The 144,179-nt window shown below is 35.9% G+C and overlaps 1 protein-coding gene across 4 annotated transcripts; it reads right to left on the bottom strand.

Annotated features, from left to right (window-relative positions):
• Positions 1-28,269: 28,269 nt before the first annotated feature.
• Positions 28,270-112,136, bottom strand: SCN9A (sodium voltage-gated channel alpha subunit 9; the record flags this gene model as incomplete). Of its 4 annotated transcripts, none has more annotated exons than XM_081243004.1 (26): positions 28,270-29,462; positions 32,413-32,683; positions 34,056-34,153; positions 39,804-39,945; positions 40,856-40,909; positions 41,697-41,978; positions 45,661-45,783; positions 48,720-48,893; positions 50,412-50,566; positions 59,991-60,111; positions 77,589-78,065; positions 81,141-81,497; positions 82,466-82,639; positions 84,662-84,900; positions 86,092-86,221; positions 88,991-89,362; positions 90,907-91,194; positions 92,871-93,077; positions 95,151-95,292; positions 96,554-96,617; positions 102,517-102,726; positions 103,734-103,825; positions 105,276-105,404; positions 105,970-106,063; positions 106,402-106,522; positions 111,871-112,128. In XM_081243004.1, 26 exons carry the CDS (start codon positions 112,126-112,128, stop codon positions 28,270-28,272), a joined length of 5,967 nt encoding a protein of 1,988 aa, XP_081099130.1. The 4 variants fall into 4 exon arrangements, with proteins under 4 accessions (XP_081099130.1, XP_081099131.1, XP_081099132.1 ...); XM_081243005.1 differs by having other exon boundaries at positions 89,024-89,362; XM_081243006.1 differs by lacking the exon at positions 103,734-103,825 and adding an exon at positions 103,527-103,618 and having other exon boundaries at positions 89,024-89,362.
• Positions 112,137-144,179: the final 32,043 nt, after the last annotated feature.

Raw genomic sequence — 144,179 nt, 5'->3', positions numbered from 1 at the left:
CTATAAAGAGCATATTTCTATGTTGGATTAAGAGGGGGATATAAAATAAGAAAAGATCCATATCTCCATACTGAAGGAAGATTTAATTTAACAGTCTAATGAGGTTGTATTAGACATAATTACAGAAAGTTAAACAAAAATGTAAAATATCTTAAATAAAAATTAAACCACAATACAAAAAATGTCATAAGGCAATCACAGGATTCATTGCCAAATGAGAGATAGAGACAACAAGTGCTGTGATGTCAGAGGAAGGTGAGACACCTATGCTTTGAGGGATCTAAGAAAGTTTCATAGCGGCCTGGAGGAGATTGGGTTGAACTGGGCCAAGAAGGATGGGGTAACCAGTAGAGGAGTATTGTTAATTCAAGGGTATCCCTCAACTCTGCAAAGCATGCCAGACAAACCACAAGAGAGGACAGCAGTAGAGCATACATAATAATTCCCAAACTGGCCTCTGGCACACTGATACCTCACTCCTTTTACATCCTCCAACTCAACTCTCACGTTAGCTTTCTGACTTTCTGTTTGCTTAGATCATCTGACTTGGCAACTCCTTTGATCAAATCTCAGGCCCCTTGATTCCCCCTTCACCCCCACTTTACTCGAAGGTTGAAAATTGCCTCCTTCCTCCAATATTGATTTTGGAGTGTCCTCTTGGTGATGCCCTTCTTCCAACTGGCTCCTCTCCTGATAGAAAACTCTCCTTTTGAGTAGCACCTCCCGGGTTCATGCCAAGCTTCTCTCCTTTACAGTCCCCATAGGCTGTACTCAAAAACTGTGAGGATTTGGAGAGGCTGAGGGAAAGAGACTCCAGAGTGATAAAGTACAGGCAAAATAGCATGAGGCCAAGGGCAGAGGTAGAAAAGTTTATGATGTATTCAGGGGAACAGCTCTGACTAATTGAGGTGATGGGATTGAATGGGAGAATCATGAAAAATTAAAATGATATAACGGGTTGGAGTTGATAACAGTGATGGAACCAGAATAATCAATATGGATTTTATCTGTAGGTAATGGGAACACACCAATTGTTTTTAAGCAGCACCATCTACATAAACATTGACTGGATTTTAGAAAGATTAATTTGGGAAGGTTATGACCACTAGATTGAAAACAAAATACTCTTGCAATAATCTAGATATGAAGAGATGAGTCCCTGGCTAGGTGGTGATAGCAGATATGGAAATAAGTGACTGACATGAGAGGCATAATAATGTTCCTAAGATGCCAAATGGTTTTTATCATGCTGGGCCTATGCAGAATAAATTACCAGTGATTATTCTACAGACTTCAGAGCAAGCCATGATAATAACAAAAAAATGATTCTTACTATTTTATCCAGATTGGTTGTCAACAATAGACTGATCTTCAAAATTCTTCTACCTGAGAGGCACAGACATAGAATAATAAGTATTGTTACCAAAATGGTGGCCTAGGAGACCCCAGCCTCCATCCTCCCACAAAGATCAACCATGAGACAACTATCCATGAACAAAAACAGCTTTGGGAGAGCTCAGGAGCCCACTTAAGAAACTTCAGCAACACAGTAGAACAAAAAACCTGAGAACACAAAATTGGAAGGAAGAACAGCTTTATTTTCTCTGCATTATTCCAACCCCCAGGCTGGCATCGTTCAGCACCGAGAGGGAACTCCCCAGGTAGATTTTCCTTCCCTGGGAAAGGGAGAATGGGGTGAGCGACCCGCTTCCCCAGCCTTTTGGGGCACTGCATGAAGGACCCGCTTTAGTTTCATGGAAGAGACCAGTAAAGCTGAGATGTATGGAGATGGCTAAAAACAAGGAAGGAGAGCCGGGGCTATCAATGTCAGCCCTGTAACGGGAAAAACCATGGCTCCCAGTGACCTGCTCTGGAGAGGACCCTTGTAGCTTTTGCCACTGAAGAAACCAATCACTAGCATAGGCACTGCAGACTTCCTGTAGATTTCACTAGTTTTTGTCCCACAGGTATTAGCACCTGCATACACCCACTGCCTGAGTTCCTTCCTGTTTCCTCTTCCCTGACGCTGCTAGAGCCCAGAATCCTCCCCAGCAGCCATCCTAAGCTTCTGCATCTGTGCAAGTGCAGGATGCCACCCTAGACCCCCCACAGCTGACTTCCACCATCATGCCCTCACTCGAGGCTAGCCTCTAGGTGGGCTCCTGCACCTCGCTGGCCTGATGCTTGTCACAGTCTGTGTTTGTCTCTGTGGTGAGACCCTGTAGCCATGGAAGTGCATACCAACAGCCAAGGCCACCAGAGCTGTGTGTGGGCTCGGTTTTGGTCTTAACTCCTATTATTGGCCTGCACCACTGTGCTCAGCCGCAGCTAGCCTATCCAGCCAGGCACCTGCATGACCCCTGCCCAAATCCTACCATTGGCCTTCACTGCTGTGCAAGTGCCTGGGGTGAAATCCTGCAGTCAGAGGAGTGCACACAGATATCCAGGGCCCCCACAGCTGCCAGTAAGCCCCTAGTGACCCTGGCTCTTGCAGCTGACACTGGTCCCACGATTATGTGCAAGTCTGCCACCAGTCCTACTACTAGCCAGGTTCTTGCAGCTAGGCTCCACAGCTGAGTGTGTACATATCACCTGCTCCAGCCACCACCACTGATTGCCATAGTCCCTCGCTGCTAGACTTATAGGTGCTGCAGAGGATGCTGACAGTCCTAGCAAACACTGCAGACTCCCCGCAGTGCTCAGCAAGGACCAGAAATTTGTCAAAGCTGTGGAACCTAGCAGCCTGAGCTGATAAGACATCACATCCCCCCGAAACTTGAAGCTGCCACATGCTCCAGCACTTGGTGCCCTGCACCTCTAGACCTGGGGTCACAGCATGCTCCAGTATGCCTCCACTTACAGGTAAAGGTCTTTTCTTACTGAAGTTAAATCCATAAAGTCTAAAAGAAATGATTTCTTCAAGTGTACAGACACCCACACAAAGCTATAGGGATCACAATGAATCAAGGAAACATGACACTACCAAAGGAGTACAGTAAACTCAGGAATTGACACCAAAAAAATGGAGATAGATGAATTGCCTGACAAAAATTTCAAAATAAAAACTAAGCCCAAATTTACCAGAAGCAGGGATATAACAAAGATCAGAAGAGAAGTAAACAAAATAGAGAACAGAAAAACAATAGAAAAGATCAACAAAACAATAAGAGTTGTTTTTTGGAAAGAAACAAAATTGACAAACCTTTAGCTAAAAAAAGGAGAGAAAGAACTCAAGTAAAATTATGAGGGAAAGCATAGACATTACAACTGATACCACAAAAACCCACAAAGAATAATTATACGCCAAAAATTTGGACAGCTTGTAAGACATGGATAAATACCCAGACACATACAACCTACCAAGTCTGAATTATGAAGAAATAGAAAATCTGAATAGACCAGTAACAAGTAAGAAATTGAATCAGTAGTTAAAACCCTTCCAACAAAGCAAAGTCCAGGACCAGATGGCTTCACTGGTGAATTCTACTAAACACTTAAAGAAGAATTAATACCAATTCTTCTCAAACTCTTCCAAAAAATGAAAGAGGCAGAAACAGTCATAACCTCATTTTTATAAGGCCAACATTACCCTAATACCAAAGCCAGATAAAGGTACTACAAGAATAGAAAGGTAAGGCCACCATCCCTGATAAATATAAGTGAAAAATTCTCAACAATATATCACCAAACTGAATTCAAGAGCACTTTAAAAGAGTAATACAACATAAGTAAGTGAGATTTATCCCTGGGATGCAAGGATGGTACAACATTCACAAATCAATAAATGGGATATATCACATTAATAGAATGAAAGGCAAAAATCATATGATTATCTCAATAGATGCAGAAAAAACATCTGACAAAATTCAACATCCTTTCATGATAAAATCTCAACAAATTGGGTATAGAAGGAACATAACTAAACATAATAAAGGCCACATATTATAAATCCATAGGTAACATCATACTTAACATTGAAAGATTAAAGGTTTTCCTCTAATATCAGGAACAAAACAGGGATGCCCATTCTCATCACTCCTATTTTAGTATTAGAAGTCCTAGCCAGAGCAGTTAGACAAGGAAAAGAAAGAAAAGGCATCCAAATCCAAAAGGAAGAAATAAAATTGTTCTGTTTGCTGATAACATGATCTTGCATACAGAAAATCCTGGACTTCACCAAAAATCTGTTGGAACTAAAAAAGAATTTAGTAATGCAGGATACAAAATCAACATACAAAAATTAGTTGTATTTCTATACATTAAAAATTAACTAACTGAAGAAAAAATAAAACTCTAATAGCATCAAAAATGATACTTAAGAATAAATTTAACCAAGGAAGTGAAAAATCTATACACTGAAAATGACAAGACATTGCTGAAAGAAACTGAAGACTCAAATCAATGGAAAGATATCCATGTTCATAGATCAAAAGAGTTAAAACTATTAAAATGGCTTTACTTCCCAAAGCCATCTATAGATTCAATGCTTTTCCATCAAAATTTCAATGGCATTTTTCACAGAAATAGAAAGAATAATCCTAAAATTCATATGAAACCACAGAAGACCCCAAACAGACAAAACAATCTTGAGAAAGAGCAAAGCTGGAGGCATCACTATCTACAAAATTACAGTAATCAAAAGAGAATTATATTGCCTTAAAAAAGACACACAGACAAATGGAACAGAATCGAGAGCCCAGAACTAAGTCCATGCACATATGGTCGACTGATATTTGACAATGGAGCCAAGGATACTGAAAGGAGAAAGGATAGTCTCTTCAATAACTGGTGCTGAGAAAACTGGGTATTCACTTGCAAAAGAATGAAATTGAATCCCTATCTTACAGGACTTACATAATTGTCTTGAAATGGATTAAGGACTTAAATATAAAACCTGTAATTATAAAACTCCTAAAAGAAAATATAGGAGGTAAGCCCCTTGACATAGGTTTTGGCAATAATTTTTTGGACATGACATCAAAAGCAGAAGCAACAAAAGCATAAATCAGAAAGTAGGAGTACATCAAACTAAAAGCCTTCTTCACAGCAAAAGAAACAATCAACAAAATGCAAAGGTAACCTACAGAATGAGAGAAAATACTTGCAAACTATGTATCTGATAAAGAGTTAATATCCAAAATATGTAAGGAACTAATAATTCAATGGCAAAAAATCCCCAAAACATCTGATTTAAAAATGGATTGAGGATTTGGACAGACATTTTTCTAAAAAACACATGAATGACAAACAAGTATGTGAAAAGTTGCTTAAAAACACTAATCGTTAGGAAAATGCAATGTAAACCACAATAAGATATCACCTCATAACTGTTAGAATCAAAAAGAAAAAATGAATTCTGATGAGGATGTGGAGAAAAGGGAATACTGTTGCCTTGCTGGGTGGGAATGTAAATTGGTGCAGCCCCTCTGGAAAACGTTACTGAGGTTCCTCAAAAAATTAAAAGTAAAACTCACATATGATCCAGCAAATTCACTTCTGGGTATACCTCCAAAGGAAATGAAATCACTATCTCAAAGAGATATCTGTACTTCCATGTTTAATGCAGCACTATTCACAACAGCCAAGACATGGAAACAACCTAAGTGTCAACTGATGGATGAATGGATAAAGAAAACGTGGCAAATATATCTATAACAGAATATTATACAGCCATAAAAAGAAGGAACCCTGCCATTTACAACAGGATGGATGGACCTTGAAAGCATTATGCTAAGTGAAATGAATCAGAGAGAGAAAGACAAATACTGTATAATCTCGTATGTGAAATCTGAAAACACTGTACTCATAGAAATTAGAATGGTGGTTGCCAAGGGCTGAGGGGTAGGGGAAATGAGAAGATGTTGGTCAAATGCTACAAACTTTCACTTAAAAGATGAAAAGTTCTGGTGATCTAATGTACAGTATGGCAATTATAGTTAATGACACTATATTCTATACTTAAAGGTTGCTATGAGAGTAGAGTTTTAATATTCTCACCATAAAAACAACTACAAAATGGTAATCATGTGAGGTGAAGGATGTGTTTACTAACCTTATCTGGTAAACATTTCTCAGTACACACACACACACACACACACACACACAACTATCAAATCACCTCATTGTCCACCTAAATTTACTCATTGTTATATGTCAATTATATTTTAGTATAGTTGAGAAAAAAGAATAATCAGTACTGTAATATTATAGTAACTCACATTCTAAAGTCTACTTAATGAAGTTTTCTTCCAGACAGGAATATTTTCTCCAATTTTAATATAGTTTGAAGCATTTTCTTATAAGCCTTGGCCTCTGTAGAGGGCAGTTTGGTATCACTTTATACTGATTAAGAATACCTAGTCTGGGCTTCCCTGGTGGCGCAGTGGTTGAGAGCCTGCCTGCCGATGCAGGAGACACGGGTTCGTGCCCCGGTCTGGGAAGATCCCACATGCCGCGGAGCGGCTGGGCCCGTGAGCCATGGCCGCTGGGCCTGCGCATCCGGAGCCTGTGCTCCGCAACGGGAGAGGCCACAACGGTGAGAGGCCCGCGTACCACAAAAAAAAAAAAAAAAAAAAAAAAAAAAAAAAGAATACCTAGTCTTCAAGTATCTTCAGGAATGTGATATGAATCGGGTAGGATGCTACTTACCTAGTCATGTTGTAGTTTTGATTAAAGCTTTTCCAGATCCATTGATGGAGGCAAGGAAAGCACATAAGTCTCTGAAGTGAGCCTTGGAAAACAAGGTATTATTCACGTTGCTGCCATATTCAGAAAGACAAATGCTATATCATTTTCTATGAATTGTTTCCGAGCAGGTGACACATGGCAAATAAGCCTTACTCCATAGGAGAGGCCTGTGTTTGCTCCTCTGTGTGCTGGTGTCACCGTCCTCCACTTCCCACTTACTGTGGCATAGACACAAATGTGGCCAGGGCAAGTGCTTTGCTGAATTAATCACTTTAAACTTTTTGTTTTGTTTTATTTTTAAAATAAACTAGAAAATATTCATCTGTTGATGGACACTTAGGTTGCTGCCATGTCCTGGCTATTGTAAATAGAGCTGCAATGAACATTTTGGTACATGACTCTTTTTGAATTATGGTTTTCTCAGGGTATATGCCCAGTAGTGGGATTACTGGGTGGTATGCTAGTTCTATTTTTAGTTTTTTAAGAAGCCTCCATAGTATTCTCCATAGTGGCTGTATCAATTTACATTCCTACCAACAGTGCAAGAGGGTTCCCTTTTCTCCACACACTCTCCAGCATTTATTGTTTGTAGATTTTTTGATGGTGGCCATTCTGACCAGTGTGAGATGATATCTCATTGTAGTTTTGATTTGCATTTCTCTAATGATTAATGATGTTGAGCATTCTTTCATGTGTTTGTTGGCAATCTGTGTATCTTCTATGGAGAAATGTCTATTTAGGTCTTCTGCCCATTTTTGGATTGGGTTGTTTGGTTTTTTTGATATTCAGCTGCATGAGCTGCTTGTAAATTTTGGAGATTAATCCTTTGTCAGCTGCTTTATTTGCAAATATTTTCTCCCATTCTGAGGGTTGCCTTTCAGTATTGTTTATGGTTTCTTTTGCTGTGCAAAAGCTTTTAAGTTTCATTATGTCCCCTTTATTTTTGTTCTTATTTCCATTTCTCTAGGAGGTAGGTCAAAAAGGATCTTGCTGTGATGTATGTCATAGAGTGTTCTGCCTATGTTTTCCTCTAAGAGTTTGATAGTGTCTGGCCTTACATTTAGGTCTTTAATCCATTTTGAGTTTTTTTGTGTATGGTGTTAGGGAGTGTTCTAATTTCATACTTTTACATGTGGCTGTTTTACATGTAGTTTTCCCAGAAACACTTACTGAAGAGGCTGTCTTTTCTCCACTGTATATTCTTGCCTCCTTTATCAAAGATAAGGTGACCATATGTGCGTGGGTTTATCTCTGGGCTTTCTATCCTGTTCCATTGGTCTATATTTCTGTTTTTGTGCCAGTACCATACTCTCTTGATTACTGTAACTTTGTAGTATGGTCTGAAGTCAGGGAGCCTGATTCCTCCAGCTTCGTTTTTCTTTCTCAAGATTGCTTTGGCTATTCGGAGTCTTTTGTGTTTCCATACAAATTGTGAAACTTTTTGTTCCAGTTCTGTGAAAAATGCCAGTGGTAGTTTGATAGGGATTGCATTGTATATGTAGATTGCTTTGGGTAGTAGAGTCATTTTCACAATGTTGATTCTTCTAATCCAAGAACATGGTATATCTCTCCATCTATTTGTATCATCTTTAATTTTTTTCATCAGTGTCATATAATTTTCTACATACAGGTCTTTTGTCTCCTTAGGTAGGTTTATCCCTAGATATTTTATTCTTTTTGTTGCAATGGTAAATGGGAGTGTTTTCTTAATTTCACTTTCAGATTTTTCATCATTAGTGTATAGGAATGCTAGAGATGTCTGTGCATTAATTTTGTATCCTGCTACTTTACCAAATTCACTGATTAGCTCTAGTAGTTATCTGGTAGCATCTTTAGGATTCTCCATGTATAGTATCATGTCATCTGCAAACAGTGACAGCTTTACTTCTTTTCCAATTTGGATTTATTTTATTTCTTTTTCTTCTCTGATTGCTGTGGCTAAAACTTCCCAAACTATGTTGAATAATAGTGGTGAGAGTGGGCAACCTTGTCTTATTCCTGATCTTAGTGGAAATGGTTTCAGTTTTTCACCATTGAGGATGATGTTGGCTGTAGGTTTGTCATAGATGGCCTTTATTATATTGAGGAAAGTTCCCTCTATGCCTACTTTCTGCAGAGTTTTTATCATAAATGGGTGTTGAATTTTGTCGAAAGCTTTCTCTGCATGATTGAGATGATCATATGGTTTTTCTCCTTCAATTTGTTTATATGGTGTATTACACTGATTGATTTGCATACACTGAAGAATCCTTGCATCTCTGGGATAAACCCCAACTGGTCATGGTGTATGATCCATTTAATGTACTGTTGGATTCTGTTTGATAGTATTTTGTTGAGGATTTTTGCACGTATGTTCATCAGTGATATTGGCCTGTAGTTTTCTTTCTTGGTGACATCTTTGTCTGGTTTGGGTATCAGGCTGATGTTGGCCTCGTAGAATGAGTTTGGAAGTGTTCCTCCCTCTGCTATATTTTGGAAGAGTTTCAGAAGGATAGGTGTTACCTCTTCTCTAAATGTTTGATAGAATTCTCCTGTGAAGCCATCTGGTCCTGGGCTTTTGTTTGTTGGAAGATTTTTAATCACAGTTTCAATTTCAGTGCTTGTGATTGGTCTGTTCAAATTTTCTATTTCTTCCTGGTTCAGTCTTGGAAGGTTGTGCATTTCTAAAAATTTGTCCATTCCTTCCAGGTTGTCCATTTTATTGGCATAGAGCTGCTTGTAGTAATCTCTCATGATCCTTTGTATTTCTGCAGTGTCAGCTGTTACTTCTCCTTTTTCATTTCTAATTCTATTGATTTGAGTCTTCTCCCTTTTTTTCTTGATGAGTCTGGCTAATGGTTTATCAATTTTGTTTATCTTCCCAAAGAACCAGCTTTTAGTTTTATTGATCTTTGCTATCGTTTCCTTCATTTCTTTTTCATTTATTTCTGATCTGATCTTTATGATTTCTTTCCTTCTGCTAACTTTGGGGGTTATTTTGTTCTTCTTTCTCTAATTGCCTTAGGTGTAAGGTTAGGTTGTTTATTTGAGATGTTTCTTGTTTCTTAAGGTAGGATTGTATTGCTATAAACTTCTCTCATAGAACTGCTTTTGCTGCATCCCATAGGTTTTGGGTCATCGTATTTCCATTGTCATTTGTTTCTAGGTATTTTTTGATTTCCTCTTTGATTTCTTCAGTGATCTCTTGGTTATTAAGTAGTGTGTTGTTTAGCCTCCATGTACTTGTATTTTTTACAGATTTTTTTCCTGTAATGGATATCTAGTCTCATAGTGTTGTGGTTGGAAAAGATACTTGATATGATTTCAATTTTCTTAAAATTACCAGGGGTTGATTTGTGACCCAAGATACAATCAATCCTGGAGAATGTTCCATGAGCACTTGAGAAGAATGTGTATTCTGTTGTTTTTGGAAGGAATGTCCTATAAATATCAATTAAGTCCACCTTGTTTAATGTATCATTTAAAGCTTGTGTTTCCTTATTTATTTTCATTTTGGATGATCTGTCCATTGGTGAAAGTGGGGTTTTAAAGTCCCCTACTATGATTGTGTTACTGTTGATTTCCTCTTTTATGGTTGTTATTTTTTGCCTTATGTATTGAGGTGCTCCTATGTTGGGTGCATAAATATTTACAATTGTTATATCTTCTTCTTGGATTGATCCCTTTATCATTATGTAGTGTCCTTCTTTGTCTCTTCTAATACTCTTTATTTTAGTCTATTTTGTCTGATATGAGAATTGCTACTCCAGCTTTCTTTTGATTTCCATTTTTAGGGAATATCTTTTTCCATCCCCTCACTTTCAGTCTGGATATGTCCCTAGGTCTGAAGTGGGTCTCTTGTAGACAGCATATATACAGGTCTTGTTTTTGTATCCATTCAGTCAGTCTATGTCTTTTGGTTGAAGCATTGAATCCATTTACATTTAAGGTAACTATTGATATGTATGTTCCTATTCCCACTTTCTTGTTTTGGGTTTGTTATTGTAGGCCTTTCCCTTCTCTTGTGTTTCCTGCCTAGAGAAGTTCCTTTAGCATTTGTTGTAAAGCTGCTTTGGTGGTGCTGAATTCTCTTAGCTTTTGCTTGTCCGTAAAGGTTTTAATTTCTCCATTGAATCTGAATGAGATCCTTGCTGGCTAGAGTAATCTTGGTTGCAGGTTTTTCTCCTTCATCACTTTAAATATGTCCTGCCACTCCCTTCTGGCTTGCGGAGTTTATCCTGAAAGATCAGCTGTTATCCTGATGGGGATTCCCTTGTGTGTTATTTTTTGTTTTTCCCTTGCTGCTTTTAATATTTTTTCTTTGTATTTAATTTTTGATAGTTTGATTAATATGTGTCTTGGCATGTTTCTCCTTGGATTTATCCTGTATGGGACTCTCTGTGCTTCCTGGACTTGATTAACTATTTCTTTTCCCATATTAGGGAAGTGTTCAACTACAGTCTCTTCCAATATTTCTCAGTCCCTTTTTTTTTTTCTCTTCTTCTGGGACCCCTATAATTAGAATGTTGGTGCGTTTAATGTTGTCCCAGAGGTCTCTGAGATTGTCCTCAGTTCTTTTCATTGTTTTTTCTTTATTCTGCTCTGCAGTAGTTATTTCCACTATTTTATCTTCCAGGTCACTTATCCATTCTTCTGCCTCAGTTATTCTGCTATTGATCCCTTCTAGCGAATTTTTAATTTCATTTATTGTGTTGTTCATCGTTTGTTTGCTCTTTAGTTCTTCTAGGTCCTTGTTAAACGTTTCCTGTATTTTCTCTATTCTATTTCCAAGATTTTGGATCATTTTTACTATCATGATTCTGAATTCTTTTTCAGGTAGACTGCCTATTTCCTCTTCATTTGTTTGGTCTGGTGGGTTTTTGCCTTGCTCCTTCATCTGCTCTGTGTTTCTCTGTCTTCTCATTTTGCTTAACTTACTGTGTTTGGGTTCTCCTTTTTGCAGGCTGCAGGTTCGTAGTTCCCCTTGTTTTTGGTGTCCGCCCCCAGTGGCTAAGGTTGGTTCAGTGGGTTGTGTAGGCTTCCTGGTGGAGGGGACTAGTGCCTGTGTTCTGGTGGATGAGGTTGGATCTTGTCTTTCTGGTGGGAAGGTCCACGTCTGGTGGTGTGTTTTGGGGTGTCTGTGAACTTAGTTTGATTTTAGGCAGCCTCTCTGCTAATGGATGGGGTTGTGTTCCTGTCTTGCTAGTTGTTTGGCATAGGGTGCCCAGCACTGTAGCTTGCTGGTCATTGAGTGGAGCTGGTTTTTGGCATTGAGATGGAGATCTCTGGGAGATTTTCGCCGTTTGATATTACGTGGAGCTGGGAGGTCTCTTGTGGACCAGTGACCTGAAGTTGGCTCTCTTACCTCAGAGGCATACCCCTGACACCTGGCTGGAGCACCAAGAGCCTTTCATCCACACGGAAAAAGGGAAAACAAATATATATCTTCGCTCCCAAAGTCTACCTCCTCAATTTGGGATGATTCGTTGTCTATTCAGGTATTCCACAGATGCAGGGTACATCAAGTTAATTGTGGAGATTTAATCCGCTGCTCCTGAGGCTGCTGGGAGAGATTTCCCTTTCTCTTCTTTGTTCTCACAGCTCCCGGGGTTCTGCTTTGGATTTGGCCCTGCCTCTGTGTGTAGGTCGCCCGAGGGCGTCTGTTCTTCCCTCAGACAGGACGGGGTTAAACGAGCAGGTGCTCTGGGGACTCTGGCTCACTCAGGACAGTGGCGGGGGGTGGGGGTGGGAAGCGCTACGGATGCGGGGCAAGCCTGTGTCGGCAGAGGCCGGCGGGACGTTGCACCAGCCTGAGGCTTGCCGTGTGTTCTCCCGAGGATGTTGTCCCTGGATCCCGGGACCCTGGCAGTGGCGGGCTGTTCAGGTTTCCGGGAGGGGAGGTGTGGAGAGTGACCAGTGCTCGCACATGGGCTTCTTGGTGGCGGCAGCAGCAGCCTTAGCGTCTCATGCCCGTCTCTGGGGTCCGCGCTGATAGCCGCAGCTCGCGCCCGTCTCTGGAGCTCCTTTAAGCGGCGCTCTTAATCCCCTCTCCTCGCGCACCAGGAAACAGAGAGGGAAGAAAAAGTCTCTTGCCTCTTCTGCAGCCCCAGACTTTTTCCCGGACTCCCTCCCGGCTAGCTGTGGTGCACTAACCCCCTTCAGGCTGTGTTCACACCGCCATCCCTCTCCCTGCACTCCGACCGAAGCCCGAGCCTCAGCTCCCAGCCCCGCCTGTCCCGGCGGGCGAGCAGACAAGCCTCTCGGGCTGGTGAATGCCGGTCGGCACCGAGCCTCTGTGCGGGAATCTCTCCGCTTTGCCCTCCGCACCCCTGTGGCTGTGCTCTCCTCAGCGACTCGGAAGCTTTCCCCCTCCGCCACCCGCAGTCTCCGCCCACGAAGCGGCTTCCTAGTGTGTGGAAACCTTTCCTCCTTCACGGCTCCCTCCCACTGGTACAGGTCCCGTCCCTATTCTTTTGTCTCTGTTTATTCTTTTTTCTTTTGCCCTACCCAGGTACGTGGGGAGTTTCTTGCCTTTTGGGAGGTCTGAGGTCTTCTGCCAGCGCTCAGTAGGTGTTCTGTAGGAGTTGTTCCACGTGTAGATGTATTTCTGATGTACTTGTGGGGAGGAAGGTGATCTCCGCGTCTTACTCTTCCGCCATCTTGAAGCTCCTCCCCTATGACGTCTTGAAGAAGAAAAAAAGCAAAGCACCAGCGGTGCATCTTTTAATGCCAGCCATGGCTGGTTTCATCAGTTCAAGGCTAGAGCCAAACTTCACAACGTAAAAGTAAGTGGTGAGGCAGCAAGTGCAGATACGGTATCTGCCGGGGAATTTTCTGAAATGCTCCGAGAAATTATTGATGAAGGCATGTATTTACACAAGCAGGCTTTTAATGTAGATGAGACAGGACTGTACTGGAAGAGGATGCCAGACCAAAGTTACATCAGTAAGGAGGAAAAGTTGATGCTATAAAGCAGCAAAGGATAGGCTAACTCTGTTGTTTGGTGGCAATGCTTCCAGAGATATGAAGCTGAAGCCTCTCTTAGTTTTTCATTCAGTGAACCCAAGAGTACTTAAAAACAGCCAAGGGCTCTCTTCCTGCTGTGTGGAAGAGTAATCCCAAAGTCTGGGTTACACAGGCCATTTTCCAGAACTGTTTTTTCCACCACTTTATCCCCGAGGTAGAGAAATTTTGCTTGGAGGAGGATGCCCCATTCAATATTCTTTTGCTTGGAGAAGGATGCCCCATTCAATATTCTTTTGCTGCTCTACAGTGCTCCAGGCCACACCTCATTCATGGACAACTTTATCCCAACATCATAGTACTGCATCTGCCACCAAATACTATGTTGCTCATCCAACCTATGGACCAGGGAGTTATAGCGACTTTTAAGAAATATTATTTACGTCATACTTTTCATCAGGCAGTAGAGGCAAATGATGAGTTTAGGAACAACCTTGCGACAGTTTTGAAAGGCATATAACATATACAAGGCCATAAAAAACATTGACTTTGCTTGACGTGAGGTTACGGCCATCACCATGAATGGGGTTTGGAAGAAGCTTTGCCTGCAGTCTATTCATAATTTTCGTAGATTTGAAAAGGTGGATAAGGAATCCAAAGAGGTCTTCAGCAACTTAGTGACCCTCAGCGAGAAGCTGGAGCTAGATCTGCAAGAGGACGACTTCATTGAACTCCTTGCTGTGCAACACAAGGAGCTTACTAATGAAGACCTTATGGAACTGGAGGCCCAGAGAAAGGGTGAACAGAGACAAAAGGAAGAAGAAGTAACTGAAGAACCAAAGAGATTCACAACGCAGGAAATAGCAAGGGGATTCTGTTTATTTGAGGAAGCACTGTTAGTTTTTGAGGCACAGGACCCAAGCTAGGCCGATACACAAAGGTTGCCGCAGTCGTTCAGAATGCAATCCAGTGCTACCTTGTCATCCATGACGAGGAAAAAAGAGCTACTACCCAGACATCAGTGGATCGTTTTTTCAAGAGGGTAGATAGAATTGAATCCAGCAAGGAAGCAGAACCTGTGCCATCACCGTCAGCTGTGAGTGAAATTGCAGCTTGCCCTCCATCTCCTATTGCTGATGACCCTTCAACTCTACCATCTCCCACCTCCTCTCCCTCTTCCAGTCACTAACTCTTCTTGCCGGTTCACTCAATGTCAGCCCCTGTATGTCAGCTGTTGTTCTGTACTGCTGTATTTTTCAAGGTACTGTACTGAAAGATTTAAAATATTTTCTTTATTTTTGTGTTTGTTTTTTATGTATTATTTGTGTGAAAAGTATTGTAAACCTATTACAGTACAGTACTATACAGCTGACTATGTTAGCTGGGTACCTAGGCTAACTTTGTTGGACTTAAAAGCAAACTGGACTTACGAACACGCTCTCAGAACAGAACTCATTCATATGTAGGGGACTTACTATATTTTTTTTCTTCTTTTTGGGTTTCTGTGTTTTTCCAGTTTCTACAAAGAACATGTTATTTTTGCAATCTGAGGATTGAATACTAGATTTTAAGGAAATAATAAATGTGTATTTCTATAGTGCGATGTGTTCCCCCAATACATCAGGCAACGCAGACCCCTTTGAAGTGACCAGGCTGGTGCAATGTGGTTAAACAGCCTACCTGTGCTGACCAGACTACACAGAACTGGTCTGTCATCAGTGACTAGGGAATGTATACTCAGACTTAGTTCACAGTTGTTGTCATTTTAGTTTATACCAAATTAGTAGCAAGTGGTGCAAAGATTAAAAACCAGATACAGACACGAATGAGTGAGTGGATGCAGCTCCCCAGAGCCGTCCCCCCTTTAGAGGAACACCCAAAGAGAGCTAGCTATAAGTAGAGTGAGCAAGCTGTAAGGTCACAGGAACCCAGAGCTGTAGGCTGGCTGTCTTTCATATCTTCGGAGGCCATGTCACAGTTTAAGACTTACCTACTACCAAACAGGGCATGCCTTGCTGTCCACAAGTTCACTTTCTGGATCCATTTCTTACCATTAATCCTGCAGGGGGAGGCTTTTACAGTGATATCTATGCAACCTGTAGTTGTCTACTGAGGTGTCCCTGACCCGTTTTCCCTCACTGTTCTAGCTTGCTTGTTCCATACCTTACTTTTCTTAGTTCTCCTGACTCTTCAGGCTACTTAAGTGGGACCATGACAAGAGGCCTATTTTAAGTATAGATCCCAATACTGTGTTAGTACTTCAGAAAGATGAAGCAAAATCCCCAGAAAGCTGAGTACTGCTCAGGGCTGTTCTAACAACTTGCAGTGAGGAGGAGAATCCAGGCACATGACATTATAACAGGACCACGCTAAGCCTCATCCCCCTCCCTACTCCCAAAGCTCCTTTCTGCCATATTGCTCAGAATGAACTCGGATTGTTGTGATTTTTTTTTTAACTACAAATGAGGGGAGTGAAGGATAATGAAGAAAAGAAGGGGACAAGAAGAAATTTGTTATAAATATTAATTGAGGGAAAAATTAGATGAATATATCATGCAGGATCTGGTGTAATTATGCCCAACTACTACTAGCTATTGTTACTGTTGTTATTAGTATTAAAGACTGAAACTCTTTTCTGTTTTGTTCACTCCTTTTTCCCCCAGTGCCTAGAATAGTATCTAACAAAGACGGCAGTCAATAAATATCTATTGAATTAGTTATCCTACCAAAAAACATCGGTTATTTCTTTTCCTTGTACATTTCATATCAGAGAAAGTAAGGCCTTATTAGTGAGTTAGTGAAAATACTGTGTCCATTGGAGGTTCACAAGAGACTCAGGGATTATTTTGCTATTAGAGCATTTAACATCTTAATCCTTTATTCTTCTTTAGTTTCTTTACTATAGTTTTGAGGTAAATTTCATATCCTTTCATTTCAATAAAACCACTTAAAATATCTCAACAGTAAAGTATTAGAAGAGACTAAGTTTTTCACTACCATATTTGTAGGATGAAACAGTAGCAGAAGTTTTATTCTTCTTATAGAGCAGTTACAGAGCAAAAAGTATGGTACTTCTCCCCAACACTTTTCTTTTACTATTCAACTAACTGCTTGCACTCACTTTATCCTAAGAGACATATTAATAGACTAGATATGTGTTAGTGTAAATAATATACTCTTAGACTCAATATGTCTTGATGTGAATAATATCTACTGTGGCCCAGAACATTCCAATGCATACAAAAATGAATCACAATTTCCATAAAATAAATATAAAAAGTAAAAATAATTTCTATTCAAGTATGTCCCTGTCTCCCTATTCTAAGAAAAGATTGTGTTCCTCTTAATAAAAAGCAAAACAACAGCTATAATGACAATAGGCTCATAATGGATTTCTAAAATACTAACCTAGCTGTGTATATTAATATTCAGTTATATTGAACCAGTAAGTTATATTTGCTAAGGCTCAGATAGACATTGAAATACAATTTTAAATGGTCTACTATTTTACTGTATTGTATTAACTAAAGAATATGGATAACTGGTGCTATATTTGCTATCAAATACACTGGGCACAGGGAAAGTAAAACATTTCCATGAGATTTATATCCAAACAGTAAGTGGGTTCATAGGGTTTTTTTTCCCATTCAAGTACACATCTTTTCTATTCATTTAAAATTAATCTCACTTTTCAAGAGGTCTTTATTCCTACTAAGCTAAGCCCATAAGCCCCCAAAGATCTCTTATACTTATTGGATCTAGATCTGCTATTGAGATTCTTTCTTTCTGCTAGATATTCCATCTCTAGGAACCACACTTTGTTCACGGGTCAGTTATCCATACTTTCTCATTGCTATTTTAGCATAAATTTCATAAAATTTCTTCCCAATTAGAATGAAAAGTTGGGTACAGAGCATGAAACATCAAGCCTGCCTGAAGTATCAGGGGTAGCAGCAGGACTGGGCGCCAGAGGAAGAAGTACCAAGAGGGAAAGATGGGGAACAATGACGAAGGAAATCAGAGGGAAATATGCAAATACAACACCGTTCACTTTTACATAGCAGTGTTACAGAGATTGGGCTTGATTCAAACAATAAACAAAGTAAAATTCTCAAGGAAGAAATTAAATCAAGTTTGTGGAAGCTTTCTAATAAAAAGTCACCTTATTCTTTTACTGACTCAGACTAGACTAGTTAATTTGTGGAGCGTGAAACCTGACTGCATTTTGGAGCCTGAAAACTCTTTATTTCATTGACCAGAAGATGGAGCCATTATATAAAGAATTTTTAAAACTTGCCAGCCAAAATGGAACCTCAAATTCTCTCTTTACTATATTATTATTTTAGACCATTCTATGCAATCTGAGTAGGCTGAATATCATTTTGTTCTTAATGGAAAGGAGGTAACATGTTTTAACCTCCCATATGCAGAGAAATAATATATTATTATATTATGATTTTCCAAGTTTTTTTTTTTAATATACTGCTCACTATTATCTATACCTAAGAACAGGAGACAAAATAGAGAACTTAAATGTCATATTCAACTAAGTAAGGTCACACATTCAGTAAGTAGCAGAGACTGAGTGAGACCCAAAGGAGAGCTTCCTAACTCATAACTCAGGCACAGTCTACTGGATCTCCCAGCTGGCACTCCAGCTTATACCAATCAACACACACTTGAAACAAGCTAGGACACTGAGGGAACAAGTGCTTTTCTTATGGGCCAGTTTTAGGAGGAAACACTGAGAGTCATGTGCAAAGAATATAGCATCCATGGATTAAAGTTCAGAGCAACTTCTACTAATTTTCAAACTTAGCTGTGCATTAGAATCACCTGTGGAGTTCTTAACATTCCTAGCATCCAAGCTGCACTCCAGACTAATTAAAGCAGAATCTCTGGGTTGGGACCTAGGCATTTGTTTTAAAGTCCCCAGGTGATTGCAATGTGCAGTGAAATTTGAGAAGAAGGGATCTTTACCAGTGCGTTTCCATCTGTAATGTGTACACAAATTACCGGTATCTGAAGCATCCCTGCTCTAATTGTGGTCACTGGTTGAAAAGCCTCAGCATCATCTGGGAACTTGTTAATAATACAAATTTGGGGCCCCACCTTAGATCTAGTGAATCAGAAACTGGTCGTGCAACTCAGTGATCTGTCACGTACTAACATCTGAGAATCACTGGTCTAACTTGGGACCAATCTTCTTCTCTTTTTATTCCTGACAGGTGGAGACTCGATCTCCCAAAGGGATGGAACTCCTTCACTACCTCACTGACATTTTTACCATTGAAACTGATCCATTTTTTGTTTTTCACCAGAATTGCTAAACACATAGACACATCCTGTTACTCACTTTTTCTTTCAATGCCTGCTCCCTTGACGTCTAAGATATCAATGTTTGGAGGAAAGGGTCAAAAAAAAAAAAAAAAAGAGCTAGCAAACAAAGCAAGAAAGAGGACTAGAAAGAGGGGTCCCAAGAGTTTGTTGGTGCACTGAACTCTGATTAATCGTCCACTCTAAAGATTCTCAATCCATCTAATTGTATACTTTGCATATAATTGATGCTAGCAATAAAATTTCCATCATCTGCAAGACATCCAGGATATTCAGAAGATAACCATGATCTTAAGAAGCAAATCAACATTTAACCAAACTCTTGTTTTGTTTATTGCTGAAGTTTTGGGTGGCTTTTTTGACTACCACTCCCTGAAACAAATGAGAGATGTGGTCTCTGGAATCAGAGAGATCTGGATTTGAACTCTCGTATTATCCTTTTCGTGATGTATAGCCATGAGCAAGTTACCTAAGTTTATGTCCTCATCTCTGACATGTGACTATCAATTTATGGGTTACTCTAAGATAGGAGAGACTGAACAGAAATTTTCCACTCTGTTCTTGACGCATGATAGATGGCAGTGGTGTGCCGGAGCCAGCTTGGACTGGCTGGAGGGGCCCGTGGTGCACATCTCTTCCCACCTGTTTACAAAGTCAGTTGTGGACATCTCATTCTCCAGTTTCTCCTTTAAAATTTTTTTATAATCTTGTTCACCCCGACTGTTATCACTGCCGTGGGCAGATGCAGTGTTAAATAATTGCGAACAACCGCAGGGTAAAGGCTCTTTGCACTGGCTGAGCTCTGAGGCAAGCCAAATAAGACAGCCATGCAAGTGGATTTACCAGGGAACTGCCACGCAATTTTCTGGTAATGGCTTTTGGGGAGCTCCAAATCTGTTCTCCCCTCCAGTATCTCTAGGCTGTAGGTTTTCACTGTGATTGTAGGACTGTTGGTTTTCAAAGGCTACTATGAAGTTTGCTGTTCTTACTGAGATACAGCCATTTTTCTTGAATAAATGTTTCTTTGGTTAATTTTGGTTAATTTTCAAAGTCATGAAAAAGTTGATTTTGACAATTTTGCTGGTGCTCCTATTCATTCATGGAGAACTGCATTTTCAGAAGTCCTTACTCTGACATATCCACTGATGTCCTGAAAGCCCAATTTAAATATAGGCAGAAAATGCAAGCATATACTTCATGAAATAGGATGTTCAATTTGGCTCCTTAAGTTTCTATTCTTACACTATCTACACTGCTATGTGCTGGAAAGGTGAATTTCGTGACAGGTGTTTAATGGTCATATTAAGCCTTAACATACTTTTCATTGATTTGTGCAACATAGCTCTTGCATGCACTATTCCTCGAAAATTTTTTGCACTAAATGACTGATACTTTTAGTTGTGTGCCAACTTTGCAGCATTTTGTAATGCTGCTCACTTTCTCTTTCTTAATACTCTCTTGGTTCTCCTTAAAACTCTCTGTTTCACGTCTCAGCCTGCATATGCTCTTCCTGGTTCGCTTAGTCTGTCTTTAGATTCTACCATCCCTACAAAGCAATGACTCCTGGATATGTGTCTCTAACCCTGATGTCTTCATTGAACTACAAGTTATTATATTCAATTGCCTTCAGGACTTTTTTCTTTGACCTATAGTACCTCAAATTCAACACATTCAAAACTAACTCTTACTCACTTTTCAATACTCAGCTCTAGTCTACCCTGGCTAGATTTAACTCGTCTTCATCATGTTCGCATGGTACAATATGGAAGTAAAGCATCGTACTATCATTGTTGAGTGATTCTTCCAAGATACAGTAGATGCTCAATATTATTTTATAGAAGTTATTACTGAATCCTACATTGAGAGATACTTCAGAAAATGCATAATAAATTGTTGCCCTTTTAAGTTTCTACCAATATTTATGTATTTCAAGTTCAAGTTTATAGCCACATTGTTAGTAAGTGACAGAAAGATTTAAACTCACGATATTATGTAATAGGCTGCTGCTGTGTATATGTGTGGATATTTATATTTTTTGGCAATCCTTAAAGGCATAAGATGGTATTGCACTCTGAAAAGCAGAGCTTAGATTTCTTTAAGTGCTTTCAAAGTCATGTCTAATTTTCTTTATTGATCTTGTAAAGAGGAAGAGATTTGTTTTGTTAGTTTTAGCTCTGAAGATGACAGATACAGGGGAGAAAAAAAAGAGTTCTCTTACTCTTGAAGGAGATAACTAGACAGGAAGAAATGCCAGTGGGAAAAAAAATGCCAACGGCTGCCATTTTAAGCTGCCAGAATGATTCCCTAGCTTTGTTCGGGTCAATGGGCTTTGCTTTTCTATAGAAGCATTGGCTTCTTAAGACCAAACTAATCATGCCCGTTATAGCTCTTGGCCTGAGAGTTAAGTGAAGTTTCAGCTTCATTTCAAAGGAAAAATTTTAGATATGCTTATCCACATTCACTTCTTGCCTGAAGTCATTCTTCCGATTTCTCATATAGTCTGTCGTTTAGTATCATGAAGCTAAAGTAGATCGTTTCCTTTGTTCTCCCTGGCTCCCTCCCAGATCACTTTCTGCCCATAACCCGGCTCTACACTCGGTATTCTGGCCGAGGTTTGTAGGAGGCAGACCCATTTACCTCTCAAATAAACAGACTGTGTGATTCCTTAGAGATAAACATCTTTTCTTTTAGTTGCAAGTGTCAGGGCCAAATTAGATGACTCTAAACCAATTTTCAATCTTTGTGGGTTGAAATGAGATGGGTAGGGAAAGATGAATTTATAAAAGAAAATAAATTAGGCAGGAAGATGAAGCATGGAGAAATTCTTTTCCCACCTCTGTTTCCCCCAATTCTTCTCTTAACAGAGCTGATTTTATTGAAGGCATCAACTAGAACCAATATATCAAGACAGGCTGAGTTGTTTAGGGAGATCACAAGAAAATTCTATCTTTACTGTTTTCTTAAAGGGAATCAAAAGGAGATATTGATATTAGAAGTTTGGTAGTTGTGAGTTTCACAGGATTTTTAAGAAAAAAATATGTTTTCTGTAGAGCTTTGATACCTATGTCTCATTCATCGTATTTTACTACAAAATTAGTTCTTAATTTCCAGGATTGGGAAGAACATCAAGGACAACAGTAATATCCTAGCTTCAAACAGAAGCACACATTCTAACTATAAATTTTAATCTTTTCTCATTAAATATTTGGCCTGAACTGCCAAAGTGAAATAACTATTCTGTATTCTTGATTTTTAAATCATTTATTTGTAGGAGTGAGAAGTAAAATACCTACTAGGGATGAAAAGTTAGCTCCAGAGTGATTATCTCTGGCAAAACAGCTTATAAATTATTAGAATGAATGGCTAAAGTATTTCTACAGTTACAAAATTTGCAGTAAAAGAATCTGCACAACCTCAAGTCACTGTCTTTACGTTATGAACCAAAATTATGAAGCTTTTGAGAGTGGAATGTCCTGATACTCTTTCAAAGTATCATAAAAGAAAATAGTATATAACATAATAATAGAAGAAATAGTAAAATATAATTTAACTCATATATACATGATTTATAATGAATGATAAATTAATATAATATTACTCTCTGATATTTATAATCATTCAGTTGTCATCATTTTTGTCTCTCCTCAAATAAAATCTCCACGAGGGAAGGGATTTGTCTGTTTTACATTGTCTGAAACAGGGACTGTCAGACTGAAGGTGCTCAGTAGGTATTCACTGAATGAATGAACAATTCACATATGATGTTTAGCTCTTTTTGAACATAAACTGAATTTTGCTAAGTTTGACTCCCTTGAAAGTAATTAGGAGTCACAAAAGCTTTGAATTCATGGATTTGTTTCCATAGGCTGAGGTGGAAGTGAAGGTGTCAGCAGCTCTAAAACTCTGCAGAAAGACAAAAAGTAGATGGGGTTTGTGTGACTTTTTGGGGAAGGTTGGAAAAGTTCACTTTTTTGTTGTCTTAATTTGTCAGGAGTCTTTCACAGACCTTGTCTTTGAATTGCGTTCTTTTCCCTCAATACTTTACAGCAGTTTTCTTTGGTAGTTCTCTTTTCAATTTTGCTAGGGGTCTAATGCAGTTAAAATCAATTTTATTTTAAATTCCCTAAGGTTATGAAATCTCAGTTTGTTCTGCGTTGAAGTATTCCCATTGGTGTCACCTGCTAGTTTGTATGGTATGTTGCCTTTTCAGACTAGTTTCTTTCACTTCGTAATACAGTTTGTCTTTGCTTTTAATTATTTTGATAGGCCCATAAAGATATCCCAAGGTGTTGCTAGTCACCTAGTGGAAATTAACTAAATAGAAGTCATATTGTATTGTATGAATTACAATCAAAACTAGCACATGCCAGCAAATATAGCGTCTGGAACAGGAGTAATTTTTCCTCAATTCCACTAGGTTTTCAAAATTGTTAACAAGCTCTGAATCATTTCTATATACTTATTGCCTATAGTTTTATCTATGATGTTTTTGCATTTAAACTGCTTATGACAATATATATTAAATATTTGAGAATCAAGGTAAGCACATGATACAGACATGACACATGCCTCCTAAATCTCTTAAAATTGGCTTTTTTTTCTGGGATGGATTCCTTGTTAATGTAGGTACCTAATTATACAACTCTTAGAATAATAAAGTGTAGCATGTTTGCTCTGTTGCTTGTTTATAGCTCTCAGTTATTCATGTTTCTTTTCCTGTATGCATTAAATGTTGTTGCAGCAAAGGTCTCCTCTGCTCTAATCAGTATGCAACTTTTCCTTCCCTTCAGAGAGATTATTACCGTGTACTCTGCAGCTCATTTTGCCTGGATTATGGTATAATGTTATCTACAGCAAGGAAGAATTGAGCTGTTCTGTTGTAGGAACTTCATGTGATTATGTGATTGCCAGTCAGGTTGAGGTGATGGTACTGTTGAGGGACTATAATTTTATTCTGCAGAGTGACTATCACAACTGCCAGTACAGAGATTCCCTAGGAATATTTTATACCTTTTTACACGCCATTATACTAACACACAAGGTAGAAATAGTGGCCCAGCTCAGCAGAAATTCTTTTTAGTATATCTTATTTAAAGACAAATAACAGGACTGGATGCTCACAGCTAAACTAAAATAGAGGTTTGGATGGACTATTTAGTTAATATGGGAACTACTACCTCCAAATACTCTCCTGGAAAAAGCTAAACCTTTGTAAATACGGTATGCATGTTTTCTCATTTTAGCATGTTGTTTGCATTCATAAACCTAAAAAAATAGTTCAATATAAAAATATTTTGGTGCACTGAATGCTCACTACATACCAACTGGATGCATGAGACTCTTTGGGATACTATATTCACACTTATCCATATAAAATAGAAATATCATCACTTAACATTTATGGAGACTGCATTGTGCTCCTGTATGATGGAGAGGTGGCTTGGGCTCATACTTTTAGCAGCGAATTGACTGTCACACCAACTACTATTAGTAATATAAATCCTTGATTCTGTGTTGTCAGGCACTGTTCTAATTGCTTCATGTGAATTTTCTCAGTCTACCCTTATAACCATATGGCAACGTAGTACTATTATCTTCATTTTACAGATGAGAAAGCTGAGGCACATGTTAAGTAATGTATTAAGGAAATTTGAAGAGTCCTGGCTTAACTGGTATCCAAATACAATTCTGGATCTAGAACCCAAGCCCTCGCTATTATGTATGCTACCTTACCTCTCAACACTATCACACAAAAAACATACACACTGTCACTGTGTGGCTAAATGTTGTATATTTTCACTTCCTGACTCAATTTTCTTCTCCTGCACAAACTCTATTGTAGATTTCAGTGAATTCCTTTGGAATTCTATAGTCTTTATCCCCATCTTTCTTACCCTGGAAAACTTCTCATGGAAGACATTTGAAGCTGTCCATTTTTCAATAAAAAGGAAAAAGTTATCAGTAGTTACAACTTATTTAGGGAGACACTGAATTGATCTCCTTAAAGATTATTTTCACAAAAACAGAAAATACATGCCAACATGATTTTATTTTTTTGATGACTTTTATTTTTAGATTCTATTACAATGTGTAAGTCTCAAGTATAACTACAATATAATTTATGACAAACATTTTGAGCATTCATAGATATATGAAATTTGTAAAGAATTCTATGTAAACCGCATTATTATATTCATGGCTATTCACTGAATTTTATGAAGCAGTTCTTGATTATTTTCCTCAAGAATATAACATAATAAACCTCAGATATTAACAGAAATTGATGGCCTCTATACATAGGTCCTAAACCCAAGCCAGTTACTTGGGCATTCTAATTTAGCTGGCCCTTTTTCATCACTCCCACTAACATTTCTCTGAAATTGCTATTTAGAACTGCTTTATTTACATATGCATTTTATCTTAACTCTTTTTAACAAAGCTATTAAAATTCTATAAAATCATGCTGAACATTTTGGGTTGAGGTTTTCAACAATCAGCATTTAGAAACAGCTCACAAATCACTTATATCTTTTGCAAACTATGTAACAGTCAAAAAGGTAAAGTGAGATTCTCCCACTTTTACTCAAATTGTATGAATGGATTTGTGTTCAGATCTGTTCACTTCAGTTTTATTCCAATTTAAATTTTACAGTGTAACTGCCATTCTATATCATTAGGTTAAATGAGTTCAATGATTGTGTGACTTAAATATTAGCATGACAGTGCTTTCTGAGGGTGGTACCTTATAATCAGTACCAAACAGTAATCTACATGAAACGAGAAGTCTAATTTTCCTTCAAGCTTGTACTGTATTAAATGAGCTCTTGGTTCCAAATATTATTAGTAATTGATAAAAAGTCACAACTAGACATTCCTGGGAAAACATACATATACAAAACCTAAGCATGTTATATTTTAAAAAAATTATAGTTCAGCACGAAATAGGTTCAGCATGAAATAGAAGTGTGACTTTGTAAGTTTTTCTTTTTTTGAAACGCTAAGAAGAAATTGTGTTGAGGAACCAGTTGCCAATATTTTCTTCACATAAAAATCAGGCAATGTAAAAACATTAGTAGTAAATCACACATAAACCTACCCACTATACATCTTTTCACACTGTATTATATAAATATGCAAAGTGCAGTTATATTTATATGGATTTAAAATGATGAGGATAAACTGCATTCAAATTTAAGGTAATATTAATTTCTTAATTTAATGTATTAAAATATCTTACAAATGTAATATATTTTGTATGGTTCTCTAATTAAATTGTCAAAACCTATTTTTAACAGACTTAGCAGGGATGTGATGCAATGCTCTACATAGTCTAGGAAAACACTGCATGGTATCTTATATATTAAATAAAAAAGAGGCTCAAATAATGTAAGATGAGTGATTGAACTTAGTTGTAAAGAATCTTTGGCCCTAGGTTTAATTTCATACGTGCCTTAGGACAAATGTCTAGACGTGATAATCTCCTTCACAGATGCTGAAAACATTCTAGATAGGAAGTCCTGTGGAAATGTCCCTTTCTTTGTTTTTATCTGTCTTTCTCATTTCTGTGTTTCTTTGCCTCTCTGCCTCTCATTCTCTACCTATACTCCTTCATCTCTATAGGTATGCTTAAATCTCCCTTATTTTTAACTAGCCAGAACAACAAAAAAATTGCTTTAAGTACTTAATATAGAAATATATTTATGTTTTTTTAATTTAAGAAAGCAAATGAATGAAATATTGTTGTATATATTTGCTTTGAAAACTCCCACAAAATCTTCTAAATAAAATTCTTTCTACTTATGTAACTCGATTTTTGTGTGTGCATGAATAACTCGATAGAAGAAAGATCTCAAATTCCTGGAATAAACTCATAAAAAATACATCATGGCTGTTTCTTTTCAAGCCACTATTAACAAGGATTTTTAAAAAACTAGATTCATAATCCTTGGTAGAAGGACAACAGCTAAAGCAAAATGAATGTGTGCTTGGTAAACTATAAGCTCAGGATATGTTATTGATTGATACATAATATTCCTCATAGTCATAGAATTTTATGGAGAAAGTGACATCTTTCTCATTTTGTAGATGAAAGCATAAAAGTTCAAGAGGATGAATGCTATTTCATCCTTTTCACACACAAGTCTGTGTTGAAAGTATGCCATGTATTATGACTTGAAAGCTTGCCATACACACTTAAGATGGTATGCAGGAGACACAGTTAATACTGTGCCCAAGTCATTATCTGCTCAAACATGTTCCATGGTATCAAATATCTATCTGCATATCTGGAAGCACTCCACGGAAGAGAAATATCACCTTTGCTTAGTGCTAAAGAATGACTCAACAATACTGAATCAGAAAGCAGAAAACTGTGACAAAAATGACTAAGAGTTGGGTCATTATTGGTATTTTGGGGCAGCACAGTCCAGTGTTACATTGTGTACATAAAAGTGAATACAACTTTCTTCAGTTGCTTCTTTTCTCAATTACCTTCATTTTTTTCTTTCAAGGAATGTGATACGTACTTAAAATATTCTTTTCATGTTCTACAGTTATTGTATGAACAAAGAAGGATATAGAAAAAGGCAGTTTATGGAGCACAATACTCTAAAGGTAACTCTTATCCTAGTTGGTATATGAATCAAGATGGATAAAAAGCATTTGTTGAACTGACTAGCCTACATGTTTTTAATCCCACGGCATTCAATAGGCACATATAAATTGGTTTTGATGCAATATGAATAAATTTAAGCACCTCAAAATATAGAAGGACCACTGTAGATGGATAAAAGAGTCTTGCCCCCTAATAATAACAAGATGTTTTAACTAAACATTCATTACTAGTATTCATTCCTTCTATCAGGGCACTTCATGGCAAAGCCAAGGGAAAATACTTTTGTAGATATCCAAATGATAGATATTTGCACGCATGTGCGCACGTGTGTGTATTTGCATGGAAAACATGAATGTTTACAATCCTGTGAAAAGATGACAAGGCAGATGTGAACATTTTCTACATGGTCTTCTGATTTATTAAAAGTAAATAAATTAAATCACCTTTGTTTGCTGTAATCAATAATCCCTGTACAGTTACTCTTAAGAATTCTTATAGATTCATTTACCAATGCAAAAATAGCCACTGCTAATGCTGCTCACCTATGTTAGAGAATCAGAGCTAGCGACTGCACTGACTTTGAGACTATTTTGATAAAAAGAATTTTGGCATAGACCTCCTTAAAAGAGTCTTATTAACACAAATATATCACCTTCACAGGCTGTAAACAATATATCAAAAGTGAAGCTCTATTTTTTGCCTTCCTTGCCATCTTTTCCTTTGTCTTCCTTTTCTGTTTTGTCTTTTTCATATTTCTCTTTGTCTGGTTTTGTTACACTATCATATGAAGGTGGAGAGATGGTGGATGGAGTTCCATTTGTTTTTTCTGGACTTGAGTTCTCATTAACATTATCAAAAACCATATCTTCTTTATTGGGCAAATCATCATCTCTGTCACCGTCTTTTATGTATATACTTGATATGTTTTTGACATTTTGCCGTAAGCGATAACGTCTGTAAGCACGCTGAATGACAGTAGCAGACACATCTTCCTGTTTTCGTTTTAGTGTAGTTGTGATGGGTTCATAGGACACTTTAGAAGGATTTGCAGACATGAACCTTTCTTCCATCTGTGAACGAAGAGAGTCCATCTCTCCACTTTCACCCAAAACACGCTTTGTAAAAGCAAATAAGATGTCGAGACAATGGATCCGGTCCCCACTGACCATGGGCAGATCCATGGCAATGAGCTGGACTTTGTTTGGTTTTGCTACGAGAAGAGGAGGATCCAGGGCAGCTGCAAAATCAGAGAGTTTGCTATATTCTATAAATTGGGTGGCATCGGGATCAAACTTCTCCCAAACCTCATAGAACATCTCAAAGTCATCCTCACTCAGCGGCTCAGTACTTTCTTCAGTGGCAACACTGAAGTTCTCCAGAATGACAGCGATGTACATGTTCACCACAACCAGAAATGATATGATGATGTAACTGACAAAATAGAAGATCCCCACAGATGGGTTCCCACAGTCTCCTTCAACTGAGCTTCCAGGATGAACTTTTCTGGGGTCACAATCAGGTGGTGCACTGTTGAGAATAGGTGCTAGCAATCCATCCCAGCCAGCAGAGGTGGTAATCTGGAACAGGCAGATCATGCTGTTGCCAAAGGTCTCAAAGTTGAACATGTCATTAATTCCAGCTTCCTTTTTAACATAGGCGAAGTTGGACATTCCAAAGATGGCGTAGATGAACATGACCAGGAAGAGCAGGAGGCCGATGTTAAACAACGCAGGCAGGGACATCATCAAAGCAAAGAGCAGCGTGCGGATCCCCTTGGCCCCTTTGATCAGACGTAGGATTCGGCCAATCCTGGCAAGACGGATCACTCGAAACAGGGTAGGGGACACAAAATACCTTTCTATCAAATCTGCTAGAAACATACCTGGTGAAGAGGGAAGGAATACAAAGAAAATACTTAAATATCCATGCTACAGAAAATCATGACTCTAAATAGTTTTATGTGCCATCTTACCTCTTATGATTTCAGGATTGTCATTTTACATTGAAAGCAATTTCATAACAACCCAAGGATCAAGCAATCCCACAGGAAAATGGTTAGAATTACTATTGTGAAATTTTCTCTCCCTTACTAAGTTTGCAGATCTTATTTTTTTCCTCCACAACAATTTTTTTAATTGTAAGGGTAGAAAAAATAAAGCTACACAGTAAAATGCTAAAAAGAAAATATAAATCACCTGAAATATCAACCAACCATTTACTACTGTTAATATTTTGTTGAGGATCACTCCATTTTTCTATGCAAGCACACAAACATTTACAAATGTAATCATGATATAGGAGCTTTTTTATGTCATCTGTTTTAGCTACTTCATCATATGTTATGGACATATTTTCATATAAATGACAACAGAATAATTCCTTATAGTTGTATCATGTTCTGTCCAAATAACCATATATTGAAGAATTTTATGTTGTTTCCAATTGTTCTGGCTGAGACAAATATCCAAGCAGGTATATTCTCTTTTAGTTGCATGGGCATATTTTGATAATAAAAGAAGGTAGGTCAAACAGTATATTTAAAATTTTGTTATATATTGCAAAACTATCTCCAGAAAGTTTGTACAAATTAACATTCCTAATGATAGTCTATGAAAGTGCTCACACTCCACATGCTCACCAGTGTTATCATTTTTCTTTATAATTTTACCCCAAAAAACCTTGTGATGTTTAAAACATCTCATTATTGTAGTTTATTTGCATTTCTTTTGGGAAAAAATAATCCAAAATTTTTTTTATTATTTATTGGACATTTTGTATGCTTGTTGACTATTTTCAACTTTCCCTTTTTGGCCTAGTCCAGTCCTTTGCCCATTTTTCTATTGGGAGATTTACTATTTTCTTACTGATTTATGAGGACTATTTTTCTATTACAAGTGCTAATCCTTTGTTGGCCTTAAATGTTACATTAACAATAGTCCTGTTTTTAATTTGTCTTTCAACTTTTTTTTTTTTTAATTTGGTGGTGGTAGTGAGTTTTCCTCCATAGAATATTTTGATTTTTATTTAGTCATATCTATTATTTTTTCTTCATGGAGTCAAGTTTGTCATGAATAGAAAGGACTATTCAAGCTCATAGTTATAAATCTATTTCTACTAGAATCCATTTTTTTAATACATTAATTTTTACACATCAATTAATAAATCTTGATCCATGAGATCTTTTAACTGAGTAATTTAGTAATTCTCTATATATTGATGTTTAATTTTGGATTATTCATTTGAATCCATTAAGCTTTTTAGTAAACTTTACTTCAGCAATGTAATAATAATCTTAATATCTAGCAATGTAAGTCACCCTTCATTACTCTAATTTTTCTTCCAGGTGAATTTTAGAATCATTAGATTTATATCACCAATTTATTATCCCCACTACACAAAAAAGACGCTCATATTCTCATTGGGATAACACTGGAATTATAGATTAGTCTATTAAAAAAATGGTCATGATTACAGGGAGACCCTTCTTATCCAAGTACAAGAAAAACCTTTCAATTATTTTAAACCTTCTTTTGTTTCTGTTAGTTTTCCTCATAGAAGCCTTATACATTTCTTGTTAAAGTTGTTACTAGGTATTTTACTTTATATTTATTGGAATTGAGAATAAAATTTTTCTTTAGGCATATTTTCTAATTTTTTGCTTCACATATAAAACAATTACTAACATTGGCATGTACAATTTAAAATTTGCACCTTCTGAATTCTAATTGAATCCATATTTTTCAGTTGATTCTCTTGCATTTTTAGAGTGCCATAATAAGATCTGAAAAGGAAAATTTGCTCCATTGTTCAAATATATGTACCTCTCTGTTTTCTTATCTAATTGTATCAGCCAACACTGTTACAAGTAGAGGTGATAGAGGGACACTCTTTTCTTCTTCCTAAGTTAACTGGAATGCTTCCACCATTTTGCTTGTTGTATGTGATTCCTACCAAAATTTTAATTCATTTTTTTATATATTAACTTTAATGTCACCTCTGGTAATAATACTCCTTTTGCAAAAATTGATTTTGAATCCCTATTCTAACTTATACTACTCAATATGGCAGTTTTAGGTTATGTGACTTTTAACCTTTCTTGTCCTGCCTGTTTCAGCATCTCTAAATTGAGTTTGTATTAAATAATCTCTACAATCTCTGTCTAAAATTCATAATTATGAAAATAAGTGCAATCCTAAACTACTGGGCAAGGCATGTACAAATAATAAAAAAAACAAGAGGATAGAAAAAACAGCTATGGTAATGAAATGAGAGGAAGTATAAAATCAAATACTGTGATTCACAGATATGACTGGGGTGGTTGAGAAATGATTACAAACTTGACAAGTATGAAGCCATAAGAAATGAAGCTGGCATTTCTTCAGACCTTAACTTTTCACTTTGAGTTCAGGAATAATTTTCACAAAGAGTCACCAATATTCTGGCTAGTTATATTATCATTAATCAAAGGATAGTTCTCATATGTGTAAAAACTGGAAGTGATTTCAGATTCTACATTGGTCTTCTAAGACATACCTACCTATAGACCCAGTTGCTACCTTTGTGAAGGGCAATCTTGGAAATCAAATATCAAGGAGTTTTATGTGCTTCCAACAAACAGAATACGTGTGGCTTTGAGGCTTGTTGTGTGAACCTAGGAATTCTGACACAGAGGTATTTGTTTTTTTTAGTTTTGTTTTTAAGGTTCCTTCACTCTTTCAGTGTTACTAACTTACTCAAAAGTAAGTTTACATTCAAGAATTCAGAAACTTCTCTGAGTATGTATGATGTTTAGTTTGATTCAAAATGGAAATCTGATTAATAAATGCTCTTACCTACAATGGAGAGAATCACAACCACAAAATCAAAAATGTTCCATCCTACAGTGAAGTAGTAGCATCTGAGGGAGACCAGTTTCAGCACACATTCTCCAGTGAAAAGGATAACAAAAACCACATTGATCCAATATAAAACTTCAGTCATGTATGCACTTTGTCCCTCTTTTTCTACCATCATGGTTACCATGTTGAGGCAGATAAGAACCATGATGGCGATATCAAAAGCTTGGTTTGTTACTAGGTCAAATATACATCCTTGGAATTTGTTCTGCAAAGAAACAAAAATAATAGGAAATGTACAGTAAATTTTACAAGTAGTATCCATAAATCATTAATTAGTAAAAAAAATTTTTTTTAAGGTATCAGTCTTCAAAACTTGCATAAATTATCCCTGGTCATAGGTTCTTGCTTTGTACAAGAAATATTATTAAATCTTAGAGTACATGAAAACATTTTGTTGCTGTTGACTTTCAGTATACCAAGTCTTCAGCGAGCCTTGTAAACTAACATTTGCTTTTAAGCATATCCACCCCTAGTATGTTATATAGGAGTTGCCAGGATCACAAGGTAAGTTTTACTAAGAAAACTTCAGCTCTACGACCTAGAGTATTTCAAGGTAATAAAATGACATCTCTAAATTTCTACTTTGTCACGTTATTTTGACTAATGTGTTGGCACTGTCTTGTACTGATATTACTGCTATAATATCAGATCTATATTTTCCTATCTCTTCCATGTATAGAATATACATTTCCAAACATACCCATACTTAACACATCACCTTTCTTGTCAGTCTCACTGATAGTATTATGCTTTCCAGGAAACCCAATTTCAAAATCACGTTATTAGTTGCATAGGCAAGTTTTAAGGTACTGTATTCAAAGTCAAGTAGTGTACTGAAAAAATTAAATACCAGAGCTTTAAATTCATACATTATGATTCAGTAGGGTCTGGGTGAAACCTGGCCATGTGTCCATTTAAAAACTGCTGAGTAATCCTCATGTAGCCAGCTGGTACTAAGTGGATTCCCATCTTTAGGACGCTCTGTCTGCAGCCATGACTTTTGGTAAGGTGTGTTATGTTGAATAGAAATTGAAAAACATGTAATGCATTTAAAATTATTTTAGTTGTTAGAGGAATACAAACTATTCTTTAACTGCTAAGACTCACTATTTACATCTGAGCCTATTCTGGTCTTTAACCCTATGGTATGATAAAGTTTAGATTCATGATCAGTCCAACTGCTTCTCTGGCTATTTGTTGTAATATCAAAGATCTACAAGGTTAGTTTCACCTGACTGATAGACAGCCATCATAAAGCCATCAAGAAAATCAAATTTCAATCAAAAGTACATTTTATTTTGATTCTCTACAGGCCATTTGTACTAATAGTAAGTTGTATAGCTAAGGTAGAGATAAAAGCATATATAATTATTTTTCATTTTTATAGAAAAAGAAATTATATGAAGGCATATTACGAGCTGTTATAGTGTTCAAAATACATATGTTCAGTTTTATAAGAATTTTTCTTCAAAATATTAAAATACATGCATTCATGTTTAAGAAATAATTATATATTAAAGATGAATTGAAAATAATTTAAAAATTTACATGCTAAATATAATTTTTTTTTTTTTTACCCCCGGACGAGGTATTGGCTTTTGTGGTTTCTTGGATCCCAGCTTTTTCATTGCATTATAATATTTCTTCTGTTCTTCTGTCATAAAGATATCCTGACCTCCAAGGTAAAGAAATAAAAAATAAATCTAGTTAAAACCAGAATCATTGTCTAGATCTTCCTTCAGATCATTATTCAGGTTAAAAATGTATTCATATAGAAATGAAATGTTTTCTCGCTTCAGTAGCACATATATTAAAATTGGAACCATACAGAGATTAGCATGGCTCCTGATCTAGGATGACATGCAAATCTGTGAAGCGTTCTGTAGTTTTGGTGACAGATGGTGACAGACGGTAACTAGACTTTTATGGTAATCATTTCACAATGTATGCAAGTATCAAATCATTATGTTGTATACCTGGAACAAATATACTGTTATATATCAATTACACTTCAATTTAAAGAAATGAAATGTCTTTTATTATGTGCAAGGTAGCTATAAATCAAACCTGTCTTAAAGGATTACCTACGTGTAGGCACATGACTTTCCGTACATAATGCAGTATGCATAATACATAAAATATATGGATTACATGCAATAATGATTGGCTCAATTATCTTTTAGTAGCCTAACCTGCTATCTCATTTTATCTGTTACTTGTCTCACCAGGCATTTCATTGCTAAATAACAAATATATCAATAGTGAATGATAATTTGGCTAACGTTTACTTATTAGCCATACTGACTCATAAAGAGTAGGGAGTAGGGGCCAAAAGTGGTAGCTAAAGTAGTATTATTTTTATATTCACTTGCATTCATTTTAATATATCATATTCCCTTAGCAGAATAAATGAATATACTATATACATGTATAGCACATATCCATAAATACTGTATATACACACACACACACACACATATATTTGGTATACATATAATAAATTTATTTATTTATTAAAAAAACTCTTTAGTTACCTCTTTAATTCCAAACAAGGAATTTCAACATAAGCACTTTATTGGGTGTAAACATTACATGTAATAGAGTTTTAGATGTTGAGAAAATTACCAATAATCCAGAGTTTCTGACTTGACGGATTTTCTAGTTGAATATACAACATTTAAGATTCAACAGTAAATAAACTAACATCTAAATAAAGTTTTTGTTCCTTTCTACACTGTATAAGTCTAAATCTCACAAAGGAGGCCTAGAAACTTTGCCTATTCTTTTAAACTCTGTTAATTTCTTAAAATTATCTATAATTTATACAGATTCCCGCATATTCCTCATCGGTCCACAATATAAACTTTTTAGTTATGGCATAAATTAGTACAATCCATGTAATTAGGAATTTATTTTGGGGAATTTACAGTTCTGAAATCCTTACTTAACTTGTAGGGTCCTGAAGCTAAGGTGATCTGTTCATGGTTTCCCGCTGGTTTTCCTGGACTGCATTTTCTTATCAAATACCTAACGATAACCAGGCTTCCCTTTCTGTCTTACGTGTTTTAATTTACATCTCCTCTAATTGATAGGCAGTCTTTGTGCAATTTTGGCATTCATCTGATCTATTGATGCGTGAGAGAGAACTTTCATGCCAATGTTAAGAGAAGCCCAGACCCTTTATTCCTCAGTGATGAGGGTTGAATATCACAGCAGGTCAAGAACTTACAAGAAGCTAGGAAAACACTGGGAAGATAACTCTGAATTAGAGGTAAAAACCAAAGTAGCAGGTTTTGTCTTCCCTTGATGATACCCTGGTTGTCAACATAATGAAGGATGGGATGAAGCTAAGAGGAGATTACAAAATGCTCCAGTAGAGAAACTTGTGTTGTGATTTTATTTAACTGTAGCTTATACAGACCTTGTAAAATGCATCCCGTTAAAAGCTAGGTGGCAGACATTCTGTAAGTCAGGCTGGTCTTTGCACTCTGTCAAGGCTGTATTATATAGTAGTTAAGAAGATCCCAGTTCTGGTGTAAGACCATCTTTGTTCAATCCCCATCTCTGTTGCCCTTGGGCAAGTTTTTTAATCTCTTTAAGGTTATATCATCTCATCATTACAAGAGTAACTACCCCATTGGTTTGTTGTGAGGATCAACTAAGATACTGTATTTCAAACATTCAGTAATTATTTATAACTTCTGTTGTTGTTATTAACCTTCCAAACAGTTATAGTTACTGAAAAGGGTTGATGTTACTTAGAATTTACTCATATGTACCCAGGTCTGTACTAGTCATTTGTGTAAATACACTGCATATATTTCCCTTTTATAACTTGAACTCATTAATAACTTATGTTCTAATTTTCAGAAGTATATTTTCTGATGAACTATTAAAACCCAATTATCACATGGATTTGTTAAAGATGAAAACAGTGTGTATAAGAATGATGGAGAGCTGGCAAACTAGTAAAGTGGGGCTGGTGATTAGGAAGTGGTATGGGAATTTGGTAGGGTCCTAAACTGAGACCAAAGTGTTGAAGTTAAAAAGCATTAAGAGGCAACATTGCACTGTGGGAAAAAATAGGCTTTGTAGTCAAACAGAACTTTGGATCCTGACCACCAATGACCTACTACTTGATTTGAAACAAGTTGTTTATCTTCTCTAGGCCTCGGTTTATACACTTGTATAAAGATACTACTTTCATTTGTTTGTTCTATGGATTAGATGAATTCATATAGAGGCCTCTAGCAGGAGACCTCCTCTGTAGTAGATTATTAATTGACATGTTGGTCCTGTCTTCTTTCATTCTCTTAGTAGGTTGGAAAGAAACCCTAAACCATTCAGAAAGGGTCAGAAGATAAAAAGCAGCTTAGAATGCAAGTGAAACACTGGAAGAATGGTAGGGGATAACCGTAGCTGTCACTGCTTTGAAATTAGTAACTTTTGCCTGACGTTACTGGTAATGATGTCTACCCAACTCATCTTCCTGCAGTGGCAATTCTTGTTGTAAGAATAACATTCAAGAGCAAGGGGATCAAAGCAATTAGGGCTGTGGCTGTCCTGTCATGTCATACTGCTCTTTCTAGGTACACCTATAATTTATTCTATATAGGGAATGCTGGAGAACCATATGTATGTGCTTATATATCACATATACACATATATAATGACTAAAGTAGGAAAAATAAATTGGAAATTAGGGTATAATTTGTGAAATTATTTTCAAAATTAATTATTAATTATTCAAGATCCTCTGCCTAAAGGCATGAATATATGATAATGCTAGCTAAGTTTGACTGACAGATATAAAATGTAAGAATGGAACATGAATTTTAAAAATTCTTTGAAAAATAAACACCTGTATTTGGAAATATAAGCATAAATAACATTTAATATTTACTACATTTTCTTTCACCTGAGAATAGTCAATTACGGCCACTGATGACATTTCACTGCATGTACACCTGTCTTTTCTTAGATGCTAATCCAGTACCTGAAATCACTTCCTCCTGGTATTCCAGCACTCACCCTTCAAAGGTCTCTTTTCCTGTGGGTGGTGCTACAGCCACAGTAACTCTGTTAACTTTGAGAAAACTGAGACTTCTTAGACATTTTTTTCTCCTGCAAATCACAAACAACACTGTAGACCCTACCCCCTAAAATCTCTTAACTGAATGAATCCCCTATTCTCTATTGCTGCAAATGACTAATGTGGAGAATTAAGTGTGGTCTAGGTGGCAGGTAAAGCAGGGTCTGACCTAGTCTTTGGTCTCTCCCCAGTCATTCTCTGCATCATTGTTAGGTTAAATTTTTAATTAAAGCTGAGTCTTCATAATCTCTGGGAAAAGAGACCCTGGAGTTAGATGCATGATGAAGCTACTTCTTAGCTATCAGACCATGTGCAAGTCACACAACCCCTCTGAAAGGTGAAGTGGGGATACTGTGCTCTGTAGACTTATAAAATGTGACGAAGATTACTGTGTAAAGTACTTTACACACGATCAGACATGTCATCAAATCTTAACAGATGTCTATGTCTTGCTTATACTTTCTTCCGTACTCAAAATACCTCAATGACACATCAGATCCTACTGAAAAATCTCTAACATGACTTTTCAGATCTGCTCTCAAGCAAATAAAGACCTCATCTTTTCTATTTCTCTTCTCAAAATTCCATCCAAAGTGGATGGACTGGTATTTCTCCTGCACTGCACCTCCTTTGCCAGCATGGTGCATGTGCTCACACACTTCTCTGACCCTTCATGTGGCTTACTTATCCTTCTGCCTGCCATTTGCTTTTTTTTTTTTTTTTTTGTGTGTGTGTGGTACACGGGCCTCTCACTGTTGTGGCCTCTCCCGTTGCGGAGCACAGGCTCTAGATGCGCAGGCTCAGTGGCCATGGCTCATGGGCCCAGCCGCTCCACGGCATGTGGGATCTTCCCGGACCGGGGCACGAACCCGTGTCCCCTGCATCGGCAGGTGGACTCTCAACCACTGTGCCACCAGGGAAGCCCTTGCCACTTGCTTTGTGTCTTTTGATCCATCTTCCAAAGCCTGATCAATTGTCACATATATCATAAAACGTTCTATAGCTGTATCTGGCTGTCCTTTGACTACCCATTTACATTTTTTGTTGTTAATTTTCTTATTGCACATATCACTATGTCATATTATAGTATTTGAGGGTACAGCATAGGAAAGGGCCTATGCAATGTACAAGGTACATGGGATCAACTACTATTAAAACCCTAACACCTAACCAGGTGCATAATCGTGGGTAAGTCACTCAAAATCTCTGTGCCTTTCCTCATTTATCAGACAAAGTCTATAATAATAATTCCTCTCATGGTTGATGTTAAGGATTAAACTGTGTCTAACCCCCCTCCCCACCCCGCCAAAAAAAAAAAAAAGGAGATATGTTGAAGTCCTAACCCCTCATACCTCAGAAAGACCTTATTTGGAAATAGTGTCATTGAAGATGTAATTAAAATAAGGTCATACTGGAGTAGGGTGAGCCCTTAATCCAATATGATTGGTGCCCCTATAAGGAGAGGAGAGAGACAGAAAGAGAGAGAACGTCATGTGACCACAGAGGCTGAGACTGAAGTTATGCTGCCATAAGCCAAGGGATACTTGAGCTACCAGAAGTTGGAAGATGCAAAGAAGGATCCTCCTCTAGAGACTCTGAGGAAAGCATGGCCCTACCAACACTTTGATTTTGGACTTCTAGCTTCCAGAACTGTGAAAGAATCAGCTTCTGATGTTCGAAACCACCCAGTGTGTGGTACTTTGCTATGGCAGCCCTAAGACTGATACAGTTGATGTGAACATTAATGAAACAAAAATCTCATTGTGTCTGACTTGCAAGTCTTAACTTTAATTACCTGTGTCATTTCTTCTACTATAATAAACTCCTTGAGCTCAGGAAAGTAGCTTCTGTTGTTCTCTTTAAGTACCAGCCCAATACATACCACACAGAACAGTGGCTCAGAACAGAATACAGTAACTACTTATGAAACATGTTTTGAGTAAATAATTAGTTCGTTGAATTTTCTTAATCAATCCACTACAGGGAACATTGGAAAATAAAACTGAATAGTTGATGTATTTCTTAAAAATAATTATGACTTAGGAGATGATTATTTCCTGTGCAGAGATTAATGAGATTAAGCATATCCATCATTGTATAGTAACCAATTACTTGGAAAATTAATGAAATTCTAATGAACTAATTACTAACTGACATCAAATTAAATTTCACATTGTATTTTGGGAAAATAATTGTTAATTTCTTTCAGTGCAATGACAAAAACTTGAAATACTTATCTTCTTTTTCTGTTGGTTGAAGTTATCTATGATGACTCCAATGAACAAGTTCAAGGTGAAGAATGACCCAAAGATGATGAAGATGACAAAATAAATATACATGTAGAGGCTGTATTCATATATGGGCTGTCTGTCTACCTATAAAATTAACAAAAGTTAGCAGTATGTTGACAATAAAATTCATCATTTTCTTTTTCACATGGTTTGACAAGGTAATTCAAACAGTGCTATCCTAGGTAAACGTGGTTTTTCAGAAGCCATAGCGTTGTCAAGGTTCAACATAATCATTCTTAAAAATTTATTCAACACTAAATAAATATTTATTACATGCTTACTATGAATATAATCTTCAAATTACTACAAAGGGCTTATCCACTGTAGTACTTATTCTCAGATTGTAGGACAATTTAGTAAGTGAAGGACCTAATGCATAATTTTTATTTCCAGAAAAAAATAGTAAAAGAGATGATATCACACTTATATAAATTTTTTTCCATTTGATTACAACAATGTCTTCTGTGGCTTTTGTGACAATACGAAATAGTCAGCAGTCTTCAAACTTTCTTAGTGTGTGACTAATTTCGCAAAAACTCTTTCAAGGAACTTTAAAATATAAAAGCAATAAAAACTATGAATAAAATATGTTATTTCCTTTTTATTTTGATAAACAAATATTTACTGAGCACTTATTATTGCCAGGCTGTGCTAAGCACTCTACTTAACACTTTCTAGTTGGATCTTCACTCAGAACAATCCCATGAGGTAGGTGGTGAATTATTTTCTTTTCATAGATCAATAAACAGGCTCAGAGATATAAAGTAATTTGATCAAAGTCATATGCAAGCTTGTCTGATATGGTAGAGCCAGAATTTAAGCCAAGCTCTGTTTCCAAATGCTGCACAGGTAACCACTAGGCTACCAGGTGGGTGTTCTTCAGTGTGTGTGCACATAACAAGGGCTCCTTGGAGCTGCTGTTTGAAAACAGCCTAACTAAACTAAGGAACTTTTCAAAATTGTAGAGTTTAGTGTTATGTTTACCAATACTTACGTTAACAGAATCAACTGCTGCATACATAATAGCCATCCATCCTTTAAATGTTGCCTGTAAATATAAAATTTATAGAATCTGAACCTCATACTTTAAAATAGTCACAAGTGAGTTTAGTGTGTTTAATGTTACAGCATTTATTAAGTAACACTAAATTAGTGAGTTTTACTATACAGTCGTCCCTCGGTATCTGCAGGGGATTGGTTCCAGGGTCCCCCTGAAGATACCAAAATCTGCCCATGCTCAAGTCCCTTGCATTAGGCAGATGCGAACCCACGGATAAGGAGAGCCCACTGTATTTCAAAATACCAATTTAACGTAAGATGCTGTGTCAAGGGAAAAAAGGGGAGGGACACATCACAAAGTCACATCCTAAATCTGACTCCTAGTTAATTATTGCCAGGTTGTCACAACTGCCTGTGAGTTTTGTACATGAACTTTAATTTTTTCCAGAGTGGGAAGGAGAATTTTATGAATACCAAAGGAAACAATTTTTTTCCATATCTTAAGGATTCTCCATACCAGTGGGAAGTCCTTCTCATTTCCCTGTAGTGTAAAAGTGCAGTCCAAAACATGACTATTCGTTTTTGGACGCAGTATTCAGATGGCACAATACAGGGGGTCAGGTGACTCCAAAAAGGTGGATTAATAACTCTAAAATGCAACAGAACCCATGTTCTGTTTTCATGTGTATAGGCACATGTTCTAAAAAGACCAACTCTATTTTTAAAGTCACAAAGTATTTTATCTTTAATTTTTAGTTAATAATTATATAAATAATGACAGCTTCTCCATCCAGTGTGCACCAAAATGTCAAGCATTCATAAAAGGGCTCACTTACAACTTGAAGCAGAGACAGGTAACCAAGTCCAACATTATCAAAGTTCACTTTCAGGTTCTTCCATCGCACATTTTGACTAACATTCATAAGTGCAAAACACTCAGAACGATTTTCAACTTCACTTGTAGGAAACGGTGACCCATCTGTGGTGTTAACACACTGATAGAACTTGCCAGCAAACAAATTTACTCCCATGATGCTAAATATTAGCCAGAATATAAGACACACAAGTAGCACATTCATGATGGAAGGGATTGCACCTATGAGTGCATTCACGACCACCTAGCATTCAAAAGAAAGAATAATTAGGATTAGTATGAATGTTAAATGGGCAACATTAATGAAACACAATACAGAATTAAAGAAGTTAGAAAAGCCACCCTTACATGTTTAAGACATAAATCAACCAACCAACACGTACTTATTGAATGCCTACTGTGTGCTCATCAGGACAAAATGAGACAGGAGCCCCTCGATCAACGAGTTTACAAAATTACATGAGGATCAAACAGTGAAACTATTAGCAACAATACAGAACAAATCACTAAGATTATATGACAGTTTAAATAAATGAAAAAAATAAATAAAAAGAATAAACCAAAAACCTGATATATGTAAGGTGAAGTCATAAAATCTGCATGCTCTAGAAAAGAAAGAAATTTATAAATTTAAACAATTAAAATAAGTAAAATGTACATTTAATGGTTCATAGTCCTAGAATGACCAGTGCTAAAATTCTCCCATATAGAGAAACTACTAGTACATATAAGCTGGAGTTAAGATTGGGAATCTTTTCACGGTTTGAATGCCGTAGATTTAAATGGTTCTGCTAGTTGTGTGATATGTAAACTTAATTAAGACCTTGGGACCTCTGTTTCCTCATCTACAGAATGAGAGCAATCTTTTCAAATTTATTATTCTAACTCTAAAAACACTTTATACATAAGCCCTTGGCTAAATATAGATAGTGCTGGCCTCAATTAAAACAAAAAATGCAGAATAGTTTATCTTTAATACTCCATTTATTTCTGCTTTTCAGCATTTCCACTACTATTTATCACCAGTGCCTCTTGCCACCCAGTGCTCCTTCATGCCGACCACTGTAGCATTTATCACCCTCCAGATTTTCTAAATTACCTCACCTTTCCAAACTTACTATCTTCTTACAGTTGACCTCTACTCTGAATTTGAGTGCAAAGGTGTTAAAGAATAACTTGTGAAGTAAAGAGCACGTGCTCCCTTTTTTTTTTTTGCAATGTATCAAGCAGGATCCCTGACTACTTTTGAGATTGTCTAGAGAAGGAGTTGTTAAACATTTTCTTAAATATTTTTAGGTTTTGCGGATTATATGATTTCTGTTGCCACTATTCCATTCTGCCATTACAGCGATAGATCATATATAAACAAATGGTCATGGCTGTGATCCAATGAAACTTCCTTTATAAAACAGGCATCCAGCCTGTAGGCTTTGGTTGTTGACTCTTGGTCAGGAACAACAGTTATTACCCTGGGGTTCATGGGTAGACATGGACCTAGAGAGGTTCCATGGGGGCATGAAATCATATGAAGAACATTATTATGGGTATGCTTTCTTTACGGAGAAATGATTTCTATTTTTATGAGATTCTTACAATGTACATGACCCCCAAGGGGTTAGGAAGAACAGAATTAGAGAGTAGAATTCCAAGTGGTCAGCTCTTATTCAAGCCTACATTTTCATCCTCATTTCCTGCTACCCTCCCACTATGCTTATAACCTAGGCACGCTGATTCTTATAGTCACTGCTCAAACACACCCTGCCTAGTCAAATCTGTCCTCTACCAAGTTGCATCTCTGCCTGGAATGCATACCTGCCTGTGACTTGGGGCCCATTCTTTTGGTCATGGCTGCGAGGTCACCTCCATATGAAGCCCCTTCCAGACCTCCCCAGGCAGCCACTTTCATCTCTACTCCCGTAGCACTGTGTGCTTACTGTTTTATAGCAGATGTCACAGAATAACTACTATTCCCCTCTCTGTCTCTCCATGATCACTGTCCTGACTCACTCTTGGGGGACTGGGGTCTATTTACCATTGTACTCTTTTTATAGTACAAAATTTGACACATAGCTTTGGTGCTGAAAGAATGTGCGTAATGATGAGTCTCTGAAGGAGATGGATACATATCGTTCTGATGAGAAGCCATCTGGAAAAGTCAGTAAGTTCAAGAACCTGAAGCCTTTTTAAAGGAAGCTAACTACAAAATGCCTCCAATCATATTTCATTTATTCTTTAAAACGACCCTGAAATTTAAAGAAACATCCCTGTTTTGCACGGCTAATAAATGTAACGAAGTAGACATACTTGTCCCTCTAAATATATTAAAACATTCTCCTGCATCCAATTCACCTGTATATTAGATAAACAATAGAGAGCAAACAGAGTAAAATAATGGAGTGGCTTAATCACTGAGGGATGTATTAATATCTTGACGGGGAAAGTATATTACTTGATCATGAGAATGTAGTACATGCTCTGCTTGAGTCCAGGGATCAGTCATAAGTTCTGAATAGATCGCAACATTCTACTAATGCTCAAAAAGAAAAATTAATGTCAACTCCAATACTACTGTTCTGTATAAAATGAAACTTGTAATTTCAATTCTTATATGACCAAAAGTACTTGACTTTTACTTATGAAAAAAATCTTTGTATAATCATGATCTTTCATATATTTACATGGGGGCCAACATACACCGGATACACTAACAAGTAGAGGTTACAGTCATAATTAGGTTACAGTCATAATGTAATGAAGATCTGCTAGACTAAAACACATCTAACATTCATTCACCTGAGGCTTCAGATTTCTGAGCCCCATTCCAGAGTTTATTACTCAGTATATCTGGGGTGGAACCTGGGAATTTGCATTTCTAGTAAGTTTTCAGATGATGCTGACCACACTTAAGAGATGCAGTGAGCAAATTGTTCAGAGACTACAGTTAGAGAGGCAGTCGGATAAATAAATAAGTACGATGCAATATAATGAGGATGTTATGTGTCTGAACATATAGGAAGGATGCTCAATTATACCTGGTGGTGGACAGACAAGGCACATTTAAACTGAGGCTTAAAGGATGAGTAGGTATTTACTATGTTGATGAGTTAGGATTGAGATAGGGCAGGGAGAAACATTTCTGGCCAAGAGAACGGAGGAATGAGAAAGCAGGAATATATCTGGAGAAGAAGAAATTCAAGGAGAGAAGCAACAAATGAGGATATAACCTCATTAGAGAAAATAAAGAATGGATTTTATGAAGAAGTTGCTGGTTTAATACAGCCCTAAAGCTAAGTAGCTGGTAGTCATTATTTATCTCACCTTGTTCGTTTCTGCAAAATGAATCTCTTTTCAGGTACTATGCTGCCTACTGCAAATTAAGTAAAATCAGAGCTTTAGTTTTCCCAAATATAATTTGGAGCTATTTCCACTTTCACTGAGCCATGTATTTAAAGAATGAAATTAAAAGTGATGCCTGATGCTACTTCACTTCTCTGTCTTTTCTTATGCCCCACACCCAGGGTAGTTCCTTAAAAAACTGTTTGAACACCTGATAAAGGCAAGTCCTTCATGACTTGTATATGAGAGATACTGTCAGGACTAAGAGTGTCCCCTTCACCTGAGTTTCCTAGCATAGGAAAGGCTGTCATTTAGGAAGGGAAAAGTCACTTATTTGAATCACTGCCTCACAATATAATATGGAGGCATTACTGTATTTGATTTAGTCTTTGTTAAACAATAGGCACTGAAATACTGTGTCTATATGTACATGTATACACACTTATATACATAAACAGCCCATATATATGTATATATATGCACATGTGTGTAAATATAAATAGTCCATAATTCCTACATAGCCATTTTTTCATATTTTACACTCCATTAGGAAGTATGAATATTATATTAGAAGTTTAGTATTTTCTTACCCTCATTCCTTCAAATCTAGATAAAGCTCTCAGAGGTCTTAAAGCTCTAAGTGTCCGAAGGGATTTAATGGGGCCAAGGTCTGAGTAGCCAAGAGTGTTTGCGACCAAAGTAACCAAAGAAACCTAAAAAAGAAGAAAAATTTCGTTAATCATTTCAATGAAATAATAAAGCATGAAGAGAAAAAGTCAATTTCAAAAATCACTAAGAGCAGTTCAACAAGAACAATATGATTTTATACATAAAGTTATCTACTTATTGTCTAAAAATTGGATAAGATAGATGCTTTTTAAAGGAAATAGATTTAAAGGAAAGTTAACCTAAATAAGATGAAATAATAGAAGGAAAGTAAGTTATTTCTTATATCTGAATAAAAAAATCACACATGCTTTTCACACTTCTGTAGTCAATGGTTTTGTACTTGCTTATTAATCCTGAACATTTAAGTAAAGCAACTATCAAAATTTCAACTGGAATAAAGCCCAGGGCATAATGAAGTGTGTGATTCTGAAGCTAAGTTAAAAGAGTGTGGCAATCCCTCAACCAAATCTAAGTCCCAGTATAGACCTTTTTCAAAAGCACTCTGAAGACTTATGACTTTGAGATGAGGCAAATTCCCCAGAAGATTATTCTGACCTACAGTTTCTCAGAATTGGCACCGAAGATCTTCCTATCAATAATTAGTGGGAGAAAATCTCAATTGTACTGAAGAGAGCACACAAGCAGGTGATCTCACTGGCTTCACAAACAACAGAGACACACAAGAACTTCGTCATATTAGACGGGCCCTCCACAATCACCATAACCAGTATCCAACAGAAATTTGTGTTCTTATCGTAAGTTATCTCAGAAGAAAGAACATGGACAGAAGTAAAATCAATACATGTTTTGGTAAGGAGCAATGAGCTCTTCAATGACCCAGGATCTGGATCGGTAAATGTGTTCAGTCTTTGAATAAGTTCCATTTAAAGTATCCATTGTTTCACACTGTGTGCAGCAGGAGGCAATGCCTAAGAACAATGTCTGCAATGCGGTTCACTGGAATTAAGTAATGACTGAAAGATTGAAGTTTTCCAGGAAAGATCAGGAGCAACTGGAGAGTCAAGTTCCTTATGTTTAACTATTGAAGGAGTAGAAAATTTTATTTCTTGCAAGTTCACTAGTGCTGCTATCAGAAACACAGTGAACTGATTTTTGAATCAGGATGCGTTGAAGTGTTTTGCTCTCATACAGTTACTTCTAAATGTCTCACTAAATGTAACATAACTCTTTGTTTTTAGGTCCTCACGCTATGTATTCAGAATTACTAACTAATCCTCAGTATCACTCTTAAATTCACCCAGTCATTCAGGTCCATTATTTCCCACTTAAGTATGCTTTTAAAAATGTGTATTTTTTAATCAGAATAATAAATGTTCCTTTTTAATCAGAAAAAAATAAAGGTTTAAAATGTCTATTATAAGGAAATGGTTAACCTGATCTCCAAACCATTGTTAAATGAGTGTTTTTATATTGAATATATGTAGTCTGTAACTGAGAACATATGTATATGCATATATTTATTTAACTATTTATGCATACATGTGTATGTGCATGATATATGCCCCTACTGATGAATAATGCTCAATCAAGTAAGTTTCAACTAATCAGGAAGCTTGCAGAAATCAAACAAATCCATCCTCTGAATATCAAATCAAAAGAATATCAAATCAGATTCTGAAACCTGAATATGTACCAGAATCATCTGGAGAGCTTATTACAAGAATTTTCTGGGTCCCAACACCAGAGTTTCTGATTTAGTAGCACTTGAGTGGGACCTGAGAATTTGTATCTATAACAAGTTCCCACACACATGTGCCAATGCTGTTAGTTCAGGGATTACACTCTGAGAGCAACTCTGCTAGATAAATTACTCAATTTCTGAGAAATAAAAAAAATCTCAGCTCCTCCCCCAAATCCACATGCCTAGATTTGCACCTCTATCAGCAAGAAAATTGAGTGGAGTTTTGCTCTCTCTGTTGCATTATGAAAACATTATATATATATAATATAATTTATTTAGTTAGTTTTTTCAAAATGTTAAATATTTCAAATTGAAGCTAACTTCCCTGAATTCTGCATATTACATACCCCTAAATATTGAGAAGCACTACTTCAGATTTTCAAATACAAAAAAAATTCATTATTAAGTAGCCATATCTCTTTCTTAACTAAAAATAAATTCAACTCTACTTGTAAACTTTTTTTTAATCTGAGAGATGAAAAGAACACTGACAATATTTTTAAAAGTTTCTGAATATCATATATTTTATAATTTTTAAAAGAGACAATCATATTTACAGGTTAAGAGAAAAGAAATAATCTACATTCCTTCTATTATTTCTTCTTATTTTGGTTAGCCTTTCTTTAAAACTATTGTATTACAAAGTGTTCATCTTACCATTCATTTTTCTAGGCACTAACTATGTAACGTATATAAAAAAAGGTGAATCAAAATATAATCATGTGACAAATAAAGCTGTGACAAAGTGAAAGAGCGGCATGGACATATGTACACTACCAAACGTAAGGTAGATAGCTAGTGGGAAGCAGCCGCATAGCACAGGGAGATCAGCTCGGTGCTTTGTGACCGCCTGGAGGGGTGGGATAGGGAGGGTGGGAGGGAGACGCAAAAGGGTGGGGATATGGAAACATATGTATATGTATAACTGATTAAATTTGTTATAAAGCAAAAAATAAAAAATAAAAATAAAAAAATTAAAAAATTAAAAAATGTAAACGATACAACAATCTCTTTTATGAGTACCAATGGAAAACATATAGGGAATAAAAAAAAATCATACATGAAATCATTAACATAAAGTATCAAAAATTAAATATCTCATAGAGGAAGTCTGAGAGAACATAGGAGATATAACGTATAGCTATGCCTGCCTTGGAAAAAAATTTTTTTTGCATATCACCTATCTAAATATGATAATATTTAACATTAGTGAAGGTTTTTGAGAACACTTATTTGTAAGAATAAATCCCCTTTTAAAATTTACTCAAAAGTACTTACATCGACAATTAAGAAATCCAGCCAACACCAGGCATTGGTGAAATAGGTTTTATAACCATATGCTACCCATTTTAGAAGCATTTCCAGAATAAAGATGTAAGTGAATATCTTGTCAGCATACTCCAGGATAATCTTAATGGTCTTTTTCTTTTCAATATATATATCTTCAAAAGCCTGTGAAAATAATATTCAGATTTAAATTTGGTACAACTTAAAGCTTATGATTCATGACAAAAACAGGAAATGAAATTCTGATAAAGAGACTACTGAGATATAATACTATTACAGGCCAGCTGTCTTTCTTCTGGTTTACAGTTACTGTGTAACACTTAGTTCTAGCCTTTGCACCAGTGCCGGGGGCTGATCACCAGAGGTCAAGAGAAAGAGAGGGCAAAAGAATGAAATTATTTATAGTCCCCTAAAAGAACCATGGTCTCTGACACATTCAGGGATTTCCGCTCATCTGACTCCCCTTTTATCCTCCTTCAAATTAGGTAAGTCCTAGTAATTTAAGACATGATTCCAGGGTCAGCCCCTTTATAAATCTCTCTAACCCTGCACTCTACTTCGACACAGAAGTAGGATTTAAGCCCTCTCCTTTAGCTCTTATGTGCTTGTACATTCCCAGTGCCTAGCACTGTGTCAAGAACACAGCAGGAAAGGTTTGCTAAATGAATGAATGCAGTAGCTTAATAGGGCTATAGAACACAGACGATGGTTTCTTCCTTTGAATTTTGCACCAATACTTTATCATTCATTAAAAGTTTCAGCTCTACAAATCACTGTTATATTTATTCCACCAATGTGACATCTTTTAACACTTTCCAAGAAATTTTAGTAAGCGATAGACGATGATACTGTGGTCATAGCCACAAGGCCCGTGGGAAATAATCTGAATGGACTTAAAGAACAGATCTCACTGAAGCCACTGAAAATGACTGCTGACCTACACAGGTCTAAAGTATTAAATTTTTCTCTTTCAAGTTTAAACAATATTCACTTTGTTGGAGAAAATGAAAGCAAAAGGACCTGTATCCTTGGTGATAACACTGGACTACCTGTCCATAGTCATGGGCTTGTGCCATTCTTATTCTTCTTGTTCCAAGTTCTTATATCAATACTTTAAAAATGATCCTTAGCACTTTTGAAGAAATGTAATCCTCAATATTGAAGAAAACAGAGAAGTTGGAACAGAGAGAATGGACAGATCCATGAAGATGCTGAGAGAAGGTTCTAGCAGCTAGCAGAGGTTCTGAAAGACAATGGAACTGAAAGGCAAGAACGGAAGTCCAGCCCTCAGGACTCTTCTGCTTCCCTTCTCCGAGTTCTGGAGGAACATCTACCGTTCTGAAATCCAAGCAGACAACACTTCCTGCTCCAGAGCTTAATCTTGCATATACTTCACTTACAAATACATCCCAATTCTGTATCACTTGTGCCTCTCACTTCCCTAATGCTCTCTGAGCTCCTTGAGAAAAGTACCTGGATCTTAATTGACTTTGCATTCAGGGCAGCAAGAATAATGCCAGGCATGGAGTAAATATTTACTGAGCTAACTAAAATTTTGTCCTTGGGACTGATCAGAGGGATTAATTTTTAAGTAAAACCATTTGCCATGATATTTTTATCTTCAACTCATCTACTAAAAATAATGACTTAATTGATTTAAGCCTTAGATGTCAGATCACTTACCAGAGCACCACTGCTGAGCAGGATCATGAGAACAATGAAGCTTTCAAACCAACTGTGCTCAACTATCCTATAGCAGGTCTTCCTGATGTTCCACCAGATTTTTCCTTTCCCTGATTCTGTGTTAACTTGGCAGCATGGGAGCCTCTGCACACAACCTGGCAAGAAAGACAGGCATGTAAAATCTGGATATTCAGAATACATAAAATACTTAACATACATTATTTAATGCAAAGCACTCCCTACGATAGTTCCTCAACCAAATAATTTCTTTTTTTTTGGGGGGGGGGAGAGCACACAGAGAAACAATTTATTTATTTAAAGCAGAAATACCCACCTGGAGAGGAGTGGGGGCATCCTGAATGAGGAGCGCAGTGAAGAGGTGATTTAAATCATTTATGTAGGATAGTTCTTCCGGGTTTTTGTTAACCAAAGAATTTCTAACACTTACACCTGAAGCTTCAAACAGTTTCAACTTGGATGCTGCCTTTTCTCATCTCTTAACTCTCCCTGGTGTTTTCTTAATACTTGTATCAGTAATTTCTAACTTGGGATGTATTCGTGTTTTCTGTTCTTCCCTAGTTTCTCATCAATCTCCTCTACAGTGTTTAAACCACATATTGTTCTTTTTATTATTGCAGCCCTAATGCAATCCTAATACACAATGAGCAGTAAATAATTATTGGTTAACGAATGAACTAAAATCTCAAGACAAAAATGTATTTCATGGCCTTCTTGATATGAATTTAGTCTACAGTCTGGTGCTGCTTCAACTCCTCTATAAAAAACCCTTTGAGAAACAGCATTCTATGTAATACTTTAAAAATTAGTAGAAGGTCTTATAATTCAGTTCAAAAGAAACAGATCTTGATTACAAGAATCAGATGAAACTGTTTCAAATACTATAAGTTAAAAACAAATCTGACTTTGGAATCCCAGATGCAAAACACACTGCTATAAAAAATTGAAGAATATTTTATTTAAAGTTGTTTAGGTTAATTCATTCATATATCCATCAAACATTTATTGATTAACCTTTTTACTCAGCTGTGTACATAGTTTCTTCTCCTCAAGATATCTATTACTGGTTTTTGGTTAGGCGGCTAGATATAGAAATAAATGACTATAACTGGATAATGCAACTAAAATGACAGATATGCTGGGGTTATGTTTGATAGCTTGGAAGAAATTCACCTAACCTGGCTTATTTGTTGAGAAAGTGAGGTCAGAGGAGGTTTTCTGGAAGAGGTGGGACCTGAATTGAATCAAAGTAGTAGCCAAAAAGAGTGGAGTGGAATTCCAGGCCAAGAGGCAGCAAAATGTGCCGTGTACAGGACTTACAAGTAGTTCAGAATTTTGATGAAAGCAAAGTGTACAGAAAAGGCATGGATGAGAGATAAGGTAGAGAAACTGGTCAGATTATGGAAAGCATTTTCTCCCACCTTAAGGAGTTTGGCTATATCCTAAATCCTAACGAGAAGTAAGTGAAGGGTTGTAAGCAGAAAATTACATAGGAAGATTGTAATTTAAATAGATGTCTCCAGCAACTGTGGAGGATAAGTTGGAAGAGAAGAAGAAGGAGGGGTGGGGAGCAAAGAAAGACCCAGAAAACCAGTTAGGGTCTGGTTCAGTATCCCCAACAAGAAGGATAGATTTGGGCAGCTCTGGTTAGGAACTAGAGCAATAACAGAGTCAAGACATATTTGGCAGGTAAAATCAACACATTTGCTGACTGATTGGATATGGGATGTAAGAGGAAGGGAGAAGCCCAGACAACAGGGTGGATGTCAGTAATGAAATGAAGACCACAGGAACAGGAGGTGCTTGGGGTGGTAATGAGTTTGAGATGCCAGTGAAAACTCTAAATACAGATATCCTGTAGATATTTGGAGGTGTGAAGCTGAAGCTCAGGGGAAAAGTCTGGGCTGGAAAAGAATGTGTAGGAATCATTAGCACATATGTGTCAGCTGAGATCAGGACAGTTGTTGAGGTCACACACAAAAAAGTATTTAGGGTGAGGAGAGAAAAGGGTCAAGTCTGGAACATTCTGGGACAGCAACATTAAGAGACAGAATTCAGTGGTATGCTGGAGCCAACTCATACTGGCTCTTGACAACTTATTGTTAAATTGCCAGGAAATTTTGCTAGCCTGTTGTTAAATGTAGCTGTATAAACTTAAAAATATAACTTACTTTAAAAAGGTAATAAATACTAAAAATATATTACTCTAAAAATATATTACTCTACATTTTACTATTATCTATGCTCTTGAATATATTTAAGCATTCTATCTGGTTGGTAGAATATGTTATACTGTTGGGCTACTATGTATCTCTTCCCAACTCTACATGCAGCAAAGTCACACCAGTAGTTTGAGATCAGCCATGGTAGGAATTTTTACAAAAGTCATCAAATGCTATAAATCCAGGCTTGTTGATTCTCTAGAGTAGAATTAAGAAAGTGATGGAGAAAATGTTAATAAAACTGGAAAAGTATGCCATATTGGTAGCCATTACACTGTGAATAGCACAAAAAATTGAGGAAATATTCTTTCATTATTCAAATTCTATTATCTGATTCAGCAAAGATTTGTTCACATCACTGATGAATGATTCAAGTTCAAGACACACAGCCTTTTTGTTTCACTCTCATCTTACTGATTAACATAAATGAAAATACCAACCAACCTTCGGGTTAAAACTATACTTGTTCATCAGTTGCAACCACTGTTGTTTATAAATACAAAATTTTGGCAAAATTCAACAAAAGCATTCTGTGGGAACCGATTAGCTATATGGAATGTTCAATGAAGGATGTTGATTATATTACTGCCTGTAAATTGCATACCACATATCCTTTATATCAGTAAAATATACGGTAAACTGATGGATGTATGCATACTTTCTTTTTCTTGGAGAACTGGTTGTTAAACATTTACCTGTCCACCACTGGGAAAGGTGGAAGATGAGAAAACCCTGAAGGAGGTGACAAAGTCGGGGTGGGGAAATTGTACAAGAGGCCGCAGTAAAAGAAAAGTCAGGGAAGAGTTTCATGAAGGACTGGTGAACACAGCTATGACCAAGAGAGGCTCAGAGAGATAATGATTGAAATTAAAAAAAAATTAAAGTTGATTAAAAAATAAACAATCAAAATTACTTTAAAAAAGGAAGAATTTAAAAAGAGGAACTACAGTGAATTCTTCTCTTAAAAATTTTAGATCAGGGCTTCCCTGGTGGCGCAGTGGTTGAGCGTCCGCCTGCCAATGCAGGGGACTCGGGTTCGTGTCCCGGTCCGGGAAGATCCCACATGCCGCGGAGCAGCTGGGCCCATGAGCAATGGCCGCCGAGCCTGCGCGTCCGGAGCCTGTGCTCCGCAACGGGAGAGGCCACAACAGTGAGAGGCCCGCATACCGCAAAAAAAAAAAAAAAAAAAAAAAAAATTTAGATCAAAAACCTCGTTTGGAGGGAACGTAGAAGGTGGGAAAGCAAGAATGAACAGCACTTTTTAGAGACTTGTTTTAGAAGTTTGCAAGTTAGGCACTCTAAAAATAATTTACTTGTCTATAAAACAATATATTTCATTAAAAATATTGAGCCTATGAAGTAATAACTTCATATAATCATAAGCTGTCTGTCCTGAAACAACAAAGCTAGAATTCTCTTGATGAAATACATTTTTTGGACAATGTCTTGTTATGGCTTCTTTTATGATTCTGTAGTGAAATTATTCATTGATCCTTAATATGAGGTATCTCCTAGTACTTTAATTTCCCGTTTTATAGAAATGTAGCAAGTTATGTTTTTCTCCCAAGTCTGACATTTTTGCTAACAATTTTATGTGTCCTTGTCCTTTCTCTCTGGAAACTTCTAAGTTCCCAGAAGGCTGAACTGTGCCTGTTCTGCCCTTTCTTTCTGCTCACAGTACTTACTACAATCCTCTACATAGGTTCATATGCTGGGATAGTTGACTTAAAAGACATAACCCCCCCAAAAAGAGTTCTAAAATCATGTAAGCATTAGTCATGATCTGAAGGGTCATGTCTTTGTGAATTCTAGAATTTACACAAACTTTGGATGAAATAGAAAAAAAAAAAAAAAACAGGATGAAAGGAAAATATACACATGGCTTCATTTATCCATTGTTATTTATAGTTCACATGACCTCAGATCTGAAAGAATTTATCTTCATTGTATCTAAAACAATTACTTTATATCTCAAATGCATTTAGTAAAGAAAGAATATTTTATAAAATGATATGAAAAAATAGTAAAAGGTAAGGCCAAAAATTGACACCAGATCATCTTTTTCAGGGCAAAAGAAAACACCAGATAGACTGGAAAAATTTAAGATGGAATTTTTTTTATTAACTTAATGCTTGAGACTTTAGAATTTATTTTAAAAACAAAGATCTTGTGCAGAACAGAATCTATCTGCATCAAGTATAATTACCAGAGGAGAAAGTTATCTCTTTGGTTAAGAAGATTTTACGATTTGGGATTTCTTTTTGTAGGTCTTAAGGTGGAAGAGAAATATTATTCTTATGATTGAGGCAGGCAAAGGCACTATATATTCTAATTAGAAAAGTAAGTAAACTTTTTATCTGAGATGAAGGTTCATAAATATTGTCCTCAGGATTTATCACACCTCAGAGAGTTTCTCTCTTATTTTGAGGCAGGAGAATAGGACCACTGCCTGTCTAGCTTTTATGCAAAGGCATATCCTAAGAGATTTCCAACCTAGCTGGTTAGCAACGTTATCACACCTTCTTTTTTAAAAGGACTATTAATTAAATGTAAATACAGCAGTGAATGTCTCAAACATTTTAATAGGTCCCCATGGGTAAATGCTATTTCTTTTGGGTGGTTTCATTAATTTGCTCTTGTGATCCATTAAATAAAACCTCTATTGTGTTTCATCGTGTTAAACTAATGCTTTCAAATAAAAAAGAAACCACAGGCCTCTTCTAAGTTTAGCCATTAATAAAAATATAACAGCATGATCAGTATAATTAATATAAAAATTTATTAGGAAAACATGTCTTTTTTAAACACTTCTTAAAAACTTCTAAATCCTTTAAAATAAGTTTTTTGTCCACATTTTCTTTCCAAAAAAAGAAAAAAATAGGCACAAAGGAGTTGGTTATTGTATTACTAAAGTTAGAATTAGTTATTAGTTATTTCATAGGACGTGGAACTCAGAACATTTTGGGGGAAAGTTGAGTTAGCTCCTCCTACTAAATTAATAGAAAATACATTATTTTAAGGAAAAGAGTGTATCCTTCTCACACCCTAATCTTGATTTTGTGAGTTACTAATTGTATAATCCAAAAGGAGTATAATATAAAACCAAGCAGAATCAGAGTCATGTCATGTTCATAATTATATAGATTGTAAAGACATGTAGAATTAAGGATAGTGAAGAACAGTACCAGATCTGGGGAAGGTACCTGAAGTCTTGAATGATAAAGCTAATGAAACAGAACTAAGGAAAAACACAGAATAAGAGGGAGGAGAAAAAGGTGAAGAGGAACAAGATGCAAATGAATAAAGTGATAGTTATGAAGTTAAAAAGGATCAATGGATGTGAGGCTATGAACAACAAAATCATTTTAGCATTCATCTTCACTGAAATACAACTATTCTGATTTAACTCTCCCACTTCCTTTGATTTTTCTGCTGCCTTTCAGGTAACAAAAACCTCTAGAGGCCAAATGCTGCTCTAAATTGGCACTGGTTCTAGCGCAACACTTGTCAACCAATCACGACTTGGTAAGGGTCATTTCCACTGTGAGTAAACAAGTTCCCAATTTTCCATCCTGTCAAGCACACTCATTTTGAACTCTTCATGTGGAAACCATATATTTCCAGTTTCTTGACGCCCCAAGCTTGGTGTCATCTTTGACTCTTCTAAAGAGAAGAAAGCTTTAACACCCAACATCTAATCCATCAGCAAATCCCTTCAGCTTTAACTTGAAAATATACTCAGAATCTCATACTCTCACCATCCCCAATACTCCCACAGTAGTCTGTGCTCCCATCATCTCTCACCTGGATCACTGCAGGGACATCCAAGAGGTTTCCCAGCTTCTGCCCTTGCTATCTACCTATCTGCTCTTAAGATGGCATTTTGTGAGACTTCTAAATGAGATTCTTATGTTTTTCAGTGCTCTTGAGATCTGGCCTCTACTGTGTCTCTAACCTCAACTTCTACCACCCTTTCCACCTCTCAATCTGTTCTACTCATACTGGCCTCTTGATTTTGTTTTCAAATGTGCATATCACCACTTCAGGGCATGTGCCTTCGTTACTCTGCTTAAAATACTCTTCCTTCATATATTTGCATGGTCCAATGTTATCTTTTTAGAAAGGCCTTCTCTGACCACTCTATTTGTATTAGAGTAGGCTTCTACCCCTCAGTCTTAGTATTCCCATTTTCACTTTACTTCTCCATAGCATGTATCACTTATCGGACCTACTAAATATTTATATATTTATTTGGGTAAGAAACATTGTTTTTTTTCCCCTGCTCTATCTCTGTCTAGTGCTCAGGTCTGGGCCTGGCAGACAGAAGGTATTTAAGGATTATTTGTTGATTGGATAAAAGAATGATTAAGTGGATAAAGGGTTGAAGGGCTCAGAAAATTGGTTGCCCTGTTTAATTTATCAGGCTGAGCCTCTTAGCCCAGCAGGTCTGGTGAGTATAAACACAGCTGTTCAAAGTGATATGACTCAGAGATGTGTGTTTGCTAGTAGATTTTCTTGTCATTTAAAGAAATATATTTATCTGTTTATTTAAATTTTTATTGAGACCATACATACAGTATAGTACACATATTTTAAGTATATAGACTGATATTCTCATGTAACAGCCATGTAGGTCATGATATAACATTTCCAAGCACCCAGAAATCACCCTCATGCCCTTTCCCAATCTGTACCCCCTAAAGGTAACTACTTGTCTGACTTCTATCTTTGTAGATTGATTTTGCCTATTCTTCTCCTATTTTGCCCATTTTTTCCAGCTTTACTGAGGTATAATTGACAATTAAAAATTGTATATATTTAAGGTGTACAACTTGATGATTTGATATAGGTTTATACTGTGAAATAATCACCACAGTCAAGTTAATTAAATTGCCATCACCTCACGTAGTTACCAATTTCTTCTTTTTGGGTGCGTTGAGAACATTTAAAATCTACCTTCAGCAAATTTCAAGTACACAACATGGTATTGTTAACTATACTCATATTGTTGTCCAGTAGATTTCCAGAATGCATTCGTCTTGTACAACTGAAACTTTGGTTCTCAGTAAATTTTCAGTGGTCAAGACCACAATTCACTGAAAATGTGTTTCTATAATATCTCTTATATACTAGACTCAAATTAGAAGTTATGAATAATCTCAAAGTCATTATATAAGTATTCTCATTGGTGTTTTATAGGATTAAAATAGTTTGTAAAGTTTGATCTCAGTAAGATAGCACTTACAGTCTGAAATAGCTTAGCATTAATACTTTCTGCAGAGGGTTTAAGTTTTTCTAAAGCCCTTTTCTGATATAGAGCCATAATTTGTTTGATAAGCCCAACTTCTTTCTGGTTATCCTAGAATTTTAAGTCAGGGTCATTCATAAAATGTGTGGAAGAAATCTTGGTAGCATCTGTACAAATTTAAGTTTACATGGTACTAGTCAATTTAATTTTATCGTGATGCTGAAATACATGATGATACTCTTAAATGCCTTTAATATGAACACTTCTAAAGAAAACTCCATGTGTTTTGCTTATGGTACTAATTTGAGCTAGCACAAATTTCTATTAATTGGGTGTCACACTTTTTTGCTTCTCACACACACACAAAAATGACATTTGGCGTTTATTTAAAGAGAATTCATGCATCCATTGTAGTTTGCAGATATCTTTATTTGCCGGTCATTTTGTTTACTGCATGAGTGTTACAGGAGACTGGTTGAGAAAATCTTGAAGAATGAAAGTGAGTCAGTGATTTCTACAAAAAAACACAAATGCTGAGAGTTTAAGCCCATGAGTAGATCGTGAGTCATTAGCATCAAGGCTACCATTGCTTCTAGATAAGATTGTTAAGAAAATACTTTAAAAACAATAAGGAAACTAGAAGGAGTTGAAAGACAGTACTGTGCTAATTAATTTATTAATGCTATCTCATTTAATCTCCTCAACATCCCTATGATATGGATGTAAAATGTACCCATTTTACAGATAAGACGTCTGAGGTACAAGACTAAAATTTGCTCAAGGTCTCATAGAGAGTTAGCAGTAGGCCAGTTAGAACACATATTTATCACGCTCCAAAGCTTGTACAATAAATTATTGTATTACATTGTAACCCTACTCTAGGTTTGCGTTTTTACTTAGATGACACAATACTTGCTTAGAAAACTGCATACTTTCCCAAGTCAAGTTCAAAGTTACTGCTTTGAATAAAATCCCTGAAAAATTCCAGGAGTAGTAAGAAGTTCAGTAAGATAGAAAGTGAAAAGGAATGAAAAGAGGCACTGTTATAAAATAAGACACTGAGGCCAAATGTAAAGGGCCTTACATGCCAAGTTAAGGACTTCAGGTTTTATCCTACCAATGGTTCTCAAATTTTAGTGTGCATCAGAATCCCCTGAAGGACTCGGACCCTATCTCCAGCGTTTCTGATCAACTTGTGTGTTTTGTGATCAACCTGTGGCTAGAAAGGGAAAGGTTAGGACTGACTTAAAGTATAGCTTGAGAGGCAAGATAGATCATGACGTCACTAAATGTGATAGAGACTAGAAGAAGCTGTAGATTACATGTGGAAACCCCAATGAAGTTTGTTTTGAACTTATTCAACTGTTGTTTAAAGAACAGATGGAGATGAGCAATGGGGAGCTGGAACTTGAATGAAGTCAGGGGTAAAGATAAAGATTTAAGAGCAACAACACAGAAATGGTTGCTTACACCACAGACATGGATGAAACCGCTTAGGGCTAGAGAATAAGAAAAGTAGATAACCAAGCATCAAAATGTGGGGAATCGTCATTATTTAAGGTTTGTGCATAAAAAATAGTCACTAAAAGAAACAGGGGAAGAAACTCAGAATTCTCAGTGATGTAAAAGAAGAACAAAAATAGAGTGTGGCCTCTGAAACCAAGGGAAGGAAGAATTTTGAGACAGACTATGGTCAACTGTATCAAATGGTTTCCTGACAGAGTAGCTCCAGCTTTTGATGAAAAGGACAACAGTACCATCTATCCCATTAATTTGTTTACTGGTTCCATGGAGCTGGGAACATGAATTAAGGATCTAAAGGAGAATATGAACATCTTTCAGTAAGTAGAGTGCTATATAGTATAACAGCGTCTTTGTCATAAATTACTGTTAGTAGCATATCATAAGTGTGGAAACTGAAGCTTAGAAAGCTCCAGCAACTTGCCCTTAGTCACAGAGCCATGACTGAATCAGCATGGAACAGAGTCTTCTGACTTTTTACTCATCAACCCCCAGTAAGTATTAGGTTTTAAGACCAAAGCCAAAACACTAATAAATGGCTGCTAACTGAGGTCTCAATTTTTCTCTTACCGTCTGTAAAACAGGCCTCTGGCTCATCTGAATTTACAGGCTCAGCCTCTGCTTCCTCTCCTTCTCCTGGCACAGGGTTATCAACTGTGCTGCACTCAGAGGAACTCGATCCGTTCAGCCTCTAAAAAGAAATTCACCACCCCACCAGAGAGTTCATTTAGGGTTCATTCAAATCTTGCATTAAAACCATATTTGATAATCAGAGTCATGCAAAGTGTTATGAAAAAAGATTAACAGTATGATGGCCATAAAAACATATAAACATACATTGAGGTCAGGTCACCTTACAATGCATCTGTGCTTGATCTTTCTATCTACACATCCTGTGAAAAATACATTTCCTTATTTTTAGTATGCTAACAAGTTATGGACAGAATTAGTCTTAAGGTAATATTTTTATGTAAACTATAACATCTGCAAAGTATTGGCCACATTTTTATTTTGTTTTATGTTTAATATAAATTTGTATACATCAATAATTACTATCTTAGAACAACCAAGACCCTGATAGAAATAATATACAAGTGCCAAATTGCCAACACCTGATAATTGAAAGGTCAGATCTGACAACTGGCAGAAAAAGCTTGTTGGTACTTAACATTTTTAAAAAGAATAAAATCAGTGTAAAATGAAATCCAAACATATTTTTTCTGTTAACGCTTGGATTTGAGAATATGTATCAGGATGATATAGATAGAAGGCCTTTCATCAAAACAAAAAGAGTCAAATACTGTATTGGAATCAAAATGTCAAAGACCATAGCAATTATCTTGTCCAATACCACCTATTTCAGTGATAGAATTTCAGGATACAGTAGAAGAGATCATAAATATTATAATGTCAAGAGATAGTGGCTACTAAAGTGAGCATCACATGCAAACTCTGAAACAAAGATTCCATGAAATTGAACATGGCAGACCAACACATGAGAGGAATGAATTCATTGTCATTATGATCATAAAACTGATCATAACACAAATTTTTCCCACTCAGAACTTTGTGATCAAACATGATGTTTACACACATACACATACACAGAAAGTTTTAGATAAAATACACACAGCAATTGTAGCAAAACTGTGTCAAATTTTCCTAATATTATTTTATAAGGGGTAGAGCAGCACATCAATGGAAGAGTTCAATTTTCATTCTCATTTGCTAAATGACATGTGAATATTGAAAACTACTAGTTATTATAGCATGTACTTCTCTTAATAAGATTACAGCTTTACTTGTTTTTTCTAAGAATAATTCAAACAAATGTAAGTGCTAAAAATGAGGAAATACTCATTTAAATTGATTCTTCAATCTATTGATTTGCATTAAGATCATAGGCCCAAACTAAAATATTAACTTTTAGAGAATGACTTTGGAAGCTAAAAGTATACTTTATGGGTACCACATTAAATTCTCAGCGCTATTATTATCACACAGTAGTCACTATCGGTAAAAAAGGCATTGATAAGAATTGAACATAAGGAATGATGTAAGCAAAGTGGTTTGTATAACTGAGGTAAAGCATTATGAACACTCTATTAAATTACTACTTCTAATCTACATTGGCATAGAAGTATTATTCCCACATAGTCGACGGGTTTTAAAATATTATGTCATTAACAGTATCAATATGAAATTTCACTTAAGAAGCAGGTTATTTAAACTGATTGAATTCATCTAAAATTACTTTAAAATAAAGCAAATACAAATTAATTGTAAGACAATATCCTGTAAGACTTAAGGTTTCAAAATATATATTACTCCAGGAAACAATGGGGAAACTTATAATTATTAATATGTTCTATTGTGCCAATTAACACAAAAACCCATTTTAAGTACCATATCTAAAAGACTACAATTATTTGATGCCCTCAATTCTTGACCTTTCAGTTGCAAGTGAACTGTCACTAGGGAACTGAAGGACAAGGCACTATGATTCTGTGGAGATGAGACCAAACATTTCCATGCTGAAAAAAAAGTTATTGGCTTGGACCTTGAGGAAAAGCAGTGGGTGAAATAGCTGATAGAATACAAAGCTCCTCCCTGCTACTAGCCAAAATACTGACAACTAGGATATAGTTATAATGATTTTCTCTCACCTTGTTACAACTTTTAAATAAAATGTTTCAAATCTGCAGAACCCTGACTTATGTTAAATTAATGAAAGCATCTTCAACCTCAACATTTGGTTTTCTCACTCTTTAAAAGAGCATTAACAAAGCAGACTTATGCCAAGTTAATTTATAAGTAAAAATTAAGATGATTTTATGACGTGTATTCTTGCCATTGAAGCCTTTCCCCCCCATAACTTTTATGGCAATTTTTTGTCAATTAAATTCGGAGTTTGGCTCGGATTTTACATCATAAATGACAGTTATTCAAAATTATTCCTCATTGGAACAGAAATTATCAAAATATTTAATATGAACTATAATTTGTATCACAAGCCAAATTCAATGTTTAGAATGTTTTTAGGGATTCAGTGTTTTCCTGGGAATGCATTAAGTACTCACAAGTAGCTATTTCAGTACTGCATATAATGTTAAATATTTATGGGCATGTCCTAGCAATATAGACAGTTTAGTTTTAATCTATTAAGCTTTTAAACTTCATACCTACTAAAGCAGAAGTTTCTTTAACAGGGTCCAGAAAGGATATTTTTAAATAGAAAGGCTAACATCTATTACAAAGGTTTTCTCTTGAAGGTAAATTCTTTTAAATTTCATAGTAGGCATTGCTAGATTTAACTACTGAATCTTCTTTTATTCTTGTTTAGTATACAGTGAAGATCAAGTCAATCATTTGTATCATTTTATATAATTAATTGTATGATTATTTTCATTTCTGTATACTCAATTATTTACTATTAGTTTTCTTGTGATTTTGGAAATGGAAGAATAATTATACTATACTAAGAGCAGTGAAATAAATACTTCAGTATGAAAAAGTTCCCTTCTGGTTTTATAAATAGGTCATTTTAAAATTCCACGTCGATTTTATTTTTAGTAAAATGTGAAATATACTTTTTGTCTGTTACTTCTTTGCTTGTCAACAAAGATAATTTTTAATCTTTGGTGGTCTACATATAAATAGAAATAAGTGTAAAAATAGGACCATAAAGGTAGACTCACTAGTATAGTATAGAATAGGAAATATGCTATAGTTAGTATTCCTGCCTTTTTATTAAATAATATGGTATTGACTGTAGGTACTTTCTAATTTTTTTCTTTCTTTCCTTTAAATAAAACCTATACACTTGATCCAAAAATTTCAAATGTACAATAGCATGTGATGAAAAATACAAGTCCCCTCCACTCTCGCCCTGATTCTATTTCCTTTAGGTAATTACTATACTATATATATGTACTTTTTGACATGTCTGTCTATATTCTTCAATGAGCATCCATAAAACACTGAAGTAGTTTTGAAACATCCTACTCTTGATTATAAACTTATGTAGCTATTTCACTATTGAAAATATGATCAAATTAAAGCTTAATTATTCTTCATGGATCTCCTTTTGTCTTGAAGGTGTGTTTTCTACAACACTGCATATAAGTAGAAACTCTGTTAAATATAGGTGTCATTTGAAAAACTACCCTAGGCTGGTCACTTACAAATTTGTTACTGTCATTTCCTGAAATAGGCGATCTCATTGTAAGCCTATTTGATGCTAGTATGGATGGTGGTTAATGCTAGTTGGTCATTTATTTCGAGAGGTATGAAGTAGGATTGTCTAATAACTTGACCATCTGGCACTCAAAATCAAAAACACTATCAACATATAGCAGCACTGTAGAAAACACAGAACTCAACAAAAGCCTTATTCAAAGGGGATGGTTGGTGTTGAAAACATCCCAAAGATGTCATGTTTAAAGTACGTGCTATAAGGCTGTTTGCTTCACACAACACAAGAAAGGTATTCTTCGAGTAGCAGAGTCTAGAATAGTTATTTCACCTGAATGTCCAAACAAAAAAACCCAAAGGACAGCAAGAAGATTGAAAGAAGCAAATCAAGAGGAAGGGATGGGCATATAAGGGCAGAAAAATTATGGGAGACATTAGTGATACACTAAGCTCCACTGTATGCCAATAAACAAGAAAGACTTTTATTAGATTCAAATCAATTAAACCCATCTTTTAATTTTATAGCCTAATTTTACAATTGATGTCAATAATGAGGGCTGTGAATCTATAATGAGGAGTAAAATGGTAAAGTTTAGAATAAGTATCAAAGAACATTTACAGAGGAATTCCACAGATAGCTACTATGCTTTGTGAGAGAAGTCCAATGTTTTTCCAAGTTTACCATTCTATTATGGGATAACGTGAATTTTAAAGCCAAAATATGCTTTCCTCTCCCTTGCAATTGTTAGGGTCTTTTTTTGCCTTCTGAAGAAATGCAAACACTACCTCTTTCAGCCTTTTAAAACTAAAGATTACCTATGGTATTACCATTTGTGGGTTTTTTTTTTTTTTTGAGAGTAATGATATTTAGTTTCTTTACATGATTTAGCTTCTGGGCCCCTCAAAGTCCCTCAAATCCTTTTCCAGTCTCTCTGGAATTCTGCTTTCTCTCAAAATTATTTTTAAAAGGCAAATACCATATGCTAACACATATATATGGAATCTAAAAAAAAAAAGTCGTTAAGAAGAACCTAGGGGCAGGACAGGAATAAAGACGCAGACATAGAGAATGGACTTGAGGACACAGGGAGGGGGAAGGGTAAGCTGGGACGAAGTTAGAGAGTGGCATGGACTAATATATATTACCAAATGTAAAATAGATAGCTAGTGGGAAGCAGCCGCATAGCACAGGGAGATCAGCTCGGTGCTTTGTGACCACCTAGAGGGGTGGAATAGGGAGGGTGGGAGGGAGACGCAAGAGGGAAGAGATATGGGGATATATGTATACATACAGCTGATTCACTTTGTTATACAGCAGCAACTAACACAACATTGTAAAGCAATTATACTCCAATAAAGATGTTAAAAAAAAAAGGCAATGCCCAAAGTTAAAAAGTACTCCAGATACACTTCATCAATGGAAAATTAAATATTTTTTTCCTCTCTGCGGTCTAGATTTTCATTTCACTTCCATTTAAGTTAGCAGAAAACAGTTTATTTACTAGTTAAATTCTTTTCTCACATTATGGGCAACTAAAACTCCAGCACTTTTTTATATAAAGGGCAAGAAAATGGAGTTTTTCCTTTCCTAGTGTTTTGTTTATTGCTACTAGAGAAGCTGTGTAGGCTTTTTGGGAACAGTTGTTCATTCAGGAGGAAATCTACTTAACAATTCCATCACAGGGTCAAATGGTTTATAGTATTAGTTTTGATGGAGAAATAATGAGGTCAAATCGCAGTCACCACCAGCGAAATTCAAAATAAAGCAAATAGTTTATTGAAAGTTCCTAGTTTTCCTAGAATCTTCTACCTAGGGTACTTTCTATTCAATAACAGGAAAATTTACCGGACTGAAAGATCAAGATCAAGATCTTGCATATGAAAACAAACAAATGCAGCAAAGTTTGGCCATATAAGATCCGACCGGCTATAGATTTCTCAGCCAGATCCTACAGTATCATCAACTTCTTTCTAATGGAAAGGCAAATGGCATTCACCAGTAAGGTCTTGAAAGGTAAAGCAACCACTGGTAGTCAAAGGCTTTGTGCGCTAACACGGAACTGCTATTTGCAGAGAACAGTTATTTAAATAGCTGGAATACAGTGGGTCAAATCAGAAAGAATACCTTAAGAACTTTAGGAACGAACACTTAAACAGTTCTACTTTTGAGGCCTGCTAGGAAACTCCAAGAAGGTAAATACGGATTGGAACACAAGCAAACATGACAGGAAAATGTGAGGTAAAAGCATATACTCTATGACTCAAGGTCACTAAATAGTATTTATAATAAAAAAGGAAATGACAAAAAACAAACTACCTGTACATCTGAATGATTAACGGTATTCCCTAAAACTACCCATAATGAGGAAGGACAAGCAAAGAAATTCCAACTGGAACAATTCCAATTGGAACGATTCCAATAGTTTTTAAATACCTGTGCTTTTAATACTGCAAACACAATGTAAAATAAAATTTGGCACAGATAGAATATATTTTTCCTAACCTTTATGTAGGTAGCTTCTGCCAAAGAAAATTATTGTATTTCAAGTCAATTTTTTGCAACTGAATTTTTGTTTATTTGGAGAATGACCACCCCTTAATATGTACCTCATGTTTTCTAACAGTAGTTTGGTAAAAAAAAAAAAAAAAAAGTAATAATAATTTAGGAATTAAGCACACACACACATACACACACATATATATTTCTAGAAACAGTTTTCTCAAAAATCGTGTTTTAGCTGTACATAGATACTATTGTATATGTGTACATCTTTACTTAGGTTCTATGGGAAGGAAATTTACTGCATTTTGGAATAAAATGGTTCTCTAAAATATTGCCTGTAAATCACCATCAATTTGAAATAGAAAAATGTCTTTTACCTAGGACCACCTTTAAAATTAACTGCAAGTAAACTAGAACAATTATATGTTTCTTTTTAAATTTGAAACTCCTATCATTACTATTCCTAGAGTGTATCAATTTTAGGATAGAGTTTTGCTTTCATCATTGTAAATGGAAAACAATAATACAAACATCCTAACAATGACAGAGAAATTGAAAATATGACCTGCATTAAATATTAAAAAGGCAAGATTCTTATTAATGTGGATTTTTTTCCTTCCAAGGAATTTTAGAGTTCATTCATTCAACAGGTTATACTAAAATTAAAACAAGATATTATATCTGAGTAGTATATTTCTTTTATACGTGTTAGCCAGATACAGCAATCCATATTAATCTTTCTAATTTTAGGGAAAGTGTTTCGTGTCTTATTGACAGGTTTAGTGTTCACTTCATAATATGTTCCATTTAAACCTCTTATCTTTCTTGAGGCAACATGTATATCTATCTCCTCATGAAATATATTCAGTCATCCCTCGGTATCCTGGGAGGTTGGCTGCAGGGCCCCAGCAGATACCAAAATCTGCAAATGCTCAAGTCGCTTATATAAAAAGGTGTAGTATTTGCATATAGCATATGCACATCCTTCCATTCTCCCTTATACTTTAAATCATCTCTAGATTACTCATAATACTTAATACAATGTGAATGCTATGTAAATAGTTGTAAATAGAACGTAAATGCATGTAAATAGTTGCTGGTGTGCAGCAAATTCATGTTGTGGTTTTTGGAACTTTCTGGAATTTTTTCCCCGAATATTTTCAATCCCGATTAGTTGAAACTGCTCATGCAGGACACATGGATACAGAGGGCCAAATGTACATAATCAGAAACTTATTCTCATCAGTGTGTAAATCTGCTTCTGGAATCAAATTAATCATTTCAGGCATTTACAACTCATTCCTTCATTGGCAGAGCCCAGTAAATTATTAATTGATACATTTTATATACTGCCAAATAAAAATCAAATATTACTGAATTAATTAAAGAAAGTCCTAGTTATCACTGTGCTTAAAATAATTTCAAAACATACTGAAAGTCTGGCCTAGAAGCTGGGTACTTTGGCTCTGCCTCCAACTTTCTACATGTGTACTCAGAAACTGTATGAGTCTCAATTTCCTTACCTGTGAATACACGACTAACACTAGAAAGGTCCTTTCCTGTTACAAGAATTTTATGTTTATGCCTGAAATATTTCTCCCACAAAAATTATTTCTTGAGTTTTAATTTACTGAACTTGAAGGTGACAATTTTTAGTTTTTCCCCAGCTTTACTGAGATGTAATTGACATACAGTGTTGTGTAAGTTTAAGGTAAACAATGTGATAATTAGATACATGTATATATTGTGAAATGTTTACCACAATAAGGTTAGTTAATACATCCTTCACCTCACATAATTACCATTTCCTTGTTGTTATTATGGTGAGAATATTAAAACTCTACTCTTATTGCAATAAACCTGACAATTTAGTATGACATACATCTATACATATACAGATGGCCCTTGAACATCATGGGGGTCAGGGCACAACCCTCCGTGAGGTCTAAAATCTGATTATAACTCGTAGTCAGCCCTCCACACCCACCGTTCCTCAGCACCCTCTGTTCCACATCCGTGGATTCAAACAACCACAGATTGTGTAGTACTGTATTCTTTACTACTGAAAAAATCCCAGTATTAGTGGAACCACGCAGTTCAAACCCCTGTTGTTCAAGGGTCAACTGTATAGCTTAAATTACGAGGGGAAGTTGATAGAGGTTTTTTAATTAAATGCTGCTTCAGTGGCTTCTGTTACATACTAACTTTTATAATCCAGCCAATGAAATTTATAGATCATGCACTTGAAATCACCTAAGGACATGAGAGATGTATCAAGGAATTAAGCAAGAGAGTAACAAAAAACGATGGAATTGCCCCAGTGACATGCTGTGATGTCAATTTATCTATGGAAAAATTGTATATGTTTTAACTTTCTTGCAATGGGTCAGGCAGAGAGATTTTGTAGCTGAACAGCATGCATGACACTGAAAAAAAATATCATATACATATGTATGATTTTTTTTTTAGGTAACCTGTGTAAAAGTGGTCACATATGTCTGTGCCTGGTTAAAAGCACAGAGCTGCATCCTTGATGGATCCAGTTTGTTTTTACCCCTGTGAGAAGTAAGAAGGTCAGGTACTGAAGTCTGTAAATGCAGCATGATGGAACAGTTTAATCAACTGATTTGAAATATTTAAAGTCACATACCTGTAAGTAGAAATTAGTTATATTTGACAATGCATGCTACATGCTCAACGCAAAGCAATATATTTGAAACACAGTAATAAGATTAAATATCATTCAACATAGATTTAGAAATAATGAGCTAAACAGTTATATAGTTCTGTTATTTAGGAGATGAATTTAAACACTATTGATATAATGTGCGACGGCAATCTTTTGCATTCTGCTTGCTCTTCATAACAAACATTTTAAAATAAGTGATCCTCAATATTGGAATGAGGTGAGAGTTGAGAGTATGTGGTTTCTGAAGCATATCCTAGCATTTCTTGATTTACTTTTAATTTTGACATTTCAAACAGCATTACAGGAAAGGAATGTTTTCAAATTTATCAAAATATAAAAATTAAGAAATATTGATTTAAACGTCAGACCAAAATTTCACTGTTTTTAGACACAAGAACAAATCCAATGAAGATGAAAATAATTTCAAATAGTTTGGATCCAATCTGCAAAAAAGAAATTATCTAAGTAAAATTCTGTAGGGGTGCTTTGTTTTGTTTTTGCAAGAATCTATGCATAAAAGATACGATCAAATGTCAGCTTCCCCCAAAGGTATAATTGAAACTAATCCCTAAATCTTGCCAAATCAAATGCATTTCTGGAGAAGATTATTATATTTTCTAAAACGCAGTAAAGAGAAGAAATCTAAACTGCCTGCAACTGCCTCTTTGTGGAAAAAACTTTAGAAAAAATCTAAGGAGAGATAGACCTAATAACAATGTAATTAAAACCACCGTATATTAACAATAAATAAAATATTTAACCTTGATGACTACAAATATTTAAACAACTTTTTATAAAATCAATAAAAGGAATGAATTTAATAACAAGTAAGCACATTTAAGTTTCTCCAAAGATGATGGCTTTCAAAGATTGAATACTGAATAGATGAATAGGTGGATGGATAAATGAATGAGTGAATCAGATGAACAACATGAATGTTCCTCTGCCTGGGATTTCCTTCTCCACCACATTCACACAATGAAATGATTTCCATCCTTTAGGGTCTAGCTTAGGTGCCACCTCCTTTCATGTGCCTTCGACCTGATATAATCCCTTACTTAATAAATCCTCAATGGACTGGTTTATTATTCTCTATGGACTGTACTTTGCTCTGCTCTGTTATATTATCAAAGTAAACTATCAGCTAATAAATTAACGTTAAGGAAGATTAGACACTGAACACGAATCAGCAAATGCACAATACCATCAGAACAGAAAATCTGATCCTGAATTGCAACATTACAGAGATATAGCAGAAAATAACTATATTCCTATCCACTCTCTTGCCTTCCTATGATATGTATTATGGTGCTTAAAGCTTGGAGCTCAAATTTTAAAAGAACCGTAGAAACATCAGTGACTAACCAGAATCATTTCTTAATCTTTTAGCATCTTAGTCATCTGTAAATATAGATTCATATTATCCACTTTCCTGGGTTGTTTTAAGGAGGAAAGTTATATAGCTTATATGAAAGTGGCTACTGTATACATTTTCTCCTTGGTCTCTCTGGTGCTTTCTTGTGTCCACTTCTCAAGTGGTGAGTTGATCACTTGTCCTCTTCCTTTCTATGGTCCTTGTATTGCAGTGGATGCTGTGGTGCACTGCCCCAGTCCCCCTTTCAGACAAGCCACTCATTCTTCCACCTGCTAGGAGTGTTGGCAGCTGAAGGCTCACAGCTGAGTCCCTCTCTGGGAATTGAAATACAGAAGGAAGCTGCCTTACTCAAGGTTACATCCCCTCCCCTGGCCTGGAAGAGTGGAGGGAGAGCCTGTATCCAGTGACGGACTGGTGTGGAGCACACAAAGTCCTGACCCCTTGCTTCAACTTGGGACTACTCCCAAGCGTCATTCCAGTGCCAGAGGTGTCTACAGGGTCAGCTGAGGCCTCTGGTGCAACTGCAGAGCATTTCAGCTTCTCCCTCTGTGCAATCATCTCGCTTCCCTCACTTCTTACAGGTGTTAGGTGCTGAACCTCAGAACACTACTCAGCGTTGGTTTCCCAGGGAACCTGACCTCAAAATTAACATACAAAATTCCAATCTGTCTACAACTCTGACTTATCTTCTTAAAACTTCCAAATACCTACTGCTCAACATCACTTAGCTATACTGCACATAGCTCACAATTAAGATGTCCCCAAATTAAACTCTGTCTCTATCTTACCCCCCAAGTTTTCTTCCTTCCCCCCACCCCGTATATTTTTAATAGCATCAATATCCATCCAGTCGTCTAAGCCAAAACTTTTGATTATGAGTTAATTTGTATCTCCTATAAAAGATATGTTGAAGTCCTAATGCTTGGTACCTCTGAATATGACCTTATGTGGAAATAGGGTCTTTGCAGATGTAGTCAAATTGAGAGGAATTCACTAGGGTGGGCCCTAATCTAATATAATTATTGTCTTTATAAAATGAAAAGACAGAGACAGATAGGGAGAACTCCATGTGACAACAGAAGCAAAGATCAGAGTGATGCAGCTGCTACACATGGGAGGCCAAGGATGAAGTACCACCACCAGAAGCTAGGAAGAAGTGAGGTAGGATCCTCCCTAGAGCCTGCAGAGAGCATGGCCCTGCCTACACCTCCATTTCAGACTTACAGCCTCTAGAACTATCTAAGAATACAGTTCTGTTGTATAAAGCCCCAAGTTTGTGATACTCTGTTATGACAGGCACAGGAAATGAATATACCCCTTGAAACAGCTCACCACCCACATATCCAGACCCTGAGCCCTTATTTTTTAACTTGTGGTGTCTTACCATTATCCCACACGCCACCATCACTCCCTTAGATTGAGCCCTCATCAAGTGTGCTTCAGATGGCTGCAATAGCCTTTCATCCTCTCCCCTTTATTACACCCCCAACAAAACTTTCTTTAAAATCAGAGGTTTGCTAACAACAAAGTATAACAAAACAAGACAAAGTTTCCTCTTTCTGTTAAATAAAAAGAAACCTATTTCAATCTCTTGTCCATGGTAAGTCAAGCCATTTACTATCTGGCTCCAATTTACCTCTGTCACTTACTACTTCCCAGCAGGCCATCCTCGTGTGTATTTAATGGGCTTTTGTGCATCTGGATGCTTCCACATGCTGGGCCCATTACATCTACCAGAAGGGTGTCTCTGTCTCCATCTCTGTCTCCCTCCCTTCCTCCCCCTCTCTTCCGGCTCCCTCTCTTTCATTCTCTCTTTCCTGATGATTTGTCCTTTTACCATAAAATCCGCTTCAAGTGCCATCTCCCCTGTGAAGTATTCCAGTTTTTTTTTCAAGATTATTAACCATATCTTTATCCTGCTTCAATATTTTTTCTAAAAACGTTAATTCTTTTTTATATGTTTAATTATAATTTCTGATTTCCATACATGTTTCTCCTCAAAGGCAGGGACCTTGCTTTACTCTTTATCACTTAAGACAGTGCCAGAAAGCAAGAAGACCCTGAGCCTACATCTACTGAGGAAATGAGTACACCGATGACATCTTTCTAGTGTCAGCAGGCATAAGGCAAAAAGCAGGTGCTTAGGAAATGTGAGTTGAAAAAATGAATAGCCACAGTTTACTGAATATGTACTCATGTATTCCTTCACAATTTTTTTCTCTCACAATGATCAAAGTGAATGGACTTTGCTTCCTTTAAGAACAAAAATTTTGCATAACTGTGTTTGCAGTGTTTTAAATGACACTCTGTTGAAGGTTAGAAGTTTGATTATGTAAGATTTGAAGGTTTCATTGGTTTCCTTTCTTCAAGGACTTCAGCTAGCTCCATCACAACTTGGAGACAGTGTTTCAAAACACTAAAAAACTACTGAGTAAAGCTGATTAAAGTTTCTGTGTTTGACTGGAGGAGGAATGAATAGGGGATCTTTCTGTGCAGGAAAACTTTACACAGGATGTTTTCCTTTCTGCTGAGTACACAACAGGAGCAAATTCACTTAAGCCAGGCTTGATAATAGATACATTTGTCAAAAGAGCAGTAAAGAAGATTTGGGGTATTAGATTCACAGCTAGTAGCTTCTCTGAAAGTTGTCAGAGTTTAACCACTCCGAAATCACATGAGGCTGTTATGTTTTAAAATATTCGGAGCAGTAAACTGGATAAATTTAACGTTTTTCCCCCAAAGTTACATACACTTTGAAATCAATGTTACAATTCTGTAAAATGGCTCTTTTTTTAATCTTTAAAGCAAAGAAATAAGTAATCTGTAATAACTGAAAACAAAGGGTCTCTTTACCTCTCCAAGAAAGAGCTCTCCATTTAAAAAAAAATTATTAATTTAGTTTTTTAGAACTTTCCATTTTGAGATTTGGCATGATTTAAAGAAGAGAAAAAAACTACACTTCTTAAGAATTTAGTTAAGCCAGACACCAATCACATTGAATTACTGCAGCTGGGTGAAAAAAAAAATTTTTTTTTTTCTCTAAGCAATGGTTAGCACAGTGCCTGGAGCATAGTAGATCTCAATAAATATTTATTGAATGAATGGGTGCATTTCATGCTTCATTTGAGGCTCATAATAATGAAGCACTTCACTGTGAATGGTGAAAATCTGCAGTGTGTTAATGTTTGCCTAGGGCTTAGAGGGCTGCCTCAGGTGGAGGCTGATTCTGAGAGGGGCCATCAGTTTAGAGTGTATTTTGAGAATCCGTGACAGGAGTCTTACTCTCATGGGTCCCCTTGAGATGACAGTATGTCTTTTTCGATTCTGAGACAGACTCTATCTTCAGAGAAATGCTGATGTTCTATTGCCAAATATTGCCTCAAAACTCTTTAAGATATGTTACTCAACACCTTATTTGAACTCATCTCTTTGGTCATTTGCTGGTAAGGTGTTTGATTACAAAATATTTTGACTTCAATCTGGAGTGTATATCTGTCTATCAGAACATGGAAACCTGCCTATCTGAGAGCTGACACTAGAAGAGGACAGAAAGTCTCCATAAAATACAATGGGAAAAAAAGTATGCTAGGACATGAAAGAGAGGGTGGATTTGTTTTTTTTTGTTTGCTTTTGGATGGGGAAAGGGAAAGAGGGAAAGGTGTCAAAGGTCAAAGATATTCTTTCCCCCTGTTCAAAATGCAGATTCTTAAACAGGTAAAAGTGGAAAATACCCCAGCCCCTGAATAAAGAAAATGATTTCTCAGAAACATGGATCAAAATAAACGAGGGATGAATTTAGGTTCACTTCCTATGCAAACTCAATCCAGCACAGTGGCCCCTGCGAACCCTGCTGGTAAGGATTCTGAGGTTGCATCCAGGCTTAGGCAGAGAGAATTTGGAGGATATGGACCAGAACAGGCGTTTGTAACAAGCTCTTATGTTTGTCTTTACACACTAAAATGTAACCTGTAGCAAATAGCTACTTACAGTGTGTACATGACTACTAATCATACCCATGATAATTGTTAATTGGGCACTTATTTTCCAACAGGCACTTGTTTATCTAAATCATTCAATCTTTATTACAATTCTATGTTGCATACAAGTAAACTAGAAAAAAACAGAGGTTTTTTAAAATTGCTCAAGATCATGGAGTTATTAGCAAATATTAAATACAGGATCTAAGGCAAGTATTCTATCTCCAGAGGATGCATTCTTCATCATACTCCAAGGTAGTGCTTAAGACTTAAATAACTTACATATATTCAACTGGGCATTATTTTCCATTGGCTAATCATGATTTGCCTCTTTGGGCAAGGTTCATCAAGAACATGGAATCATTATTTCAAAGATATCTGAGGCATGAAAAATAAGAAAGTTATATAGCAGTTAAAAAATTGGGAACTCAAGTAAGAGCTGAAGATTAGGGGAATTAGAGCAGGGAGGTTAGCCTGGAAGGGCGTTAGAACCACTTTAGGTGATAAGGAAATCTGCATTTTTTTAGTGGTCCAAATTGAAAAATAAAACCAACAAGTCATAACTAGGAACATTTAAATCTCAAGCTACTGGAGAGAAAGGCTCTAGACACAGGGTGTCACAGTTGGCAACAGCTTAATATTATCTAACAAATTTCCTGTAGAGCTTGAAATTTCATTACTTCTCAAGTCCAGTACATAGTCAAGTAGGTTTGAATGTACTCAAGATGACACATTTTGAGATATGCCATGGAAAATGTCTTATGAAGAAGGATAAACTTTCAAAATCCATAATTTAATATCTGAACTTTTAGAGGCTAATAATGATGATGAATTCAATAATAAACACAATACCTAACATTTTTTTAGGGCTTAACAACTCAAATACTGTGCTAAATGATTTAAAGAGACTAGCTTATGTATTCCTTATTACAACCTATGAGGTAGCCTCAAGCTCCTGAGTATTATACCATGTAAACCACAGATATGAATTAGAAAAAGTGTATTTTTTCTCATGTAGTTATGACTATAATCTCATTAAAAAAACCCAATGATAATTAAGAATATTAAAATGTTACCATCAAATGGTCTTTGGATAACACAGTTTAAGTGCACTAAATTTCACGCTTTTTAGGAAGGATTTACGGGCTAGGTGGCAGAGTAATTTTATGGATGGTTAAAATAGTCTATTTCAGTAACCAAATAGTTTATAGACTAAATCATTAATTATAAAAGACTGCTGGATACTATGACATCAGAAACTTCCTCTGGACACTACAGGGTATGTAAATTCTTCAGAAGCATGGCTCAGTATCCCAGGGGAGACAAACTGGGTATTAATCCCAATAGGAATGTGGGTTTTATCCCTGAAATAGACAAAGACAGGAGAAGGAGGGTAGACTTATGAATAACAAGACTGGGATTCTTGTCTTGGCTCTGCCTTGAACCAGCTTTATAACTATGGATAAAGTCGCTTCCTCTTAATGGCTTTCTCAGTTAGGAAATGCGGTGCTAAATGGGGCAGGTCTATTATAGTCCCTTTACAATGTTATAATTCAACATACTAAGAATATGATTTTTGCCAGCGACTAAGGAGATCCATGTAGGGAGAGTCACAGTCTTTGAGCAAAGAAAAAACGACCAGGTAAGAAATGATTCCTCCCAAATATTAAGAGGAAAGCAGTATTTGTTAAACTAAATCAAGCTACCAAAGTGCTTTAACACCCAGAATCTCAAACTTATTCAGAAAGTCTGCCAGGCAGTTAGGGTTTTACAACTATAATCTTCGTAGGCAGAAAAATGGGTAATTGAATTAGTTTTCATTTTCACATGAGACTAGACCCAGATTACTGTTCCTGAGTGGGGTATGTGAAATCTAATTTTCTACCTTCAAGCCAAAACAACCACATCTTTTGAATTTGGGATTACTTCTTCCATGTAAAGGTTTTTAAAATAAAAAATAAAATATTTTGTTCCTTACTTTGCAATCTTGGAAATAATTTTTTTGGCTACTTAAAATATATATATTCATAATTTATTTAATCATCTATTCATTCAATAAGTAAGTATTGAGCATTTACTCTGCACCTAGTACTGGTTGTATGGTGTGCATGCACACAAACACATACACATACACAGACACAGAGCTGTGTATCTTTGTTCCAAAATCTACTATAAATTCATGGAGGATAGGTCTTAATATAAGGTTAAGAAGATAGAAGATGTTTGGGAAATACCTGTCAAATACTTTCAAATATGACCTAGAGAAAGGAAAAATATTTTAAAGTGATATCTTAAAACTTTAAAGAGATGCCATAAAAAATGCTTTGTGATAAAACTCACTTATGATTATTATATTCCATATTAATGAAAATACAGCTCAATAATGCTTTGAATATATGCAACCAGGTGTGGGGAAGGAGGATACAAAAAAAGTTTTAATAAAAGTTTCCCGCTTTCAATGAGTTTACAGTACCATTTGATGCATATAATAATTTCTCAAAAAAATTAAGATACAAGGCTAAATAATAAATCTAGGAAAAGGCATAAAATTGTGTGGGGTTCAAAATGAGATCATATCTGTTTGAAGAGAAACTAGGAATGATGCAACAGCTACCACTTTTGAGCACTCTGAGTACTGTTCTAAGCATTCTACATGTGTTAATTCATTTAACCCTCACCTAACCCTATGCTGTAAGGGCTAATAATTTTACACACGAGGAAGCTGAGGGCTATGTCTTGAAGTACGTGTTTAGGATTTTGACTGAAGAAGGAAACCCCAAGCAAAATCATGCAGGTTGTGAGTGTATGTGGCCCAGAAGGAAACTGGCTTGGTTCAGGCATAGGAGCCCTAGGAAGCCCAGGAGAGACAGCTGGTCAGCTGGCTGGGGCCATGGTGTGAAGGCTTTATGTATGGTCCACAATTCAAATCTACGTTGGGGATCAAGGATACTTCAAAGGAGAAGTATGATTAGGATTGAACCTAAGTAAAATTAATCAAACAAGTGGATTAGAGTAGATGGAAAATGGAGGCAGAGACACCAGTGGGGAATCCATGTGGAATGGTTTCGGCAAGAAGTAGAGAGGGCAAAGGCAAAGGTAATGAACAGGAGCTGTGGACTCAACAGACACTGTGAAAGGAGATGGTATATGACTTTACGATTGATAACAAACAGGGGATAAAGGGAGGGAAGACTTAAAGATACCTGGTACCTTCAAATTTTGCTAAATGGATTATATCAGTTATGAAGAACCAGTAAGTAAAACCTTACCATATGAACCTTCAGGAAGCTACAGTATAAATTCACATACACACAAACTACTCATTAGTATGCAATATTAGAATAAACTTAGGACAGCAAAAAATCTGAAACTTTAACTCATTTCATACTAGTTAATAACATGAAACAAAATGTGTATAAAACAATCTTACCCCTTTGCTGCATTCACTATCTGAATCACTGCTAAGTTCCTCAGTATTCATAATTTCCAAATCAGATTCCCCAGGTGCAATTGGCACTGTCACTGTGAGGCTGGCATTATGAATAAATGATTGACAATCACTTTCTTCCACCAAGTATTTGTCCATGCTGTTTCCAAAACCACTGGTTTTATCTTTTTCTTTGTGAAAATTGTGATCCTTGCTCATTTCAGCAAGTGTGTGGTTAGAGATGTAGTTTTCCTTCTTAAAATTTAGATCTTCTGTTCGTCTTATCTCTTTGGAAATCTTTGGCTTTGTGGAAAATGCTTTTAGAATAAATTCACGTAAGGTTTGTTTCACATAATTTATTCCCTTCTTAATTCTAGCCACTGCAGTCTGGAGGTTGTTTGCATCAGTGTCTTCTTCAATTGCTGTAAGATTGTCTGAACTAAATGAGCTCAATAATAAAGCAAGAAATAGGTTGAGGACCTATGTCAGGGTGGGGATAGGGTGTGGAGAAAAAGGGAGACAGGAAATAAAAATGAAAATAAGTGCAGTTTTCTGAAATACAGGCCAAAATCCAAACCAGCAATGAAGAGCCTTGCACTTTTTCACCCATAGATAAGAACATACGATAGGTGTAGAAGAGAAGCTAGAGTCCTCATCAGTCTCTCTATGTCTGAGCTTCTGTGAACTCTGGGGAGCAGAGGTCAGCCATACCCTTTAAAGGGTATGAGGAGCAAAGAGAATGCTCCCTCACCATTACCATGATGTCATTCCTAAGTTCCTTTCTACAGCAGGAATCCCTTGTCCAAATTCCCTTTTATGGGTCTACATAGCTCTTCTAACATTACCTTTAATTGATATTTGTTACCTGTGAGAAACAAGTAGAACAAGAAAATTGTGATTAGTGTCTATTGTGCTGAAGGTAACTTAAGCCAAGATCTGTGTTCTTTTCCCAGGAGATAAATGTCACTTATTACAACAAATGGAACACATAATACTTGCAGAGCTCCTGTAATAAAATATTCTGTCTGAGAATTTTGCCAACTTGCAACTTAATGAGGCTTTTTTTTTTTTTTTTTTTTTTTGGTTGCGCTGTGTGTTATGCAGGATCTTAGTTCCCTGGCCAGGGATCAAACCCGTGGCCCCTGCAGTGGAAGCATGGAGTCCTAACCACTGGACTGCCAGGGAAGTCCCTTAATGAAGCTTTTAAAACAAAGAAAAAGACCTGCCCATTGAACCCAATTCAAATGAGACAATGGCATTATGATTGGGTGGCTTCACTGCCAATCATTTTCGCCCCGGACAACTCCAGGTCAAGACAACTCTGACTTGAAGCAAAGTTCTGTTTGTGTGCAAACTATTTCTGTTTTTCCTCCTGGAGGTAAGGGTCCAGGTGAACTGAACATTGTGGAAAGAAAAAAAAAAAAAAAAACGAATTCTTACAGAGGGCTAAAAATATGTAAATCATATTTTAAAAGTGTTTTATATAAAAAACAAAAAGATAATTTAAATAAACTTTCATTTAAGTCTCTTCATGGCCAAAAACATCTACCTCATATTTAAACAATCAAAATTAGACCAAACTGAGGAAAAGGGACTCACCCTTGATTTTGGTCACACATAAAACAATTTCTCAGAAATGTAAGTAGAAAAGCACAAGTTAAAAATGTCTGTGTTGGGCTTCCCTGGTGGCGCAGTGGCTGAGAATCTGCCTGCCAGTGCAGGTATCACGGGTTCGAGCCCTGGTCTGGGAAGATCCCACATGCCACGGAGCAATTAGGCCCGTGAGCCACAACTACTGAGCCTGCGCGTCTGGAGCTTGTGCTCCGCAACAAGAGAGGCCACGACAGTGAGAGGCCCGCGCACCGTAACGAAGAGTGGCCCCCGCTTGCCACAACTAGAGAAAGCCCTCGCATAGAAATGAAGACCCAACACAGCCAAAAATAAAAATAAATAAATAAAATTTTTTTAAAAAATGTCTGTGTTAATATGTCTAGTTTAAGAGAAGAATCTGAGAGGGAGGGGAAAAAAAAAGCATAGAAAACAATTTGATGAGTCATTAAGGAATTCTGAATTGGTTATTTTCATTTTGGTTTTTATTGTCAATGAAAAATATATCTCACTATGAAGTGCATGTTTGTTTATGTGTACGTTTTAATAGGAATGTTGATGGGAAGCCAAGGGCTCATTTTACCCTTTAGTCTCCCTAATCAATGCAAATGTTAATAGATTTCTTTTTTTCCTTCAAATTTTTAATTACATTTCATTTTTCCAGCTTTACTGAGAGATAATTGTCATACAACACTGTGTAAGTTTAAAGTGTACAACATGTTGATTTGATATCCTTATATATTAGGGAATACCTCCATCATGTCTCATAATTACCATAATTTTTTTGTAGTGAGAACATTTAAGTCTACTCTCTTGGCAACTTTCAAGTTGGCATGTGGGCTGCAAGGACAAAAAAAATGAGCAACTTATTTTCAAGCCAGTGGGAAGTGAAGGTACTAACTATATGGCTATTATCACAGACAACCTCCTGGGATACCTGATGAAGAGTCTGATGCTAGGTTGACCAACTAAACCAAACCAACATGGTGGCTTTGAAAATTGAATTGACTCATTGAAGAGCATCTTATCCCAATTATCTCCTGCCTCTAAGCTTGAAAATTCCTACCAACAGGTACGTATAAGAAAGAAGGAAACAGTGAAGGCGTACAAGCTAGGAAAACACTAATGGAGAAGCAGATCACTTGTAAAAGAGATGCTATAGAGCAGTGGTGGGCAAACTTTTTCTGTAAAAGGGCCCGATAATAAATTATTTAGGTTTTGTAGGACAAAGAATCTCTATGGAGACTACTCAGACCTGTTTGTGTAGAGTAAAACAGCCAAAGACAATATGTAAATGAATGAGCATGTCCGTGTTTCAATAAATTTTGCTTATGGAAACTGAAATTTGAATTTCATATAATTTCCATGTGCCAAAAAATATTTTTCTTTATATTTTTTTAACAATTTAAAAATGTAAAAAACATTTCAGTTTTGCAGGGCTATGCAAAAACAAGCAGTGTGTGGGATTTGGCCCATGGGCCATATTGTTTGCTGATACTTGTTATAGGTGCTAGTCTTATATGTGACTTTAACAGAGCAGGACTAGTCCTTCCATTTGCCTTGTTCCATTATAACTTCATTTTTGTTATTGTTAATTTAATCATATTCTATTTACTAGTATAGCTTCACATTTGAATCAACACTTAAGAGACATGAAAACCACAGATGTAATTCATATGACATCACTATCAAAATGAAAGAATAAAATAGAAAACTTTCCATTAAAATAAATATTGTGAAAAATATAAATATAGGTTATCTGGCACAAAAAGGAAGACAATATTTCATTTTCTTTTCTGTTCTTCACTGAATTAAAATAGTCAATATTCCATTATAATTAACAGTTTTAGATCTAATTAATCCTATAATTATAAAAGTAACTGATCATATCATCATGTAACAATTTTCTATGGAGAATTTTAAATGTATGAACATCAGATTACCTACCACCAGGTTTCCAATGACCATGACCATCATGTAAACAATAAGGCACATGGCTTGACCGGCGACCTCCATGCAGTCCCACATGGTCTCTATCCACTCTCCACACAGCACTCGGAACACAATCAGGAAGGAGTGGAAGAAGTCGTTCATGTGCCAGCGTGGGAGTGTGCAGTCTTCATTGATCTTACAGACACATTCTTTGTAGCTCTTACCAAAGAGCTGCATGCCGACCACAGCAAAAATGAAGACGATGATGGCCAACACCAAGGTGAGGTTACCCAGAGCCCCCACTGAGTTACCAATGATCTTGATCAGCATGTTCAGTGTTGGCCAAGATTTTGCCAACTTGAAAACTCGGAGCTAAAAGTCAACACAAAGCTTAATATTAATTTTTATGAAAAAGTTCTCAATGTTTCCAATCTTGAATTTTGTTCCAAAATTTAGTTCTAAAATATTGTCATTATTACCTAGCTAAAATCGATTATTTCTACTTTTCATTTTCATCTACTCTCAATATTCCTGTTATTTTGTTATACTTGCCACCATATAATTACCACACAAATTTTGAAGGAACTGTAATTTTAGTTCAGGATTGTTATAGAACCTCTATCAGATATTATATCCTTTAAATTGAAAATTTATCCTTAATTCTATTTTCTGGTACTTTCGTAATTTTTTTCATGCTGACATAGGGAGGAAGCCTAACATGTTAGAGGAAAAAAGCATTAGGAAGTCTTTACTTTTTCATTTTTTTAATTTTTTTTTTTTGAGATACGAGGGCCTCTCACTGTTGTGGTCTCTCCCGTTGCGGAGCACAGGCTCCGGACGCGCAGGCTCAGTGGCCATGGCTCACGGGACCAGCCGCTCCGCGGCATGTGGGATCTTCCCAGACCGGGGCACGAACCCGTGTCCCCTGCATCGGCAGGCGGACTCTCAACCATGGCGCCACCAGGGAAGCCCACTTTTTAATATTTTTGATATCAGAGAACAATTTTGAGGGTATAATGTTTAATTGTCAAATCTACAAAGTAATGAACATATTATAATGGTTGAAATTCTATAAACCATAAGCTTATTGCGATATAAATCATCACCCTACAATTATACTAGCATACAACTGAATATGTCTTCAAGGTCCTAAAATTAAGATATCTCTGTGATTTTGAGCTCTAAGTGCATGTTACTGAATGGGCTTTATTTTACTAGATATTGAGACCTAATCTTGTCTGTTGATTCAAGCCTCCAAAAGTTTTAAATAATAATAATGCAAAACCAAAGAAACACCCTTTTATATATAGAATATAATGGTAAGGTTGGTTTATATTTACCAGTCTGAATGATCGTAGAACTGACAATCCTTCCACATCTGCTAGAAAAAGCTCCACTAAGCTTAAAGTCACAATAAGACTGTCAAAAATATTCCATCCTACTTGGAAGTACTCATATGGATCCATGGCAATTAGTTTTAAAACCATTTCAGCTGCAAAGATGCCAGTAAAGACCTACATGAAAAATATAATATTTTCTAGTATTATTAGAAGGAATGGAATCAAGCTAACGATAATAATGACTATATGTTTAGCAGTTACTGTGTTTCAGACAATGTGCTAGATACTTTATAAACATATTATTATTTCAATCAATCCTACAAACCAAGTATCACTAGTCCTATAGCTCTAATACAAGCATCGAAGGGTTATGAAGCTCTAACTCACCTATCAGCTCACATCACCTTTAGATAGCAACATAGAAAAGCATACTAAAATTTCAGATAAATAAAATCTTTGAAACTTAACACAGGCAATCTTTGCAAAACAAGTTTTGTGGGTCAACAAGTTATTCTGGAAGATAATATAAAGGAAACAGACTGATACAAAAATTTGGAGCCAGTCTTTTTTTCTGGTCTGACTACTCTTAGGGTAATAAGGAACAAGTTGACTCACTCTTTAAAGATTTATCAGTAAAGGAAAAAGTATTTAATTGATACAGTAGCAGCTAAAGTAAGACTTCCAAAGTTTTGACTGAAAAGTGCATCACAAAACATCATTAATTCATGACATGGCATCAAAGGACTCATTTAAAAAGGCAACAGTGAAAGACTTATGAATCATTTGGGTACAATTTGATTCAAAGAAACTGAGCAAAGAAGGTTCAAAGGGAAATAGCTCTATAACTGCGTGAGTTATTTTTAAAATAATGCAGCATCAAGAAGACTAGCAGGAAGCACCCAGACTTGGGATTGTAGCTATAGACAAGAAACATGGTGAGTCTTTTTTGGATTCACAGTGATGCAGTCAACTCAGTAAGAAGGTACTGATTTTCATGATCTGGACCTCTACCAACAATTAGAAACTAGACGGTCCTGCCTTTTTCCAGTGAGGAATAGAAAGAAGAATGCTAACTTAGAGCACATGAGTTTTAAACATCCTGACTGGGAATATTCATAAGAAATTTTAGAGAGACGATCAACTCAGAAACACTCTTTGACTTCAAAGACCAAGTGGTTTGGGACCACGGCAAAAGTAAAATTATCTCATACAGACATTTGCAAAGACGTCCAGAGTCTCTCATGATTTATGAAGAGTCATAAGTTGGGACCTTTTGGCTGTGAAATAGTACTTCTGCCTGGTTCATGCAGATTGTTGGAAACTAGCACTTTCTATTTGCCATAAGGCATTAATTAACTTGAGTGTGATCAACTCTGCACATTAAAGAGCATCAACTTTCCTACTAGAATCCTCCTAGTCTGCCCTTATGTCTTCTGTGTCCAGTTTAATCATTCTGGTTTCTAAATATTCTTGTTCTTAAGGCTTGTTTCTGCTGATTCATTGAAAGCATGATGGTGATGACGACAATAGGTTTGATTTGTTGAGTACTTACTATATGCCAGGATGATAAGTAGAAAGTGTTTATTCCTCTCAATAATATGATATATAAAATATCATTATCATTATATTAATGAATTATTATTATTTTATAAATAAAGTATTATAATCACATAAATGAGAAAATTAAAGATTATAAATATTAAAACATTTTCCCAAGGTCATATAACCAGTAAGAGGCAAAACCAGGATTCAAACTCAGGACTTTGGGTCTCCAAAGGTCTAGATTCTTTACCTATTATGTCAAAACAAAGTATCCATAGCTTTTCTGAAAACATGTAGGGTATGTACTCACAAGGAAGCTGCAGTGTAATTATAAAATGGGTAAGGAAGTATCAAATTTTCAAAGTGTTGCTACTAAGAGACATGCCAGCAGAAAAACAGAACACACTATCAACTCCCAAGATGTGACTCGTTATGGAAATAGTATTGTTATTTATAGGCCTCAATATTACTGCAAAATTATTTTAAAATAGTAACTATCACCAGAAACTTGACTCTGTACAATGATTCATACTGTGAATTCTGGAGATGCCTAATTACCTAGCTAAATATCCATCTGACTTCAAAAAAAGAAACGACAATCATGACAAACAAAAAGAGCAGCTCTGGGAACATAACCCACATTAAGAGACTTACCAAATTTCCCACAGTGAGCACGTTTTTGAATTCATCAGTCATTGGGTGATGTTCCATAGCCATGAACAGTGTGTTTAAAACTATGCAAATGGTAATAGCAAGATCTACAAAAGGATCCATTACAATAAAATAGATAAGTTTTTTGAATTTTATCCAATATGGAGAGCAATTCCAGATCAAGAATGTGTGTGCAAATCTGTACCACCAAGGTGGACATTTTTGTCTGGACTCCTCGAGTTCTGGGAGGAAAAAACAACAGAGAACACCAAGTCAATCATTTGCTTATTGTATACTTTTTATTCCTCACCAGATACAAATCAGCAGTATACTTTAACACTGAAACAAGTCTTCTGTTTAGACTTTGCAAATTTAACAGTACTGTTTCTATGAAAGCATAGCATGTTACAGAAAAATCTTATATCACACGTTCATTTACTAGATCAACCAAGGAGAAGGCAGTGAAATTAATGAATGAGAGCAGATATGGATATCTCTGAGAGAAACGTATACTTAACATATGACAGTAAACAAGAGAATTGATGTTTTCTTAATGGAGATATGTATATTTTTAAGATAAATGTATGTATACCAGTATACATACTTTCCCCTGTGTCCTTAACCCATTACAACAATAACACACCTCTACTCTCTCCAGGAAAAGCTCTTGTTAGTTCACAGGTGAAAACAATCCCAGAACCAAGAGACTGGAAACAATTTATAGAGTGACTCATGCAATAGGCACTAAACACCATTAGCCCATTTAGTTCTCATCATATATTTAGGAGGTGGGTGAAAACTTTGGGCCCATCATGGGTATGTCGGGGGATGAGGTGGTAGCCCATGGACAAGGTAAGACCTGGGGCACATTGTGGGGAGAGAAGGTGGGAGTCAACACATTTTTTAAATTGCCACCCTTTGACCAACCACTACTATTCACATCATATTCTCTGAACTGCTTTCTCTAATTCCTTTGGATCACAATCTTAACAGACATCATGTCACATATTACCATTTTGCAATTTTATAGAAGGTGCTCAGAGGCAGCAATTTATAAACACCTGGAAGTTTGTATTATTTTCTCACATTTCAGAAAGATGATCAATTCCAAGAGACTAGATAAAGTTTCGAAGAATACATAGTGAGAGAACCACACAGGCCTGGGTTAACCTCCCTTTCTTCATTTAGTACCATAAAGCTATCTATCTTTGAAAGGAATATCGCCCAAAGCCTGTCTTTAATCACAAATAACTTTATCCACTTTTTAAGCACGTAAAGACAATTCCTTTAGTGTCCATTGGTTAGCCTTACCATTGTTTATAACCATTTTATATTCTTTGAATTCTTTCTAAGAACTTGTTATATCTATTTAAGGCTGACTAGGACTTACCTGAATTTTGTTAAAAATCTGTAAAGAGAATATTATTCCGTACCTTCTACAGTGTTTGTTAATATGCTTGCCCTACTCATTGCCCTTTGTCTGAGATTGGGATCATTCAACATATCCTCAGAAAGGAGGTAAGAACTGGAACGTCTTTTCTTGTGTATTTGATGGTTTGTACCCTGAAAAAAAAAGATGATTAATTACAGTTTTAAGAATGGAATTCTAATAAATTGTAGGTAGAAAATAAAATCTTGCTCACAGAGTTGTAGTGAGTAATTAAAAGTAGAGTCTAGATTGTTGATTCGAATCATGGCTCTGCTACTTGCAGGCTGTGTATCATAGGAGAGTTACTTAACCTCTCTGACTCCGTTTCATATTGGTAAAATGGGGATAATCATAGCACTTGCCTTACAATCTTGCTATGAATATTAAATGAATTAGTACTTAGGAAATAAAAAATAAAATGAGCTGCTTTCATTGTTAAATTCACTATCATTATCTATCTTTCAGGGTATTTCCAATTTATTCAGATAGTTTTACTATGTAAGAATCCTACATGTAAACAGCTACACAATTGTTGTAAGTGGCGTGTGCGTAAAGGGGTAGAACCTGGATTTCTAGGTTAAATTAAATTTCTGTAATTATTCTTTGTTAAGGTTCAGCAAAAACAGAGGCAACTGTAATGACTGTTTCTCACTGCCAAGGAAGATCTCATGAACTGCTCTGAGGCTATGAGGATAAATGACTCAGTTGGAAAAGGACAATTAAGACTGATGGAAACTGTAGCAAAATGGAGATATAAGCTCCATCTAAAAGAGGTGACCACTCTCCAGCTCTAAAGGATTGCTGCTATGCAGGAATATGAGCTCAGTCTTACCAGGTATACCCATTTTTATGTGAAGATGTCTTATTTCTAAATCTTAGCAACTAATTCAAAGTTAAAACACTATGCCAGTTCGGTGCAGGCCAACAATACACACACACACACACACACATGCTCACACACATATATATACACACAAACAACTTATACAAGTCTACATTTATCATCTATCTAGTTGTGTGTAGTATGTATGTACATGTGTATACACACAAACACACATACCATTCTACATATATATAGATATACAAATCTAGAGTTGTAAAGTTGTATGGTTGTTTAGATATAGTTATATTTGTACATATTAAAACATTGACAAACAGGTAAAAATATATGTATGTGTGTATGTATGCATGTATGTTTATGTGCAAAGACACACACACATAATGCAGGTGGCTTTATATAGAAATCTTTCTATAACCATGTTTTCTCTGATATACTCTCTAATTTACTGACTTCCCAGAAGCAGAGATTTCTTTTTCCCCCAAACAATCAGCTGTGTTGATTAAATAATTTGTTCTCCATGTAGACATGTCTCAGGTGTCAAGTTTATATTATTTCTCATGCAATTTTTTTCATCTAAACTGTACATTATTCCACACTATTATGTTTTGCATTTCTATTGAATCTTAAAGTATCCACTAATTACTCAAGTTTTGTAGTTTTAGTTTCAGGATTTAGAGTGCTACTGATTTTTTCTGTGGGTAAAACTAAAGTATTAAATGAAACATTTCATTTAAAAATAGGAAATAATCTCCAAATCTGATACACATTATATAATCTTTTACAGGTAATACACATTGTTGAAAAGCAAAACACAACAAAGATCTGATTCTATGGAAATTTAACATGCTCGTTTGATAAGGAAAAATACCTTGACAGAGGGCTGAAGCTGTATCGTGCAAGCATAGAGGTCACAGGTGACCTAAAAGCACATGCATTCTTTCAAACCAAACGAAAATATATGTGTGGCCATGGCTTTGATGAAACTTTATTCTCACTTGAAATACTACATTGTCTGCAACTATGAATTTATGAATAGGTAGCCCAAGTTCAAAGTCAAAGCCTTGCTGATACTGAGTAATGCAGTGTAACATAGTGAGTGGCCTTAAGAGGTTACCTAGATTCTCCATAAACCAGAAAGACTTTCAAGCCTCATCACACCCTTTTCTCAAACCACTCAATGACTCCTAAACTCTTGAAATTGTTGTTTTGGAAAGGTGTTTTGTTTTTGTCTTTATATATATATGTTTGCATTTCTGTATGTGTTTTGGATATTATGTTTTTATTCATAGATTCCAGATAAGAGAGTTTTGTTGTTTTTGAATGAAAACAGTAAGTTTCACTTATGTATGGGAAAAAGCACAGTTATTCTAAATTATTTCCAAGAAGCCTACCACACATTGGAGAGAAAGTATGGTGGTTAAAAGCCCAAGCTTTGAAATAGAGGGTCTCTGTTTGAACTTTAGGACTACCATTTATTAGCTGAGTGACCTTGCACAAACTGCTTTATTTCCCTGTGCCTCAGTTTCCCCATTTGTAAAACAGGAATAATAATATATCATCTCATAGGGCTGTTGTAAATACTAATGTGTCTGCTATTATTATTACTATTATTAATTATTAACAACTCAAATAAGATCCTTGCAATAAGGTATATATATTAAGTAGTGACTTGAAAAAAATAGCAGTAGGTGACAAATAATCCAAATTTCCTTAGAGACATGGGACCTATTATCAACTAATAAGATCAGCATTATCAATGCATTTTGTGCTGATATATAGATTTTTTATAAATTGTTTTCTAAGGGGATGATTCATAATCAAGTACAGTAACAGTAGATAAGTACCTTTTTTCAAAAATGGGGTTTTAAATATCTTGGAATTAGATACCTACAACAATAGTATGAAGAGTATGTTAATCAGTTAAAGGTGTGTTTCTAACATAAAAAGTATTGCAAGATGCAGAGGCATTCACAGGACCAGAGAGAAGAACCCTCCAGCAGAGAAACTGATGGATGCAAGAGTAAGGGCCGAGCCATGCCTGAGCTATTTAAAACGTCCTTACACTGTCATCAGAAGTTGCCTTATCTATTATCACCTCTGGCAGAAGCTGTCCATTGGGGAGCATGAGGGCTGAGGGTCCATCCACCAAGGAGACCACACCATTGCAGTCCACGGCGCTGTGCATCTTCCTGTTCACCGGCAGCACTGGGGGGGACCTACTGGCTTGGCTGATATTACTGCTGCGCCGCTCCCAAGGTCTGTGGGGCACGAACAGTGAGCCCCTTCTGCTCTCATTGTCTCCGAAGATGCTATGCTCATCGTCAGCAAATTCAGTCTCAGATCCAATATCTTTTCCTCGACCTTTGAAACTAAAAAGACTTGTTCTGCTGCTTCGCCTTGCAGAAAACAAGGAGCCATGAATGCTGAGTGGTGACTGCAGAAAAAATAAGAGATGACACGTATCTGCTGAAGCACCCAAAACAGAAGTTCATTTCCCATAACTTCCACTGAGACCACTGGCCTGAGGGCAGGTGGCTCTGTACAGGTTTAAATGAAACATATTTAAAAACAAAGAAATTCAGCAAAAAGACAAATTCTTCCAAATAAGGAATGAAGAGACTGGAAAAGTTCATCCTTTCAGGACCAGGTACATTATTTGTTGCTGTACTGCTCTCTACAGTTCTGGCCTAGAGTGATCTCTCCATTCATTCTGTACCATTCATGTTGCTATTAAGAACATATCACTTAAAGAAAGAATTTGGTATTGATGCCCGTTACTGAGCTTTTCATATATCAACCTATACATTCCATAAGTATTGAAACTTTCTTGAGGCCCAAGACCATGCTGTATGTATCTTTGCGTTCCATTGCTTGCAACTCTACCCTGCATGTTGAGGGCTTGGTTAAGGTGTGTTAAGAAAGACCTTTTGGGACTTCCCTGGTGGTTCCGTGGTTAAGAATCCTCCTTTCAATGCAGGGGACATGGGTTCGATCCCTGGTCAGGGAACTAGATCCCACATGCATGCCACAACTAAGAGTTCACATGCCACAACTACAGAGCCGGCGAGCCGCAACTAAGACCCAGCACAACCAAATAAATAAATAAATATTTTTTAAAAAGACCTTTTAATACTAGTGGGTTTAAAAAGTCATAAAATATTAGAACTTGGAAAAGAAGCTGCCCAGTACAAAAGAGGGGAAAAAAGTCCCATTTATATGACTCATGTCCAAGATAAACCATGTATATAGACCAAACTGCATATTCTTTGGAAGTATCTAATTGAATAAACATTAGTGCTTGCTATATACAGGACAAGGTGGTAGGCATAGTGAATAATGGAAAATGGGTATGACAGGGTCATTACCTTAAAACTAGCTTGGACTGCTCTTGTCATATTTCTTTTTATTGATATCACATGTATTCAAGTTCTGTCTCCCCAACCAGATTATGAAATCTTTGAAGGCAGGGACTTTTATAATTGTATGTATCTGGAAGGGTCTTACAGACTTAAGTAGTAGAAGATAGAAATTTTAAATGATGATGTAGATAAAAAGGATAGGAATTCTGCATGGGTAACTGAAGAGCAGATTGGGAAGAGTGGAGAGGACAGAGGAATCTTTGTGGATGGGTGGCACCTAAGCTAATGGGTAAAGAATGGGTGGTCCTATGCCAGGAGGCAAACAAGGAAGAAAATCATCCCACTTAGAGGAGACCATGTGTAACAAGTAATAAAGAAATGAAAATGTAGGGTATGTAGGTGAGAGTAAACAATCATGGGGGACTGAGGGTACACGAAGGTTGAGAAAGGTAGGACTGAGGTGAAGCCAGTCCATGGCATTGACAAGCTGTGGGTCTTGTTCTGTAGTCAGTGGCTACAACAACAACTCACTCCTCTCCTGAGGTCCCTTCCCTCAGATAGAACACTTTGCTCTATGATGCCACCTCTGGTGATATGCATGTGACGGTGTCAGTGGTACCTGGTTAGGGGTAGACAATCTCTTTTCACGTGCTCGCCTATGACCTTCAACACCAAGGTGGAAACTTTTTCTCCTGATGCTCTCCTCGGATTCAGATTTGGACGATTTCTCATCATCTCCCTTTTCTTCCCCAATGGAGAGTTTCCTTTGATTCTTTTTCTTTCTTCTGTTTCTTCTTTCTTTAGCACTTTTAGAGCTCAGTTTGGATGTTTCGGAAGAACTCTCGGACAGGCCCATTATCCGGCTTCTCTCAATGCTTGTATATTCAGCTGCTGCCATTGCTATTGCCTGTTGCACCAAGAGGTCACACACACAGTGAATCATTTCCAAAGTCCGGGAAACCCTATTATGGGGCACCTGTTTACTACAAATTCAATTACACTGTTCATGTAATCACGTCCCTTGTAAGGGAAGTAATGTCGTTTTCTTTGCACTCTGAATAGAGAGCTTAGAAAATATATGTTTATTGCTTCTCCTGCATTGTAATAAAGCCATACTGTGCCTTGGAATTAAACTATTACACACTATTACTATATAGTAAATCAATTTAAGTAGTATATGTGGAATTTTAAACTGTATATGTAAAAGTTTTAATTTTAGGTAATCCTGGGTCATAAAACACATAAACCATGTAAAAGTTTTAATTTTAGGTAACTCTGGGTCATAAAACACATAAACCATGTGATAATTCATTTGTATATCATGTTCGGGTAATTAACTCAATATTATCAATAAATTCAGGTACAGCTATACTTTAATGAAGAATGAATTATTTGCAAATAAAATAAATTATTACAGAGTAATATCTCAAGAAAATGAAAGAGCCTTTTAGGGGTTCTCTAGGAAATTCCTGGGATAGCCTAGTGCTACCCCTTTTATAAAAATTAAATTTTTATTATTAAAATAAAACAATCCTTGTAAAAATTTAGAAAATAAAGATATTGTGAATAAAAAACAAAAATCAGTCAGAAACCTACATCCTAGCAATAATTGGTGTTAACATTTCTTCCATTCTTTATATATATAATTTTTAAATTGTTTGTATCCTATATTCTATTTTGTATTCTACAACTTAATATATTGTTATATTAACACCTTTTCCTGCCATAATATTCTTAAAACACATCATTTTATGGCCGAATAATACACCACGACACAAACATATCATAGTCCTCTTAACCATTTTCTAATTTTTGGAAATTTAAATGCTTTCTGATTTTTAATATTATTTAAATACTGTCTTGAACATCTTTCTGCTTCAAAGTTTCTTTGCATCACAGATTACTACCCTCCCGCAAATAGGTTAGATTGCTTGAAGAGATTTGCTAGGTCAAATCATCAAACACGTGTGGAATATTTGAAATTTTGGTTCTCTTAGTACAAGCCTCCTCAAACTTTTCCACTGAAGTACCCCTTTGGAGGGAGGAGTAAGAAGAAATCCTCAAGAATTTGTGACTTAACCTAAAGTGGCTACAATCGTAAGTATGATTTCCTTAACATCTCACATGTTATCTTAAAATCCTTGCAACACTAACCAAAACTGATGAACATTTTGCTTTCTACCCCACAGAGTATCTAACTTTAACATCAAATAATTTTCCCTAAACATTTGTGTACAATTGTTACTCTGGGGAAATACATCATATACATTCTGGGACTTTGCATAATGCCATACACACAGAGGAATTGTGAGTAACAGGTTTAGGAGGAAGAGTTTAGAACATTCTCCGTGCTGGAGTGAGCTGATTATGTGGGAAGGTGGAATGTGGCAGATGTCAGTTCTAACTCAATCCAGAATTGCTTCCTTTGACCACACCAGAATGAAAATTCAGTTTTCATTTATAAAAATGAAAGGAAACCAGGAAGGAAAATCTCCCGGGGAAGGCTGAGCATAGGCCACAGGGCTTCTGCTGTTTCCGCTGCTTTTCTACTTCTAGGAAGAATTTTAAATCAAATAACAATACCTCAGCTTCCTCTTGCTCTTTTTTAAGTCGATCTAACATCTGTTGAAATTCTAACTCTTTCTGCCTAGCTTCTTCGATGTTTGCCTGGTTCTGTTCTTCATAGGCCATGGCAACCACAGCCAGGATCAAGTTTATTAGATAAAAGGATCCCAGGAAAATCACCACAACAAAGAAGATCATGTAGGTTTTCCCAGCAGCACGCAGTGTCTAGGGAAAAATGGTAATTATTATTTTAATAACACAAAGGGTTTTTTTGGTAAATCATTTCAACTTGAATGGCATATTAGGTATGTAAATCGTACAGTTCTGTATACTCTCATGTTATCAAAAATATAAAGGAATAAAATTGTATCTTCACTGAAAACAATCAGTATTAAAATACACACTTTTTCAGTACAAAAGATATAGCAATTAATTAAGCTTGTACCGAAATTAAGTATGATTCTTGACTATTAGTAAGCATAACAATAACCCTGGATTTTTTCTCCCCTAATCTGAAAATTACTCAAAAACTAGCTGCTTTACTCATTTTCAAATTATAGGACTAGATAATTTCCATAGTATCATTTACTGATAAAATTATATCTTTAAGAAGTATTAATGATTATGTTAACACAAGGTAGATAGCCTTAATATATGAATTTATGCATCCATCTTTTATGTATCTTTAATTAACATTTATTAAAAATTTCTAACTGTGATACATGGTAAAAAATTCAAATGGTACAAACAGATATTAAATGAAAAATAAGTCTCTTTATTCTATCTCTGATGCATGGTAACTCAATTGCCTTTTCTATCAGTTACTGTTGTTACTGATTTCTTCTTTTGGATAAATTCTTTGTAGTGGAATTCTTAGGTCAACAGGTATATTCATTTTAATTTTCATAGAAATTGCCATGATATCTTCTCCAGTGGTTCCCAGAAATGTGTGAGAAAGTCTACCTCCCCACATCTAGTCAGACAGTATCTTTCCTTTGATCAACTTTTTGATTTTGGTCATTCCGACAAGTGAAAGTTACATGTCACTCCCGTTTTAATTTGCAGTAAAGGTGAGTATCTTTTTGCATACTTAAAAAGTCATTTGTATTTCTTTTTTTTCCTGTGAAGTAAGATTTTTATATAATTTCTACATTCATTTATAATATTCTCAGAAATTAAATAGACATAAAACAGGCCAAAAGAAGAATCTGTAGCAATTTGAGAAGGGATTCATTATTTTTTATAATATAGAATAATCATTTTTGGTCTCCTTCCTCTTGGGGTTGGGTACTGATAACATATAGGTGAAAAGATAGAGCCACAATCCCAAGAGGATCACATGTAAGTTAGAGAGATGTTCACATGAATGAAGAATTCCAGTACAAGAGATGGATGCTATAAACTGAAGAACAGTCAAAGGGCATGGAGGTGTAGAAGAAGGAACAACTGAGTTGAGAGAGAAAATCTCAGAGACATGAATTGAGTCTTCCATTCTCATATTAGTTTGCTCAGGCTGCCATAACAAAATGCTATAAATTGGGTAACTTAAACAACAGAAATTTATTTTCTCAGTCCTAGAGGATTGAAATCCAAGATCAAAGTATTGGCAGGTTTGGTTTCTCCTGTGGTCTCTCCCCTTGGCTTGCGGATGGCTACCTTCTCACTGAGTCCTCACAAGGTATTTTCTCTGTGTGTGTGTGTATCTCTACTCATGTCCTAATGTTTCCTTCTTATAAGGACATCAGATAGGTTTAGGACCCACCCTAATGGCCTCATTTTAACTTAGTTACCTCTTTAAAGGCCCTAACTCTAAATATAGTCATTCTAAGGTACTGGGAGTTAGGACTTCAACATATGAATTTGGGGGAGATACTATTCAGTCCAGAACAACTGTACATGGGAGTGCACAAAATAAAGAACAGTGAGCACAGGAGAGCCTGGTGTTTAGGGCACTGCAGGCAGGGAGGCAAGTGTGGAAAGCACAGTGTGTGTAGGAGTGCTGTGAGAGAACATTACAGTATATTTCTTGCTATTTACCTAGGACCCTGTGGGATGCTATATTCAGAAAGGGGGAAAGAGATCTAGAGATCAAAAAGCCCAGAAGAATAAGAAAATAATTTATGATTTAAGAACTATCCATTCTAATAGTGCTAGAAATAGAACATGTCTAATTTTAGTACTAAGACAATAGTTTTCTCCATTCGAAATTGAATAAAACATCTCATATATAAAGCTGGTAAGGAACATACATCAGATTTTTGTGCAATGAATGCAATGAATGTTTCTCTTGGCACTCACCTGTTGGTAAAGGTTTTCCCAGTAATCCTGGGTCATTAGCCGAAACAAGGCTAAGAAGGCCCAGCTGAAAGTATCGAAGCTCGTGTAGCCATAATCAGGGTTCCTGCCAACCTTCACACAGGTGTACCCTTCTGGACACTGACTACATGTGAAAAAGGATATCACAAGTCAGAGTACCTTCAGGATGCAAGCTAAAGGGTACTACAGAGAAGTCGGAAACTCAAGGTTTCCTTTCCGGGGGACAATATTGAATAATGATTAAGAACACATTATTTGGAGTCAGCAAGAACTGGGTTTGAATCCCATCCTTACTTTTTACTAGTTGTTGACTTTGTCAAATTACTTAAATTCTCCAAGGCCCAGTTCCTTCTTTCTGTGAGACAAGATAATAATACCTACCTCCAAAGGTTAAGACTGTTATTAAGTTTAAAGAAGATAATGTATGCAAATTACCTCGCCTAGTTCCTGCACATAGAAAGCATTTAATAAATGGTAGCTTCTATTAGTATCATCATCAACATCAATCATTAAGACTTGGAAACTTTCACCAGATGTCATATAGTCGTTCTTGTACCCATAAAGATTGATATATAGGCCTCTAATAAAACTGTCTCCCCAAATTATTCTTGGGGTGAATTAGAATCAAGAACAGTCAATAGATAACAATTGTGTAAATGCATAGAGATTTCTAGTTTAAGACCTTTTTTCTTTTTAAAATTAGTGGATTGGTATCTATGATGTCAAATAAACACAGTGTTCTGAAGTGTCTTTAGGAGCAGCAACCTTATCTTGTTTGTTTTTATGTTCCCAGTGTACCCAGAGCCTCCTCCTGGGCAGGGGGCAGTGCAAGAACAAAGGCCCTGCAGCAGAAATAGAGTCAGTGTGTGGGAGAAAGAACAAAATGGGTACTTACATAAATACGACATTCTTAAAATATCTTTACCCCAGTCCATGGGATCCTTTTGTTTAGAGTGGCCAAACTGTCACTGCATTCTGTCACCTATGAACCATACTTGATGGGAGAATGAGTATAATTTGGGGATGGAAAGAAAAGTTGATTTTTGTCACTCTTCTTCCCAGAAAGAAGAAAGGCTGGAAACTATCCATCCAACTTTTGGTGGGGTTTTTTGGAAGTAATTTTTTTCTACTTTCTTAGGATGTATATGATTTGTATCTTCTTTTAATTCAAGCACTATCTCAAAGTATTGCTTTCAAATGCATGGTATGCATTAACCATGAAAGTTTTAAACTTTGGACTCACTGTGGGACAAAATGAGTCAAAAACTGCCATGAAATATATGAAAATAATATAGGATCAAAGGTTCTTATTAGCAAACTGATTGAGTTTGATTTTTCTTTTTTCCCCCAGCCTTTAGACTAAACTGAAAACAAATATTACATACCCTGAATCGGTGCTGAAACCACAAAGGAGAGCATCTTTGGATCCCTCCAGGTAATAAAAATATTCTGTTTAGGAAGAAATTGAACAATATAACATTATGGAGTGTAAGCTTTAAGAGTGACACAGCAGGTCAGTTAATTAATATAGATATATTTACAAACATATTCAGGCCCAGTGCCAGGCAATAGGCATTCATATATTTATTGTATTCTTATATTTTTTCCTTCAAATATTTGTTGATAACCTCTTATGGGCCAGGCAGTGAATATGATGACCAACATGATAAATAAGATCATCAATTTTATGAAGCTTTCTTTATGTTTAGGTAAGGGTGGAGGTTGGGGATGGAGAAAGACACTTAACAAGTAAATAAGTAAATATACAAGGTATTTTCACATAGGGATAAATGCCCTAAAGAAAATAAGACAATGTGACGAAATGTGGTCAGGGAAGTCTTTTCTAAAGAGATGACATTCGAGCTGGAACCTAAATGCTACAGAGAAGCCAGCCATTCGAGGACCCTCGTGAGACATCTTGACAGAGTGAAGAGCAAAGAGCAAAACCCCAAGGTAGAAATGAAGTTGGTATATGGAAACAAAAAAGCAAAATGGCCAGCCCAGTTATAGTGCAGTGAGTGGGGAGGATTGTGGTGTCAGAGGTATGCCGGGGCCACGTAACAAGGCTTTGCATGCCATGGAAAGGAGTTTGTATTGTAAGTATGATAGGAAGTAATAGAAGTAGGAAGTAGAGATGTGAGACAATAATTAACATTTTTGAATGTTGCTGTGGCTGCTTTGTGGACTATGGACTATAGGAGGGCAAGTGTGGAAGCAGGTATACAAGCTAAGTGACTACAGTGACAGGTGACATGGCTACGATTCAGAGAGTAGCCGTGGATACGGAGAGAAGGGGATAGAATCAAGTGGACGGGATGTGTTGACGGAGTGCATGTGGGGTGTGTGGAAGAGAGCAGACACAAGGATGTATCAACTGGTCAAGAGTGGTACCAGTTACTGGGATAAGGAAGAGTGGGGCAAGGAATGGCCTGAAGGACGACTAGGAGCTCCGTTTTAGCTGTGCTTCACGTAAGATGATTATTAGGTATTAAATTATATTTGTCAAGTAAGTGACTGGATTGATATGAGTCTTGAGGTCAGTGAAGGTATCAACTATGGAGATACAAAGATGGGTGTCATCGTCAGGCCATGGGACCTGATGAGTTAACCCAGAGAGAAAGTGGAGCTGGGGAAGGGGAGGGAAGAGAGGGAAAGAGAAGGAAAAGAGCCCCCAGCTCAGCCCCAAGTATTCCAGAAGGGGTACAGTTGGCAAGGCAACACTATAAGTGAAGGAAATTTATTTTCGGAAATTCTCTCATTGTTTACTCACCAATCAACATCTATTTAGGACTTACTAAGTTCTGGATGTTGAGGATACAGAACTGAAATAAATGTACATTTTCCCCTTTCATGGTACCCTTTGTGCCCATTTTCAGGTGCAAAGGAACTCATAACTCTTCCTTTATTTACTATAATGACTTATTCTAATACAGGGGGCTGATCCAAACATATACAGTAAAGGTATAAAGGACAAAAATAATTTTTTTTAATAAGGGCCCAACTTCCTCTCTGTCTCAAGTCAAAATAAATAAAGATGTAATTTCTAGGAGGCTCTGGAGTAACAGCAGAACGAAGACTTTGAAGTCAGATGTACTTGGATTTGAATATTGTTTCTACCCCTTCCTATGTAGGTGAATTATTTTATCACTTTAAGATTTAGCTTCTGCATCTGTAAAATGTGGATAAGAACACCTACTTTGTAGAGCTGTTGAATTAGTACTAATAGGCTATTGCATGTAAAACACTTAACACAGTGACCCACAGTTTCTACATCGATGCTAAAAGAGCAGCAGCTCTTATTAAACAACTTCAGATAAGACTAACTGACTTATATGCCATCGTTTGGGCTTATGTAGAAGATACAAATATTAAAAGACACAAATAAACCAATAAGCCCTCTTAGTTTGGGGTGAAAACTCTCAGTGTTCATTTTTGCAAAAAATCCTGTGCCTTAGGGAGGGTAGGCATGGTAGAATGAGGATGGAGGAGGTTATCATGCAACGTTTTACACATAAACCTCTGAGATATTTTTATTGTGGAAGGATTACTTTAGAGTTATCCTTTAAAGATATACCAGTTCACATTTACCAATCACTGAGGAGCTGCTTTATAAAAGGGGGCTCTAGAGCTGCCTGTATGGGCATGTTGCAGGACTGAAATAGTCAATTCAATACACAAATGGTGAAAGGTGTAGCAATGGGAGTAGCTCACTCTGGTCTTGCAGAACACTTGAAAATAATTCCCAAACAAATAAACAGTAAATTATTAGGATAATTAGCCTCAAGAGAATTTAAGGTTAACATGTAAAGGGAAAATGTAATACCAAGAGAAGAATTCCTCTTTTGCACTCCCAGCCAATGATCCCATCTCACATTTTTCTGTGGAAATAAAAGCTACTGGGCTTGACTTAATCCTCCTCTGATTACGCTGGAGCTTGCTCTTCCATCTTTCCTCCTGCTTCTATGGTGGAGATGTCTCTCCCCTTCGCTCTCTCACTTTCTCAAGGACTTGCTCTCCCCCACTCTCCTGAATTATTAATCCATATTTTACCACTCATTCATTTCTAGCACTAGAAAAACATCCCTATCAAAATCCATCTTTTAAAAAATGCCGGCCATTGCCCCTCTTATTCTGATTCCCTTACAGCCAAATTTCTTGGAAGAATTGTCTACACATACTGTCTTCTCTTCTTTCTGACATCATATTCACCCGTCACCACCTTCATCCAAACTTGTGTCCTACTGCTCTACGAAAATTTGCTCATGAAAGTCTCTAATGACTTCCATGTTGTTTAAGCTAATATACATTTCTCTATCCTCATCATCCTTGATCTTGATCTTAATCCTTGATCTTGCAGCGTCATTCAACACAAGCACTCCCTTTTTCTCAACATACTTTTTTCTCTTGGTTTTCCTACTTATATCTTTGCTTCTTGCTTTACTGGCCACTCTTTCTCTGCATCTTTTTTGGGGTCCTCCTCTCTACCTGCCTTCTAGACATTAGGGTTGTGGAGATAAACATCTTCTAAACACCAAATTTGCTTTAAACACCAGGTTTCCCATTCTCTACCTACTTATAAACATCAGGGTTTTCAGAAGGATGTGTGTATGTGTGTACATATCTTTTCCCTTTGCTGATTACTTCGAAGTGAATATCTCTAAACTAGGCACTCTCTCTGATCTCTATGCTTAAATCTCCAATTGTCTACTTTCTATCTCCACTTGGATATCCCAATGACATCTCAGTTTTAACCGGTTAATTGTGACTTTCTCCTACAAACCTGCCCACTCTTCCCTCACTTCCCATTGCCACCTATCCAGTTACTGTGCCAGAAACGTAGACGAGATCCCCAAGTCCTTCTCTCCTCTCTAATTCATCAGCGGGTTCTATAGGTGTCATTTTGAACTCACATTTTTCACTTTCTGCCGCCACTCTAGATGAAACCACTTGTCTTGTTTGGAATGATAGAAACATCATCCTAACTGGTCTTCCTTATTCTAATCTACCATCTACTCTTACCCAATCAGCTCCCCATATGGTAAAGTGATTAAAACCACTGCATTTAAAATAAAATCCAAACTCCTTTCCATGGGCTAAGACATTCTTCATGATATGACCTCTGCCTTTTTCTCTAACTTTCTCAGTTGCCATTCTGCCTCTCCTTTGCTAAAGTCTAACCACACTGCTATTTTTCCCATTCCTTAAACACATGATAATCTTTCTTGTCTCAGGGCTTTTCCACAAGCTCTTCCTTCTAATTCAAGGAACAGCCCCCATTTACACTTACACTATTTTATGGCTTCTTATTATCCTTTAGATCTCTGCTTAAATGCCACCTCCTCAGAGAGGGCTTCTCATTTAGTTGGTATCTCAGCCCCTGAGACTTATTTTCTTCACATAGCATTTGTTATAACTTGCAATATTTTTTATTTGTCTGTTCCCCTCCTTTTACTCTTTCATTCTCCCTAGAAGATAAGTTCTGTGGATGCAGGGGCTGAGGTTATCATACTCACTGCTACAGGTCCAGAAACTTGTACAATGCTTAGCTCAGGGAAGCACTCAATAAACCATATGATAAATGAATACTTGAATAAATATTGCAGTGAGACTGGGCTTCTATGACACAGGAAACAGGTGGAAACCAAACTCAGACTTAACACAATCATCTCTGCTGTGAAACTATATTTCAGAAGAAAATCAAGAATAATGTATAGAGTTGAGGGAGAAGATTGTGGTATAAAATTTCATTGTTAGCTAAGTTGTCATTCACTCATGTGTAAATGCAATATGAAGATACACTGCAAAATCCAAGAGCTTTTTCTACTCCTTTTGAAAAAAATTGCTTGAAGCAATTCCAGAAGGTTAAAAAAAAATCACTCAAAGCATGAACTCAGGAATGAGACCAAGATTCAGAATAAAAGGACTGGTAATGATCCTAGTTTTAAAAAAGTCAAGTTTAAGTAAGTGCTGTAAACTGATTCATAAAACAGAGTACAAATGTCAGCAATTACCTGTAAGCTCTGTAACTTGCATGGTATATAAATTAAGAAATAAAATCCTTTGGAAACTAGGAATAAAATTTAAGGTCATATTAATAAAAATCAGAAGCTGAAAAAATAAAGGAAAGGAAAATATGCTACATTCCTCATCAAATGCTGGTAGTAAAAAATATATACATTAAAAATTTTACTTTGAAAACCTTCAGTTTTCTTGTTTTAGGGCTTCCTTTTTTTCAGTTTTCTTTATTTACAGTCTTTTACTATATTATCTAGGTTTTATTTGCCTTTATATTACTCAGTGAGTAGGAAAAAACACATTGAGTAAAGTAAAAAAAAAAAATGATGTATACGACTCTTTATTATTTAAGGAGAATTAACACCTGACCTTTACTCCCTGAACTCCTTCTATCAAAGGCACTTGCATGTCCACCTTACCTCTGGATCTAATTATTAAGGTTTATGGGTTCACGTGGGCAACATCTTACAGACACACTGCAAGTGTTAGACAGAAATTACAATATTGCTAGATTTCATTCTCACCCAAACTCACCAGCTCTGGTGAGAGAAACTGTGTTAGGGGATAACTATTTAGAAAACATGCCATTTATGCTTTCTGTAAGATACTCTAAAATACACTTGTGAATTAAGTAGACTTCTGAGACTGTGTGTACAGATCATCTTAAATGGTATCTACAGAACTAGTTCTGATGAATTAAACTTTGATGGTCATTAGCTAGATCGAGGGAAGCCATTAGAAAGAGCTGTAAAACTCATCATTGGTTATAGTATGACGATAGTGCTGATAAAGCTGAATAAACTGTTCTGCTTATACAAATCTTTAGAAATACTATTGAGACAAACATTTTAGTATGTGATAATATTATCATTATAACATGATTAACATGACTGTACAATGTTATAGTCATAAGAAAAATATAAGGGTAAAAATATAATTATATTACTATATAATAAATTATACTATAAAATAAACATAAGTATAAATTACTCAATAAAACTATAGTATATAAATATATAACTTATGAAATTTAATGGTCAATATCATTAATTCATAGCTAAATTTATTTTTCTAGAGCAAACTTATTCTTTTTTATCTTACAGAAATTGAGAATTATGGAACTATCCCATGTTCTTAATACCAGAACTACTAAAAAGCTTAGATCCAGGGAAATTTATGAAAATATAACATGATCCAAATTCACATTATAGCAACTTTCTCTATATTTGAGTGTTTTTGAAATAATTAAAATGAAAGCAACATTTCATTGCCAGAAGAGAACAATGCTCTTAGCCTTATTTCAACCTATTAATAACTACAAGGGCATTCTTACTTCCATAGTCTTCTTCATCCAGAGTATTCAATATACTTTCTATTGTTTCATTATTTTCAAGTGGAGTCCGCACACATTTTTGCTTCAGGTTGCCCATAAAGAGCTGCAGTCCAATCAGTGCAAACACGCTCAGACAGAATACAGTCAGGATCATGACGTCAGAAAGCTTCTTCACAGACTGGATCAGGGCCCCTACGATGGTCTTCAGGCCTGAATACGGGGAGGAGAAATAGGTGTTCAAAATGAAATAAAGCCTCTGAATGAGAAACGAAAACAAAACACAAGCTTTCCTAGAAATGCATGCATTTTATCAAACCAATGATCTTAAATAACCTAGTTGGAAAAAAGTCTACCAGCTCAAAAGGGTGGACTTGTTGTTTTATATATTTTGTTTCTGTATATTACAGCAAGTGATTAAAAACTTTAAAATATTTCCGGAGAATAAGCAAACTGTCAAAATGAATAATTTGGTTGCTCAAACCATATGCACACTCACTTGAAAAAATAATTTTTAAAAAGTGTCTTTAAAAAAAAAAAGTATCAATTCAGTGAATGTTTGTCAGACAAAACATCTCTTTATAACGACACCATAACAGAAAACAGGCTGAATTGCAGCACACAGTGACAACTTACTAATTTTCAGTTAAGAAATGGTTTGTTGAGGAAAGGAAAAAACATTATGTCATGCAATCCTCCCCATGCTCATATTTTATATCTCTTTTCTTAACCATGTGAAAAGCAATAAAACAAATTGAAATTTTCATTCCTGGATAAGCAAAATGGAAAATGAACTGTTAGACAGGAGGGAAAATTTCAAGTTGAGATGTGAACCAAATGGCCATCTTCATTGCCTAAGACTCATGCAACTGATTAAACTCAAAGGCTGACTTTTAATAACGATTGTGAAAAACATAAGAGATCAAATTTAATGAAAATTGTATAAGAGAAAGTTTTTCTTGTTTTTCCTTCAAAAGATCAAAGTCAGCCCCGGTGTTTAACCCCACTCTCACCTGGAATGACTGAAATTGTTTTCAAAGCTCGGAGAACTCTGAATGTTCTCAACGCTGAGACATTGCCCAGGTCCACAAACTCTGTCACATATCTGTAATAGGGGAGTTTATACACAAACACGGTAACAACACACACACAAACAAAGAACAACTCCCAAATAGTTGGAGTTATGAGTGGCCTAATGCTTCACACCAATTACTTCTTACCTGGGATTACAGAAATAGTTTTCAAAGCTCTCAACACTCTGAAAGTTCGAAGAGCTGAAACATTGCCTAGATTTACAAATTCTGTTAAATACCTGTAGAATTAAATCAGAGTTATTCAGAATTTAGATAGAGTCTATGATACTTACCTGTGCCTTTAGTCAAGGTGTTTCCTACGTTTGGAACTTCGTATTTAAATTTACAGTTCTGCAAGTCTTTTGCTTCTATCATTACTAATTTAATTTGATTTGATTTGAGTCATTTGATGTGAGCAAAATACAAACGTATTATTAAAATGGTTTCATACACATAAATGCCTAAATAAACAATTAAATGCTTCAATTACTAAACTTCAATATTATGGTAATATAGATATTTAATATTCTATAAAATATCAGCAGCAAACCTAGACAACTGTATGCTAATTAAAAGAAGCCAGACACAAAAAGGCCACATATTGTATGATTCCATTCATGTGAAATGTCTAGAATAGGCAAATCCATAGAGACAGAACACAGTTGAGTGGTTTCCAGGGACTGGGGGGGAGAAGGGAATGGAAGTGACTGCCTTCTGGGGTGACGAAAATATTCTGGAATTAAAGAGTGATGATGGTTGCACAACTTTGTGAACATACTACAAAACACTGAATTTTATACTTTAAAAGTGGTAAAGTTTATGGCACATAAATTTTAAAAAGGAGACCCCTGAGAAGATGCAGCCTTCTTTGACACAGTCTTGTCTTAGCAGGTGGTGGGTGGCACTACAGCAGTCTTATATGACCACAAAAAGAGCCAGCCTGAAGGACAAAGAGGTGGGACAGGTGTGCGGGAATTGAAGACTAGAAATTCAAGACCCTTCTGTATTGTCTAAATTCCTCCAATGAACATGTATTACTTTTACAATTCAAAATGACAGACGGAAAATACTGTATCTAGGTTTGAGATTTAAAAGATAAAGAAATGTTTCTGACAAATATATCTAGGAAAAGAGCAGCAATATGCAATAAATTAAAATTATATCTTAATGTGATACTTTTCCCTTGAAGATAAACTGTGGATGCCTATGTAATGCATACACAATGCATTAATGTTAGGTTTAGTATGCAGTGACAGCCCTTATAAAAAGATTTATTTCTATATTAAAATATACTTATTAGCTTTTGAATAATATAGGTTAATAAAAAAAAAGAGCACCATACTTATAATAAATGTCTGAGTTTTTTCTGTTTTTCTTATAGGTTTTACAAGATTTTAAATAAGAACTTGGAAAAAGTGTGACCCTAACTGGCACCACATACATTATCTATCCAAGTACTGAGCATGGAGGAAGATCATCTATCTTAATGATGTCACACACTTTTGAGTAGAAAATGCTCTATCTGAAAAAATATTAATATTTTTTTGATGACTAAATTTCATACAGTATCCTTTAAATGCAACCATTATATGCAGGAAAAGTCAAACCCCAAAAGTCTGTTCTTACTGGAATACTGTGCTGTCTGAGACTTTCATGAGTTTGGCATTTCAAAAAACTGAAAGTACTTACGCAAAAACAATGACAACAAAATCAAGCCAGTTCCAAGGGTCACGAAGGAAAGTGAATTCTCCTACACAGAAGCCTCTTGCAAGGATTTTTACAAGTGATTCAAAAGTATATATTCCAGTAAAAGTGTACCTAGGCACAAGAATCCATTGGGATATTAAGTGTGAAAAGAATACAATACCATGTGAATCTTTATAATCAATTTTTTCTGATCAACCAAAGGAAGGCATCTATTGGAGTATGGCTGTTGGTTTATGGACCCATTCTAACTATTAGAATAAACTACAGTAAAGGTCTTTCCAGAAAATCTTAAAATGTACATATCAGAAACACTCTCAGAAAGTAGAGGTATTTAAAAATTACTAAGAACACAGGTATTAGATCTGCCTAGAAAATTCCTGTATTGTTCCTATCAGAAATATACCCAAGGACAAGAGATATGAGATATGTCTAAGAACAAAGCAGGGTATCTGATAAGGTTTTTTTTCTAGAAAAGACTGTAGCATGTATTATTCTATTCTAATATTAGCAGGTTAATATTGTAGTGGAGAAAAAAATTATTGAAAGAAAAGCAACTATGTAACATGGGAAGATAAACACCACAATTTTTATAGATGCAATAACTTCCTGGTATAAAAAGGAAAGGATAAAAATGATCATACTAAGACTATATTAAAATGTACTTAAACCCACTTACTCTACATTCTTGGTCCAATCTGGAGGGTTACTCATGGTCATAAATATGCAATTCGTCAGAATAGTGCACATGATAAGCATGCTGAATGCGGTAGCTTAGAATCAAGGAATATGATAAAAGACCACGGTAGGAACTTTGAATATTTGATAAAGACATTTGTTGAAATGCTAACAATTTTTCCTTAGAAAAAAATTCTAAGCACGTCTATAGACAAAAAAAATCTCTTTGAACAAGGGAGTAATAGACAAAAGCAATTTTTCCTAAAATACTAAAATTGCCATTCTCCCAATCTACTCACAGATCTACACCAAATTATATTAAGATTGATAAACCAGAGTCTTTTCAGGTACAAAAGGACTAAAATCTATATTTTAAAAAAATAACAAAAACTGCATTTTAAAAACCATTGTAAGTAAGCATTTTAAAAAGGATATGAGTGTACTAAAATCTTAATAGATATTCTTCTGAGAGGACTGAAAGGAGAGAGCATGTACAAAGCAGGTGTGGCATTGAAACGGAAGATTGCTTTCCCTTTGTTCAAAACTATGAAAGTCTGCAGGAGCAAAAAGAAAACAGTATGAATCGACACTCCAAAATTTCAATGTAGTAGATTAATATCTGCAATTTACCTCTCCATGTGGTAGGATCATATTAAAGAAACACTGCTATCAGACTCAAGCAATGTGGTTCCAATACCGTTGACACAGCTATTCACGTCATGTTGGCCAATGAACTCCAAGTCCATTGTCCATTTCTTCAGTAAAATAAGAAGTGAGCCATTTATCAGCATGTATTATTTAGAGCTTTCAAAATACAGTTTTCACTTGTTCATATCCCTTCAACACCCAAATCAGTAACAATAACTTGTGGTCACTGGAAATATTTTAAATACAACTTCCTTCTTTCATTACATTGCATTTTATGCAAACCAAATAGAAACTAGCTATCCTTGATTTTTATCATATCACTTAGAGAATTTTAATACTTCTTGGCTATTGTCAGGTTTAGTAGCAAATGTTCCAAAATATGAGTTTTCAAAAATATTTTCATAAATTTAAGGAATATTAGGGTTGAAAGAATCCTACTACTCAGTATGATTTTCCTATTTTAGATGTTAATACCAATAACAGCTAAAATAAAAGAACATAAATTAAAGGACTTGCTTGCTACTATCCATGGCAATTTTTTGAAATAATACGAATGGAACCAAACATTTAAGAAATATGTTATGTAACCATTGCATAATGAGTGACATTTTCCATGTCTTTGGTATTTAGTTGAAAAATTTGAAACCCAAACAAACAGCAATAACAACAAAACATTAAAACAACCGAAGGAGTTGGCTTGGAAATCAGAAAGACCAAGTTCAAATCCTTGTCTTATTTTTCTGTGGTTGGCAAACAAATTCCTTGTGTTATCTAGAAGACACTGATTTGTTCTTTTTGTTGTTGATTCTGAATTTTATATAAGTTTATAAGGGAGCTTCGGGTACTAAATATTTTTCACTAAATTGGAGATGTAACTTCGGGTAATCTTGCTTTTGTGTGTGGCAGATCCCCCAAGAAAACAAACAGAATCTATCATTTTCAGATGCCCTTTTATATTCCTGGTCCCTTTTACTATAGCAGTTATGTCTAAACATAATTTAACATAAAGTTCACTTTTACATTGAAAATTAGTGTTAAAATTAATATCTTACCTTTGAGTCCAACTATTGTTTTCTTAAATCTTAATACACTGTGCTTTTTAAAATTTGTTCAGCCATTATATTCTACAATTGTGAAGTGAGCAACTATGGCATAAGAGGCAATGAAAGGAATTTGAACATAAATGAGGCATGAGTTTTGCATTCAAGGAGCTTCCTAGAAAAGTGATAAGAACACAATAACTCTAATAAAAGGCAAGATGTGATAGGTAGCATACAGAGAAATACAAATGGCAGAGCATGAGAGTAAAGAGGGGGCATGGTCACATGTCTGTCAGAATAATCAGGGGACTTCATGAACCAGAGGTCATCTGAGCTAATGTGAAAATCATATTACTGCCTCAACTTGGCAAGATCAAGTTACCCTGTACTTGAAATTTAAAAAAAAGAACTGGTTTACTATTTTTAAATTCAGATTCCCAATTTTCATTTTCATTAAAAACTTCTTTAGGATTGTCTAGGTTTATAAACAACCAGAAGTTAATTACAGGTGGGAAAAATAGATATGCCTATAAAATTTTGGGTAGCAGAATGAGTCTCTTTAGCAAAGTCTAAAATCCTACTAGGAAATGCATAGATGGCAAGGTCTGAATAAATTTTTTTAATATTGCTCACTTATTTAATAATTTATTGAACATAAAATTAGAGAATTAAGGTACTTAAAGAGTATAAGCGTTAGAGTTGGACAGATAGGATTCTAAATATCTGATCTACCATTTCACAACTTGAGAGCTAGCACTTCATGTCTATGAAGCTTTTAAGTTCTGGTATATTGTAAATTCTTAGTAAATGGTGTGAACAGCTGCTGATATTTTGGGCAACAATATAAGGCACCAATGATATGAAGATAACAAGACATCGTACCTGTCCTCTTAATACCCACAGCAGAGGGTGATTGGTAATTTATGCTTTCTTAAAGACACAAACTTTCATCCTTAATAAAGGCCCTGCATAAAACTATTCAAAAGCATTTAATATATTCATCACACATGAAAATGAAGCCCTAATTTCTATCATTAGTTCATTAAGTGTCTTTTTTTAACAAAGCATTGATAATTACACTCAAATATAAGTGAAAATCTGAACCCAGGTCAAATCAGGAGTCATTTAGATTTTTAATCCAAGCAGTGATTATAATGTAGCAGAAATAAAGTTCTTGTCAATTAGTGTGAATAACCCAAAACATTAAGGAATCAATCCACAAAGAACTCAATCCTGAAGCTGCAAGTGGAAGTCAAAACTACTTTAGGGGTTTCCCTGGTGGCGCAGTGGTTGGGAGTCCGCCTGCTGATGCAGGGGGCATGGGTTCGTGTCCGGGTCTGGGAGGATCCCACGTGCCGCGGAGCGGCTGGGCCCGTGAGCCATGGCTGCTGGGCTGCGCGTCCGGAGCCTGTGCTCCGCAATGGGAGAGGGCGCAGCGGTGAGAGGCCCGCGTACCGCAAAAAACAACAACAACAACAAAAAAAAAAACTACTTTAATCAAGAATGATTGAAGAGGGCTTCCCTGGTGGCGCAGTGGTTGAGAGTCCGCCTGCCGATGCAGGGAACACGGGTTCGTGCCCCGGTCCGGGAGGATCCCACATGCCGCGGAGCGGCTGGGCCCGTGAGCCATGGCTGCTGAGCCTGCGCATCCGGAGCCTGTGCTCCGCAACGGGAGAGGCCACAACAGTGAGAGGCCCGCAAAAAAAAAAAAAAAAGGAATGATTGAAGGGCTAGGACATGGCACAAAAAGCTGATCATTTAAAGCTCGAAACCACAAAAATAAAATAAAAAGGCTCGGTGATCCCTGTGGGTATTTATTCATCTGTTAATAGAGGACCATGAAAAATAGATTACTTCGTTTCACCTAGCTCTACCCAAGTATACTGATGCAGATGTGCGTTAGGCTTTTGATGTGGTTGGCGTCATATTTGAAAGGAGCTGGGGCCAAGGTGAGGGATTGGAGTCCCACCCCTAAATATTCTCCATTAAAGTTGTCTACCACATACCTAAAATGATTCCATTAGTTAATTAATCCTCCATCCAAATACAAACATTTTCTCCTTACCTCCCAAGTCACTTTAAACCAATATTAGTTTATATCTCTGAATTGGGATTTATTTCAGGAAGATTCCTTTCCTCCTTCAGGGGTTCCTGGTTAAGTAACATCCAGGCCCCCTTGAGAAATGGGAAATGCAGGAGGTATCCATGAAGAGCCAGGCATTTTTCAGGATGAAGCAGTAAGTAAAATGAGAAAGTACTTTTTATATTGCCGGTTTCATTATTTACCCATTCATTCTTCCATTCATTTTTGTAAAGCTGTGAGCATGGTGATTGCTATACAACAGAAATTAAACTAAGAGATGTTATACAACAGAATATTTCAGTAGAGAGTCAAATCAACTTGAACTAAAAAATTTGTGACAAAACTTACTAGCATGTAGCATTTTGTAAGTTACTTATTTTCCCCAGGCCCTTTGTTACTTCCTGTCTTACCAAGTTATAGTAAATATGTGTGCTAATTTGTATCAAAAGTCTAGTGCCTTGACGCAGAGATCCTGAATAGGTGTTAACATTCTTTCTTCCTGTGTCAGAATACTGATTGGTTAATTGGAATGCTGGGTAGTATCTCAAAGGCTTCTCAGGTATTCTGCTTTCTCCTTCTGTGCTGTCAGCTTGCTGAGACGCTGGCTTTAATGTGAAGCAAAATATTACATATTGCTATTCATAGCAAATATCCCAAAGAAGATGTGTTTCTACCATCAAAATTAACTTCATCACATTTTCTATTTCTCAAGACGTTTCAGTGCCCTTTATTTTATTTCCTAGATGTGTTATCAATAAATAATCTTTTATTTACATCTTAAGTCAAAATAATTTTTTTAATGGACTTTATCCTGCCTTTCTTGACCCCTTAAAGATAACTCTGCAGTTGCCATGCAGCAAAGCATTGTTGGAGAAAGTTATGGAACGTGCTGATCTAATCCTTTACTGTCTCCTCTTTGTCAAGTTCAATCTGGTTGTATCTGCTACTGTCGCAGAAATGATTGTAATCCCCTTCTCATTTTCTTGGTAGAATAACCTTTATAGCAGTTGTTTCAAACTCTCCCATTTCCTTAATGCAATCAACACCTTCTCAGATCTGCTGCTCTCAAGATTGACTCTCAAAGGACAATTTCCACTCCTGTAGTACGGAAAATATTGATACGATTTAACATGCATTTCCTCAGATGTGCCTACCTTTACTTCAACATATCAGGACTCAAATTCATCCTCCTGTTTGCCCTTCAGGGCTCATACAGTCAGGCTTTGCTACATTTTTCTAATGCAGATACAAGCTGACCTGTGGCTTATCCCTTTTCTGTTAACATCAGCAACTAGCTACTTACTTGACCCTCTGTATTTTTCTCTGAGAATAATTTTTCTCCACTTTCAAATGTGCTATTTTTACCCTACGTTGAAAAGGTTTTCAATTTATTCATTGCCTCAGATGACCATCTTTCTGGTGGAAATTTCTCAAATTTTTCATCATGCATCGACTGCCACCCACTTCCTCTTTTACTTGCTATCCACCACTATCTTGCTTTGATTTCCATCACCTAACACAAACTGCTTCCAAAAAGTTACCAACTCATCCTCCTTGTTCATTCCAATAGCCTTTCTCCAGCCTCAACTTTCTGGATAATTTTATGAGATACTCTCTTCCCTTTTTTTTTTTTTTTGAATAATGGAAAACTTTCTGATTTATAATGTCTTGCCTCTCTGACCATCTCAGACTCTTTCTCTCCAACCCCCTAAATGAGTGGCCCTCTAAATCCCATTATTAGTTGAGTGATTTTATATATTTTATATATTCCCATGGATTCAACTGTCGTCTCCATGCAAATGCATTCTGGACATATCCCCAGGTTTTACTTCTCAAACTGACAATTATTTTGTTCCTACCAGGATGCCCTTATGTTATGTCTCAAAAGGCAGAACATTATACTGAACACTATTAAATTTAAAAAAATCGAAATAGTATGCGAGTGACAGAACCAGTTTTGATGAAAAATTAGTAAAAGTACATATTCTGAAAGAGCTTACATATTTATTTAACTAAACGTTTTTGTCATGATGTGGCTTTTCACTAAATTCCACTTAATCTCAATTTAAAATATCTTTCTGTACAAAAGAGGTAAACAGAGACCACACCATTGCAGGCACAATAAACTCACTTTTTTGTCTGCATAGTAAGGGTCCAGGTCCTCCAGGGGCTCCGAAACCATGCCCTGAGGGATGTCCCCATAGATGAAAGGCAGCTGTTTGCCGGCTTCCAAGTCACTGCTTGGCTTTGGCCCTTCGTCGTCATCGTCTTTCTTTTCTTCTTTGGGTTCCTTTGTTTTTCCTTCAGCAATACGTTGTTCAATGAGGGCAAGAGACTGTTTTGTGAAGTAGACAAAGCTCTGAGGTCCTGGGGGAGGCAACATTGCCATCTTTTCATCCTGTATATTTTATTTCCCCTTCAGCTTCTTACATAAGAGGCCTAAGTAGAAACAAACAAAGCCTTAAGTGGTTGCCAGCCAGGGACGGCACTTGAAAAAAATAATAATAGTAATAGTAATAATAAAACAGATTTTGGTTTCAACTACAAGAAGTACTGTGTTCACAGAATTATCATCCTGTTGAATGAGCACTTATTAAGTGACTACTATGTACATGACTTATTTTCTATGCTCTCTAATGATCTTTATTTAAGAACTTGAACTTAACACTTCACAGATCTTAAAGTGACAACTTAATGAAAAATATGTTTAATTCCCTTTATCTTTCATCTGTATTTACTCTTAGTGCAATTCAATTCAGCTTTCCTTGTTTAAAAATCTTTATGACAGTGCTTCTGATAGCACCACTCTCCAGGTTCCCTTCTTGCCTCTCTGGTCACCTGATCCTCTTCTGTCTGACATCTCTGAACATACTCACACCCTCTGCTTCTCTTTCTTGAGGAAACTCATCTCTGTGAAGTGAGGTGGTGGAAGATTGTTTTACTCTATTTTACACATTTAGATTTTCTTACAATAAATACATATACCTTTATGAATCAGAAAAAAATATATTTCCATTTTGAATTAAAAACAATTTAGGCAAATGTTTCAGAAGAACAAAGAAGAAACAAGGAATTTGGGAAAGGTCTGGGATAGATTCAATTTAAAAAGTAAAAAAAAAAAACATTATAATAGGCATCCAAATTATGACTTCCCTAATTAACTTACATGTGTATACAAAACATTACAAGAACTACAGGAAAGAAAAATACAAAATAAAAAATTCAAACTTCTATATATTATTATTTTGGAATGTTCTAAATAAAAGAGCATAAAAAATAACTGTTCTTATTTTAAAAATAACAGACTTATTATTTCAATGAGTTAAGGTAACTTCATAATTCCTCCACTGGAAAATAAAAATGAGTCCTTCTGCATTACAATTGCCTGAGAGTTGGGACACACCAACTTCTAGTATGTCAACCCACTGTGAACAAATTGAAAGGTTGTATATTAAGTGATATCATGACACACAGAGGGAGGATAAGCTAAGAGAAGCCATGGTCTGTTCTTTTATTTTCCAATGCGAAACATAAAAATTAAGCAAATCACAATAGTGACAACACAGGTTATATAGATTCAGAAAAAGTAGTGAAAAGAAGCTGAAACTAATTATTCTTTTACAGATTTCTCCTATTCCCATGTCAAACAAAATTTACTTCAATTATGTTTAGAGCAAAATGGATGACTTTTCCCCTTAGTTATCTGGGCACGGTATAAGAATAACCCTTATCAGAAATCTATGTATTTTTTTAAGGTGGAAAACCAGCTTAAAAACAACAGAAAATCATTTTGCAATGTAAAATTATAGAAAGGCTTATAATGCAAATATAGCTTTTCTGAAAAATGCATTTTTATGTTTTTATCACATAATTGAGTCTGGTTTTTGCCATTGTATGTATCATCATATTTCTTTTTAAATCTGCTAACCCATATTCATTTTAAATGTTTTTACCAAGTAGTTAATCTGGGCATGTTCCTATATCAGATATTTAAAGCTCTGAGAGTAAGGAGAAAACACAGTTTTTGTCATTAAGGACCTTACATTCTAAAAAGGAATACCAATCATACCAAATCATACAGCAAAGACAAGCCTGGTTTGGCCATACTACAGGAGAATACAATCAGCTTAAATAACTCACAGCCTTCTTTTGTACCCTGATGTAGACACAGAGAAAGAGATATAGGCATGTGCCAGGAGAGAGGGTACCATAGGTAATAGGAAGTGGCGAGTTCCTGCGATTTAAGTACAAAATTTCAAACATTTCTGACATAAATTCCAGGACTCTTTTAGGAGCCTCTCCAAACGTGGAGAACTCAAAACATCTTATAAATAGTAGATATATAGCAATAGTTCATGGGAGAGAATTTGCTGAAAGCCATGCAATGGCATATTTGGAAATAAGAACACATCTCTACTTATGGATTCAGAATTATGGAATTTTATAATTATGAAAAAGCAGAGCAAAGTCAGTCCATTCTCCTGGCCACAAGCAGATAAAATTGTTGCTTTTGAACAAAATTCATATAGTTAATTGACTATGTGTCTGTTGGTTTGCCCTGGGTTTTAAAGTATTTGACTAAGATTATTTATTCTGTTATTTCTATAAATTCAAACCAGTAAGAAGAGATATATATTTTGATGGAAACTAAAGTTGAGATGAATTTCGAAGAACGTAGTGAAAAATAAGGGACACTGCATGTGCGCATTCAAAAGCAGGATAGAGTGACTCATGAAAGAATGAATCATGACTCAGCATTCCACTACTAGGTAAGTACTCAATAGAATTGAAAACATGTCCCCGCCAAACTTGTACCTGAATGTTCATAGCAGCATTATTCTTAATAGCCAAAAAGTGGAAACAATCCAAATGCCATCAACTGACAAAATGGGGTGTATCCACACAACGGAATACGACAATAAAAATAAATCAGATACAGATACATGTTACAACATGGATGAACTTTGAAAACCCCGTGAAGGTAGCCAGACCCAAAAGGTCACATACTGGATGATTCCATCTGTATGAAATGTCCAGAACAGGCATAGCCTCAGAGACAAAAAGTACATTGCTATTGCAAGAGGCTGGGGGGAGGGGGTAGTGAGGAGAGACCATTAATGGTTATGGGGTTAATGGTTAATAGGAATGAAGTTTCTTGGGGAGGTGATAGAAAGTTCTGAAATTAGATAATGGCAATGATTGCACAACTCTGTGAATATGCTATAAACCACTGAATTTACACTTTAAAGGATGATTTTTATGGTATGTGAGCTACACCTCAATAAAATTATTATAAAAGCTTTCTAAGAAAATTGAATCATGAAATCTGTGAAAACTGCCCTGAGCTGAGAAGAGTGGTTTAGGAAAATGGAAACAAATGCACATACTCAACACCAATCACTATATGTCTCTGTAGTCTCAGTATAAACATGGGATTGCTCTTGGTGTAAGATTAATTCAGGAGAAGCTAAGGTTTAGTTCTAGCACTTGAAGGCCAAGCCTGGTACAGGTTTTTAAACTGTGGTCACAAATCAATCTGAGAAGCAAGGCGGTGAGTGTAGTTGTCACTTGGGCTTAGGAGATTCCTCAACACTTTTGGAAATCACAAAGGCGAGGAGGGGTTACTTGTGTCAACTGACTTTCAGTGTATACATACATGGTCTCCTTTGGGAAGAGATGGCTGAAGAACTGGTATTTTTGTACATCTTACATTCAAATGAAGGTGTCACCTCTTTCAAGAATTATTTGACAGAAATCCAGGTAAGTAGATGTCATGAACTCAGATGTCCAGTCACCAGCTCCACTCTTTCAATATTCCTATTCTCTTTTTCCCTCTTTTTCTTCTCCTTGCTCATGCACATTCTCAATATACAGTTTCTGAGTCACTGTAGTATATGGAAATAGCAGAGATGGTGGGTGATTCAAGTCAGTGGTACCACTGGGACATATTTTCCTCAGGCTAAATTGAAGGAAGACATTAAGCACCTGCTTAACATCAGGGCCTTGAAAAGTTAAGTTGAAGAGACTCCGGTCAGATTCCATAATCATCCTCTAGTTTGGAGGGTAGAGGGGAAATCACTGCCTCCTGTCTGGATGATGGGAAAAAATAATGTGTACCAAATTTTGAGAGTAATTTTGCAATATCTATCAAAAGCCTCAAATATGTTGATTCATTTTTATGGCCAAGTAACCTCCCTTCTAGGAATGTAACCAAAAGCAATAATCTCAGATGTCCTCAAACATTTATGAAGATGTTTACTGCAATGTTTTTATAATACTGAAAAATTGTAATCAATCCAAAAGTCTAACATTCAGGGTTTCATTAAATGAAAATAAACATACAATGAAAAACTGAGTGGCATTTAAAGAATGCTTTTAAAGACTATTTAATAAATTTTAAAAATCTTATAAAGGATAATTAATAGAATACAGGGTACATGTACACAAACATATATTTATATTCATCTTAATTTGAAAAAATGTATAGAAAGAAACTCTGAAATTAAATACACTATATATTTAATGAAGGTCATTCCTAGCTGAGGGCTTATGAGTTATTGTTATTAATTTATTTATACTTATTTTTCAAATTTTAACAATAAAAATGTCATGCATTTTTATCCAAAAAAATGCACTTTAAAAAGAAGCACTTAAATTTATTTGACCTGATTTAATATATTTAATGAAATCAGCCCTTGTTTATTCTTTCCACGTTTAGTTTACAATTTTGAAAATTACCATGTTTCCACTTATTAATATCACTATGACTGCATCTTCTTCAGAGTAAGATCACAATATTGCACATGAAGACAATATTTTTGTGTTCTCATGACTATTTTGCCAACTTACCATTAATCTCATACTAGAAGATACTTAACTTCTGAAAATAAAAACTGAAGGTATTATCCTTGTATCTATGATTTCTTACAATTATAAAAGGTATGAAAATATTTATTCTGAACTCTTCTTATTTTCTAGCTATTATCTATGTATGTATGCATCTCTCTCTCTCTCTCTATCATCTACCTATTTTTATCTCATACATCTTTTCCAGTCAAAGCAATGTCAGCTTCCAGTTCATGACAATGGTCTTGACCCATGTGTTTACCACCGCTTGGCTTCCAAATTCCCATTGCACTGAAAACAAAGATGTCAGAAAACAAGTTGACTAACCCAAGGATTACTGATTTAACAACTTGCAGGTCACATTTCCCACTACTCCCTCTATATTCAAGTATAAAGCAGCAGAATTTATCCCCAGGCTAAAACCAAAAAGTTAATCTCTGAATTAATTGAGATAAGACCCCTAGTGTCCATTTCCATTTTAGCTGAAAGCAGAGTGGAGACTGGGGAAAGGTGGACTCTTCTTCTTGCCCATACATCCTAAAAGGAAGCCAGCCTATCAACACACCAGACACACACAGAGAGCTTGCCGTCATCCCTCTCTTTCAAGGGAGTATTTGTTTGGAAAACAGGCCTACATAAAGGCAGAAGAAATCCTGACCAACAACAGCATAGCCTTTCATTTATAACTATTAATAGACAATTAAGGATAAATTGGTAATCAAAGACTACCAAACATAAAACTGAAGGACTAAGATGAACAGACCAAACTCCTAACTCTAGAAGAAAGGAAAAAGCAAACATAGGGGAATATTAAGAGTTTAAAATTAGTATTCCCAGAGAAATCTGAGAGGATAGAGAATCTATTACAGAAAAGAATAGGCTACAAAAAAAAAAAAGAGGTATCAAAACAAAAATTCCTGATAATTAGAGGCATGATGGTCAAAATAAAAATTTCAATAGAATGTTTGCTGAAAAGAACTAGAAGTCAGAATTTTAGTTACCTTTCAAGGGTACTTTACCATGAAGGAGCATAAGTGAGCATTCTAAGGTGTGGAAATGTTCTGTATCTTGATCTGTGTGATGGTCACATGGGTACGTACATATGTAAAAATTAATGGAGTTCTATAATTTGGATTTGTGTCAAAAAATTCTTCTAAAAAGTAGTGCAAAAAAGCAAAGGAAAGCTCAAAATAAAATTCAGGAGATATAGAATAATCCAGGGAGTCCCAACATCAGTCTCATTTGAGCTTCCAAAAGAGGGAGCAGCAAATGGAAAAGAGAAAATAATAATTTAAAAAAGAGAGAAGGAAATTAATCAAGAGTCATCAGGCTGAAAATACAAAAGAGGTTCAATTAAAAAGGTCGATTCTAGTGAAAATTTAGAATTCCAATAAGAAAGACAAGATTTTGAAAAACATCCATATATTAGATCCATTGTTTTGATTTCTTTAGGGTAAATTGGAGACAGTCTGAAATTTATTTTATTAATATCTTCCTTTCAAGGGACCAATGTGTCACACTGCAAACTCCCACAGGGTCAGGAATGTCTCTTCTACTTTCTTTGCTTAGATGAATACAGAAAGCTTTATTAGGTGCCACCTATGGTTGGCTTGCTGAATGTATGATTTCCAATGGTATCAATTTTCATTGAATCTCACACCAATTCTTCCATAACTAGGTATGGATACTGGCATCATGTTAAACAATATCAAGAACCCATATTATAAAATTAATGAGTCCTATTCCCTACTATTTTCTTAAATACTACTATTTTAAAAGCTCTTTTCACTTAGGTAACAGTAAAAAGGCAGCTAAGGACTTCCCTGGTGGCGCAGTGGTTAAGAGTCTGCCTGCCAATGCAAGGGACATGGGTTCGATCCCTGGTCCAGGAAGATCCCACATGCCGCAGAGCAGCTAAGCCCTGGAGCCACAACTACTGAGCCTGCACTCTAGAGCCCACGCACCACAACTACTGAGCCCGGGTGCCACAACTACTGAAGCCCATACACCTACAGCCCGTGCTCCACAACAAGAGAAGCCACCGCAATGAGAAGCCCACGTGCCGCAACGAAGAGTAGTCCCCTCTCGCCGCAACTAGAGAGAGCCCACACACAGCAACAAAGACCCAATGCAGCCAAAAAAAAAAAAAAAAAAAGGCAGCTAAGTGTCATTTTTCCCTATTGCTGCCAAAAAATGTATGTCAGAATGAAGGTATACTCTGTTTTGGTTCCCAACCTGGGTGTATAAAAGAAGCATCTAAATAACTTTAAAACTACAGCTGTCAGGGCTTATCTAAGTAATGCTGAAATAAAATTTTTGAGGGAGGGTTTAAGTTTATCTACTTTAAAAAAGCATGAAATATTGATGTGATTCCCCTTTTAAGCACCATTTTTAAAGCAACAAATGCACTAAATCAAAAACAGCAGATGAATACATATAAATTAATGACCAGGTTTTATTACTCAATAAGAGAAATCAAATGCAATTAAAAGCACACAAAAGTTTTCGGATTTTGTTTTATTTGAAGAGTATGTAGTAGGAATGTAAAATATGAAAGTTTAAAGTCTCCATTTTAAAATTGAAAAGATAAACATAAATTCTATTCAATAAAAACAACACATTTTTTGAACTCTGAATCTATATTATGCTCAGTTAAAGAAAGAAGATTTGGAATGAGGGGAAAAAAGGAGGAAATGAAAAAGGTAGAACGAGAGAAGGAAGATGATAAACAAAGTGAACAGGAAAGGAGAGTGTAATAGGGTGAAAGGGAGAGAGACTAACAAAAATACCCTTGGTCCCTTAGCTCCCTTCCGGCTACAAAGTCCAAGACAATAAAAAAAAACAAAGCAAGTTCTTCACCATATTAATTTTTATTTTTAATTCTCAACATTTTAAGCATCATTCATGTCATATTACTCATATTACTTCATCTCTATTAAGACAGGAACCCCAAATATCAAATTATTACACCTGAAATTAATAATAATGTTATATGTCAATTATTCCTCAATTTAAAAAAAGCTGATCTTTCAACTTTTAGGAATAAATGACAGCGCTGCAAAAAAAGAAGACAAAGATATTAAAAGAAACATGTTTATCAGCTTAAGAACTAAAGGTATGTATTAATTTATGAATGCTAAATATTTAGCAATGTACACACTTTAAAAAAATTTTTTTCATTTTACATAAGTTTCTCCAGTTTCTCTTCAAATCTGAGTTTCTGCAAGACATTGAAAATATGGCTCAATTTCCAAAAATGTAAAATGGACAAAATCCTTCATAATATATACCATGAAGTGTACTTGTATGCAATACAGAAAAACTCAAACTGGTTTCAGTAGCTCACAGATCAGTCATCATCTTGACCTTTCCCATCACAATCCATGTTCCACATTTTATAGCTATTGATCCTTTACAGATGACTTAATTTCTCTGAACCTCAGTTTCCTAGTTTGAAAATGGGGTTAATAGTCACTGCCTCCAAGAGTGGTTAGGGTTGGCATGGTTAAGTGTATATAAAGTGTTTAGGAGAATTTTACACATAGTAACCATATATGGTGCCGTTAATATTATTAACTTGTCCCATCTTTCCATCTGAATTCCTTGCTTTGGTCATTTACATCATACATTTGTAATTAAGATATACTAATTACAATAAACGAGGATATTTCAATTTATAGAAATTTATTAGCCTTTTAAACAAGAAACATAGTTCACATATATGTATAACACAAGCAGAGATTTGATTTAGAGACATGATTCAAGTGCAAGTTCAGGAGCCAGAAATCCTAGAGTTTGAATCCTGGGTTTACTAGTTACTAGTTATGTGATCTTGTATATCCAAGTTATGCAACCTATCTGAGCCTAAAAGACACTGAAGCATTTACAACAGAACCAGTTACTTTGTAAAACATAATGTTAAATACTACAAGTATCCCTAGAATGAATCCTCATTGCTCAGAGATTTAGACTGCTGCTGAGTTTCCTTTGTCTAAGTAAATTCCCATTATTTTGCCTTTGTTGCCTTGAACTTTATATCAACATTTGTGAGATAATTTTTTATTTAGATGAAATTATGTGGTTCAAGAACTATCATTAAGATTTTTTTTCTTTTTTTTTAATTGAAGTGGTATTTCTGTACAGGCTCAAAAGGAAGTGAATTCTACCACTTGGTTCACCTTCTGAGAAGCATTTAAGTATCATTAATGGAGTCTCTGAACAGAGTACAGGAATGATCCTTTCCTTCAAGCAAAGAAATATCCCAGTCTCTAGAGAGTTTTAGGGACTCTGGGTACCTTCTATGGCTCTGAACATACTGTTCCAAAAATTATATTCTTGTAGTCATGTATCAGCAGCAGCCATGACAAAGCTGCTTTGGGGGATTCCCTTAGTCCTCAGGGTCTTATGAAGCCCCTCAGATAGGGATAATCTCTGAGAGTGAGATGGGTGTGGGTTCCCCTAGATGTTTACAGTCCAAACTGGGAATCTCCCAGAAATCAATGAAGTGAACCTCAACACCAGTTTTTACTTAAATGTGGAAAAGGGAAAAAATGTGGTCTGTGCCCATTATCTTGTGCTGGTAAAGGTCTCAGTGGCCTCTTAGCCCCATGGCAGGTGCTTAATACTGGAACTCTAAATGGCAGTTCCCAATTGATTTATTAATGCCAGAGTGTCAACTCTATTGTGGTTCAAGTAGGATATGTGTATATCATGTCCAAATAATTTTGTAATAAGCAATGGGCTTTTGTAATGATTATCAGCATACTTTGTCTTACCCATGTAATATATATTTAAAAATAGAATTATTCTCTTAAAATATTTCCTATGGAATTACTTTAGCAGTTAGTTTCACTTGACAAGTTTCAACATTTCTTGTAGAGATCAGGTAATATTTGAATTTCTTATTTCTTTGTGATTAGACAAAGATATGATATTTCCTCATTTCAAGGAACAGGAGAATAATTACATGTTTGTAATTCTATAATAAACTCAGGCTCTGCTTTACATTCCATCACTGAGTCTCTTAACTATAGCTAACTTAAATTTATATAAAATTAAAATAGATCCAATAAACCATTTTGAAGATCTGCCAAAATCTGAATCAACTTTGGTCAAATCTAAATTATTTAAGACAGTGGGCAAATGTAAAAATAAGTAAAATAGGATGTTATATTGATCTCACTGTTGTCAAATGAAAAATTGCTTTGAAAATGTCACTTGTCTGGAAACAGATAGTGATATTTTCTCACAGGTAAAATTTTAGCTGGAGTACCATTCATTTTTAAAGCCTTCTCAAGGCACCATGGAATCCATACACAAGCATTTTAAAGGGCAATTTAAAATAAATCATACCTCACATCAACAGTGATAACTCATGTTGATGATATGTTCTCTTGATATATGATGAGAATGGTGCTTTACTTGTATAGTCGTCCTCCCATAATTCAAAACTTTGATCCTAATCATGAGAAAAACATCAGAAAACCCCAAGTCAGGGACATTCTACAAAATACCTGACCAGTACTCCTTCAAAATCATCAGTTATCAAAAACAAGGAAAGTCTGAGGAACTGTGACAGCCTATAGATGTCTAAGGAGACATGATGGCTAAATGTAATCCTGGTATCCTGGGCAGGATCTCGGATGAGAAAAAAAGATAGTGGGGAAAACCTAAGGCAATCTGAGTAAAGTATTATTACTTAATAATAATAATGTATCATTATGGTTTCATTAATTGCAAGATATATACCATAAAAATGTAAATTGTTATTAATAGGGGAAACTGGGTATGGAGTACATGAGAACTCTCTGTACTACCTGCATAATTTTTCCATAAATCTAAAACAATTCCAAGATAAAAAGTTCATTTAAAAAAAAAGAGACAACACAGGTGTAAAATTACACTAATATTATGTAAAGTTAACAATGTATCAGTAATTTTATTTTATCAAGTAAATACATTGCCATTATTTAGAATGTACCTAAGTGATAATAGACCTACAAAACAGAGCTACTTTAATTAAAATGGGTCATAATTAATACATAAAAATATTTTGCATAGTAAAAAATAGCATCGCTTTGATAAACAGGAGATCCATTAGAAATGCTGAACAATTTTTAAGTTATTATGCTTGGGAGGGTAATTTTTATAAATACGCCCTCTTGGGTAAGGAATAAACTTACAACTTATAAACACAGAACTAGACTGGAGTCACAATGTCTGAGTCCTAATTATACTTGAGATCATTATGACTAAGTAGGCTAAAAAATTCATCTATAAGGGATTCATATGTGTTTTCTTTTAGAATAAGGGTAATTTAGCTCACTCGGTAGTGTTAAGCATACCAAGTATTTTTTAAGTTGTTAAATTAATGCATTATTATATGTCTGTCATGATGATGCAGTTAAGCTATAAAAGGCTCTCTTTTGGTTTCTGTATTACTTTAGAAACTGTGGGGTAACACTGTGATGAAGGAAATCTATCTGACTCAGAAATTCTCATTTTACTGACTTCTAAACACCTGATAATAGTCAGGGATACACTTAATTAACCATTTCTTATAACTAAAGTCCTCTGTTGCCACCATAGCATTTTAAAACCCTCCTATGTTCAGTGACATCCCCTTTACAATTTTTCTACTCATAAAATCTAAAATCCCATGATAAAAGAGAAAGTCATCATCAGGAGATGGGAGAGGCAACCTTTACTTCCAGTATGAACTGTTATGATATAAGCTCTCTTTTATCAGAACTACAAAACTACAGATGAGTCTGGAAGTTCTGCTCTACGTCTTGGCACCAAAGGAAACACTTGGATCCTTCCTATACCCAGCTGCAGTACATGAGAGGAATACCTAGATCATACAAATCCTATCTGTCAGGGACAAGGAAGATGAAGCTGAAACACTCAAAGATAAGAGGAAGTGTACATTAATCAGCCAGTAGCTCTACTATTTAGATAAGAAAGTGAAAGCTGCTGGAGGACTGAATCTGGAGAGTATAGGGAAAAAAACAATAACTAAACCAGGTTTGAGTCCATTCCTGGCTGCTCCCTGAATTGTAATTAGAAGGCCTCTCAATAGACGTTCATTTTGCTGATACGTGAACACCTGATAACATCACTGGAGGAAGGCAATAGACAGATATGCCCTGGTTGTACAAATTTTGTTCCATTCATGGCAGGATGACCATGGCATTTATGTTGCGAAGCAAGATTTTTTGTCAAGAATAAATGCTACATCACATCAGACACCAAGACATAAATTGGGACTGTTCTGGACAAACTTCGATATATGCTCATCCTACTTTTGAGACATCCTAGAAGTTACCAAAAAGGACCTAAGATCTTTACAAGGCATTCCTTTGTAATACTTTCCTTTTTATGGGAGCATATAAGACTAACTGTTTTGATCATTATTTGTCTAGGTGTACCACAGCTACTGTGTGCTTTGCTGAAAGACAGACGTTATGGCTGCACAGCAGTACCAAAATAAACATAGGCAGAACTTAAATCTTAAATTCTTAAGATTTAATCATAATGACATTGCTACTCTTTGGAAATCCTACACCTTGCTTAAATGACATCCCAGGGAGTCTTCTAGCCTGGGACCTCAGATAACTGAAGATTCCCAGCTTCAGGTGCAGGCTGGAAGCACCATGGTTTATATTCAAATACTGCTTGGCACTGCATTTAATATGCAATAAAAGGTCTATAAAACCCCTTGACTAATCTTTTAATTTGCTGTCTTGATATATCTGTCTAATTTTGATAAAAATAAATACATAATTTTAGCTCTAATTTGGGCAGACCCTCTCTAACACTTCCTATCAGTTTATCATTTTTGAAAATTGTACAAATTTTCAAATTGTCAATTGTTCTACCTCTGATGCTTTATCTTACCCTTTGCCAGGTCACGGTTCAGTAAAACCAGTGGCTGTAATCCATTATGTTTAGGGATTTAGGTGATGGCCATATTATTTGTTTCGTTAGCTGGAGTTTAAAAATTAACCAAAATTTTTTCACTTAAGTAGGCAGTAAGGAGACTAGAATTAAGACAGCCTTTAGGAATCTATATGCAATCCTCTATTTCCTCAATTTGCTTTTAACTTTATATAATTTCTTATAATGTCATCAGTAGTCACTAAATATAGTACACTTTATCATTTAATTGCCTATCTTCATTGCGGATTTATCCTAGTCATTCCTCACATCTAGCTGGTACTAAGGAGCCTTCCCTTACAAGATGGGTTAGATGAACTAATATGTGTCATCACTGAACTATAGCCCATAAATATATAGCTTCACTTGACTGATTGTTAGAATTAGGTGTCTCTAGGAATCTCTAAGATTATATGATCCTAGAGAGCAGTGTATCCTTAGCCTGTAATTGTGCTTAGAACAAAGTAGACCTGCCACTTGGTTTTGTAGTCTCATGGTCACTGACAATCCAGAACATTAGAAGGTATAAAAATATCCTTCTAGAGTGAGCAGTTCTGTGTTTTTACCCCATTGCTGGTTGAATGGTTTGTTCAGTTTGGAGGAATTCATGGAACTATATATTTAGGATACATGTACTTTTCTGTAAGTATATTGTACTTCATGGAAAGTTTAAAAAGATGAATGTGAAATTTAAAAACTTTTTTCAGAAAACACAAACTGAGAGAATTCATCACCATACGAAAATATACATTAAACATTAAAGGAAGTTCCTAGGCAGAAGGAAAAGATCCTAAGGGAAGAAGAGTGGAAATACAGAGAGAAATGAAGAACACTGGAGTGGGTACGTGTCTGTGTATATAAAAGGAAAAACTGACTCTACAAAAATGAATGACTATACAAAGCAATAATAATTCTATATCATGGATTTTAAGACTATGTAGAATAAAATGCATGAATAGGGCTTCCCTGGTGGCGCAGTGGTTGAGAGTCCGCCTGCTGATGCAGGGGACACGGGTTTGTGCCCCGGTCCGGGAAGATCCCACATACCGCGGAGCGGCTGGGCCTGTGAGCCATGGCCGCTGAGCCTGCGCGTCCGGAGCCTGTGCTCCGCAACGGAAGAGGCCACAACAGTGACAGGCCCACGTACCGCAAAAAAAAAAACCCAAACGAAAAAACTAACCAATACCACAAACACCATAAATTCCAAAATTTAATGAATTAACTCCCTAGTACACCTCTTTTAACACTTTTCCTCCACTTTTGGTTTCATTCTCATTGACCATCTCTACACAGGGTAACAATTTTTTAATGAGGGAAACAGAGGCAATTTAGTCTTTCCTTTAGTATAACTAATTGGAATGTGTCTTGGTAATGGCATGTACATTTTTAGTATTACTGTCAGATTTGGGAAAACCTCCACCAAGTTCCTTTCATATTTGAGCTTTAAGATACCAGAGCATTTGAGTGTCCTTGTTCAACGGCTAATCTTAATATACTCTGAATTGACAACACTCATTAACCACTTTGTCATCGACGTCCTCATTGTAGTGATATACAATGAATTTCATGTCATCTCATGTGTTTGGGTATTTCATGGCCAACCAGCAAGAAATTTAAGTATTTTCCCCCCAACATATTTATATGATTCACTCTTCTTTAACTGGATTATCAAACAATCCAAGAGACTATTTAATACTTCTATTAGAAATTCACCTCTTCCTTTTAGAGAAATACTGTTTCTTACTTTTGCTTCTGATATGACAAAATGCTTGCTATATTTCATTGTTCAATGTTAATATATAATGATTTCCTTGCTTTTTACAATTTTTGTTTCATATTCCACTAATTGTATATCTAAATTTTCTCAGTATTTTAATACAAAAAGTTAAAGATGAAAAAGAAAGTGCCTTTCATATATATACATATATTATATATATTTAGTTAATGTGTAATTTTTAACTTAGAGTATTCTTATATATCTTTCTAAATTGCAATTAAACTGTCATATTTGAGCTTTATTGTGTTTGTGAATAAATATCTTGTACCTCATTTGTAATTGGGTTTCTCAAGAAACCCAAAATATATATTAAGGATATATTTTGGAATTTCATTGTACCTATTTCATGTAGTTTGGGAAGCTTTATATAGGCAGAGCAAATAAAAGAAAATTCCAAGTTGGCATTTGTGTTTCAAATATGCCATCTATGAAATGTGATCAGTAAAAAAAAAAAAAAAAATGTAACTGTTGAAAAATACCAAAGTAATCACGATTTCAGTTACTGGGAAGCTTCTCTGGCAAGATTAAAGAGCTGAACATGGCACCTATTCTATATACTTAGTGTTTTTATAAGAGTGTGTGTGATAATTGTACATGGAAGTAACTGTAAACCCCATAAATAAAGTCAAATTAAATGTATCTCCAACTCAACTCCTCTTTGCTACAAACCAGATATGGTCATGGCTACTCCAACACTACTTGATAGCAGGGAAAATCATGGTAATATCGATAGTTAAAATATCTTACTTTTGTAAATCTTACCAAAATAGGTAACATGTGAAAAAATTGCTAAAGCTCCTCCTAGATTAAACTTTATTATTTCCTCATTAAACTCACTTCTGTCGCCACCACAAAATAACGTTGTCATGAACAACTTGGTATGCATCCCTTTATGGAGCTGTGTAAGAATTCTTTGGCAATCTCCCGAGGTAGGGAGCATAATTGTTGGGTCCTAGGGTACATACATACTTAATTGGACTAAGTAATGCCAAGTTCCTCTCCAGAATGGCTGCACTTTTCTATTCTCCCACCAGAGAAGGTTCTATATCTCTACATCAACAGCAACATATGGCATTATTCCGTTTTTTAACTTTTATCAGGCTATGAGGTGAAAAACCTATCACTTTTCAAACCGAGTTACCATTGCTCTGGTCTATAATGATGTTGAGCATCTCTTTGTATGCCTACTCACTTTCTGGGTTTCTTCTTATGTGAATTCTTTGTTCTTATCCTTTTTCCAATTTTTCTATTATGATTGTTGTCTTTCACTGGTTGATTAGCAGGTGTTCCCATATTAACTAGACTGTAATACCTCAGTTTCAGAATTGCAAGTATCTTCTATTCTAACATTAACTTTGTCAGTGGTATCTTCTCTTCATTGAACAGGTATCTTTAATTGGCCTTATTTTAATATTCTGAAAGTCTTGCTTCATACAGGCTTCTTCACCTCTCCTCCCACAAAGATTTCTTATAGTATGTTTTCATCCATATTGAGACATGTCCTCTCCTTTTCTCTCTACTTGAGGTTAACTTACCTATACATGATCGTTTAGTCTTCTACTTTATCAATTTCTCCAAAAAGCCAATGTCAATTGGCTTGAATAATTTGTGAATAATTGAATTGAATTGAAGCCATTGAATAATTTATGAAGGAATTATACCTTTATAATATGTCTTCCCATCTGAAGAGGTTAAATAATTTTATATGTCCCTTATTAAAGTTTAAATTTTTCTACATAAGGATTTGTATATTACTACTTAAATTAATGAATTAATTCTAGACACTGTATAGTTTTTATGTTGCTATTGTAAATGAGGTCCTATTTTAAAAACACATACATTCTAGTTCGTAATTGCTACTGATTGGACTTTATATCCTGTGATCTTTAATTTTCATTTCTATTAGTCTGTCAATTATATTTTCTGAATAGATGATTATATCTTCTGGAAATAATGACAATTTTTTCTCCTTTTATTTCTTTTTCTTTTCTTGGAGCACCAATATAGAGTATGAATAACCACTTTATGTCAGATACTGCATAACATCTGGGAATTCAATGATAAAAAAAAGACAAAATGCCATGCCCTCAACTTTAACTGCTTCTTTTTAATATAACTTACTTTTAGTGCATTACCTTTCACACTTATGTCATCTTTTCATAATATACTTCTTCATAGTTCACTTATCAAATTAGAGAATAGGCATAGTTGGGTATAAATCACTTGGGAATTCTCTGAACTATAGAATGATAACTTCACAAATTAGAAAAGCACCACAAATTATCTATTACCTTGGGGAGGAGGGACATCCATTGCCATCAGATTACTTAAACTCAAATGTAAAATGATACTTTATTTAATCGTTATACTACTTGAGGTAAAATGCCTTCCTTTGCTTCAAGTATATAAGGTATATCTATTCTAACCATTCAGTCACTCAATGTCTGACTGCACATACCTGATCAATCTTGCATAATCAGATATTAATCTGCTTCATTTTTAAACCCCAAAGCAAATTATAGGTGTGTCTATGCATATGTGTGTATATGTGTATATATTTATATTTATATCCAGTAGCCAATCTTCCTTCTTAACTGGGGTGAACAAGGATCTCCCCTTGGGAGTAGTGGTGATGGAACTTGAGCCCTACCTCTTGCTGTGGAAATCTAAGGTGAATTATCCTTCCGTTCTACTCTTGTTAGTATGGCAAGGCTGCATCTCCTAAGCTAATCCGAATGGATTAACTTTCCCTTTACTTGGATCCTGGAATGAGTGAAGCCAACATGAAGAAAGGTCTAGTTGGATTTCCTTTGTGCAACTACAGTAGAGCCCAATTCTGGCAGAATCATCCAGCAGTTCTGTCCTGGCCAGATGAGTCTGCCGAACAGCCTCTAGCCCTCCCGCTGGTCTGCTCATTTCCCCAGTCAGCTCGTCCAGATACCCAAAGCCTTCCAGTGACTGTGTGAGGATCCAGAATCTTTAAATAAATCTCCCTTTGGCTTGAGATAGCCAATGTTTATTTCTCTTGCTGTCAACCAATATTCTTGTTTAATAAGGGAAAATTACTTCTTACTCACTGTGTGGAAACTAGGTTATGATAAGAACAGCCTAATTTTAGACAGGGCAGTTTTGCTAAGTGATTAAAATACTTCAAAATTAAAATTTCTTTTAAAGTTACATTTTTAATACATTTCAAAATAAAATATTTGTAGTTTTTCATCCTCAGGAAAGTCTGGGACATACAGGAATATTTTGATTATGAGAAGTACAAAGACTAATAATCAAGTAATTTAAATAATCATAAGAACACTATATTACTTGATCTTGGCCTAAATTAGTGGTTCTCTCAACAGGGCAATTCTTCCCTACTCACCTCTCAGATAGGGTTCCCAAAGTTAGGAAGTAAAAAATCACAACACTCAGTTAAATTTAAATTATTTCTAATTGCCTATGCACATTTTGAGATAAATAAAACATATACACAGAGCATACTTATTCTAAAACTTCATTCATTGTTTATCGGAAATAAATGATCAGTATCTAAACTATATATATATATATATATATATATATATATATATATATATATATATATATCTTTCCTGAATATCTGATGATTTGGCTTTCATTAACAGCTCCTTGCTTTGCAGAATTTTCTCATAAAATTTCTTGCAGTTAGAGTTTATGTTCCATTTACACTGTAACATATCTGCCATAGTGGTCACATCCACTTATTTCATTCTTTTGTCCACTGAACATTCATTAATGAGAAAACATGGTCAATATTAGCCTTACAAGCTGGGATACTGAACACATATGTATATAAAGTTAGAAACAGCAAGGCTCAGAGTTGTTATCTTTCATGACATAACTTGCTTTTGTATTTTTCAGGACTAAGTTGTATCTCTTGATCTACAACTTTTTAAAATGTTGCCTACTGACAAACAAGAGCAATGTCGTGAATTTTTATTCTCTTCTTTGACTACACATGACTCCAATTATTCCCATTCTGGAAGAGTATTTAGCAATATTCATATACAAGAATCAAATTCTTCAAGAGGTAGAATCCATTTCAAAATACAGTCATGAAAACTGTTGTAAAAATCATTCACTTCAAATGGATTTTTTCCCCACATGTTCCTAAGTAATGTTGTCCCTTTTAAAAACAGCCTTGGCATTTAACGAGTAACATTTTCACTCATTTTTTTCATTCAATAAGTTTTTTAAAGCAGTGGAATACTTCAATAATACTTTCTACTCTTCTTTCAAACAGCATAACCCTACTGTAAAGAGAAATTGAAAACCATAAACAGGAAATAGGTAGGCTTCACACAATGAGATATTTAAAAAGTCGGCAAGAATTTGTAGGGCCTTTTCAGAATTAATGTATGATTTCAGTGCTTCAATAGTCGAGGATTCTCTCCACCTCATTTGTTAGAGAGCCACTAACTTTTTAGAATGCAAGAGAACTGAAGAATAAGGAATGCAAACAAAAACACAAAAATCCTCTAATCATTCTGCTTGAACAGAATCCTAAAATAAGAAAACAATTTCATGACAATTACTTTACTGTCAATATAAAGGACACCAGATGTTGTTCATCATGTACAATACGGCAGAATAGCCAACACCACCCAGAGGCTCATTTATACTTTGCTTTAACTTTGAATAAACAACACACCTTTAGGCAAACATTCACCAAATTATATTTGTATTGTCTCCACCAAAAGAAGTATAGTTTTTTTTTGTTTTTTTTAAACATCTTTATTGGAATATAATTGCTTTACAATGGCGTATCAGTTTCTGCTTTAGAAGTACAGTTTTTATGATTAACTCCTAACTCAATAAGAGGGAGGAGTGTTTGTTATGGACATCTGGTAGGAAGAGTCTAGGAAGGCTGCTAACAGGAAAGCCTCCTACAGCAAAGAATTATATGGCCCAAATACCAACCTTGCTGAGTTGAGAAACCTATGCTTAAACCACAATTTCATCTGTAGGCCTCTCTGATTTAGCCCTGACCAGGGTTCTTAGGAACTTACTTGCTAATTTGGCTCTAATTGATTTTTACATTATCTACTTGCTGTTTACATTGTAAACACCCCGAGCAGATGGCTCAGTTTTTAGTTCTCTATCTCCTGAAGGGTATTGTAGCCTGTCAATAAATCCAAAGTCTCCACCGTTTTCATTTATAATCATTACATTGTCATTACCTTTGGTCCAACCTTTGGTACTCCTATTGTAGTACTCTCTATAGAGACTATCTGTGCAGAGCTATAGACCCTAGACACTGACACTAATTCACTTGGGAAATATTCACCATTTCCATTATATTTAAAGGAACTATGTCCTTGAAAAAATAGAGTGGAGAGAAAGGGGGTTGGAGAAGAAGGTAGATGCAATGACTGTGAATTGATTTAAGCAGGAAAATGATCAAATCTGTATTTTGTAAAGCTCAGGTCTCCCACTGTGCAGAGGGTGAATTTACGACACAGAGATCAGCTAGCAAATGAATGTGAAACTGTAGCATATCATGATGTAGAGGTGTGGTCATATTTGAGAGATAATGAAAGGTTAGAATTGACACTGGAATGTGGGACCCTAGGAAAGAGATGAGAATCAAGGATTACTTTCAGGTATCTGACTTGGTCAACAAAGAAATGCTCTCATAATTTCTTATGGTAGGAAAACTAGGAGGATGAGGCTTAACCAAGGGAGGAAAAATGATGGTTCCAGTTTTGGTCATAATGTGTCTGAGATGCCTGGAGACATAAAGTATACAGGTCCAATAAATAGTTAGCCATGTTGTTCTAGAACTCAATCCATGAGCCTGGGTTGGAAATAGTAACTTTGGAGTCACCAGCACAAAGAACTATTTGACACTGACCAGGAAAATTTCTACTCTTAATAGGTTAATAGCCTTTAAGACCTATATGCAAATTACCATAATACAAGGGATGATATAGTTACTTGAATGGAAGTATTTCAAAAGTACTTTAGAAACACAAGGAAATAGAAGTGGGTTTGAGCTAGTACAGGAAAGATAAGTCAGAATTCTGCAGAAGTACATGGTTGAATGTGTATTTCTCAAGGCTGGACTGTCTGAGCCAGGATACCTTCTTTTTAATCCTGACTTCAAGACTTAGAAGCTATGTCACCTTGGTCAAATTACTTAATTGGGCATTTCAATTTACTCATTTGTAAGATGAGTATGAAAAGGATGATGGAGAATTAAATGAATCAACAAATATAAACTCTTCAGAACTGTATCTGAAACAGTAAGACCTTAATAAATGCCTATGATGATTGCTGTTATTATCATTATTAATCAGGCAGAGGGAACAAACTGAACCAGGGCATTGATGCATCAAAACATGCAGAGCAAGTTAAGGAAACGAAGAGAGGTCTATGGAGTACTTGGTAGCCCTAAACCCAGGAATAGATGGTATGAACCAGAACTTGCTAGCAGCAGAGTAGTGGTGACAGGCATTCCCCTTCTAAGGGAATCTTTTCAGCAATTTTTATGCCATCATGTAGTAGGAAGAGTACTAGCAGGAACCTTAAGAAACCTATATTTCTGTCCTGGCTCTTACTCTTGTCATTTATGAGACCCTGAGCAGGTCACTCAGCTTACCCTGGTGCCAGTTATCCCACCTAGAAAACACAGAATTTAGATGGTGATCTTTAAGTTCTTTTCTGGTCTAAAAAGTTAATTTAAATAGCTTCTCTGAACTAGTAATACTACCAGAATATGTTTAACTTGTTCTGAATAAAGAGCACAGTGTCTATAAATGATTATTTCATAAACCCTTCAGTATTACTTGATAGTGAGACTGCTTTTTGAAAAAATAAAAAACCCAACATGGGTCCATTATTTGTAACAAAAGAGGAAATGTATGTGTTCTAATATTCATTCTCACTTTTTTTCTTTCCACGAGAATCCCGGGTTATCTGCCCAACTGAAAAACCATATTTACTCAGTTTTCCTCATAGGTAGGGGTGTTACTAGTTTTGACTAAATAAAGGTAAGAAATGTTAATGGAACTTCCTTGCAGATGCCTGGAAAGGGAGAAGTTGAGTCTTCCCTTCTTGCTGTTGCCTTGAATTTGGATATTAGCACTCCAACAACCATCCTGGACTATAATGTGAACTTCTGGTTGGAAGTCAGAAGTAACAGAGCAGGAAGAAGGATCTGGGTGGGTACCCACTGATTTTGTGCAGCCATTGGACCAGTCCTGGATGTCTATCTTGGTCTTCCATTAAGTGAAAGCATAACAACTTGAAAGTTTGAGCTACTGTGTTCAGGTCGCTATTATTAGCAGCTGAATCTAATTCCAAATGACACGAAAGCAATATTGAATACCTATCAATTAAGTGATATTAATTTGATTCACAAACTGATTAACTCTGAATGAAATTATTCTTAATAACATCATATACAACACTGAAACACATTTTACATGCTTCTGTTCTTTTACATTTATCAAACTTTAATTTTTCATAATTATTCCTAACTTTTAAAAATTATCTTAGTGTTTGACATGTTATCACACAAGTTGGTTTCCTCAAAAAGCACAGTCCTTATGAAATGCAGAGGACTATAAAACCAATCTCATAATTGAATAACTTTAATACCATAATTAATATTATTTTTTCCAAAGAGAAGAATGAAGCACAGAGCAACTAGATCTTAGGTGCCATTTGAGAGGAAGTTCAAGGTACAGCAAAATATCAGCTCCACTTACAAGAAAATCTCAAGGACTATACCCATGAATCCAGAGGTAATATTTTAATAAGATGCCAAAAATTATAGTGCATACAGACCTTGGTTCAAAGGGTCTGCATACAAATGGCTATATTAAAACAAATTCTCCTAATTGAAGTTTTCCAAGACCAACAGTGCTAAAATCTATTTTATAGCTTAGAAATAAAAAGCCAATTTGAATACTTTAAGAAGACTGCGTTAATTACTATCTACTGAGGCTCAACAATTATTAATCATCTTGATTTAATATGCAAATCTCAGATGGCAATGATCAGACTCATTATTCTGAAAGGAACAGGGTGCAGCAAAGCCAACATTAAAATTTAACCACTAATCAGACTTTTAGGATGCAGCAAATACTTAAAAATGCATCTCACCTTAACAGGGCAAAATACTATTTAGTGCCTTGAACACATTCTGCTTTTCCATGACTACATTTAGGATAATCAAAAAACCCTATATTGTACATATTCCAGGCATGAATTATCCTGGTTTGTGTTGGGTTTGTTTTGAGGCTTACTGTTTGGGGACATGGTGTTTTTAAGGCTGCGACAATTAAAATTCTGTAATGGGAACAGGTGTTATTTAAGTTTTCATTTGCAAACCAACCATTATAAACAGAGTGGGAAAGATGGGTAAGATTCTAGAGAAGTTCTCACAGTTTTTGACCATGACCCACAGTGCAAACCACAGTACACTGTGGCTGAGTATACATGTTCACTTATATTTGAAACAAAGTTTCACAAACAATATATATTCTTACTATTGAGTAATACTCACAGGAGGTTCTCTCTTCTAGTCTACCCTCACTGTCTTTGTGTATGTGTGTGTGTTAAATCTACACACTACAACTCACTAATCCCATTTAAAAATACTACTCTACAGTGATTGGAGCTTAGAGGAAATCTAAGTCAGACCTCTCAATTCGCAAATATGGAAACTGAAGTGTCATCTAGAGGGTGACTTTGTCCAAGATGACAGAGCTGTGTAAAGCAGAGTCAGGACGAGGATGAAGGTCTGCTGATCCCCAATGTAGAAAAAAAGATAACGTTAGAGAAGGGATGTTCATGTTTTTAAAAGTTCAAAATGCAGAAGTATATGGCTTAGAGTATGTACCCGTCACAAAGGTCTTGGCATCTGAATCACCGAAGTTTTTAATTGATGACTCATTTGGCTTTGTTCAGCAGGCTTGAGTCTAGAAACTCAATCAGCAAGTAGTTTATCTAGTAAACTGCCTTTGTAATTAAATAAAACAATCTCCAGAAACTTAATTGAGGAATGTCTACCCATCAGTAACACCTAGAAGCTACAATTTCTTGGGGTGCTTATGTCACATTTCTGTCACACTGCTCTTTGAAAATCAAATTTAAAATGACAGGCAGGTTGCTCTTAACTTCCTTAAAGGCATGCACAAGTAATTGCAAACTCTCTGATACTTCATGTGTCAAAGAAAAAGCTCATTTCGTAGGCAGTAATCTTTTATTGATAGGAACATAATTTGGGAATTTCTAAATTTGTAATTATTGTAATTAAAGATTAGTAAATATGCAAAAATAGGTGAGGACAAAAGAATATTAAAGAAATACCTTGGGAAGGAAACACATTTTCTCATATTTTGTCGAAGTACAACAAATCTATTGGTCCTTGTATTTTTACAGGCCCCGACCCCTAAGTGTAATGAATTTATGAAGATGGAAGAGAAGCTTATTAAATCTATTACTTTTCATCCCAATATTTGATGTGGAATCTCTATATTTAAAAAAGAAATATATTAACAACAAAATTGAGTCCCTTGCATCTAAGTGTCTACTCAATAAGTAGTGGTTAATGAATTGTAAATTCTCCACTGCAAAGAAGAAACTTGATGTTAGTATAAAAATCATCTTAAGATGACTTTTATTTAAATAACCTCTATATAATAATATGGCAAACATTTTAAATAAATGAGAACTTTAGTGAGGAATATAAGTACATACAACATCTCCTATGATATTTCTTTTTGAAACTGAAGTCCACTGTCTAGAGAGGTAGCATATTACAGCTAGCAAATCATAAGCACTCTTGTCACAAAATCACAGGTCCAAATGTTGGCTTCACACTGTCGTATAAAGAGCAAGTAATTTATTCTCTCAGATACTCAGGAATTCTACATCCCATTTCAGTGGTGAGGAACTTATCTGGCTAATCTGTTAGGAAGAAGGCATGAGATAAGCGTGTCGACAAACTGGTTAGTTTTATTCTACAGCATTACAGCAAAAAGAAAGAAAGAGAGAGAAAGAAAGGAAAGAAGGGAGGGAGGGAGGGAAGGAGGGAGGAAGAGAGGGAAGTGAGGGAGGGAGGAAGAAAGGAAGGAAGGACGGAAGGAAGCAAGCAAGCAAACGGGAAATGTCTCCTTAATGAAAATGAGTGAAAACAAAATTCCCCAATAATACAAACTGAAAAGAATGTACTTTTAGAAATTTTATAATTTATATCGACTGCATTTGACATGGGTTTTCTCCCAAGCTATACAATTTTAACATTGATATATATGACTTAAAAGCAAAGACAGGGCTTCCCTGGTGGCGCAGTGGTTGAGAGTCTGCCTGGTGATGCAGGGGACGTGGATTCGTGCCCCGGTCCGGGAAGATCCCACATGCCGCAGAGCGGCTGGCCCGTGAGCCATGGCCGCTGAGCCTGCGCGTCCGGAGCCTGTGCTCCGCAAAGGGAGAGGCCACAACAGTGAGAGGCCCGCGTACCGCAAAAAAAAAAAAAAAAAGACATGCATTTTACCAAATATTGTTTCCACATCTATTCCACCATGACCTCTCATTCAGTTTTTTTTTTTTTTAGATTCCATATATATGTGTTAGCATACAGTATTTGTTTTTCTCTTTCTGACTTACTTCACCCTGTATAACAGTCTCTAAGTCCATCCACCTCACGACAAATAACTCAATTTTCATTTCTTTTTATGGCTGAGTAATAGTCCATTGTATATATGTGCCACATATTCTTAATCCATTCATCTGTCAATGGACACTTAGGTTGCTTCCATGTCCTGGCTATTGTAAATAGAGATGCAATGAACACTGTGGTACATGACTCTGGTTTTCTAATTTTTATTTTATCAGGTTTCTAATGTTTTAGATTTAGTCCTCTCATCACATTATGAAGTTTACTTCCTGATGTACAAAAGTATACCAAGAACATGGTTTTGTGTATTTGCTCTATATCTTATTTTTATATCTACATTTCTTCATATTTTTTGACAGACATTAATATGCCAACATATTTCTAAAGAACTAATTTCTTTTGGAAACACTGCTTAATTGATAGTACCTTTTAGGGAGAAAAATTTAAAAATACATTTCCAATTCAAGAGTAACACAAATTTATATAAAGATATGCTGAGTTACAATAGTTTTATAATTTTCACAGCTCTTTCTCATATGGCAATGTTCTGAAATATAAAATGCAACTATCCTTTCCTTAATTTAATATAAATGGTGACATCAGGGTTTACAGTTTAGTATTTGCAAAGTCATGTTGAAGGAGATATTGGAGCCATGACTAGAAGTCAAGTTTTGAGCTTTGAGTTCACATGCCTTCCACCACTTCATTCTGCTTAAGATAGGTCATTTGGATAGTAAATGGAAGAATACGCAACAATAAGCCTAAAGATAATTGCTCTCAGAAAAAAAAAAAAAGGCAGTTTAGCCAATATGTCTAAATATGTACATGGGTCTCTCTTTTTTTAAGGCTCTCAGAAAGACACACTGATGAGAGTTCATGGAATGAACCAGGCCTATCTGTGAATAAATTCTTAGTTCACCCTTGCTGTGGGAAAAATGAGAGATCCAGTTACAAAGTCTGAGAGGTTTCCTATAGCTAATGGCTATTATGTTTCTTTTGCTCATGACACAATATAGAGGAAAAACTGGGAGAGGAATTGCTGTTTCATTTTTCTTATTTTCCTAATTGCCTTTTTTTTCTAACAGCTTATATTTCAAGGAAGCCAAGCCATAATCATTTCATCAATAATATTAACCTGTCATTTCATTCAGAAAATATGAGGCAAGTTTTGATCTTAATTTTAAGAAAACTAGGAGATTCTGGTCTTTTATTGTCTTGTAAGCATACTTGCAGAATAATGAGGTCAATACACAGGAAATGTCTCAGACTTATTTCTCTGTGTGTTGCATAAATATCTATCAAAATAATAATTAATTGAGAGAAGACTGCGTATACTTTCCAAAAATCCTGTCATGAAGATTCTCTCCTTGACATTTGGGAAATTATGACGTCTTACAAATAGAAAAAAGAGGAGCAAATAAACATATATGAACATATATGTATATATATAATATAATAATACATTATATTTACTTTAAAATAATTTAGAATTATTGGGTTATTTCAAATTTGTACAGGAAACACAAATGATTTAAATCAGAGGTGGGGCCAGTCTATTCAGTAAATGCCATATGCAGATGTTTGTGTCTGGTCACTTGCTGATACACTGGGCCAATCATGACCCCTACAACATGCCAAGAGGTAATTCTTGCAGTTAGTTTTCCTTCCTTTCCTTAAGATGATAATACGTATAGGATCAAGTTTGCAATCCTTATCATTAAGGATGATTCATCCTTAATGATGAATGAATCATTAAATGAATGATTTATTCATTCATTTATGAATGAATGAATCATCCCAGATTCATTTTTACTAGGAAAATAACAATAATAATAAAGTGAGCATCTCCTACGTGAATTTATACTATCGCTAAATTTTAAAGAATCTACATGTGCAACTGTAAAATATTATATAAATTAAAAATATGTACATATAAGATTGAAAATTTAAAGACAAGAATTAAAAAAAAAGTCTTCCAGCATCCTTCTTAGATGTGCATAATCCACTTGGGAGACTGCAGATTACACCTTTCCCATGTCCAAATCATAATTTGACCAGCTCAACTCAGGCCTCACATCCATCACCAAAACTTCCCTGGAGAATCATGGCAAACATGTCCCATCTATTCCTACCTTCATACTGCAAAAATACTTATAGTGCACAGAGTACTTTTGGTTTTAAAACTAGCATTTTTTCAACACCAAGGTTAATTGTAACATCTTCTGTATTACACCTTTCTAGATGTTGTGAAATTAACTACATAATTTAGTGCAGGCGAAATCTGCACTAAATGTATATTTATATGAAATAATGATAAGACTGATTTTTCTTGGTGTGGTGAAAAGGAGAACACATAAAATTTTTTTTCATATCCTGTGCTGGTTTTAGAGGAGAAAATTACATATTTGGGATAACCCATTTAGAGTTATGACTGGTATTTTATTTTGAAACAAAAGCAAGGAGTCTTTACATATGGAAACCCCAAGTTTTTAGAAGACATTACATATGTCAGTATTTTACAGAACTGGAAATGTTTGTGTTTCAAAAAAAGAAGTTCCAGTTGATGCAAAATACATCCCAGATACCTTTTCTGGGAAAGAAAACATTTTAAATAAAATCTTGCTTTCTTTCCCCCCAAGAATTTTTCTATACATTTCAAAAGCAGCCAAGAGAGAGCCTTTGGATTGAGGAACATAGTTATTGTACTAGGAACTATAAGTCAGACAAACCAGCTTTTGAAGTCCAGCTCTATCATTTTCTGGTTGTGTGTGATGGACCAGTGTCTCTACTTCTCTAAGATCAAGTTTGCTCACCTAAAAAGTGGAGACGACAATAGTGCCTTTCCTCATTATGTTATTGTGTGCATTACAATAGATACTGCATATAAAGCCATCTATTTATATAGATGACTTTATAAGATAAAGTGATGAGGGGGTGCTGAACACAAGAACCACTCAATAAAATATTAAAGCTCAAAATGCTAAGGTTCAATTCTATGCTTATGTGGATAATCGGCTAGGGTCAAGGAGGAGTGCCTGAGAGTATAATATGTCTTTTCATGGAGAAATAAATGCTAAGTGTTCCTATATGGATCCAATCCATTGCATTAGCTTTAGTAGTATCATATTTCAATCAACGAAACTAAACTGGCACAGACACATACTTAATTGAAAAATTATTAACCACATCATATTATTTAGAATAAATGAAGCATCTTTAAAACCACATTTTGTATATTTTTTATCTTTGTAAAGCTTTTTAGTATTATTATTTCATTTGAACCTAACAACATTGCACTGCTATAAAGGATATCATTAACCATCACCTAGGAGTTAACAGAAGTGTGAAACATGAGAAACCACAAAGTAAAGACTTTTGGTGCAAAGTTATCTTATGAAACTAAGGATTTATAATTTTTTACATTGGCTTAGAAAGGGGTCCTCCTAGTCATCTATCATCAGACTCATTCAACCTTATAAGAGTACTGGGCTTGGTCAAAAGAAACTAGAGAATAAACCTGAAGAAGATGTATCTGAGCTGTATAAATAATCATTATACTAGAAATTCATCAGTATGTGGTAGACCTTCTGTCAAAGACAAAACAAAATTTCCTATTGCTTGGATTGTTTTCTCCACTGCCAATAATATATAATTTATTTTGAAATTCCTTAGTGATCCCTTTCATGTGTGTTTTATGGAAAGCCACCTAAAATCCTTTGTGCAAGCAGGAAAAACTAATCAAGATAACAAACCCAGAGATGGAAATTTCCACCGCTGATGTCACAGCTGTGCCTTTAGATGAGAAAATCCAAAATACGTGGGAGAAGAAAGTCACTAAACATAAAATTCTCTGCATCTGATGTGAAGCAGGAGTGCAAGTCAGAAAGCCCTGAGTCATGCCCTTTGTTGTCTTGCCAAAGCAGCTTTTCCTCAAGCCTCCAAAAGAGAGCTCTGACCATGTTTCAGACCTCATAAAATTGATAAATTAGATTTGAGCTGATTGTATTGCAAATATTCCCCCAATTACTGCAAGAATTAAAATATCACAACTGTCGTGTAAGATGGGCATCAAGCGCCCTAAATAGAGACCTCACCTCTCATCCGTATAGAAGAATGGCCAGCAAATTGCTGCTTGATAATACATATCTTGATTTAGTAGTACCCAAAATTCTTTCATAGAATCTCTATTCTTAGGCTATCTTTAGGTCATTTCATGACAAAATTGGTACTGAGTTGTGCTGTACATAGCTTAGAAATGAGAGTTTTTACAAAGCTGTAAATGCCATCAGCAAAGAATATGATTTTTGAGAGTAGGTAGAGTTTGGTTGTGCTATAGAAGAAAGCTAATGTATATATAAAGCAGCTACTCTGTGTTAAGTACTGTGCTAGAAATGTAATCTTTTCAGAAACACTATGAATGTATTATTACCCTCATTCCAATTCATGGAGACTTAGAGAACTTCTTTGATACTACAAGAAAGGGGCAGAGGCAAGCTAAACTCAGTTCTCCCTGTTTTGAAAGTTTTCACCACACTGAGGTCAGTAGGCTCTTTAAAAGGTGAGGGGAAAGAAAGCTATGGAAAATGGGATACTGACTGACATAAAGGTGTAAGTTATAACACACAATACAAATAGGTATTTCAAATCAATAGAGGAATTAAAAAAACAATGAAACAAAATCCAAAGAAACAAAAAAAACAAACAAACCCAGGTATATTTGCTAGAAGGTCCTGTTGAAGGTGAAAGTATTTGTTGCTTTCCTTCTTCCTGAGATCCCAGAATTCCATGTTGCTGTGATTAGGAATGAGGATGATATCCTTGGTTACGTTTTCCCCTACTACCACCTCCTCCCAAAACAAAACTAACATTGCCTACCCTGTATTTTAAAGTTCTCACCCAAGAGAATATCTTCCAAAGATATAACTTGTTAGAAACAAGATTGTTTAAACACAGGTATTATGGATTAGACTTTCCAATATTACTGAAGAACAGCTAGACCTAGCATCCTCTCTAGGGAGTATTTTAAGTGCAGAATACACTTAAAATTGCCACCATAGAACACGTGATAAAGTCCTATGTCATTAGGTCTGCTTGTTGGGACTTACAGGCTTGGGAACTTTTGTCATCTGCCTTGAAACCACCAAGATGGAGAATTCTGTACTGAAATATCAGTAAGGAGTGTCTCATTCTCCTGCTCTTCTGAGCCTCTTGATTAACCTGTGCTGCTGTGGTAATTTGCCTCACCACTTGTAAACAAACAAGGAAAGAAGCACCAGTGGTGCCCTGACACTTGCTCCCTCTTTCCTGCCTTAGCCAATTTCTCAAAAGGAAAACAGGCTTGGTCAGGGGATATGAAAACGGAACAGATCATCAGAAAATCTTCTCATTATTTAGGCCTATTCTTAATTCCAAAATTTAATACCAAAGATCATAAATCTTTTGCACAAACCTTTTCTCTTTTTTCCCCAAATGAATCCAACATGACTTGGCATTTCTCATAGATCTTTTCAGTCTTGCCTTGGGAAATTGGACACCTTTTATTCATCTCAACAAAGAGGATTTACTAAAACATTAAGGATATTTAATGTTTTAAAATAATTCAATACTGTACGTATTAGACATTTTAAAGTATACAATGCTTTGGCCGAGTCGACAACATAAAGATGGGCCTCTAGGGGCATTTCTACCTAATGAATGGGAGGTGCTCAGCTCAAGCTGGAAAACAATCTACCACCTGTTTGTGAAAGATATAGCTCAGCTGCTACCTTGACAACAAAACCAAGCACACTAGTGACCTGAGGGACTGCAGAGATACCTATTGTTTGATACCGAAAGGAACTGGAAACTTACTAAACATGGAACAGGTGCAGAGAAAACTATCATTGTTCTCTCTATAGCATGGGTTCAGGTGGGAATAGAGCTCAGTGAAAAGGGTATATAATATATAAATGTACACGATCAAGAATATGACTTCTAGGGCTTCTCTGGTGGTGCAGTGGTTGAGAGTACACCTGGCAATGCAGGGGACACGGGTTCGTGCCCCGGTCCGGGATGATCCCACATGCCGCGGAGCGGCTGGGCCCGTGAGCCATGGCTGCTAAGCCTGCGCGTCCAGAGCCTGTGCTCCACAACAGGAGAGGCCACAACAGTGAGAGGCCCACGTACCGCAAAAAAAAAAAAAAAAAAAAGAATATGACTTCTAACAGTAGGTGGAAAAGTGAGAAGAAAAAGTCAGACCACAAAAATATAGAAAAACGGACACCTGCACAATAGTTTTGAGATAACCATTCAAATCATTTGAGCCTCAGACTGGACAGAACTCAGTTTGCTTGAAGGGTGGACTATTTCACATGAAGATCAGGATGGGGAACTGGGACTGGAGCTGAGTCCCCCACGTGTCTCCTCATCCTTCTCCTTCTCCACATCAGTTTGCTGATCCCTGACTGGTCTTCTTCTTTAAAAATATGTTTTTATGTATTACGGTGACCCTGAATTAATAAGAATGGAATTTAGAGAACACAAACTAGAAGCATTAGTACTGCAAGTTTGTCTAAAATCTTTAGGCACTGGCCTACCACTCTCTCCATCCTCCTAGCCCATTTGTCCTCTCCCACTTCTTAATCTCCTCTGAGATCTTATATTTTTGGAGTATTCTCTCATTTCCACTGACACCTACAACTCCTGGATCAAAGCATAAAATATTTTAATCATGTCAAGTAACTGTTTAAGAATACAGATGAAAATATGTTCACAATATTGTCCTAAAAATCCAGGAGGTTCATGAATCATTTCTCTTAGAAAGCCTTTGACACCCAAGGGATATATTTTCATGCAAGTGATCACACTGGGAGATCAGCCTTCCTAGTGGATGATGTACCTTATGGACAAGTTGTATTTGTTTTTCCTGGCATAGTAAAGTGTTATTTAAGTGGACCCCCAATTGAGGTGAAAAGCCTTGAGTTCTGAGCTATTTAGGATGCCTCTCAACCAAGTGTTTCATAATTAACTAATTAATGCTCAAAACACACCTGGGGCACTGTTAGTACTAGTCCATCATTCTTCCTGAGTTATAAACACATTAAGGCTTTATGTGAAGTCACCAATAAACAACAACACTGAAAATAAATCCAGGAATTAGTGTCTTAAGTACCTTGAATTGACTGGTAGACTATCCTCCCCTGACCCCACCCTTCACATGCATTTGAAGTTCATGTCCCAGAAT

The sequence above is a fragment of the Mesoplodon bidens genome (assembly GCF_964165515.1).
Source record: "Mesoplodon bidens genome assembly, chromosome: 8".
Taxonomy (NCBI): domain Eukaryota; kingdom Metazoa; phylum Chordata; class Mammalia; order Artiodactyla; family Ziphiidae; genus Mesoplodon; species Mesoplodon bidens.
The sequence above is the reverse complement of the archived record's forward strand: the minus strand, read 5'-3'. Positions and strand labels throughout refer to the sequence as shown.